At 36.0% G+C, this 144179-nt stretch overlaps 1 protein-coding gene across 2 annotated transcripts; it reads right to left on the bottom strand.

Moving 5' to 3' along the window:
- Nucleotides 1-25311: 25311 nt before the first annotated feature.
- CNOT6L (CCR4-NOT transcription complex subunit 6 like) lies at nt 25312-129457 on the bottom strand (the record flags this gene model as incomplete). Of its 2 annotated transcripts, XM_080697952.1 has the most annotated exons (12): nt 129323-129457; nt 103896-104021; nt 100666-100848; nt 98259-98344; nt 75470-75559; nt 59603-59671; nt 57516-57673; nt 47829-47983; nt 36012-36163; nt 33000-33227; nt 30727-30929; nt 25312-25524 (listed from the first exon to the last, which is right to left on the bottom strand). In XM_080697952.1, the coding sequence occupies exons 1-12, from the start codon at nt 129436-129438 to the stop codon at nt 25312-25314; spliced, it is 1779 nt and encodes a 592-aa protein (XP_080554078.1). In that variant the 5' UTR covers nt 129439-129457. The 2 variants fall into 2 exon arrangements, with proteins under 2 accessions (XP_080554078.1, XP_080554079.1); XM_080697953.1 differs by lacking the exon at nt 129323-129457 and having other exon boundaries at nt 47829-48007; nt 103896-104017.
- Between the last annotated feature and the right edge of the window lie 14722 nt (nt 129458-144179).

Here is a 144179-nt window from a genome sequence, read left to right as displayed (position 1 = left end):
TGAGAAGGGAGGATCATAGGTCATAGCCAGCCTCAGCAATTTAGTGAGGCCCTCAGAAATTTAGTGAAATCCTGTTTCAAAATAAAAAATAGGCTGGAGGTATAGCTCAGAGATGGAACACCTGGATTTCATCCTCAATGCCACAAAAGCCAAAAAAAAAAAAGAACATGGAAGTGCAAGTATCTTTTGGGTATAATTATTTCATCTCTTCTGTACATATATCAGCATTGGGAGTATTGGATAATATATAGGATAGTTCTATTTATAGTTTTTAAAAAATCTTCATATTGTTTTTTCATAATCATAATGGCTAGACTAATTTATGTTCCTACCAACAATGTACAAGTTTTGTTTTTTGTACTAGGGTTGGGAATTGAACCCAGGGACATTCAAACTCTAAGTTGCTGAAGGTCTAATTAACTTGCTGCATCTGGCCTTGAAACAGAATCTTCTCTCTCATCCTCCCAAGTACTGGGATTACAGGCATGTGGCACCATGCCCAGCTAAGAGTTACCCTTTCTCTGCATCCTCACAAGCATCTTTTATTTTTTTTTGTCTTTTAATGATAGCTATTATAACTAGGGTAAGTTGATAGCTATCCCATTGTGGTTTTTATTTGTATTTCCCTGAAGTGATCTTGCAACTTTCTGTATAAACTCCTTTTCTATTTGTATGCTTTATTTTGAAATTTTTCTAGTTCTTTAGCCCATTTTTCCTTTGTAAGTTTTTTTTAGTTCAGTTTTTAAATTTCTTGTGTTTTCTGGCATTAGGCTGTTGTCAGATGAATAGACTGCAAACATTTTCTCCCATTCTGCAGGTGGTCTATTAATTCTTTTTCTTCCCCTTTGCTGTACAGAAACTTTCTTAATATGGTAAAATCTCATTTGTCTGACTTTACTTTTATTGCCTTTAGGTCTTATCTAAAAAACTCATTGCCTATACCAGTGTACTAACATGTTGCCCTTAAAGAAACCACATGAGCTAGTAGCTAATATATTAGACATTACAGTACAAAGTCTTAAGAATCTTAAAAATGGGAATTTGGAATAAATTAATAATCTGCTTAATCACTCTCAGCCATACACTTCCCTCAAAGAGCTGGAGGACACACTTTCCACCAAAGTTTAGTCAAGCACAACATAATGATGTTTTGGTCAACAACAGTAGCATATAAAACAGTGATTCTATAAGATTATATTCCCTAATAATTTCATAGCTTAGTTTGTGTCTGTATATCCTATGATCCTGCAATGATAAACTCAGCTCATGACATCTCGACATATCTCCATAGCTAAGCAACACACGGCTAGGCTAAGAAATGCACTGGCAGTGTTGGAATCAAGATGGCTGATAGGATAGACACGAATCCTGGTAAACTGTACGAAAACGGACCTAAGGAACTCTCCCTTAGCTTTCCTGAGGTAAATAAGCAATGGGAGAACAAGAGCTTGTCATCTATGAGAGCAAACAATCTCTGATCCAGAGAAATAGTATGTAGCCTGTAGGAACAGTCTGGACTGGCAAGGATTGCCTGCAGGGCTGGGCGCTGGACTCTGGGACTGTCGCAGATCTTTTTCCTCAGCCATCTTCTGGGTCACTGACCTATGCATCTACAACCTGAACTAGCAATAGAGCACCGCCTCCACAGCAGAGCTGGAGGGGTAGACAAAGCCTGTGCACATGACCCAGCCCCATCCCTCCAACAGTGCCCAGCTGCGGCACAAAGCCTTCAGCCTGCACTCCAGAGGAGCATGATGCCCCACAACACTCCCACAAAAACAGCTTCAGCAGAAGCAGCTAGGGCCAGGCTTGAGCCCAGCACAAGTGCACCAGTGGTAAGTATAGCTCATTGGCTCCACTCCCTGGGTGACCCCACACTGAGCAGAGCAACCCCTGCCCTTTCACTCATGGTGAACAGAGGGAGTGTCATCATGTGGACCATGATGGGGATTGACTTGGTATTGATTGCTAATAAAAGTAGTATTAGTTGCTAATAAGAATAAGCTATACTTAGGCAAAACAAAATTCTTTTTCTGTCTCTAGGCCAAAAACTTCAGCTAACACTGGCCTTGTCTGCTAAAGGCTGTACCTTGTCCACTAAAAGCTGGCTTAAGTTACCTGGGACCCAAATGTTATATCAACTAAGATAAGGTGCAAAACACTGAATACTAGGAATATAGACACCTGTACCTAGAAGGAAAGAGTTACACAGACGCTTATAGAAATTTAGACCAAGTTAAAAGATGAAAAAAGCAAGATACATTGATCCAATATTGATTACTACTAACCCAAAATAGAGCCTTAAATCCTTTATACTTTATTTATTTATTTATTTATTTATTTATTTATTTATTTATTTATTTATTTATTGGTGGTACTGGGGTTCCTGGAAGCCCTTCTACCTCCGGGCTACACTCCCAGACCTATTTTATATTTTTGAAACAGGGTCTCTAAAGCCAGCGCGGCTGGCTTCGAACCTGCGCCGCGATCCTCCTGTCTCCGCCTCCCAAGCGCGGGATTACAAGCGTGTGCCACCACGCCCAGCTTTCCTTTATACTTTAAAAGGTTATATTCCAAGACAGGCATGGTGGTGCACACTTGTAATCCCAGCATTTGGGTGGCTGAGATAGAAGGATCATAGTTTGTGGACAACTTCAGCTACTTAGTGAGGCTCTTTGCAACTCAGTGAGACTCTGTTTCAAAATAAAAAAATAAGGCTGAGGAGGTATCCCTGCTCTCCCCACATGATTAAAAGGCCATATTCCTGTCTTTCTTTTCATTATTACAAAATAGGCTTTCAATATAGAAGATAACTTCAGACAGATAAATATTAGGGATGCTGAGACTTACCCAAGGACACAGATGAACAGTACAAGCTTTAAACTTTAAGAGTGAAAATGAAGCCAGGCATGGTGGCGCACACTTGTAATCCCATTACTTAGAAGGCTGAGACAGGAGGATCGCAGGTTCACAGCCAGCCTCAGCTACTTAGTGAGGCCTCCACAACTTAGTGAGGCCCTATTTCAAGGTAAAGAATAAAAAATAAGGCTAGGGGTGTAGCTTGGAGGTAGAATGCTCCTGGGTTCAACCCCCAGTTCTGAAAAAAAAAAAAAGAATAAAAATGAACAAAGAACAATGCAGGCTTCTACCAAGCAGCAGCCCCACACCTTGCTAATTAAGTGACACATTTTGACATCAGATCTGTCTGTCCTTGTGAGGATGTGCAAAGAATGCTATAGCAGAGATAATTGGCAGGTCAGCACCTGCTTCTGGTGGGGAAATAAGACTATTGGCTAGTAAAATAGGAGGGATAAAATAATAAATTTCTATGTAAATACTGAAGTTTCAAAAGCACTTTTGAGACATTCCATCATATTTCTCTTTAATATGGTGTTTTGTCTTGCTCTTTTACCCTTACCCCCTTCTGTCTGTAATAAAACCTTGTTTAAGTAGCTCTAGCTTTTTTTTTCTAAACTGAGAACAAGAGCCTGACAACATCATTCCAAATTTTAACAGACCATACAGATCCCAAACATTCCAGCCCACAAAGGTAGCACATGCCCAGTGACAAAGTATTGGGTTATACAGTCCCTAGTCTGCTCAGTTGGTCCCACAAAAGAGAACACACTGACCCCCAGTGGTCCATCCTCCTTTCACTTCTCCAGTCCCAATGCCCCACCAGAAACAGCTCAGGTCAGCCAGGTCCCTGAGTACAACATGGAGCCCTGCCCTTCCACTCATCAGGTCCCAGCCAAAGCAGGGCAGAAAGGATCACTGAAGAGCTCCCCTGCCTTCCCTGTGTTCTTGCCACCATCCAGAGGCCCTCCCTCATTCAATCCAGCACCAGTGTCTATCCAACTTGAGCTGTGCTGAAAAAAAGCCCACCCACCTCAACTGCAGGGAGAACAGCCAGTCCAGTCCAGATCTCAAATTGGCTCTAAGAACTAAAAAATACCACCATTGGCACAGCCTAGTCACAGTTGTCAAGTCAGAGAGCCAAAGGTCTGGCTTAGGAACAGAGAGTGCCACCCAGAGGTAACATGGGGAGAAACACCAGCTGAACCCAAGACTCAGGAGTGCCTTGGACCAGAAACAGCTAACAGGCTCTCCTCGCAAAATGGTACCGTTTCTGTCATAGACTCGGTGGCAGCAAAACAAGCCCAAGTTACAAGGAGGTCAATTCAGGTTGAGGAGATATTGAGAACCATTGCACCTACAAGGCCCACTCTACCACAGATCCTGCACTGGCGGGGTCTGTGCAGTCAAGAGTAGCATCTCTGGGTTCTTGTGCTCCAGCACACCTCTCATAAATACAATAAACATGGTGGGGAATCCAACATAAACATGGACCCTGAGGTACTCTTAGATCATGCAACCTGAACCACTGGGTCTACTGACAGGAAGAGGATCTTCTCCTTCCACCACCAAATACAGCATCAAAACTACCTTATGCAAGGAAGAGCTCGAAATCAAAATAAACTAGAAAGGATTTTAAAGAAGACTCAAAGGCACTCAAATCAACCCTCCTAGATTGTGCCCATGAAAGGACAGAAAAAACAGACTCAAACAGAAGCAATAGAAGCCCATAATCACTTAGAACAGAAGAGATTAAAATTTCACTCTTGAGAGCGATTTTGGAACTGCTCACTGAGACTAAAATCTTGAACTGGCCTTAGCTGAGTACACAGTACTGGCTGGGTGGGATTTGTCTGTAAGTGGACAAATTCTAAGGGACCTGATGTGACCAATAAGAGGACGGTCTTTGATGTCTTCTCCACCCAGTACTGTTTAACCCTTCTTTCCTCTAAGTTTGTCACATGACTGTTTCACTGACCTTCCTTATCTTGTCCCATAACAATTTGTTGGTGTCTGTGTAGTTTATAATGGCTTGTTTAATGTTTCTGTAAAAGCAATGCTGTCTGTAGGAAACAGTGAAGGCTGAAGTCAAACACCGAATTTTGAGAAGCATTTAGAAACTAATTCATACATCATCACAAGCACCTAAAACTCTTCAAAATATGGGAAAAATTCCACCAAAACCATATAGAATCCTCACAATATCCCAACAGAACCTACTAATAGAGGTGCAGAGGATGCCAAATGGAGAATTCAAGATTTTGACATTCAATATAATAAGTGACCTCAAAATAGAAATCAGGGAGAGTGTTCAGGAAATTAAAAATTATGTCCAATGAGCCAAGTGTGGTGGCTCACGCTTGTAATCCCAGCATTTGGGAGGCTGAGACAGGAGGATCATGATTCATGGACATCCTCAGCTACTTAGTGAAGCCCACTGCAATTCAGTGAGACCCTGTTTCAAAATAAAGAATAAAAACTAGGGCTGGGAGTATAGCTCAGAGGTAGAATGCCCCTGGGTTTCACCTCCAGTACCTCCCAAAAAAGTAGGTTTAGGTTCAAAAAAAGTAACAGAACACTTGAATGAATTGGGAGTCATAAACAATTCTACTGAAGCGATCACCAACAGAATAACAAGGTCTCAGTCATAGAAGATAGTACATTATTAACTGAAAACGTAGTCATGAATTTAGTAAAAACAACACAAAAGCAGGATAAGAACATCCAAGAGCTTTGAGATCTAACTTAGCCAGGCGTGGTGGTGCACGCTTGTAATCCCAATATTTGGGAGGCTGAGACAGGAGGATTGCAAGTTCACAGCCAGCCTCAGCTACTTAGTAAGGCCCTTGGCAACTCAGCGAGACCCTGTTTCAAAATAAAAATAGGGCTAGGAGTGTATCTTGGAGGTAAATGCCCCTGGGTTCAATCTGTAGTACTGCAAAAAAAATTTTAAAAAGACCTAAGAATAATTGAGAAGGCTTAGAAGCCCAGACAATTTTCCAAACTTAGAGCAAGATGAGATCATCCAACTACAGGAAGCATCCAGAACCCAAACCAGAGAAGACTAAAGAAAACATCCACATGCCACATTTTAATCAAAATGTGCAATATTGAGACTAAGGAGAGAATACTTAAAAAAAAAAAGAGAGCAAAAAAGAGCTGACATTTAGAGGTAAAACATTAAGAACATTAAAACATTAAACCCAGTTACTAAACACCAGGAACTCCTGTAGTGATGTGCTTCAAGCTCTTAGAGAAAACAGCTTCTAACCAAGACTATATTCAGCAGAACTATCATTCAAAATTGATGTAGAAATAAAAACTTTCCAAGATAAGAAAAAGTTAAAAGAACCCACGACTTAACTGGTACTTGAGAAAACACTCAAAAAATGAATCACAAAGAAGAAATTTAAAAAAATTCAAACCAAAGAAAGAATAAAAAACATCAGTTGAATAGCTAAGCCAAGGAGAATCATTGTTGCCCCCAATTAAAAAAAAACTTTATTTAAAACGACAGGAAACAAAAATCATCTCTCCAAAGTAACACTGAACATCAGTGGTCTCAAATCTCCAATTAAAACATACTGACTAGGAAATTGGATTAAAACACATAATCCTATTATATGTTGCTTGCAAGGAAAACACCTAATAGGGAGAGAGATTCATAAATTGAAGGTTAAAGGATGAAAAAGTTTTTCCATGCAAAATGGAGACAGAATAAAAGCAGTCTCATATATGACACAGCAAATTTCAAGCCAAAATTTGTCAGAAGAGACAAGGATGGACACTTCTTACTGATAAATTTTTCCAAAATGAAATTTAACCATATTAAATATTTATGGCCCTAATATCAGTGCACTTACCTATATAAAGCAAACTCTTCTTGGCTTGATTGACCTCAATACAATAATCCTAGGAGACTTCAACACATCACTTATACCACTAGTTCATCCAAACAAAAGGTTAGTAAAGATACCTCAGATCTAAAGAATACTATGACCCAATTGAACCTGACATTTTCAGAATATTCCTTCCAACACTAGCTGAATACACATTCTTCTCAGCTGCTCATGAAAGCTTCTCCAAAATAAAACATATTTCAGGCCACAGAACAATTACCAGCAAGTTTAAAAAAATTAGTATAATTCCTTGCATTCTATCAGACCACAGTGGTTTGTAAATAGAAGTGAACAACATAAACATCCAGAGAAAATATGCAAATACATGGGGGAGACTGAATGCTACATAACTAAATGAAAACTTGATCAAAGAAGAAATAATGGGAGAAATTTTAAAAATGCTAGAATCAAATAAAAATAAAGACACAGCATATCAAAATCTATGGGACACCCTGAAGGTGGTATTGAGAGAAAAATTTATAGCAGTAAGTGCCCACACAGGCAAAAACAAAAAGACTCAAAATGAATAATTTAATGATGCACCTTAAAGCCTTAGAAAAACAGGAACAAACTAACACCAATGCCAGAAGAAGGCAGGAACTAATCAAAACCAGAACAGAAATTAATTAAATAGAAAACAAAAAACAATGTAGATGCTCAGCAAACCAAAAGCTGGTTTTTTGAAAGGATTAATAAGATTGACAAACCCTTAACAAAAAGTGAAAACAGACCCAAATTTCAAAGAGTTGAAAACAGAAATATCACCACAAATAATGTGGAAATACAAAACATTACTAGAAAGTATTTTGAAAACTTAAACTCCAATAAAATAGAAAACTCAGAGGAAATGATCAAATTCTTAGATACCTGCAATTTACCTAAACGGGACCAAGAGGACACAGAAAACCTAAACAAACCAATAGGAAGCAAAGAGGGCAGAGATGGAATCTGCTGTCCAACACAGCAGGGGCACAGATTAGCAGACAGCCCTGAGGGTTAATAAGGCAAAAAGGCCTACAGTCCCAAGGACTCAAGAGTCCTAGCAGGACATTCAGAGATTGCCATAAACCACTCAATTGTGGAATATGGGAAGAAGTCAGACCAATCCAGCCCTAACTATGGAGAACACAGACTCCTGCGCATACACTGGGTCTAGTCCCAGCAGCATTCACCACCTATGCAGGCAGGGAGAGCCTTGGACTCAGTGTCAGTGGAAAGCATGGAAACTTGTGCTTAACACTAGATCCAGCCCCACTCCTACTGGCCACCTGGACAGACTGAGAGAATGCCAGAGATAGGTCCATTTTGAGAGCTCAGAGACCCAGGCTTGCAGCAAATGAGAGTGCTTGGAACATGCTTGAGAACCTATTATAAAATGTGAGCTTAAACAGCTGAAAGAATCCACACAGACCCAGCAGGACTGCAGAAGCCAAGTCTGCTCAATATTTATATATCTATATATAAATATATATTAAATAAAATAAATATAAAAATTAAATATAAAATAAAATAAATATAAAAATAAAAATAAATATTAAATAATATATATTAAATATATTATATATATAAATATATATATAAATATATATTTATTATTTATTTTTATTTATTATTTATTTATTTATTTATTAATAATTAAATAATTATTAATTAATTAAATAATTAATAATTAAATAAAAAAATAATTAAATAATATTTATTATTTATTTTTATTTATTATTTATTATATATTTATTTATATATATTATATATAATATATATATATAAATATATATTAAATATTAAAAAATATATATTAAATAAAATAAATATAAAAATAAATAAATATATATATATATTATTTTGTTGTTGTTTTGTTTTGTGTTATGTGTGTGCTTAATTGTTCACTCTCTTCACCACCCCTTTAACAATGCCTTGTACATATCTACTTCTCTCCATCCCTTATCTTTTTTCTTTTCTTTTGTCTTATATTAAATCTACTTCATACTACACTAAATATTCTACAATGGTTACTAGAATCCTACTACATGTTTACTATCTCCAATCTCTGTATTACTTTACCAAACTCAAACTCTTATTCTATTTGATCCTATCTGCTACTTTATCCTATTCTTAAATTAACTACTTCATCACCTTCCTCCTCACTCAACTTTCACCACTGAATACATTACAGCTTGTCTTTGAATATACCAGCTGACAACTCCAGAGAGAGAGCTATCAAAAGCAACAAAGATACAAACTTAAGAAACCTGAAATCATGGTAAAGAGGAAGAGCAAGGAAGCAATGAGCTTCCACAACCCCACAAAAACAGAGCCTGACAACACAGAACTGCAGATAACCAGAACAAATAAAAAATTTAACAGCAGAAATGATATGGGATTTTTTAAAAAGAATTTAGAGAAAGTCTGAAAAAAAATAAAGTAACAAATAAACAAAGAATCTGACACCCTGAACAGGAATCAGAAAGATGCTCTAAAGGAAGTGAAGGATACAATCATTGAGGTGAAAGCATCAATACAAATTATAAACAATACATTAGACCACTTAGACCACATGGATAACAGACTCTCACTCTTAGAATATGACCACTTAAAAAATAAAAGTATAGCCGGGCGTGGTGGCGCACGCTTGTAATTCCCGCGCTTGGGAGGCAGAGACAGGAGGATCGCGCAGGTTTGAAGCCAGCCGCGCGCGCTGATTCAGGAGACCCTGTTTCCAAATAAAAATATAAAAATAGGTCTGGGAGTATAGCCTGGAGGTAGAAGGGCTTCCAGGAACCCCAGTACCACTAATAAATAAATAAATAAATAAATAAATAAATAAATAAATAAATAAATAAATAAATAAATAAATGTATAGTAAATAATTTAGAAAAAATAATTCAATAGCATTAATTAGACATGGAAGAGATATAGGCCCATCTTAAGAGCTAACCTAATTATAATAGGTATAGAAGAGGGAATAGAAGGTGAAACTAAAAGATCAACAATCTTTTCAAAGAAATAATATCAAGCCGAGTGTGGTGGCGCACGCTTGTAATCCCAGCATTTGGGAGGCTGAGACTGGAGGATCGCGGTTCTTGGACAGCCTCAGCTACTTAGTGAGGCCCTCTGCAACTCAGTGAGACCCAGTTTCAAAACAAAGAATAAAAAATAGGGCAGGGGGTGTAGCTCGGAGGTCAAATGCCCCTGGGTTCCATCCCCAGACCCGCAAAAAAAAAAAAAAAAAGAAAAAAAAGAAATAATATCAGAAAAATTTCCAATCGTAGAACAAGAGGTCGATACACAGGTAAAGGAAACCTATAGAATCGCCTTTGGACAAGATAAGAGAAAATGTTCACCACACCACATAATAGTCAAACTGACTAACATAGAAGCCAAGGATAGAATCTTAAAGGCAACAAAAGCAGAAGACCAAGTGACATTCAAAGGCAAGCCAATTAGAATAATGGCAGACTTCCCAAATCGAGCCATAAAAGCCAGGAGAGCCTGGAATAACATATTCCAAACACTGATAAAAAATAATTGTAACCAAAAATTTCCTACCCACCAAAACTCTCTCTTAAATTTGACAGGGAAATAAAAATCTTCCATGACAAACAGAAGCTGAAAGAATTTGTCTTCCAAACCAGCACTAAAGAAAATATTCAAATAGATTAACTGTAAAGAAGAAAAAGGTAATAAACACCAGAACCAGAAATACAATAATTTCCATCAAATAAACAACTAAGCAAAAAAGAACAAACACTACCTTAACAGAAGTTAAAACTCAAAATGTTAGGAATTAAAAATCATCTCTCAATAATCACACAATATAAATGACCTCAAATTCCCAATAAAAGGACATAAGGTGGCAAAATAGATTAAAAATCAGAATCCAAGTGGGGCATGATGGCGCACAATTGTAATCCCACACTTGGGAGGTGGAGCCAGGAAGATCGTGCAGGTTCTAAATGAGCTGTGCTGGCTTAAGAAACCCTGTTTCCAAAGAAAAAAATATAAAAATAGGTCTGGGAGTGTAGCCCGGAGGTAGAAGGGTTTCCAGGAATCCCAGTACCACATAAAACAAACAAACAAACAAACAAAAAAACCAGAATCCATCAATATGCTGCCTGCAAGAAACACACCTTAAAGATAGTCACAAACTAAAGGTGAAGAGCTGGAGCAAGGTAATCCATGCCAATGGAACTTCAAGACAAGTAAGAATTTCAATTCTGATATCAGACAAATTAGACTTCAAACCCAGACTTATCAGAAGAAACAAAGCAGGTCATTTTTACTGGCAAAATGAACAATACAGCAAAAGAAAATAACAATAGTCAACATAAATGCCCCAAACATAAGTGCAGCCACTTTCATAAACTCTTTGTGACATTAAGTCACACTTACTTAGATCCCAATACAATCATACTGGGTGACTTCAATACTCCTCTCACACTGCTAGAGAAAAGCTCAGTAAAGATGCCTCAGACCTAAAGAATACCATAAAGCAAATAGACCTAGTAGACACATACAGAATATTTCACCCAACTACAGAAGAGTTCACATTTTTCTCAGCTACTCATGCAACCTTCTCCAAAATACACCACATCCTGGGCTACAAAGTGAGCACTACCAAATTTAAAAAATGTGAAATATTCTCCTGTATTTTTTTCAGATGACAGTAGGAGGAAACTAGAAATAACTATAAGAAGACCCAGAGTAACCACAGATACACATGAAGACTGAACACCACACTGCTGAATAAGAGTCATAAAAGAAGGGGTGAAATTAAGAAATTCCTAGAAAAAATGAAAATAGAGATACAACATATCAAAAGCTCTGGGACACCTTGAAGGCAGTATTAAGAGGAAAATTCACAGCACCGAGTGCCCACATAAGAACAGAAAATTACCAAGTAACCTAATGACACATTTCAAACCTCTTGAAAAACAGGAACAGTCTAACCCCAAAGCCATTAGAAATCAGAAAATGATTAAAATCAGAGCAAAAAAAATCAATGTAGAGAATAAAAACATAGAAAATAAACAAAATCATAAGCTGATTTCTCAAAAATAAACAAGATAGATAAATCATTAGCCAACATAATAATTATATATATATAGTGAGAGAGAGAGAATGAGAATGAATCTAAATTACTAAAATAAAGGATGTAAAGGAGATATTACCAACAGTGAGGAAATCCAGAGGATTATAAAAAAACTACTCTGAAAAACTTAACTCTAAATAAAATGAAAAATCTAGAAGAAATCGACAAATTTCTAGATAAACACAACCTTCCTAAACTGCATCAAGAAGATACAGAAAATTAAACTGACCAATAGAAATCAAAGAGATTGAGGCAGCAATAAAGAGCCTACCATCAAGCAAAAGTCCAGGACCAGATGGTTTTCCAAGTGAATTTTATAAAACCTTTATAAAGAGCTAATCCCAATACTCCTCAATCTATTCCAAGAAGTAGAAAGAAGCAGGACTCTCCCAAATACATTCTAAAAAGCCAACATCACATTAATACCAAAACCAAATAAAGACAGCCCAAGGAAAGAAAACTATAGGCCTATATCGTTAATGAACTTAGATGCAAAACTGCTAAACAAAATACTATCAACATGCATTCAAAACCACATCAAGAAAATCATACATCATGACCAAGTAGGGTTCATCCCAGAGATGCAAGGCTGGTTAAACATACAAAAAACAATCCATGTAATTCCCACATAAACAGAACCAAAGACAAAAATCACATTATCATTTCAAATAAATGATGAAACAGCATTTGACAAAATCCAACATCTATTTATGCTAAAAGCACTGCAGAGAAGTGGAATAGAAGAAACATACCTCAGGATCATAAAGGCATGATACTAAGAAAATCCAACAAACTCAACCAAAAGGCTTATAGCACTGATCAACAAATTCAGCAAAGTGTCTGGATATAAAATCAATCTTAAAAGATCGAAAGCTTTCCTGTATGCCAACCATTAAATCCACTAAAAAATAAATCCAGAAAACATTTCCACTCAGGATATCCCACAAAAAAATACTCAGGCAGGAATAAACATAGCTAAGGAGGTATCATGTCATCTTCAAATAGGGATAGTTTTAGTTCTTCTTTTCCTATTTGTACTCTTTTTATTTTCTTCTCTTGCCTTATGGCTCTGGTTATAGTCTCAAGTACTATATTGAAAAGAAGTGATGATAATGAACATCCTTCTTTGTTCCTGTGTTTAGGGGGAATTCTTGCAGTTTTCCCCCATTTAATATGATATTGGTTGTGGACCTATTGTATATTGCCAAATTATGGAACCAACTAGGATGTCCATCAACAGATGAATGGATTACAAAACTATGGGATATATACACAATGAAATTTTACTCAGCTATAGAGAACAAAATTACACCATTTGTGGGGGAAATAGATGGAACTGGAGAACATTATGCTAAGTGAGATTAGTCACAAAATGTAAGAAACTGTATACTCTTACTATTATGCAGATGCTAAGGAGAATATGGGTCATAGAAGGAACTCTTGACGAGGAAAAAGAAACCATAGATGAGCAAATAAGGAGACCTAACTGATGGGGATTGGAGGAGGAACGTACCTGATGTACATTCATAAACATATCAAACTCAATCAGAAAGCCAAACATGAGGAGGGAGTGGGGAGGGAATGGGGTAGGAATTGGGGAAGGGTTAAATGAGTGATGTGTACATGTATGCCTCTGCCACCTTTTACTCCATCAAGATGTATGACTACAATGCACCAATAAAAAATTTAGAAAAAGGAAATACATTGGTTAGAGCATATTCCTATAAAGGATGGTTGCGTCCTGTTACATAGCAGCATTAGGTTGTTACATAGCAGAATTAGGAAAAAAAAAAAAAACAGTGCCTGTCTATCATTTGCTTGCTTGCTCTAACACATACTTTAGTCCATTTTTCTATTTTGAATGAATCAAGAAAGCAACATTTTGAATCACTTCTTGTTCAGTTCAGCCAAAGAGACATGGTAGATTGATGGAAGAAGGGAGAGGAAAAGCTAGGGAATTTCCCCTCTGTTTCAGGCATCATTCCCAGCAATCTGAGTCTTCTCTGTGACGTAAGTCCCCAAAGACAGTACCACCTTTTATAGGAAGCCCCTCTAGGAGGTTCTACCTCCTGATTGGTAAACTCAGTTTCTTGGATCTGATTACCCCATCTGTTTCCAGTGTCCATGTATTATGTTAAAGGTTGACTGGCTTTTCAATGTTGCTAATCTCTGGTTTTCCTCACCATTTACTGTTTGACTTCATTTCTTCACCCACCTGAGTCCCTATATTAATCTCTATTCCAGTAGCTGGTTTTTCCAAAGAACTCTGACTAATGTAATTTTTACCATAGACACTTCTAAACCTAACACACACACAGAATCCACAAATCCCCATACATTGGTCTACACTGACATTTTTTTTTTTTAAGAACGGGATTTGATAACTTTTAATCTGTGGTAGGTAAAAATAAATTTTTGACAGGTGCAATTTATTTTTTATTTTTTAAATATATTTTTATTAGTGCATTGTATTTATACATCATATTGCAGTAAAAAACTTATATAGACCTAAATGCACACTACACTTTTTAAAACAAGTTCTACATTGTTTTTCCTAACATGTGTTGCATACTTTAAAAATTTTCATATATACTTAAGAACTTTATGTATACCTACACACACAGAGATTTTTTATATGCCACATTTTTTAGTTTTCTATAGCAAGGTTATCTATAATTGAGAACATTAGCATGATTAGCTTGAATGTGAAGCCTGTTTCTCCTTGCCATAGGATGGCTACCCCAGGAAATAGAACCTGAGATAGAGATTGGCATTCAGAAGTTTTTATTAAGAGTGCTCAGGGTCAAACTTGTGAAGACAGCAATATAGTCCCAATGAAGTCCTTAGCTGCTATTTGCATGGGAGTTTTAGAGACAGCAAGTCTGTCTCTAAAAGATAAGGGGGATAAGCCTTAATAACCTCACCTTCATCACGTCATTGGCTGAAGGAAGAGCTCTCCCTTTTCTGGGAGTCAGAGCAGAGTCTCCAGCTTCCCATACTTGTAGCAGATGAGAATATGAGTGTTTTAATCCTGAAGGAGGACATCATGACAGTACACCACAGCATCGCCCACGCTCTTCAGAACCACTTGATTTGTGTAATACATTCTGAAAACATCTCCTTCCTCCTCTTCTCTCAAGCACGAGAATCATATACAAGGAAAATGCTGGTGAGACCACCTATAGCTTCTTCTGTGGCAACTGTTCTGGAGCTAAAATTGTCATCTCTCCTCCATTACCCACAGCCTGCTCTCTTCCTCAGCTAGTACTTCTGCTAGTCTTAGTGGTTACCTAGTGGTTGATAACACAGAACTTGGTTATTGTCTTTTCCAAGCCACAGTTCTTACATGTCTATTTAATATCAGTATGAGGCAAAAGAGTACCAAGAATTACCCATGTATACTCCCAAGTGCCAATATAATAGCTCCACTGTAATAAAGTATTGTATAAATAGCAGCTGAACCTCAACATGGACCTGTAGGGTTTCACTGCCCAATAGGAATGGCCATGTACTAACTATGGCCTACATATGTGATATAGCCCTCCCCTGCTTCCTGCACTTGTGCCCAGGTTTACACAGCTATTGACTTGTCAGTCTTTCTTGACCTCAGTTACATCTGGGAAATCAAGTACATTATACATTTTAGTGGATTGTTGTAAGGATTAAATGAGTTGATGTATATGAAGCATACTGAGTTCTTGGCACATAATAAACCTTTAACAGCAAATTCTATTTTAATATTAACTTACATATTTACCATAATCTACAAATAAGTGATATAAAACATATCATACTTAGAAAACACAGTTCAATGCTTAAATTTATTTCAATTAGAACTTTATATTTGCTATTATAATTAAATATATTTCCTTGATTTGCTTCAACAGAAATTCAAAATCTCTTGCCAGGTCACTTTTGAAGAAAAGCTAAACTTTGATCCAAAAAGTCCACAGCCAGATAGGTAATCTATGACCACTGGCCATTGGATACACTTCTCAGGTTGACACTGGGTACTTTTTTGTGGCTCCTTATAAAGTTCCTAGTAGGATCAAGCTTCACTTGTCTACAGGGGTGATCTGCTCAATCATTCAGAACTGAATTGGATTTCCCTCCTTTCCTGGCTCTTTCCAGTCCCCACTCGTTTCTGAAGAGCACAATCTAGTATACACAGTCTGCAAGGAAGTCTCAGGCTCTATCCTTTGATAGAAACTTCGGCTAATACAGTACCAGAAGCAGCTCAAGAAAGCAAAAGCTCAAGATGGGATTCTGGAACTGGATCACTCTGTGAGCACTGTCACCCAGTTGCTGGGTGATTAGCCCCTAGGATTTTTCACTAGTAACAGATCTGAAGTGGAAGGGAAGTACTGGCAGGAGCATTTGAATAGTAATGAGAAATAGCAAACATAAGAACTGTGGGGCTGTTTTTCAAAACTGAATATGACACCTCAGGGGTGGAGATGGGGAGCTCAGATTAGCCAACCATAACTTGAGGCATACTATGAAAATAAAATGCATCTAAAACAGTACTTAGGACCATTATTCTAGGAGTTACTATTCCAGGGAAAATGGTTTGTAAAGGTCAGGCTCAGGATATGTATAATAAAGTCAAATCTACAAAATATATGGACTTGATCTTCAATGTTATGCATTTCTGAGGCATTTCTTGCTTCCTATATACCAACTGCCCTTCTCCAATGTCACTCTATGAGACACCTATAGGAATTTGCTAAATGAATTTGATACATGCACAAATATGGTAAGAAAAGGAATTAACACCCATGGAGTATCCCTTGCCTTGTGGGAGAAAATCTACAAATAAATTCCCATCCATCATAATGTAAAAGGAACACTCTATCCAACTCCTCAGACAGTCCTTGTCAGATTTATGTCCCTGTTGCCTATGGAGTAGATTAATTCAATAATGTACCCTTGGCTATGCTTTCCCTTCCCTAGTTCATTCTTCCTAGTCCTCCTTTCTTGGATCGCTTACCCAAACTACCTCTGTGCAAGCCCACTCTCAGAGAACTTTTTCATGAGATTTAGTTTCTTATCTCCACTTTACCAATGAGCATTGTTTTCCCTTGGGTAACAAGATGAACACGAGGGCACTTGGTGAATGTCTTCAATCCTCATCTCAGAAGTATCTTCTTAATGAAGCAATTATCTTAAAACCTGGATTTCAGTATCTACTTTGCAGGCGATTCTGGTTTCGGAGGACTTCTTAAAGGATGGCCAACATTCAGGCTTTTATGAAGACAAGGTCTTCAGGGTCAGTGACAGGCTTGAAATTAAAAGGCCAAGTCAGCAGGTGATGAGATGTTAGCCTAGAGATTTCTGTTGCCTCAAAATAATCTTGAATTGTTTCTCCAAGCACTTATTAAGCTAGTCAGCTCAGTTTCTCTGTAAGAATGTCTTAAATAATACAACTTAAAATAATTTTTTCAGCTAAATATCCCTATAGTTAGCAAGATTTTTTTTTCCAGTTCGGAGTATTGAACTCAGGCCCTGCACATGCTAGACACGTAGTCTACCACTAAACTATACCTCCAGTCCAGGGATTCTAGTTACTTCACTGTGTCCTCTCACTTCTCCCTACCTGCTTTCCAAGATCCTACACTTTAAGATTATCTTTACTCACTAACCTCTCAATTATCTTATCTTGTGATTTCTTAAGAGAAAAGTCTTTCATCTATCTTCTACAGCACCTTGTTTATAGAAGATACCTCAGTGCTTATTAAATTAATTCACTCTAGGTATTGGCAGGTACAACTATTGAGCTTGATCAATACTGGTAACTCAAATGAACTGACAGTTGTCTATCACTCCATATTGGTCAAAATTTATGCCCTAATAACATATTAAAGATGCAGTTGTTTCTTATACTAAGATGTCCAAAGGCCAGCAGGGGAATTTTGTTTATCAAAGTCAATTAAGGATCTAAGATGAGAAGTTTCATTTCAACATATTCTTCCAGAGTCACTAAGGCACAAGAGAATAAATACAAGCCAGGAGTAGTGGCACATGTCTACAATCCCAGCTACACAGGAGGATCATGAGTTCAAGACCTGCCAGGGGACCTTAGAAAAACTGTTCTCAAAACAAAAATAGACACAATACAACACAACACCCAGGGATGAGAGTACAGCTCAGTGGAAGGGTACATCTGGGTTCAATCCCTAGTACTATTTACCTAACCCCAACACAAAGAATACAGCAACTTACATATTGGTTCTTCAAGTACAACTCAGAAATGACACATCCATTGGCTTCTGTTTCTTCTGGCAAAACAGGTAACCTAACAGGTAAGATCTATTCTAAACAAAGTACTTGTTTAAGTAATGTCATTTTCACCAAAAAAAAAAAAAAAATCATTTTGCCTGAGTTATTTTATCTCCCTACTTCATTCTATAAAAGTACTAAAAGCAGAAACGTATTCTGCACAAATAATCAAAAAAACAAGACAAAAGTATGCAGTTGCAAAATGGCCATTTATTGCCTACAGGGGAAGGAAAGGGAAGGAGAGAAGGGAGAAGTACACAGGTGCAAGGAAACAAGCATATATTTAGCCCTATACATCATGTGTGAGCAGTACCCAATCTCCAAAATGGAAAAAAGTATTTTGTCATCTGACATAGTAGTTAAGATTCTTAAGCACCTCCCTTCTGAGCTGCCACAAGATTTAAAAGGCAGGACTGCTTTGTTTAGTCAATGTTCACATTAATGAAAAAAATACTACCACCCAACCGTGTCCTTTTGCACGCACATTTTGTACAGTGTCTATTGTGAAAAACATCTCAGCTGAGCAGTCTGGTCAAGATTCAGACCTCATCAACCGTTTAATAGAAAAATAAAGCAGCTGGTGATTTGCCAGAGAGAATGTGTTCAGTAAGAGTAGAACTACTTTCTCCAGGGATGACAGTATTAAATATTTAGAACACCACAGAACCAGTCTATTCAACATTATATACTAGCAAGCTACAATTACATGGCACTTCATTAAATTCTCTAATTAAAAAAAAAGATTTTAAAGTGATTACTGGAACACAAGAACAAGTTGATTTAGTGCTTGGCTTTTTCTTAAGACAAAGTAAAACTAAATACATGAGTTAAAATGGCAGAATTTGTTTGGGAATATTAATAGAAGCTACCAAGCATTTAGGAGAAAAATTATCAAAAACCTTGCTGTTTTAAAATTATGTGCTTTGCTTTCTGACCATGAGAGTGAGTTACAAAAACACTTTCCAGGCTACAGAATGACTCAAATGTATGCAAAGTAATGAATTATTTAATTTCAGGTAACAAAAATAAATGAACTCTCCCTTACTCAAATGGTAAATTGAGTGGAAAAGTAGACGGTCCCATGAACAATAATAGTTGGCACTTAATATATGGATGAACGTAATCATAACAGAAGATATAAATTAATCCATGCTGATGTGACCAAATACCCTGGCCCTTTCAAAGAGAAGAGGAACATACACATTCTCTTTAAAAAATAAAACAAAACCCCTCCATGCTACCCCATTTTAGGGGCAACAAAGTTGAAACATTTATCTTCCTCGAAATACTCCCAGTACTCCTACTGAACTGTGTATCTCAGCTTCTCCTAGACAAAAGAATTGTTTGCGTTTGGACAACTGTACGAATGCCCATAGTGCACTTCTCAGTGCTGCTGGTGTTTAAGAAATTTGCCACTCACAACACTGAACAATTCCAGATCCAGTGTGCAGTAACACAACCATCCAAACCCTTTCCCCCACAAGTTGGCAGAGCACCGCTCAGGAATTTCACAGGTAAGGAAATATATATTTTTAGCAAGTTAAGCACAGAGAAAAGACAGTACAGTTTCTGAATAAATACAAACCCAGATACTGCATCACTTACTGCATCAAGATTGAAACAAGTAGCAGGATACTAAGTCTGTTCAGTAAGAAGCAAAGCCATTTTTTGACATATCAATGCTGAGCCAGTTTTATAAGTTCAAATAACTAGAGGCAAATGAAATAAATGTACATATAACAACTGATAGCTTAGAGAAAATACATCAGTAATTTAAAATTAACAAAAAAACTAGTGAGCAAGAAAAAAGTTTGGAAGGGGATACCATGATTCTTACACTTAGGGATAAAAATGTCAGACTTATCAACAGGAAAGTTATTTAAATTCAGGAAGATTGTTACAACAAAAATAGTAATATTATGCCAAATTATGCCTCTTGAAAGATTGTAAAAGCTGAAGGTACCATGCCAAAGAGTCATATCACTTGGCATTTGCATACTCTTGTCATAATGTAATTTATTTTTATGACATTTCAAAGTTACTCAGTTTGCACAATGTGCAATACAAATTAACATTTAATAGACACATCTTTAATTCATATGCTTTAAAGTGAAAGCTACTTATAAATATCCCATTAGTCCAGTGACATATTTGTTGAATGAAAACTTCAACATGCTTGTTTTCCTTTGGTTCTAAGAATAACCCAAGCCTAGCCAGATTTATGACTAAAGAAATTACTAACTAGGTTAATAAAGCTTGCTTTTCCTGTTATTTCTTCCGATAGGGCTTTTAACAGATAAACTTGCATAAAGAAGACACTTGGTTAAAACAAGAAATATGTATATTCCCCTGACTACTTTCCTGAACCTCCTCCCCCTTTCTTTCTGTGGCTTTTGTTCAGAACATCCAGTAGGACAGATACAGGAAGGGTTTTAGTCTTCCTTTTTACCCTGAAGTGCTTAGGTAACAATTCTGAAAGATACCCTGGGCATCTTGTTCTTAAACAGATTACAACTTTGGTAAATGAACCAGGTTAAAGATGTACTAATTTTACTTATGTTTGAGTATGAATTTGGTGATCATGACATTACAAAAAATGATCATGGTATACAAAATTAAAATCACCCAAAGCAATTATAAGCATAAAAGTTCCCATCTGTCTTTAAATTCAAATCTTTAGATGAAGTGCTTGGCTTAGAAAAACAATTGTATTTTTCTAATTAATTTTCTATCTGTAATTCACAGAATTCTATATATGGTACAATTGAAAAAAAGGGGTAAGAAATCTAAAATGCATTAGAAAGGTGATTTCTTTTTTTTTTTTTTTTAAAGGGATGGCAGGTGGGAGAATGAGAAAACCTAGTCACATTTCTGTCAAAAATATTTTTATGAGTGTTATTTTGAAAATGTGCCATAAAGCCACAAAATCATTCTATGGCAAAAACTGATGTTTTCTGTGAGTGAAGATACTGACCAGTCAACATACTTTGCAAAGCTATTAAAATATCTCAAACTCAAAATATAAAAAAGCCTAGAATTAAAAAGTATTGGGAAACAGGCAAATTTTTAATAATAAAAAATCTAGCCTTATATTACGAATGACAAACTGTATGTATCTGGTTCCTTTAAAGGACATATTTAAACTATTTCTCCTTGTGCTTTCTCTACTCTTTGCTGTTTGATATTGAGAAGTGATTTTTATAAATTCTTGGAAATGCAAATACAAACTCTAATTTTCACCCGTTTAACAATATATACTTAGGGGTTAGAATTTTTAAAAGGAACACAGTATGTTTACCCACGTTCCAATTTTAATGTGCCACACCCTCAATTCTAGCAAAATATGCCACAGAATCAAGTGATATGAGCCTTAGATATCTTTCAACTTCCTCCCTTGCTTCTCTGTGACTTTATAGCTTTAAGACACCAAAAAAAAAAAAAAGAAAAGAAAAGAAAAGAAAAAAGAAAATAAGGAACGGAGCTTTATATTTCTGCAAACTACAACAACAACAAAAAACAGTGGCTTTTTAAATACATTTACAAAGGATGCTTACTAATAAAATTAAATATCTGCCTATGAATATCAGAAAAGTAATCTGAAAAGAAAGACCTTGGAACAAGGCAAATGGGAGGGGGGAAAAGCTGGTCTCAGAACCCATTGTGCCATACCTGACTTTAACATGTGATATTCAAACGAACGTTCACACGCCTTACATCAAAGAAATGAAACAAAAATATTCAGCTATGTTGTACAAAAATTTTTTTTACATAAAACATCATAAATCTTGAACAGATTTACTATATCTGAATTCTAAAAAGTTGCCTAGAGAATGGTGCTGGGATTCTGTTCTCTGCTTGCTTTTAGGCAGTGCTGTTGCTTAAAAGTTGACACCAGGCACAATATTTTAAAACAAAGTCAACAAGCAAGGAGCAGTAAGTGGATTTGAGCCTTCTCCAGATGTCAGTCCTGAGGATGCTGCAATATTCCCCATCAAAATGTGTAAAGCTATGAGGCGGATACTGATGCCTGAGAGTGGGTTACTTGACATGCACTTGTATGACTGTTATGATAGCAAACAGTGCAGTTTTCTCTTTCTCAAACAACACTGTTTTAATAAATTTAAAGAACACTCCAGTTCTTAGACAAATATCAGAAATCATATTTAACAATTTAAAAAATCACAATCTAAAAATGCCCAAATTTTCTTTTATCTTCAGATAAAATATGCAGCAGCTCAATGAAATAAAGCTTATTAACTTATTCTGAGAACTAGAAAGTATATATATGAGCATATACATTTTACTTTCACTGAATATATACCCATATGTCATTCAACTCTTCTTTTTGGCTTCTCACTGCCAAAGTTCTAAATGGCATGCATTTTAACAAGACAATGCTGAGGAGAGCAGCATTTCTGATCATCTGAATTGGCAGCTCAAAGCAGATACCACTCCTTTTACAAAGGGAACAAAGGGTGATGGGTGTATGAAATTTGGGCAGTGGATTAAAGGGAAACCGTGCACATGAAATTTGGGTTACCATGCCCCAAGTGTGTGTGCTGCCCAAAACATAACACAATTACCTATTTCAACAGAGCTACTACCAACATTTACTAAAACCACATTAAAAATACACAGGATAATGAATGGTTTGAAAGAGTGCATTTGGAAGCAGAGAGAACCCAATTACACACCTTCCTGCAACAGAGTGCCTCGATCATACACAAAATAAACTTAAGCTGTTTACAATGTTTCCCAATTTTTTTTATTTTTCCCTCTACATTTAACTATTAAAAAAGTCTTTTTATTAATAAATGGGCTCCTCTGTGGTTCATATACAATCATAAGTGAACTTTAAATTCCATTTTATACAAACATCTCAAAAAATATTGGGAGTGAAGTATGGTAGGAAATATTGCTCACATTGCTAATTAACATGCGTATAATGAAAAGAGAAAAACATTTTGTTAGTGCATATACTTCCAGAGCAGAAAACCCACCTAAAACAAAAGATCTAAAATAAAACATACAGTAGCTGATTACAAAAAAAGGTAATGTCCACAAAATTAAGTTTTTCATGCTATTCTACTTTCCAGTACTATGCCTCAGGTAATCAATTTGCATGGCTAGATGTTGGCTGCTTGAGGTATATTAGAAGGGATACCTGCATGTTGAGGAAAATCTGTCATCTTAAGGGTTGTTTCTTTTTGTTTATTCTGGTACTTTAACATTTAAAAAAAATATTTTATTTACATTAAACTTCACTGAACTGCAATGACATTCCAATTATAGTAGATGACAAACAATGCCTCTATCACTAGGCACTTTTAAAGGTGAGTTTAGGCTTTACAGACCCTTTTGATGCAATCTCAGATATGATATTAAATTATCCCACCACCCTTATCCCACTAAAATTGCCCTTCGGGGGAAATATTATCTTATATAGCCTGATTAATTTTACTGTGGAAGAATTTAGTATAAAACAACCAAAGGAAATGCATCATTTGAGAGTAATAAAACAGCCTTAGGTGTCAGGTTTGAAAGAGGAGACAAATTGTATATATTTAAAACTAATAATTTAAATTTGACTTGTACTTTATATATTAGTGAGACACAAATATAGGCTATTTTCTTTTAAAATTTCATTCACATAATGGAAAATTTTGTTTATTAAAAATATCACATTTTGAGACTAGAAACAGTAAAGTGCATGAAAAGTTTAAAATATAAATTTCAGAAAACTCTTATAGCAGCAAAAAAGCAGAATAAAGAAAAACTTAAAAACACAGACACAACCTTTTTCTGTTACTGTGCCATAATTAACATCAAGTAGCCAACCAATTTTTTCCCCCAGAAAATGGTATAACATTCACTGCCTCATGAATCACAGATTTTCAACTGGCCCCTCATGGGCAAAAAAAAAAAAAGAATTCTAACATATCTGAAGGCATCAACAGTTGGGAATAAACCAGTAGCTTCTTAATTCAACCCTGACAGACAATGGAAACAAAGATTAAAAGCATATGATGGCCATTTGGCAGCTAGAGTCAGGAAAAATAATCCAAGGTTTTCAACTACTGCCCCCCAAATGAATCTTTTCTCTCTTGTCCTTTGCCTTTGTTACTTCTAAAAAATCAAAACCGACAGCCAGTTAACCTACTTTGGTAAACACATGAAATATGTGTATGGTTTTCCCCTTATAAAACTTTGATCAGGGCTTTTTTTTTCTAATCTAGCAGTTTATTTTTTAAACATCTGACTAATACCAAAATGATACCAATCATATTTCTTTTCTCCAGTACAACCAGAGAGAAGGGTAAACAGGAATAATGAAAAATACCAGACACTAATTTTTGTGGGTATTTTAAACATAACAAATTCTATTTTCAAGATGTATGGCAGTATAAATTATCTATTTTCCTACAAATAAACTGGAGAGACAGGCTTAGAATATTTGTAAAAAGGTTATAACTAATAGGGAACAAATAAAGTTTTTGATTCCTCAAAAAACAAAGACAAAACACAACCAGCATTTGGTGTACAAACTGTTCTGTGCTATTAAATGCTTGATTTTGAAAGCATATTGTGCAATCATCTTTTAATTTCTCAAATTTTCTTAGTATGGCTAGAGACTATAATGTAGTTTATGTACAGGTCAAGCAAATTTTAAGTGCTTTGTTAATGTGCAAATGACTTGGGGAGCCAAAAATTGGTTTGTTATAAAGGAAAGGCAGAAATTCAAGAAAGTTTTTCCTGCAAGGCATGCCATCATTCAATTTAAAATATTATTTATAGTTTAAAAACTTGCCTTTTACAAAAATGATTGGTTTACTTGAAACCATTTCAAAGAATGTATTTGTTTTGGAAAAACATATACATTGTTGTTGGGTCTCAAAAACTGGTGTTTAATTGATTATGAATACTGACTCCTAATATAATATGAATAAAGTCCAATTTAAAAACACATTAAATTAAAATTTTGGAAAGACAGTAATACTTTGGTTCCAGCCCTAGTGCCAAATGATACCAATATGCACAAAAATGTACAAAGTCTATTATAGCGAACACATAATGAAAGTAACCTGAAGCAGCAGCTTAAGGATGGCCATACTTCACTCCTACATACTTTGATTTACAACTGTACAGGTCCGTAGCAACAGATCCCCGTCGCTGCGGGGCAGTGCTCCACTACCTCCGGTTAGGCAAATGGACACCATTGACAAGAGGCAGGAGCGGAGGGTGAAGTTCAAGTTGTGTTAACAGTGAGAAGTGGTCTGAAGGGATGTGAGGGTGTGGACACCCAGTGATGTTGTTCTCAACCAGCCATTGAGGATCTAAAGGCCCCAGGACACCAAGCACGTTCATATGAGTCTTGGAATAGAAAATGTAGTCAATCACACCCTGGAAAGAAATTGTAACAAAGAAAAATATCTATTTAGTAAAAATAAAAACTCTGTAAAAATAAACCCATAATTTGTTAAAGCTAAGTAATTAAGTAACCTTTAGTTCTAGTTCCTGTTAATGTGACTGTGAGCCAAATAAGGCTCCAATCTTCAATGGGAATTGCATGAAACACAGCATCCTACTGAATCATAAAGATTTGCATATGTGCATACTAATAAGCTGAGACACCACAACACACACCAGATTATGTCTAGGCATATTTAAAATTGGTCTACTTGGCTTAGTGGAATCTTATATAAATCAGTTTAAATGTTATGAAAACTGTACTCAGTTATAATAAGTACAAAATAAGTATATATATATATATATACACACACACATAAACATATAATCTAGTTATTAAGTTAACTGTTCTGTTAATTTAAAATACTAATTTATACAAATCCTGGTCTGCATTATCTTGCTACATAAGGATATCTAAAAATATATCATTCTGCAATAAAGAAAATGTAGTAAATATACACAATGGAGTTTTATTCAGCCATTAAAAAGCACAAAATTATATCATCTGCAAGAAAATGGTTGGAATTTATTAAGTGAAGTAAGCCAGCTTAGAAAGCCAAGGGTCATATGCTTTATCTCATATGTAGAAGTTGGGGTGAGGGCAAACAGAAACCAAACCACAATAGTTAAAGGTAGGAAGCCAGGGTGAGAGAAGAAGGTAGGCAATAGGGAGGTGGTACTGGGCAATAAAATAGACAGATTTGTGTTATGGTCCTATAAATATTTAACCATAATGAATCCCAATATTATGTATAATTATAATGTACCAATAAAAAACTGAACATGGATTAAGGCCCCTCAAGAGTCATTTAGCAGGGGCCCATATATATTGGTTGTATTTGCTCAGAGCTAGGTGATTTGTCTGATCAGTAAGTCTCAAAAGCAGTGTGCCTTGATTGTTCTAGGCTATGTATACAAGATAGTAATCAAATTGGTTCCTCTACAGATCCTACATAAATCAAGAGAGAGTAACCCAAGTAGAAAGAAGTAATTCTACATCTGGAAGAAGTAACTACTTACAAATATAATACATAATGAACTCTAGCCAATACTTTAAATGGTATCACAATGAAATGAATTACTAAAAAATTAAATAAAAATATTTTATATTATGAAATTTTGGAAACAACTACATTTATTTACTAATTTTCATATGACTAAGATGACCAAAATAGTTCTTCTGAGAGAAAACACCTTACCCACAGCCTTACTTTACCACAAGTTAAGAAATCTACTTGGGCCCAGGTAAGGACTTCTGCCAATAATACCTCAAATCCAAACATTTGCAAATTACATGATCACAAGATATTATTCCCTCATTTTGCTTAAAGCTTAGTTTTGCAAGAATATTTCAGTAAGAGTTAACAAGTGTCAGGGAGATTTTAGCTTCCCTTTAAGAAAACCCTTTACTCCTACTAAACACTAAGGAAATAATTTAAAAATTAAATAAAAACCATAAATAAAATATTATCAATTACATATGCTGATGAAAACCACCCAGATCACTTTCTTAAGAGTACCATCATAGCTGGGCATCGTGGCACACACTTGTAATCCCAGCATTTGGGAGGCTGAGACAGGAGGATTGTGGTTCACAGACAGCCTCAGGTACTTAGTGAGACCCTTTGCAGCTCAGTGAGACCCTGTTTCAAAATAAAGAATAAAAAATAGGGCTGGGGATATAGCTCGGAGGTAGAATGCCCGTGGGTTCCATCCCCTGTACAGGAGAGAGAGAAAGAGGGAGAGAGGGGGAGAGGGAGGGAGGGAGGGAGGGAGGGAGGGAGAGAGAGAGAGAGAGAGAGAGACAGACAGACAGAGAGAGAGAGACAGACAGACAGAGAGAGAGAGACAGAGAGAGAGAGATATCTCCATCATACACATCAGCTGTTTATAAATTTTTTTTCCTTTTTGGTACTGGAGACTGACCCTAGGAGTACTCCACCACTGGCCTACACTCCCAGCACTTTTTATTTTGGTGGTATTGGGGTGGAACCCAGGGGCCTTCTACCTCCAGGCTACACTCCCAGACCTATTTTTTTATATTTTATTTGGAAACAGGGTCTCTTAAACCAGCTGAGGCTGGCTTCGAACCTGCATGATCCTCCTGTCTCAGCCTCCCAAGCGTGCGCCACCACACCCGGTTGCACTTTTTATTTTAAAAGTGCCTCACTAAATTGTTGAGTCTAGCTGCAAATTTGTGATCCTCCTAGTTCAGCCTTCTAAGTCCTGGAATTACTGGCATGCACCATCATACCCACAGCTCTAGTAATAAAATTTTTACAACCATAGGTTCCAAAAAGATGTTAAATACTCCAGGAAAAATATTGTATTTAATTTTGAGGTGTCACTTGTAATTATTTCCTTGGTTTCAAACATCCAGAGTAAAAGCTCTGATCAAAATCCTTAGCAAGATGATAATCTGTGATTTTGCCCAAGTATTTGTATATAAGTATATTATGGGAAGGATTCCTTTGATTATATTCACAAAGGATATTATCAACTAATTATTCTTAAATCTTTTTTGACCCAAAGTTTATTTTTTAAAAGACTACAATCTGAAGAAATAAATTTTATATATTAGTAAAGACTATACTGTATATGTTATAGAAGTTATTTGAGGAAAAAATAAAAACAAAGTGAAAGAACTGCATTATGTTAGCTTTGGTTTTTAAAGAGTGTGAGAAATTACAAGACATGGTGGCATATGGCTGTAATCCCAGCACTTGTGAGATTGAGACAGGAGGATCAGAGGTTCAAGGCTAGCCTCAACAGTCTAGCAAAGCCCTCAGCAGCTTAGTGAGATCTCAAAATAAAAAATAAAATAGGACTGGGATATAGACCAGAGCGTAGAATGCCCCTGAGTTTAATCCCCAGCACTACCTACCTACCTACCTACCTAACACACACACACACACACACACACACACACACACACACACACACACACACAGTGTGAACTAAACTGTTTATTAAACTTACATTACTGGATCTACAAATACTGTTGAAAAAGAAGTAATTCTCCCAGTTGACATTTTATATTTGATGTTACCTATCCCTTTTTACTAATTGCCTTTAATATTAGAATAATAATTATATAAAATATTTTATATACACCTGAAAGTGCAGGTCGTTAGTTGAACTTTTTAAAAACTCAAGCCTTAATTCATCCTCTAGTTAACCTTTCTTCCCATCTCACTTTATCTTCTCATTCCATCATCCATCTATCCAGCTTCCCATATATGCCTTTTCATATATATATCTCTTTCCCCACCAATTTTTAACTCTGTTCTATTTCACCCATCCTTAACATCCAAACAAATACTCTACAAGCCAGGAATTTCTGGTTCTTTAAATGTACTCCTTTAGACAATACAAATTCAGGATGATCTGATTCAAATATTAATACATGTGAAATATTTTGAAGAAACAACAAAGAAACTTAGGCCAATTAAGATGACTGAAACAGATGGGTTACATTAATAATCTAAGATTTGTTTCTGACTTTACTTCATGGGCAAGGAAAGAGTAAATTTTTAAAAATTCAGGAAGAAATAATATATACTTATAATACATACTATACACATTCCAAAACAATAATAGTTGTAGAATTACTGAACAGTTCTTTTATGGATATAAGATTTCTGGGTTATGCTGGAAGATATACATAGGTGTAGTTATAAGGATAGGATTTAACCTACAGCAAACTATGTGTCATAAATGAGGTGAGGAGGTATTGCTTTAAGCTTACACAAAAACAGTGGTATGTTAGAGCTGTCTACTACTAACCTTCTTAGTATCCCTTCTCACCACTGTAACCAAAGATATCATGTTGCAAGCTTGACATCTGCTTTAGCAGAAGTACTTAAATCAGTAAACTCTACAAAGCTAGTTACTAAATTTTAAAAGCACATCACTGCATATGAGTGACTGAAAAAAAATGATCACTGCAAACAATTAACTAGTGGCAATACTAAATTAGATTCAACTTCTAAAACTTTTTTGTCCATTTCCTAATCACAAAAGCTGATTAATAACATAGGCATCATGGGTGACATTCTTTCCTCCTGTTTCTTAGAAAGGAGTAAAACCACTAAAAATGAAAAAAGATTATCAGAGGTGCAAAAAAAAAAATTTTATAAATTTCCTTTGGTACTAATATTAAATCCTTTCTAAGTTTTTAAACCAAACACTTGCTAACATCTGCATTTTTTCATGATAGTGAAAATGTCTAAATTGCCAAAAAGCCAAATAGAGGTAATAGAAGAGCTACAGGTAAACAGTGATCAGAAAATATACATTGAAAAAAAGATTAACTATAGAAAGCTTATAAGATTTTTCTGAAGAATAGACTATATAATGAGCCCTTTAATTTTTCTTATTTTATAAAAACTATTTTTTTTCTTTTAAAGCCAGAGTATTCTATTGCATGGAAATATATTAATTTGACTACATGGATAAAAGGCAAGATGTTAAGCATAGACTTCTATAATTCCATTCCTAAAAGAAACCTGAAAATTTTAAAGATAAATACCAATGGAAAGTGCTAAAAAAAACTATATAAATACTATAAATACTATATAAAATAGCCATTCAAGGTAAATTTAGGTACATATTATTTGGTTCTTGCTGAAATTTAGGGATGATATGGACAGGAAAAAATTGACTACTAATATATACCCAAATACTTTAAACAATGTCTGATACATAGTAAACATTTTAGAAGTATTATTTAAAACCTGAACAAATAGTCTCAAAAAGAATTCTCAAACTAAGCACGGTGGTGCACAACTGTAATTCTAGTACTTGGGAGGCTGAGAAAGGAAGATCACAGGTTCAAGGCCAGCCTCCACAACTTACCAAGGCCCTCTGCAATTCAGTGAAACTGTTTCAAATAAAAATTAAAATAGGGCTGGGGATTATCTTAGAAATAAGATGCCCCTGGGTTCAATTCCCTGTACCAAAAAAAGTAAAAGAAAAAATAATTCTCAAGACAATAATAATAGCTAGTAGCTAAGAGTAGACATTATGAGAATATAAAAATGTTAAAGATTAAATTACTCATGCATAAAGAATCTGTACTTTTGCCACATACTCATTTGAAATAATTTCTACACCAGTGTAAAGGTGGCCACTCACTTTGAAATCAAAGGTGTAATTGGTGTAAGGCATCAAGTTATTTTCATAGGCGCTCTTAAGTTGGAAGCCATGTGTGATTCTCCCTTCTGAGCTTCCATTCTTTCCATTGCAGCTGAAGTTCATAAGACACTCATTGTACCTTAATTCCTTGAAGTCTTTATGGTTGTCAGCTACTCCTCCATTGCTTAAATATTCCACAACACCTAGCAGAATAAAGGAATACTACCATTTAGATTTAGCCCTTACACAAGGCTTTATAGCTACGATCTGTTTTGAAGTTCAAAGTGACTTATTAGATTGAGTCACATAAAAATGCCCTTTTGGTTTTTGTTTTTAAAAATATCAAATTCAAGGGTATTGGCTTTTCAGACCAAAGCATCAGGATTACCAAGAAATATCCTCAGTTTCTTCATGGTTCTTCAGGCTTTAGATAATTTCTAGGACCTGGGTGGCATTTACCAGAAATGCCTTCACTTTTAAGGTGTTTGGGGGATATTATTCTGTCACTATCTCTTTAGTATTTTCCCATACTACACAGTCAATCTACAACTTTGGAATACATAAATATAAAAAGTAAAAATCATTTACAACAAAAACAGATTTTGTATCTTCAACATTTTAATGTCTAGCATCACAAAGACAATGTCATTCTTTATTTTGAGCCAGCATGGTTTTCTCAGTCTGACATGATAAAGACCTATTATATGAAAGAGATATACTTCTGGGCCAAAAAATATTAAGCATGTCTAAAAGGTTGAAGAGAATAGCATCATTGAAAAACATATAGTTCCCACTTATTTAGCAAGCATAAAAAATTATCAAATGCTTCTTATTATGACTAGTGAAAGCTAATATTAGTCATCTCCATTTGTGATCAAGAATGACAGGTAGAAAGATATGAATAAGTAAGTAATGAAGGCAGTATCAGTATTGTGAATGGCTCAAAAGAAACCATCATCATCTAGCTTTTATTAAATCCCAAGTACTTTCCTAAGTACTTTATAAAATTAAACTCCACAAACTATGAGTTAGAAAAAGTGATTGTCCTCATTACAAATGAGGAACAGTTTGTAAGTGGCAGAACTAGGATCCAATCCGAAAAGTGTGAAAAGAGTCAGCTAACTATGCTGTGTGAGCAAATACAGCTAATTTATTAAACGAAACCAAATAAAACAGGAGAAAAACATACTTTAGAGCAATTCAATCAAAATAAAAAAGGAAGAAAGGAGGGCATAGTTAAGGTACCAACTAGCCTATGGATCAGAAAACACACTCTATTACAAAAATTTCAGTATTTTCTGAGTAGAAAAATATGGTTTTTAGCATGGTGATTTTTTAATTAACTTCAAAATTAATTCAAATGTAGACACCTAGCTTACAGTTATTGTTAAGTGACTACTTAAAATAGCCTAATAATGGTAATATATAAAATTTATAATATGCTTTGGTAATAACAAAAGAGAAATACTTTACTGTCTTATTTTTGATATTCAGCATCTAAGATGAACTAAGTTTAACAAAGATCTAAAATAACAAGTTTGGACATAAAATAGTAGAGGTCAAGAAGCAGTATGAAATCTTAGGTGAGTTTTGATCAGTCTTCTATATCTAATATCAATATTCAAATATCATTTCACAAATTCACTGAAACTTTGGCAAAGTTAAACTAAATAGCTAGCTTTGGTGAATATTTTCTGTTTACCCCTTCAGATTACCCTTCTCCATGGTACTCTGTACCACAGAGTAATTTTTATTGTATTAAAGGCAAAATCTTAGCCCCCAACTAGATTCCAGTTGGATTTAGTCAATGGACAGTACCGACAAATCACAAGAACAGGAGCAGAGTAAGATAGGGGTGTATTTTCTCCTGACTCCCTTCTTATTGGTTTGGCAGGCCCTTATTGTATCATTCAATTCAAAGCCACTGTCCCTATAACATAGCCCTCTCCACATTTATATTTTTTCCAAGTTCTGACGGAAATTCCCATGACCTTTTCCTTTAAGAGTAGAGGTGACCAAAAGACTCTAACTTCCCTAGTGATAAAGTACTGCAGCATTTATTCTTTTGTTTCCCTTAGCTCTGACTACATCTTTGGAAATAGTTTCTTAACTAAACTTTCCTCCATTACCTAATGTCCCATCCTTGGAATTCTCCTTGGTATAATTCCTAATTTAGAAGAGAAATTCTCTATTCAACTTATAAGAGCTAGCTGGCCTTTCAACCAAAACTAAAAGAAAATTTTAAAGCAAGAAAGAAATTATGTTATAAATACCTGAATCTGGCAATGAGTTAAGATCTGCACATAGCACCAGCGGGATGGAATTAGGATCTGCAGTTGGGCTGCCAGGCCTACTTGAAGCTTTCTCCAGAATGTTTTTAACCTCTGAGACAAACATCATGGTCTGGATAAGTTTCACATCAGAATATTCTGGGTCCCAATGCATGTGGGCATTTGCCACTATAAGCAGCTGTTTGTCTGCAGAATGAATAGGCTTCATACCTAAATTTAAATAAAAAAACAAAAAGAAAGCGGGGGAGGGGGGAGAGGACTGTGATTGAGACTGTATATGGCCTATAGAGCCTAAAATACTATCTACACCTTTAATAGAAAAACTTTGCTGACCCCCCCCATTCTACATACCTAAGTTAGGAATGACATCATAATATTTGATTATAGTGCCTTGCACTTGTTCTTAATTTAAGCAAACAATTTTTTTAATTAATTATTTTTTCTGTACTGGGATACCCAGAGGCTTTCTACCCCCGGACTACACTCCCAGACCTATTTTTATATTTTATTTGGAAACAGGGTCTCACTAAGTTGCTGAAAGCCTCACTAAGTTGCTGAGGCTGGCTTCAAACCTGTGCGATTCTCCTGTCTCAGCCTCCCAAGTGCTGGGATTACAAGCGTGCGCTGCCACACCCGGCCTTAAATAGGCAATTTTGAAAGTCTCTGTCATTTATATAGCACAATAATCCAGTGAGGCAGGTTTTCAGTTGAGTTACCTAACCTTATTTTAAACTCTTCCTACTGCTCAATACTCACTCATCTTGCATTTCCTGAGCCTAACAGGGATAGGTCAGTAGAAAAAAGGCGGCAACATTATATTAAGAATAAAAAATAAAACAGAAGTAAATTTGTTCCACCAAAAAAACTTATGTCACCCACCTAAATAAACAATAACTAGAGAGTAGTATGCTTTCAAAAGTCCGGACCCTTGCGTTTTTAGTCCTGGCTTTATTACTAATTATTTAGAGTGGTATTGGGCCAGTCAGTCACTTAAATCTTTTTATATTTAGGTTCATTTGAAAAAATGAGATACATTTAACTTCAAAATCTCTTAAGATCCTTTTCCCACCTATAATTCTGCTTTTTAATTGTCAAAATAAACATTAACATATTATTTTTCAAATAGTGGACAGGATAATACATTAAAAATTTTAAAAATTAAGCTTAAGTACTGACAGAGATGTTAAAAATATATGCAATATATAAAGCTTAGTATGCATGACCAGACACTACTTAAAACTATTTACATATATTCTATATGTTAGGATCATATAGAAAAATGAACAAGAGCTATTCCTTGAGAGTATGACTGAGATGAGTGTGTCTTTCATTTTTACGTTATATACTTTGTGCTGTTCAAATGTCAGTGAACATTCCAATTTAGTATTTCTTTGATACTTTACAGAAATACCTCTTAAATTTTTCTACAGAAACAAAAACTCTGGAGAAAAAAATTACCGAAGTCTGCTATTTTGGTAAAGTTTTCTTTCTAATATTACAGAGCTGTAAATATCTTCAATGTTGAGAAAATAAGTAACTGAAATAATCTTGTTATATGTGACAGGAGTCATTTTAAGTGTAATTTGATCATAAGAGAAATATCTGCAGCCAAAACTTTCTAAGCTATCTTTTTACAAGTTTTATAGTGCTACCTTTGGCTCTAGATTAAATATCCACTATATAAAATATTAAAAATTTGCTCCATCTAAGATCCATAATTACTTTTATATTACTAAATTCCTCTTCCAGAAGTATACATTTCAGAAAGTGGAAGTAAGTACTATATAATTTGGAATAACTCTTCTGCAAATTTAAAAGGCAAGTAAAACTTAAAAAACAAAACAAAAAACAATCTTTATAATACTAGAATAAAAATTACCAAAAGAATTGAAAGGACATAAAAATAAATATACACTTCTGATTTCAACATGATTTATTAAATATTAAATTTGAAAACATGTAAAAAAATAAACAAAAATGGAAAGGCTAAAAGAGAAGAACATTAAAACACTCTTACCAAAGATTATTTTTGATGATGAATAAACTGAAAGAGGTTTGACATATGTATGGTTTGAATAATTCAAATCAATTCTTATGACAAAAATATTTCCTTCTTCCAAAAGTACAAGGGAAAAATAGAGCCCTGGTATAGCCTCACCTCCTCCTTGCTCTTGCTTAAAATATACTGCGCAAACAATAACATGCTCAAAGGCAGGCAGTAAAAAGGGTAAAACAAAGGCCTAAATAATACAAAGTACATAATAAATTTCTGACACTAAAGGAAGCTATAAATAACCTAAAAAGCTAAAGAAAAATCCCATGTAAAAGATCATGCTCTTATCCTAACAATGAGTGAGATATAACAAAGAAATTAAAGAAAACGTGCCACGTATTTAACCTCAGAGACAAGATTCACAGCCAAGCTAAAAATACGGTTCAAAAGAAGCCTAAGTTATTATAATTTATAAATTCAGCCTAACCAAAATATTCTCTACTTCACAGAACCTTATTGAATTGATAGCATATTAAAAAGAGTTTATATATACTGTTAAGTAAAAAATAGTGAGACCACAGAATATCTTAAAAAAAAAACAAGAAATATATGATGCTTTATATAATTAGTGCTATTTTCCTGCCCACCTCAAGCAACTTTCCTTAAAAGAAGATAACTTTGTGATAAATAACAGCAAGATCCTCTGCATTTGTTTGCATCAAGAAAATTTGGGTGGCATTTTTTTTTTTTTTTTAAGAAGAGCATTTGAGCATTTTATTTTGGTATTGGGGATTGAAACCAGGGGCATTTTACCTCTGAACTATACCCCCAATCCTGTTTTATTTTTATTTTGAATCAGGGTCTCTCTAGGTTGATAAATCTCACTACTTGCTAAGGCTGTCCTCAAACCTGTGATCCTCTTGTCTCAGCCCCCCAAGTACTGAATTACAAGCATGGGCCACCACACCCGGCTTAATAAGAGTATTTTAAATTGTACTCACCTGCTCCAAATAGTTCTTTGTGGACCTCTAGTACAACAGCAACACCAATGTTATCTTTTGTCATCACTCTGTTCAGCATAGCTTCGGATCCATCTGAATTAGCCATTGCCACCTGGTTAAATTCCACTGTATGCTTCTGCACCAATGTAAATCTATAATATACAACAAATTATTTATGATTATTTTGGTAATTAGAATATCATGTTAAAAGGCATTAGTGAAGGTGGCACAAGATAGACACCATTCATCATGTTGCCATTTTCTAGCTACAAGTAGCCAAGTGATAACAGTTCTGGCCACTGAAACATAACGAAGTCTAGTGTCTATAAAGATTTTCTTGGAGGCACAACCTAGCAAAGATGGCATATATACCCCTTTATCCTTTTACATATCTGCACTTTCCAACTAGAGCCTGGAGGATAATAATCTTCACAACCATGATGAAGCACCAGAATTAGTTCTGGACTGCCTATTTCTAAACTTGTGTGAGAAAATGATCCTTCTCCCACTTAGCTAAGTTACTGTTCTTATTTTCTGATATTTAAAGGTATACACAATTTTAACTGAGACAGCAAGTTACTGAGAAAGAACAAAATAAAACCTATCTACTTTATTCCCAGTTTTATTCCCACCACATCAAGAAATTTGTCAAGAAAACACAGAAACAGAGACTTTATTTCAGCTAAGAAGGAACAGATTTTTCCATCTGGCTTTTACTTGAAAGCTATAATAGGCTTAAGTGTTCAGAAAAACATTCTGAAATATAAAGAAATAGCTCTCTTTATGATTAAAGCTTCACTTAGCATTTTCCTTCCTTAATGCCAAATTATCAAGTACTACAGAGTTGTAGAATTCAAATAATTATTCCACTGTTGACATTTAAAAGCAGTTGGTCAAGCCATTTAATCTTTCAACCCAAAGTCATTAATTTTGTGAAATACTTATGAAGGACCAAAACTAATTACACACTATTTTTTACTCAGTGTTAAGTAAAGAGATCTCTACTTTAACAGTGCCCACCCCACCTTCCTCCTTGTTTGAAAGTAGAATCAGTACATATATCTTCAAAAATATAAACTAAAAGCTACAGTTTGCTGTGCTAGATGAAACAATACTCCCTCCTCAGATATGCTTTTGCCTATTTCTAACATAGAGTTCTTAAACTGAGCACATTTTCTATTTATTTCAAAATGGTGGTCTTTAAGCCAAAACACTAAAGTCAAAGAGATATTAAGGTGAAGAAGGCGATTAATAGCATTCTAGATAGAAGAGAGGCATACGTCCTTAAATAGCAAATAACTTAGTAAGTTTATGGGTTACAAAAGATTGAAAGAGTAATACGAAATGATGCTAGAGATGAGAGGAATAGAAACAAAAACTTCCAAGCAAAGGTATGCTAAATTATCAAAGATATTGATTTAGGTTTTTAAAGTTCACACTAACTGCTCTGTAGAAAATAGATTACAAGGGTCAAAATGGGAATTAGAAGACTACTTACAAAAAGTTTAGGTTGTTTGAATGGACCAGGGAAAGAGAAATAAAAATCAAAGATTCAATATATATACTGAATCACATATATGTGTGTGTACACGCGCGAGCGTGTGTATAAGAGAGAGAGATAAGACGAGAGAGGGGGGGAGGGGGGGAGAGGGAAAGGGAGGGGGAGGGGGAGGGGGAGAGGGAGAGGGAGAGGGAGAGGGAGAGGGAGAGGGAGAGAACTGACTTTATCAGACTTCAAGCATTTTTCTTTTCGTTTTTTAACTAAAGATTGAACCCAAGGGCATCCTACCTCCAAGCTACAACCCTGGCCCTTTTTATATTTTTGTTTTGAAACAGGGTCTCACTAGGTTGCCAAATCACTAAGTTGCTGAGGCTGGTCTCAAATCTACAATCCTCCTGTCTCAGTCTCCAAATACTCAGATTACAGGCATGCACCATCACACCCGGCTTCTTCAAAAATTTTTAAGCAGTGGCATACCTTTTGCAAACAATTTATAGTGAGATTCCCATATATGTTATAATCAAAGCAGCACTTTTAGAATAAATCAATCATTGAAAGCAACCAACCTGTATTGATGAATAAAAACTTGAAATCAGAAAAGTATATATGATAATTATAGTCTTATATCAGTATCCAGCTGATCTACATATTTTGTTTTGGTTTCAAAGTATTTCTAAAAATCCTGTTTCACATAGATACACAAAAACAAGCAGTAAATAATTCATCTAGTACACAGAAAAACCAAACAGGAAGGCAGAAACATGAATTAGAAGTCTACACAAAAACAGGTCAACTAAGCAACACATGAAGAACATGTCAGTGATTTCCAAAGTGTTAAAATGTGATATCTGAAATATTTGAGTGAACATTTTAAAATTAGTGTAATTATTAACTTAAAATATTTTATAAATACTAACAGAACTATGAATTATTTATGAAATTTGAGTTCTACATGAATGTCTAATAATCCTACTTAAAATATTTTTATTTTAGAATAATTTTATTTCTACTAAATTTAGATCATTCTTTTTTTAGGGGAAAGTAGAGAAGAAAATTTTATTAGAAATGTCTTTATTAAAATTTTCTTTTCTGTATCTTTTTTACATTTTCTCCACCAAACTTAGAATTAAATCTTTTCTTTAAAGTAACAAAATAAATCTAATTTCTTTTCCATGTGACACTTTATGTGATAATAGATGTTAATGTTCTTCTACTCCCAAAGCTACCCCCCCAAAAAAAAGAATCAACTCTTTATATGAGATATGATGTGAAGACAGTTGTTCAAGCTGGGTATGGTGGCATACATTTAAAATCCCAGTATTTGGGGGCTGAGACAGAAGGACTGAAGATTTGAAACCAGGCTCCACAACTTAGTGAGAGTCTCAGCAACCTAGCAAGACTGTGTTTCAAAAAACATAGAAGGGTTGGGGTATAAATAACTTGGAGGTAGGATGTCACTGGGTTCAATCCCCAGTACCAAAAGAACAACAAAAACCACCCACAGTTGTTCATTTGATATGAACAACTGATATGGTTTAGAAGTGGTTTCTCCCCCAAGAGTTCATGTGTTGGAGGCTTGGTCTCCAGTGTGGTGATGTTGAGAAGTAGAATCTAGTGGGAGGTCAGTGAGGAAACTGCTCTCAAAGAGATTAAGCCAGGCGTGGTGGTGCACGCTTGAAATCCCAGCGCTTGGGAAGCTGAGACAGGAGAATCATGCAGGTTCAAAGCCACGCTTCAGCTATTTAGTGAGGCTCTCAGCAACTTAGTGAGACCCTGTTTCCGAATAAACATAAAATAGGTCTGGGAGGATAGCCCAGAGGTAGAAAACACCTGGGTTCCACCCCTAGTACTCATACCAACACACACACACACACACACACACACACACACACACACACACACACACACAAAGAAAAAAGAAAAAGAAGAGATGAAGGTAGTTCTTAAGAGGACTCTGGTCATTCTCATAAAAGGAGTGACATGAAAGAGCAAGCTTATCCCCTCTCCTCAGTCTCTCTCTAGCTTCCTGTCTTCCTTTTGTAGGGAAAAAAAGCTACTCTGGTTTAAATTTATGGTTTTATTGATGCATTGTAACTATACAAAATACGGAGACTCAAAGTGTTATATACATGTATAAAAGTACATGTATATCCCCTGGTGTAATTCTTCCTGTATCCCATCCCACTCTCCTCTTCTCCCTCCCTATATATAGACATAACATTGTTTGAACTGTTCCCTTCCGTAAACCTCATTTTTCTCCTTCCCTCTCTCCCCTTTCCACTATTCTACTAGTCTCTCTTTTATCTGAAGTCCCCTTTGTTTCCTATTTTCTCTCTAGCTTCCACATTAGAGAATAAACCTGACCCTTCACTTCCTGAGACTGGCTGGTCTCACTTGGCATATTATCTAGTTCCATCCATTTTCCTGCAAATGACATAACTTTGCTGTTCTTTATGGCTGAGTGAAGTCCCATTGTGTGTATCTGCTATTTTTTTTTTTTCTTTTGTGATACTGGGGACAAACCCAGAGGTATTCTACCTCTGAGCTACACCTCCAAACCCTATTTTACTTTTTAAACAGGGCCATGAATCACTAAAGTTACAGAGGGCCTTGTTAAGTAGCTGAGGCTGGCTGCAAACCTGCAATCCTTTTTCAACCTAAGTATTGGGATTACAAGTGGGTGCCACTACTCCCAAATGCCACATTTTCTGTCATGTATTGAGAGACACCTAGGTTTGTTCCATAACTTATTTACCATGAAATATGCTGCTATAAAAATGGGTACACATGTATCACTATAGTATTTTTACTTTAATTCTTTTGGAAAGACATCAAGGAGTGGTAAAACTGGGTCATATGATGGTTCTCTTCCTAGTCTTTTGAGGAACCTCCATACTGATATCCTTAGTGGTTGTGATAATTTATAATCCCACATTTCATGTGTAAGAGTTTCTATTCCCCACAACCTCATCAGCATTTATTATTTTGTATTTTTGATGATTGCCATTCTAATTGAAGTAAGATAGAATCTCAGTGTAGTTTTAATTTGCATTTCCCTGTTAAAGGTGCTGAACATTTTTCACATATTTGTTAGACATTTGCATTTCATTTGAGAAGTGATTATTCAGTTCAATTGCCCATTTTTTGACTGGTTTATTATCTTAGTGTTATATTTGAGTTCTTAATATATTCTACATATTAGTCCTCTAAAGAAAGATTAGCTGGTAAAGATTTTCTCCCATTCTGTAGGCTCTCTCTTCTGACTTTTATTTTCTCTGCTGCACAGCCTTTTTAATTTGATGCCATCCCCCTTATTGATTCCCTGAATTTTAGGAATCCTATTGACAAAGTCTCTACTAGTGCCTATGTGTTGTAGAGTTGGTCCTATGTTTTCTTCTAATAACTAATAAATTTCTGGTCTAATTTTTAGGTCTTTAATCCATTTTGTATTGACTTTTGTACAATGGTAAAAAAGAGAGATCTTTTTTTCTACATATGAAGATCCAGATTTTCCAAAACCATTTGTTGAAAAGACTATCTTTTCTCTAGCATAAATATTTGGCTCCTCTGTCAACAATCAACTGGCTATATGTGACAGAATTTCCCTCTGTATCTTCTATTCTATTCCACTGATCTATGCACCTGTTTTTACGCCAATACTATGCTGGTTCTGTTAATGTAGTTCTGTAGTATAATTTGAAATCAGGTACTATGATGTCTTAAGCATGGTTCTTATTGTTCAGGACTGTTTTAGCTATTCTGAGTCTTTAGGTCCATTTTTCCCCCTAACTCTGTGAAGAATGTGTCAACAGACTGAAAGGATTATATATACAATAGATTGCTTTTGATAGTGTGGCCATTTTAACAATATTTATTCTACCTATCCAAGAACATGGGAGATCTTTCTATCTTCTAAGGTCTTCTTCAATTTCTTAAGAATTCTATAATTTTCATTGTAGAGGTCTCTCATCTTCTTGGTTTGATTTATTCCTAAGTTTTTTGTTTGGTTTTGATTTTGAATGAAATTGTTTTCTGAATTTCCTTTTCATTGGATTTGTGGTTGCTATATAAAAAGTCTATTAATTTTTATAAGTTGATTCTGTACCCAGATACTTTTGTTGAATTTGTGTTATCAGTTCTGTAAGTCTTCTGGTTGAGTTTTTGGCATCTTCTAAGTATAGGATCATGTCATCTGAAAACAGGGATCATTTCAATTCCTCTTTCCCTTTTTGTATCCCTTTAATTTCTTCTCTTGCCTAATTCCTCTGGCTAAGATTTCCTATTTCTGACTAGGAGTGGTGAAAGTGGGCACCCTTGTCTTGTTCCTAATTGTCCCCATTCAGTATGATGTTGGCTTTGGACTTATCTCATACTGCCTTTACAATGTTGAGGCAAGTTTACACTGCATTTTAAAATTTTATTTTAATAACACTGATTTCAAGTATTGCTTCTGATAGCTATATTATACAATTTATCATCTTTCTGTGTTTATTTCATAATATGTATTTGTAGTTCATTTTATAAATTAAATAATTATCCATATTCTATGAATACTACATTAAAAGTACTACCTTCTTAGTTTCTCTTCCACACCCAACTAAATATATTCTACTCTGCTTCTACTTTCTGTCTCACAAATTTCCATACAAGAAAGCACTCTGAAATATATAGATCTTCTTCCATTCTGTTAGCTGTTTCTTTTTAATAAAACACACCAGTTTATGGCTACTTCCTAGTAATTAACCCAGGCCATGAAGCTTTTGTAATATTTAAGATCTTAAACTTGTGCTAATTTAGTATTTAGAATTAATTTATCACTTGTACTCTGTGACTGGTATAGAGATGCCCTAAGCATTGTTCCTGCTACTATCTTCTTTCATTTTATTCTAAGAAATTTTCTGTACATTCACCTTTTAGAAAAATCTAAACAGAAGCTCTAATGGGTGTAAGAAAGGACATGTATTATGAAGATTGATATAACCAAAAACCAAAGAAAACAAAAACCCCTTTTTACATGAGAACAAATATTAGGTTGAATATTTCATATGCTAGAAAAATATCCAAAACAAGCCTTCAAACAAAGAAATAACTTGATTTCTTACCAATCTGTGGTTTAAAAGTAATTTTATGGGCTATCATGTGATTACTATATAGATATATAGCTCCTTCTAGCTAGAGAAAGGACAGTGAACACCAACTATGAATAACTAAAACAATCTGTAGGACTTAAGTAAAATTACTTCCCACAAAAAGGGATAATGCAGCAAACAGTCAAGAAGACAGTATGATTACCCAAAAGTTAACTTAGACCTTCCTTTTCTGGATCATATCTCTGTACTCCTAAAATCAAACCATATAGTAGTTCTTACTATAGATAGTAACAATTACATACAGAGATGTTGTTGTTGGGTTCCTTTAAGTACTAGAAAAGGCAAAGACGATAAATAGGGAAGATAAGTAGATAAACATCATCCTAAATTTGTGCTTTTTTTTTTTTTTTCAGGTCTGGGGATGGAACCCAGGGGCATTCAACCTCCAAGCTACACCCCCTGCCTTGTTTTTTATTCTTTATTTTGAAACAGGGTCTCACCAAGTTGTGGAGAGCCTAAGTAGCTGAGGCTGTCCACAATCCGCAATCCTTGGTCTCAGCCTCCTGTTACACAATTTTTTTGACCAATTAAGGCACTCCCACTTTCTTTACCATTTTTCCCCATAAGAAATCTCTGAAGTTATGATGAAGCAGTTATTATGATCCATATTTGAAGGGTAAAGAAACTGTGGCATGAAGAGATTTTATGTTTCATCTTCAGTTAATGAGAACATCACATCTTATGTTTCAAACATCACATAGACAAGTTCTAAATGCAATCATTCCCTATGACAGTGGAAATAACTGACAGCCATTTAGAAATATCACAACAGTTATTTTGGAAAGACACTATAATATTTTAGAATGATACTATCTATAATTTCTAAATGTCCTCTTTTGAAGCACAAAGCTACCTCAGATAATACGAAGAAAAAACAAGGACTTGGCCTTACCTGGAACTCAGACTGGAAGCAGGTTAGAAAGTGAAGCAATACAGCAAGGGCTAAGTACCATGACAACCTAAGTTCCCAATCCTATGACGAGAGTGCTTCTTCACAGTGTAGTGGCCACACTGTTATAAATTGCTGTTCTCATCTTTCCCTTTCTCCTTGATTTAAAATAAAGTATGATCAGATGATCAGAACTGCTAACCTCAGGAACAGCAAGCAGGTAATTCTAGTATCTAGATCTAGTTTCATTTCCATTTTTTCCCATTTTGTATTTCTTTAAGTTGTACATCTGGCTCCAAGACCTCATTTCTATTAACAGTGAAGTCTATAGAATGAAACATGGCAAAAATAATTTAAATTCTGAATCTTAAATAAAAAAACCTGTCTATAGTCAAGTTTCAACACACACTTGTGTGTATGTATATATATGCATTTCATAAAATGCTTAGATTTATAGATAATACTTGAGATCAAGGACAAATATAAATCAAAGTTCATTTCTGGCATTTTATTAATTAAAATTATATTTTCTGGTATAGCTATGTATGTAACTATCAAAAATAATGTTCATAATGAGGACCAAAAAATTATGCCAAATGCTGAAGTTCCTATTAGGTTCCCCCCAATATTAAACTAGATGGGCTGGACTGTAGCTCAATGGTAGAGCATATGCTTGGCATGTTCGAGGTCCTGGGTCTTGAAAAAAAAATTAAACTACAATATTTTATTGTATCCTAATTCTCTGAATATTTTAGCAATCTGTCCTACCCTTTACTAAGCAAATACTCTATCCATTCATCATGATGAGTAAGAAGTTTGTTACAATATAGTTATTATAGTTTCCACTTATATAATTACTTACTTTATACCCCTATTTCCCATGCAGGGTTAAACAGTAATCAATGAAAACAAGATTATCAGATACTATCATTTGAGAAGAATGAGTCTTTGTGAATCCACAAGAGTCAACATGCTCTCCTATAGTTATTCTTTTGACTTTGTCAGTTTTGTAAACAACATAAAAAATGTTAACAAGCTAAGACTATGTAAATAAATCAGGTCAAGAAAAGTGGCCCATTCAAAATTATGTATTTAAATAAATAGGAGAAACACCTGGCTTTATATTCTTTTCATTGCATTATGTTATCACTCCAATCTAAAGAAAGAATAAAGACAGGTAGTATACTTTGTGTTATAGTCTGAACAATTTGGTACTGAATAAGTTAGCTAATATCATTTGGTACTGGAATAAGGGTGGTATTTCTATGATAGCAATATAGTCTTGACATTCCAGGAAAACTCACAAGAGGTAAAATGAAATAATGTATCATTCAAAGTGTTCCTGTGTAGTAGAATCAAGGTTACTAAAACAAAAGCATCTAAATGTTTCCTATGTACTCATTTCTTAATTAGTTTACAGGATTTATGTATTTATGTATTTATTTAGCAATACTGGGATTTAACCCCAGGATGCTCCACCACTAACTCCAGTCCTGTTTATTTTTTTGAGATGGGAATCTCACTAAGTTGTCCAGGCTGTCCTAGAATTTACAATCCTCCTGCTTCAGCCACCTGAAAAGGTAAGATAACAGATGTATGCCACCATGCTTAGCTCCTGTTCATAGTACTTTTTTAGTAATTCAAGAATCAATTTGCAAAAAATGTCTAGTATTTAAAGATTCTTAGATAATAGTTATTAGTTCAGATCCTTAACTGCCTATTATAGTTTGAACTGAGAAAGCTCATATCTTGAAGGCATGTTAATGCAGCAAGGTTCAGAGATGGGGCTTGGCTGAAAGAGATAATTCACTGTGGAAGTGGCCCTAAGGATTATATCTGTCCCTTATCTCTTTTTTCCCTCCCTCCCCCCAACCCCCGTTCTTCTAGCTGCATGAGTTGAGCAGCTTTTCTGCATCATACCTGCCATGATTATTTCTGCCTTGGAGCCAGCTGATTCATGCACCAGACTTCTGAAGCCAGGAGCCTAAATAATTTTGTAAGTTGGTTTTGCTAGTTATTTAGGTCATAGCAACATAACAGCTGACCAATACACTACTTAGAGTAAATTATCAAGTAAATGTAAATTTTTCCTCTCATAACTGTAAAGGAATGATAAAAATCTTCGACATTATCTTGAAAAAACAAATAATGGCAATGGAAAAAGAGCTTGATGTTATCTGATATCTCAAAGTTAGAATTTTTCTAAAGTTACAGTGTTTCAAAGACATTTGTATATAGAATGGGTAATATTTCAAATGCAAAGCAACTTTTCCAAATGACATAACCTTACAAGAAGTTCAAATATTGGAAGTGTAAACAAAAATCCTAAAGATTTGGTTTACTACAGTGATTAAAAGCCAGAAAACTAGCCAGGCATGGTAGTGCAAATCCATACTCCTACTACTTAAGAAGTTAAAACAGGAGAATTGCAGGTTCAAAGCAAGACTAGCAACTTAGTGAGACTCTTGAAAATTCAGCAACACTGTTTCAAAATAAAAAATAAAATAGGTAGAACACCCCTGGGTTCAATTCCCAGTATTGAAAAAACAAAACAAAACCAAAAAAAGAAACCATACAACTTGGTTAACATTGGGCTAGTTATTGAACCTGTGCTTTGGTTTACTCATCAATGAGAAAGGAGGAAATAATGGTATACCTTTCTCTGAGGGTTGCTTTAAAAATTAAACAAGATAATCCTTATAAATAATTAGAAAAGGCCTGGCATGTAGTAAACACCATAGTAATTTTTATTTGAAAATCCATAAAAACAACATAATTTAATATACTCTGACCTTATAGGGATGTGCATTAAATAAAAATCTAAGTGAGTTTATATTTATTAAAAATTCATGGAAAAGACAAGAAATTTAGTACAAGTAAATGAAAAGTACACCAAATAACTTAAGTTCACTATTTGACATAAATGCCAGCTGGGTACAATGGGGCATGCATGAAATCTCAGTACTTAGGGCTGAAAAAAAGGATTATCTGTTCGAAGGTTGGCCTTGGTAATTTAGAGAGACTCTGTTTCAAAACAAAAGGAAAAAGGGCTGGGGATACAGCTCAGTGGCTGAACATCCATGGGCTCAATCCCTACTATCACAAAAAACAGATTAATAATATGCCATGCTAGTAAGGCAATGTACTGAAAAAAATAATTGACTTTGTTATAATAGGGATTAAACAGGAAAATACTGGGAAATAGCTACACAATAATATATATGCTTATCCCATAAATTCCCTATCTGAAATCTCATTTGTTTAAGACTGAGCCATGTATATTGTGTACATTGGAAAATGCATTTAAAAAAAAACAGCAGCCTCCAAATTATTAGCCATGGGATTCAGCCTCTGTAAGATTTCACACATCTTATTTCCCATTTCCTAATCCTAATCAATACCTTAAATCCTGGATTTTGTAGTTCTGTATCTCTCTTCTGTCCTCCTCTACCTATCTATGCATATCTCACCTTTAAGAACCATATTATACTGTATGCCTATCTCTTCTTCTGGACTTGAGTTTCCAGTGAGATTAGAAACCATGCTTCCTTTACCTTTGTATGTTCCATTCCAGAAAGAATACTTGTCACAAACAAATGTTCAATAAACATTTAGTGAATAAATTATTGTATAAATGTATGATAGTTAATTCACATAATAAAAAGTTTGATAAAATGAGTGATTCTGAAAAAAAGTCAACTAGCAAAATAATGACAACAGTAATGGAAAAAATCCTGATCACTTACTGCTAATCTTAAAGACATCACTTTGAGTTTTCACAAACTCAAAGTGTTCCTGTGTAGTAGAATCAAGGTTACTAAAACAAAAGCATCTAAATGTTTCCTATGTATTCATTTCTTAATTAGTTTACAGGATTTATGTATTTATGTATTTATTTAGCAATACTGGGATTTAACCCCAGGATGCTCTACCACCAACTCCAGTCCTGTTTATTTTTTTGAGATGGGAATCTCACTAAGTATTTGACTTTATGAAAATATGACTTTATGGAATCTCACTAGGTATTTGACTTTATGAAAATATTTGGAAAAATTCAACATCTCCAAAGTTTAAGGCAATTTATAATAAAAGCATAAAGAAAAGTACAATTAACAATCTCCTTTCCAACTAAGAAATAAGGCAAATTTTAAACTAAGAAATACGGCAAATATATAACTTCCATACACTTGCTTTATAGCTTTTATTTGAGCTAAACCAAAGATAATTTAAAATGTATGATAATTAAGTTTACACTATTATTTGCTTCATTGACTTACTTTTCTGTTTTGAAGAATATTGCACAACCATCCACATGCTTTCTCTCCTGCTCAGACATGATTTTGGCACGTGACTTTGGAGAAAAAAATCCATCATATCCACGCTCCTTCAATGCTGGCAGAAAGAGTGTGAAGTATTGCTCTGTTTCCACTTCCTGAGAGAAAAGAAAAGTTTTTATCTACATGCAAGAAAAAAACACTGATTAAGACATAAAAATATTCAACATTATGAGTAAGCCATGAGGTTTAAACATGTACATAATGGGTATTACCTAATTATCTTGCCTTACTGATACCTTTTGAAACATGAAAAAACTACAAAGATGACATGATATTTTATCTTCAGCTAGTTATTAATGGAGGTAAAATTATATCCCCAGTCTCTAGAATTCTAATTTAGAGTCCATTTCAATATAGTTCACTTCCTCAATATGAAGAATTCAGGTGGTAGCAAATAGTAAGTTTTACTTATATATAAGGAGGTAATTTTTAAAACCACTTACCCTCTAGAACCATGATAGCAAAAAATTATAGATATCAACAAAACAATCTACTTTTATGGAGTTTTCAGTGACCTGAATACCAATAATACAATGGTATCCTTTAACTGAATAATTATTGATCCAATAAAATATTTTTTAAAAATCTTTCAAAATAACCCGGGCGTGGTAGCACATGCTTGTAATCCCCATGCTTGGGAGGCGGAGACTGGAGGATGGCGCAGGTTCAAAGCCAGCCGTGCTAGCTTAGGAGACCCTGTTTCCAAAAATAAAATAGGTCTGGGAGTGTAGCCCGGAGGTAGAAGGGCTTCCAGAAACCCCAGTACTACACACACAAAAAAAATCTTTCCAAATAAAATACTCAAATGTGAAATTAATGGTTTATGCATACTCATAACAGTATGATTTCATAAAGGCAAAAACCTATAAGCAACTAAATGCGCAACTAGGAAAAAAGCAAAATTAATATATACTCATATAATAAATTGTTTCTAAGAATTTTAGTAGACTTCCGGGAACATGGCGACTGAGAAAAGCAGTGTTTTACGAGACCTCCTAACAATCGATCTCTATTGCCACAAAATCAGCACTTTTCATAGCCAGAAAACACCATCAGCAGAGAAATAAAAACTGTAATACAAGGGACAGAGAAAAAGAAGACTAGAAGAACAACCAGAGACCAGAAACAAACAAACAAACCCACATTGCGGCAGAGGAGCTACGCCGGTGCCATCTTGCCTCATAGAACCAGGATCCAGAGAAAAAAGGGACTCAGAACGGAGATCAAAACCAGAAAAGAAATACACCAGCCTCATGGCCAAGGGCGCAACAGCAGAAGCACCATATTACCAGCAGCAGCATCGAGTTCACCATGCCCGCAACAGCTCCAGATCAGCACACTCAACAACCCACCATGTTGCAGAGAAGAAAGGTAAAGGAGCTGAAGTGAGCAGTATCGGATCACTTGGGTGTAATTCAGAACTTTTTTCAGCACAAAGAACATCTAAAACTCCTAGTTGCCAAGCTCATCACGTCGTCCAGGGACTCAGAACGAAGCTCAAAACCAAAAAAGAAATACGCCAGACTCACGCCTGCAGAGGGTGTGGCAGCAGCGCCATATTGCCTGAGGCGCAGAGTTTACCGCCACCACAACAGCACCAGATCAGCACACTCAATAACTGTAAGTGAAATTGCGACCCCTAATGGAGAAATCCCAGTACTGCACCTGTAGGAACTTGCGCAGCTTTGATAATCTCCCTGGGTCTGAGATTTTGCAGTCCAACCCAGTGAAGGAGTAGCTGTGGCAAGAGATACCACACCCTATTCACAGCTCCCTGTGGAAAAACACTCAGCCTGGCACCCCCATGGTCTCACACAGCCTCGATTAACTCCCTGGGTCTGAGACTTTACGCTACAACCCAGTAAAAGAATACTGGTGATAGAGATTACCACAGACTCGAGATCCAGAGCACCCTAAGTGAACTTGTAGTGACCTAGGGAAGAACCCAGAGAAGGCACAAACTTCTGATATCATGGGAAAGAGGAATAACAATGGAGCAATGAATGCCCACAACCCCACAACATCAGAACCTGATAAAACAGAAATTCAGAGATCTACAGAAGATCAAATCAGGAATATAACTGTAGAAATAATACAGGACCTTGGAAAATAATTTAGAGAGAGTTTAAAAGAAATAAAGAATGCAATCATTGAAGTAAAAGCATCAATTCAAACTATAAACAATCAATTAGACCACATGGAGAATAAAGCTTGCTCCTAGAAGACGATCACTCCAAAAACGAACGCATAGTTTATAATTTAGAAAAAAAAACCCGACAGCATGAATTTGACATTGAAGAAATATAGGCCCAAGCCGGGCATGGTGGCGCACATTTGTAATCACCTTGCTTGGGAGGCGGAGACAGGAGGATCATGCAGATTAGAAGCCATCCATGCTGGCTAAAGAGACAATATTTCCAAATAAAAAGTATAAAACTATGTCTGGGAGCGTAGCCCGGAGGTAGAAGGGCTTCCAGGAACCCCAGTACCACCAAGAAAGAAAGAAAAGAAAAGAAAAGGAAGAGAAATAAATAAATAAATATGGGCCCATATTAAGAGAGCTAACCTAAGAACAATTGGAATAGAGGAGAAAAAAGGAGGTAAAACTAAAGGGATCAATAATCTCTTCAAGGAAGCAATAGCAGAAAAATTTCCAAACATAGAGCAAGAGATTGAGATGCAGGTCCAGGAAACTTACAGAACTCCCTTTAGACAGGATCAGAGAAGAGGTTCCCCGCACCACATAATTGTCAAAATGACCAATGTGGAAGCCAAGCAGAGAATCTTAAATGCAACAAAAACAAAAGGCCAAGTGACATTCAGAGGCAAACGAATTAGAATCACTCCAAACTTACCAAACCAAATCATGAAAGCCAGGAGGGATTGGAGTAATATATTCCAAACTCTGAAAGAAAACAACTTCCAGCCAAAAATTTCCTACCCAGCAAAACTATCAAATTAGATGGGGAAATAAGAAGCTTCTATGACAAACAGAAACTGAAGGAATTTATGTCTTCAAAACCAGCGCTAGAGAAAATACTCAAGGAGATTAACTCCAAAGAATAGATAATACACACCAGAACCAGAGAAGCAAGATTTTCTATCCAGCAGACAACTAAACGAAGAATAAACAGTATCTCAAACAGAAATTAAATCTTAACATGTTAGGAATTAAAAATTATCTCTCAATAATCACACTGAATGTAAATGGTCTCAACTCCCCAATAAAAAGACAAATAAAAAATGGCGAAATGGATAAAAAACCAGAATCCATCCATCTGCTGCTTACAAGAAGAGCACTTTACAAGTAAAGATCTGGAACAAACTCAAGGTAAAGGGCTGGAGCTTGGTAATACTTGTTAACAGAACTCGAAGGCAAGCAGGAGTAGCAACTATGATATCAGATAAGTTAGACTTCAAATCCAAACTTATTAAAAGAGACAACGAAAGTCATATTTTATTGGTAAAAGAAATAATGCAGCAAGAGAAAATAACAATAATCAACATTTATGCCCTAAACACAGGTGCAGCTACTTTCATAAATCAAACTCTTTGTGACATGAAGTCATATATAAATCCCAATACAATAATACTGGGAGACTTCAACACACCTCTCACAACATTAGACCGATCCCCCAGACAAAAGGTCAGTAATGATTCCTCAGAACTAAAGAACACCATTAACCAAATGGACGTGTTAGACACATATAGAATATTTCACCCAACTACAGCAAAGTTTACATTTTTCTCAGCTGCTCATGGAACCTTCTCCAAAATCGATCATATCCTGGGACACAAAATAAGCACTAGCAAATTTAAAAAATATTACATACTTCCCTGTGTCATTTCTGACCATAATAGAATGAAACTAGAAATCAACTATAAGAAGACCCAGAGAAACAACATAAACATGTGGAGAATGAATACCACACTTCCGAATGAAGAATGGGTCAGAGAAGATGCAAGAGGTGAAATCAAGAAATTTCTAGAAACAAATGAAAATAAAGATACAACATATCAAAATGCCTATGACACTTTGAAGGCAGTATTAAGAGGAAAATTTATAGTACTGAGTGCTCACATAAGAAAAACAGAAAATCTTCAAAAAAAAAAAAAAAAAACCTCTAACGACATACCTAAAAGCCCTTGAAAAGCAGGAACAAATGAACGCCAAAGCCAGTTGAAGACAGAAAATTATTAAAATTAGAGCAGAAATTAATAAAATAGAGAATAAAAAAATACAGAAAATCAACAAAACCAAAAGCTGGTTTCTTTAAAAAATTAACAAGATAGATAAACCACTAGATAACCTAACTACAAAAAAGAGAGAATCAACCCAAATTATGAAGAGATGAAAAAGGAGACATTACTACTGACAGTATAGAAATGCAGAGGATTATCAGAAACTACTTTGAAAAACTATACTCCAACAAAATGGAAAATCTGGAGGAAACTGACATCTTCCAAGATAAATACAACCCTCTGAGTCAAGAAGATATAGAGCACTTAAACCAACCAATAACAATCAAAGAGACTTAAATAGCAATAAAGAGCTAACCATCAAAGAAAAGCCCAGGATCAGATGGTTTCCCAAGTGAATTCTATAAAACCTTTATAGAAGAGCTAACCCCAATACTCCTCAAATTATTTCGTGAAATATAAAAAACAGGAACTCTCCCAAATGCATTCTATGAAGCCAACATCACACTAATACCCAAACCGAATAAAGACAGTTCAAGGAAGAAAAACTACAGGCCTGTATTCTGATGAACTTAGATGAAAAACTATTAAACAAAATACTAGCAACATGTATTCAAAACCACATCAAGAAAATCATACACCATGACCAAGTAGGGTTCATCCCAGGGATGCAAGGCTGGTTCAACGTACAAAAATCAATCCATGTAATTCATCATATAAACAGAATCAAACACAAAAATCACATGATCATTTCAATAGATGCTGAAAAAGCATTTAATAAAATCCAGCATCCATTTATGATAAAAACACTGCAGAGAATTGGAATCGAAGAAACATATCTCAACATCATAAAGGCAATCTATAATAAGCCAACCGCCAATATATTAAATGGGGAAAAACTTCAAGATTCCCCCCTAAAAACAGAAATGAGACAAGGATGTCCATTATCACCACTTCTCTTCAATATAGTAGTAGAGACACTGGCCAGAGCAATAAGGCAAGAAAAGGAAATCAAAGGAGTACAAATAGGAAAAGAAGAACTCAAACTTTCACTATTTGCAGATAACATGATACAATATTTAGAAAAACGAACAAACTCAACCAAAAGGCTTATAGAATTGATCAACAAATTCAGCAAAATGTCTAGATACAAAATTAATCTTAAAGAATCAGAAGCTTTCCTGTACACCAACGATAAATCCACTGAAAAAGAAATTCAGAAAAAACTTCCACTAAGGATCTCTCACAAAAAAATAAAATACTTAGGAATAAACTTAACCAAGGAGGTAAAAATCTCTACAAAGAAAATTATAAAACATTCAAAAAAGAAATCGAAGAAGATCTTAGAAGATGGAAAGATCTTTCATGTTCATGGAAAGGCAGAATAAATATTAAAATGGCCATCGTCCCAAAAGTGACCTACAGATTCAATGCAATGTCCATTAAACTACCAAGACCATTCCTCAAAGACATAGAAAAAATTGGTGCTTAAATTTATTTGTAATAACAAAAAGCCCAGAATAGCCAAAGTAGTTCTCAGCAACAAAAACCATTCAGGAGGAATCACAATACCTGACTTTAAACTATACTACAAAGCCATTGTAATAAAAACAGCATGGTACTGGCAAAAAAACAGATTCATAAATCAATGGAGCAGAATAGAAGACCCAGAAACAAGTCCACACACTTTCAGCCAATTGATTTTTGACAAAGGGACCAAAAACATACACGGGTAAAAGGACAGCCTCTTCAACAAATGGTGTGGGCAAAACTGGTTAACCATATGCAGAAAATTGGAAATTGATCCCACTTTCTCACCCTGCACAAGAGTCAATTCAAGATGGATCAAAGACTTGGAAATTAAACCAGAGACCTTGAAGCTCCTTGAAGAGGGCATAGGTCCAACATTGCAACACATAGGCACAGATAAACACTTTCTCAACAATACTCCAAAGGTACAATAAATTAAAAGGCGAATTAGTACATGGGTTGGCATGAAACTGAAGAGCTTCTGTTCAGAAAAGGAAACTGTCAAGAACCTCAATTGAGAGCCAACAGAATGGGAGAAGATTTTTGCCACCTACACCACCGATAGAGGACTAATATCTAGAATATACAGAAACTCAAGAAACTCAACACTAAAAAAAACAAACCATCCAATAACAAAATGGGCAAGTGAACTAAATAGATACTTCATGAAAGAAGAAATTCAAATGGCCAATAAATGCATGAAGAAATGCTCAACATCACTGGCAATTAGAGAGATGCAAATCAAAACTACCCTGAGATTTTACCTAACTCCAACTAGAATGGCAATCATTCAAAACACAACAACAAATGCTGACAAGGATGTGGCGAAGTGGGAACTCTAAAACACTGTTGGTGGGATTGCAAATTAGTGAAAGCACTTTTGAAAACAGTATGGAGATTCCTTAGAAGAATGGGAACAAATCTACCATTTGACCCAGCAATACCACTTCTGGGTATCTACCCAAAAGAAAGAAAACGCAAGTACCAAACTAATGCATGTGTATCTATGTTCATAGCTGCACAATTCACCATAGCCAAACTATGGAACCATTCAAGATGTCCATGAACAGATGAATATATTACAAAACTGTGGGATATGTACACAATGGAATTCTACTCGGCCATTTCAAAAAACTCAATTACATCATTTTCAGGGAAATGGATGGAACTGGAGGACATTATGCTAAGTGAGATTAGTCAGTCACAAAAATAAGAAATCAGATGCTTTCCCTAATATATGAAAGCTAAGGAGAAATGGGTCATAGGAGGAACTCTAGATGAAAAAGGAAATCCTACACAGGAGTAAACAAGACAATCTAAAAGGGGAATGGAGGGGAGAAAAAGGAAATTCTCTAAAACACGAAATGTACTTAAACATATCGAAGTCAACCACTAAGCCAGGCAAGGGAAGGAGGGATGGGGATGGAATGGGGTGGAAATTGGGTAGGGGTTAAATCGGTGATATATGTACACACAAGGTTTTTTTTTAACCCCAATATGATGTATGAATATAATGCACCAATAAAAAAGAAGAAGAAAAAAATAAAAGAATTTTAGTAGCACTAAAACTAAAAGAAAATATACCAATAGTGTGATTTTAATTTTATTTAAAATATATTTGTAAATAAGTAAATAAAATGTGTAGAAGAAAAAACAGTTCAGAAGTTTTAATACAGTGACTATCTTGAGGGTAAGAGGAATAGGTGTTTTCCTCCAGCATATAATTTTTCAAAAATTTAAACTTTTCTAGAATTATTGTATAGTATTTTTATACCATAAACATTTTTCTTGGTTTAGCCTTCAAACTATACTTAGAAGGCTATGATACTGTTATTAACTACAAATGCTAAACCAAAGGAATAGACATTTAAGTAACAACAACCTAATTTACTTTCTCCTCCCAAAATTCTGTCAGTCTCAGTGTATATAAGAAAATTTAATTTTTAAAATACTTTTATTTATTTTCATTTCCCATGCAATATAAAAATAAATTATCAAGCTACTCTTTAGGAAAAAATACTTAAAAATAGCTGTACACTGTTGTACACACCTGTAATCCTAAATAATCAGGAGGCTACTCAGGAGGCTGAGGCAAGAGAATTAAAAATTCAAAGCTAGCCTGAGCAATCAACAAGACACTGTCTCAAAGTAAAACTTAAAAAGGGTTGGGGAGATAGGCAGAGTGGGGCATACCTTGTACTACCAAAGCTTGCAAGGTTGAAACAGAAGGATCACAGGTTAGAGGCCAGTCTCAGCAATTTAGCAAGACCCTATTTCAAAATTAAAAAGAAAAGGGGGTGTAGCGCAGAAGTAGAATGCACCTGAGTTCAAGCCTCAGTTCCCCCAGTTTGAGGGGGGACTAGGAATAGAGTTCAGTGGCAGAATGCTTGCTTGGCATGAGCAAGGCCCTGGATTCAGTCCCCAAAGTACTGAATAATATAAATATGTATAGTTATAAGTAATCATTTTTCTTCTCCAGATATGGTGAAAATGTGTGGCATAATACAAAAAAAACCTTGTATTTTAGATAACTGATATGTTAATCAGCTTAATTTTATTATTAAACAATGTAAATACACATATCCCACTATACCTCATAAATATACATATTTACTGTCAATTAAAAATCCTTAAGCTCTTCAACATGCATTCAATGTTGCTAAAAAATACTCAAATTTTTTTGGTTAGTCACTAGCTAAATGCTGAAAAGAAATCATAAAACATTTCATAAAAAGCCGGGCATGGTGGCACACGCTTACAATCCCAGCACTTGAGAGGCCGAGACAGGAGGATTGCACAGGTTCAAAGCCAGCCTCAGCTACTTAGTGAGGCTCTCAGCAACTTAGTGAGAGCCTGTTTTCAAATAAAGCATTAAATAAGTATGGGAGTATAGCCTGGAGGTAGAAAAGCCCCTCGGTTCTACCGCTAGTACCGTGGGGGGAAAATATTTCATAAAATGCATATTTCTTCCTTAGCTGATTATAATAAAATGATATTAAACAGATGCTTATGCTCTTCATCTCCAATTCAAGGCTATACATACTTATACTACTACTGCCACTATTATGGGCTCTTTAAGAGTCCCTTCATCAGTGGTTTATTTCTTGGAGATCTGCATCCTTAAGGGAGTCTTTAAGGAAAACAAAATGGATTTTAAAAATTATTTTCAATATTTCAAAAAGTCCAACAGATTTATTTCCAAAATAAAACTGAGTTGGGAGGAAAAAAGAAAAAAGGTTTTAAATGTCAAAATGGCTTATAAAGTAAGGCTAAAATGTATGACTTACAATATTTTAAAACGTTTATCTTAAAGGAAAAATTGGGTGAAACAATTTTTTCTGGACTCCAATTATAAGCTAAATTTATATTATAAAACAACTAGCCATCTTTTGCAGTTTTTTCTTTCAGCAATACCAATGATCTGTTCATGAGGTAAAATATTAATACTGATAACAGGTAAGACTATTTTAACTTCAAACCACAATAAATGAATACAAGTGCATTGCTGTACTCAGTCAGCAAAACAGTTTCAATGTGGAAATCTCTTAAAATGCCTATTTAAAATTTTTTTTAAAAAAGGAGAGAAGCCGGGCTTGGTGGCACAAGCTTGCAATCCCCGCACTTGGGAGGCAGAGACAGGAGAATCGCGCAGGTTCGAAGCCCGCTGCGCTGGCTTAAGAGACCCTGTTTCCAAATAAAAATATAAAATAGGTTTGGGAGTGTAGCCTGGAGGTAGAAGGGTTTCCAGGAACCCCAGTACCACCCAAAAAAAACACAGAGAGAGAAAATAATTCCTTTTGAGTTTTCTTTGAACATAGGTTATCTTCCAGAGGTAGAATCTTCTATTATTTTCATGTTCACTTTTAAATTAGAGACAATTTAATTCTATGGTATTACCTGAAGACTAATGATATCTGCGTCACAGTTAACAATTTCTTCCATAATTCCCTTTTTCCTGTATTCCCAGTTTAATGCCCAGGATGGGCAATAGCCATATAGCTGCCGGGTAGCATATTTATCACATAACACATTGTAACACATAACTGTGAATGATGCTAGGGAGTGGGAGGGGAAAAAAAACAAGACAAAATGAAGAAAATTAGGCAACCTTTTCTAAAGCAGTATCATGTGTATACACCAAATTTTGCAAAATGCTTAAAAGAGGAGTATGATTTTATTAAACTATATCTACTAAAACTTCATTGGAATCCATCATACCAAAGCTTAATATCCTAGAATTAGACTGGCTGTTTGTATTTGTTGAGAAAATTTATTTAGACTAAAAAAATTTTAATCAGGATGCTAATTTTTTTACATATAATTTACTTAGAAAAGTTGTAGAAATAAAAAAAGTTAAATGTTTTCATTCTAATTAATGGGCTCTAATTTCATTCTTTTATTACCAAAAATATTTATACTTAATATTTTAGGGTACTCTTGCTACTCCGAGCCAGAAAATTGTGGACTAATAAAATTTAGTTATCAGAGTATCCTTTTTGCCAATCAAATGTTCATTTCAGAGGTAAGATTCTAGTTCTTAAATGCATTTGAACTATAAAATAACTATAAGCCTACTAATAGTCTGAAAAAGATAAGTTTGTACCATTATTATTCAAAATTGTACTTTAAGACCCAGCAACATGCGTGAACCAGCTGGAAATTTACAAAAGCAGAATCTCTGGCCCCACAGATACTTAACAAAATCACCAGGATTTTATAGAAAAAGCCAGAAATTTTAATTGGAATAATTTATACAAAACTATATCAATGCTATGCCTGTAACTTTTAAATATATGTAAAAATTCATTACCTTGTTATTATCACTACTTTTTCATACTATGTTTCTATTTGGTACCTTTTACACTGCCTGGGCTTGATTCCTGTATAGTTTATAGTTGTTTGACTATAAAGCACTTTTGACCATCATTTATTAATATGTCTATCCCCTACATATCTAAAGTAAAAGGCTAGAATGTTGACATCTTTTGAAAGCAGAGTTTACTCAGAGAAGCACCTACATGCCCCCCAAAGAAATTCATATTATTTTTCAATAAGAAAAACCTCAAGAATATATTACACTGAGAATCCAGCAATTAATGAAAACATTTCTATTAGCTATGGAATATTAGGAAAGCATTTCTTCAAGATTATGTCTGCTCATGTTTAAAAGGAGATTACTATGAAAAAAAATAGAAAATGGTGTTTTATTATCAGAGTAGAGAAATTTAATTACAAACTAGGAAAGGCCAAGTATAAAATAAATGCACTTATTTCAAGGCTTTATAGAAAACCTTTGGTTTTCCTTTTACTTAGACCATCAATGTACATCCTGATAACAGTGCTATTCATGGTAAGATTGACACAGTGACTCTTGTAACAAGGCTGATGCTATGGTTTTAGAGTACATTGGTCTTAAAATTATCTTTGGAAGACTCAAAACTGCACTGTATATTTCTCAGTTATTAAAATGGAAACAGAACCATAAAAAGGTTACATTTACTACATTTCCCAACACTAAAACAAATGTTTTGCTCTGAATCCTCTTACTTATATTTTCTACATTATTACTGTTCTAGATATGCTCATTAGATTACTCAAAATTCAACTGTACCATATCTACAACTCCAGACTGATATATTTTGGTGTCAGTTCCATTAACTTTACCAGTCTACCTCTAGTTTAAAATTTTTCAGAAGAAAAATTATTACTCATTTTTCTTAAATTATCTAATAACTAATGTTTAGATGCCATCTGGAAAGCGATATTACAAGGGATAATTTAAAAATCAAGAGGTGCAACACTGAAAAATATAAGACATTGTACATAGGTACAACTTAATGTGGATTTTGTTTAAGTCTATCCATGAGTATTTTTTAACTCTCGGAAAACAGGTAAAATTAAGGCCTGTTAATTATAGAATACAAAGCTCAAATGGTACTTTAAGTATTTCTAAAAAGATGTCAAGGAAGAATGAGAAAAACTACCTGATGGCAGAATTTGGTCTCGTTCTTTTAATGTAATCCATGGCCTCGGAGGAAGCTGCTCTGGATGAACTGGGGGAAAAAACATAATTTCATGTGCATCAAATATGTCACTTACTTCAAAATGTCTTAACCAATTTTCTATTCATCTACAATGACCCACACCTGCCTTAAATATACTATAATAAAACTGGGCATAGTGGTATACTCCTTCCAGTATTGGGAGGCTGAGATAGGAGGATCGCAGGTTCAAGGCCTGTGTAGTAACTTAGTAAGATCCTATATAAAAATAACTTTTTTTTGGTGGTACTGGGGTTCCTGGAAGCCCTTCTACCTCCGGGCTACACTCCCAGACCTATTTTATACATTTTTTAAATTTGGAAACAGGGTCTCCTAAGCCAGTGAGGATGACTTCGAACCTGTGCAATCCTCCTGTCTCTGCCTTCCAAGCACAGGGATTACAACCATGCGCCACCAAGCCCGGCTTAAAAATAAATATTTTTAAAAATAAAAAAGAGCTAAGGAAGTAGCTCAGTGGTAGGACACATCTGGATTCAATCCCCAGTATCTATGTATGTCTCTGTCTCTGTCTCTCTCTCTCACACACACATACACACACACACTTTAATAAACTTAAAAACTAAAGAAAAGAACTATGAAGAGAACATAAAAATATCAAAAGGACATTAGAAAAATCATTAATGGTATTTTCATTTCCATGGTATTCATGAAAAGCATCTATTTAAAATCTTAAGTAAATTGTGTTCACTCATCTAGTCCTCTGCTGGGAAATCAAAGCTATGTGAAATTACAACATGCTGATGAATTAAAATATTCAAACATCATTAAAAAGTAAAAATATATAAAGTTATAATAAATGTATTGAAATTTCTAATGGGGCTTATACGTATTGTTATACTTTCCTTTTATAATGTCAATGCAAAGCAAGAGATAAGAACAGAAGTATAGAAAAAAAAGCACAGGTTAAACATTAATTGCTCAGATATGGTTGTCAATACCTCTGAAATAAAATGCTACCCAATTACCAGATGAAAAAAAAATTCACTAAGATTTAACTACCTCCTTTCCTCCTTCCTTTAAAAAATTTTTGCAACTACACAACAACATGATTCAAGTTTGCAGATTTGCCCATGGCATTAGTGGATGAGAAATGTATTCCTATTGGAGGAAGTGGAACAGTTTACTGGGGATTGAACCTAGGGGTATTCTACCTTCGAGTTACACTCTCAGCCCTTTTTATTTTTTATTCTGAGACAGGGTCTCACTAACTTGCTGAAAGTCTATGTTGCTGTGTTGTCCTGAATCCTCCTGTCCCATTCTTGTAATGTGGCATGTACCACAACACTCAGACAAATGGAGAGTGAGAGAGTGAGAGAGTGAGAGAGTGAGAGAGAGAGAGGGGGGGGGAGGGAGAGAGGGAGAGGGAGAGAGAGAGAGGGAGAGTGTGTGTGTGTGTGTGTGTGTTAGTTACTGGGGATTGAACCCAGGAGCATTCTAACTCTGAGCTACACACTCAGACACCTATTTTATTCTTTATTTTGAAACAAGTTCCAACTAGATTGCAGAGGGTCTTAATGAGGCTGGCTATGAGCCTGGAATCCTCCTGTCTCAGCCTCCCAAGTACTGGAATTACAAGTATGCACCACCAACCCTGGCTTAATGTATTTTCTTTAAAACAAAAAAGTTTCATCTTCATCCAGCTCTGAAAATTTTGATCCAAATAGCCCAGATCCTTAAAAGCAGCACTTTACTATTTTATTTATTTATTTATTTATTTAATTTACACGTGTGTGTGTGTGTGTGTGTGTGTGTGTGTGTGTGTGTGTGTGTGTGTTTTACTGGGGTTCCTGGAAACCCTTCTACCTCCGGGCTATACTCCCAGACCTATTTTTATACTTTTTTATTTGGAAACAGGGTCTCTTAAGCCAGCGAGGCTGGCTTCAAACCTGCGCGATTCTCCTGTCTCTACCTCCCAAGTGCAGGGATTACAATCATGCGCCACCACGCCTGGCTTGCACTTTACTATTTTAGTGCTCTAAAAGTCTATCAGTATACTACTGTTATAGCAACCATACAATCATACTTTTCAGAGCAGAATGAACATTACATATTCTACCTCTTTTTAGGAAAGAAAATTATGAGATAACAAATCATCTAGCTAATAAGACATATGCAATCACAGAAAGTAATCATGCCTAGTAAAAATGCCATGCTAGAATTATGGAAACTGTCTCAAAAATGGAAAGCCCAATATAGATAAAGAGAAAGCAATGACATTCTAACTGTTGGGATCCTTACTAGCAAAATCTACCTAAGATGGGGGAAAAATCAGACATCAAGAAGTTAAATAACGATAGTCAACATTTATGTTCCAAACATAGGCACAACCACTTTCATAAAACAAATTCTTTGCAATATAGTTACCAATACAATAATACTAGGAGACTTCAACACTCCTCTCACACCACTAGACCAACCTTCTAGACAAAAGAAAAGATGCCTCAGACGTAAAGAACACCATAAACCAAATGGACCTATTAGATAAAGAATATTCCACCCAAATATAGTTGAAATTTTTTCACCTGCTCAAGGAACCTTCTTCAAAATAGAACACATCCTGGTCTACAAAGCGAGCACTAGCAGATTAAAAAAATGTAAAAAACTGTAACAATCTACAAGGCAAGCACTAGCAAATTTAAAAAAAAGTAACAATCTCCTGTGTCTTTTCATACCACAATGAAATGAATCTAAAAATCAACTATAAGAAAACCCAAAGAAACCACATAAACACATGGAAACTGAACACCACACTGCTGAATGAGGAATGGAACACAGAAGTAGTAATGGGTGAAATTAGATAATTCCTAGTAAAAAAAGCAGAGACACAACATATCAAATCTCTGGGACACCTTGAAGGCAGTATTAAAAGGAAAATTCATAGCACTGAGTATTCACATAAGAAGAACAAATAAATAACCTAATGAAATACCACAAAGTCCTTGGAAAACATGAACAGCCTAACCCTAAAGCCAGTAGAAGACAGAAAATTACTAAAATCAGAGCAGAAATCAATGAAGTAGAGAATTAAAAATACAAAAAACACAAATAAAATAAAAATACAAATAAAAATGCAAAAATAAAATCAAAAGCTAGTTCCTTAAAAAAATAAACAAGATTGATAAACCACTAGCCAACCTAACCAAAAGAGAGAACCAATCCAAATTACTAAGAGATGAAAAAGAGGATAGCACAGAAATCCAAAGGATTATCAGATACTACTTTGAAAAACTATACTGCAACAAAATGAAAAATCTAGAAGAAATTGACAAATTTCTAGATACATACAAACTTTCTAAATTGAAATCAAGAAGATATAAAAAATTTAAATCAACCAATAGCAATCAAAGAGATTGATGCAGCAATAAAGAGCCTACCATCAAATAAAATCCAAGGACCAGATGGTTCCCTGGGTGAGTTTTATAAAAACTTTTACAAAGAGCTAATCCCAATACTCCTCAATCTATTTCATGAAATAGAAATAAGACTCTCCCAAATCCATTCTAAAAAGCCAATATCACATTAATACGAAAACCAAATAAAGACAACTCAAGGAAAGAAAAAAAGAAAACTACAGGCCTACATCATTGATAAACTTAGATCTAAAACTGCTAAACAAAATACTAGCAGTGCACATTCAAAAAGACATCAAGAAAATTATTCACCATGAACAAGTCAGGTTCATCCCAGGGATACAAGGCTGGATCAACATACAAAAAACAATCCACATAATTCATCACATAAACAAAATTAAAGAAAAAAATCACATGATCATTTCAATAGAAGATAAAAAAGTATTAGACAAAATCCATTCATGCTAAAATCACTGTAGAGAAATGGAATAGAGATAACATGCCTCAAAATAATATAGGGAATATACAGTAGGCCTATAGCCAACATCATAATAAATGAAAAAAAAAACTGTGAGAGTTCCTCCTAAAAACAGGAACAAGACAAAGATGTCCACTATCAGCACTCCTTTTTAATACTTTTTAATACAGTACTTTAGACTCTAGCCAGAGCAATAAAGGCAAGAGAAGGAAATCAAAGGAGTATAGATTGGAAAAGAACACTATCTGTTTGCAGATGACATGATATTAGAAGACTCAACAAACTCAACTAAAAGACTCATAGAACTGATCAACAAATTCAGCAGAGTCTGGATACAAAATCAACCTTAAAAAATCAGAAGCTTTACTGTATGTCAACCATAAATCCACTGAAAAAGAAATCCAGAAGACATATCCACTCCCGTATCCCCCACAAAATAAAAAACTTAGGAATAAACCTAATCAAGGGGATAAAAGACCTCTACAAAAATAAATTTATAAAACACTAAAAAAAGAAATCAAAGAAGACCTTAGAAGATGGAAAGACCTTACATGTTCTAGGATAGGCAAAATAAATATCATCAAAACAGTCATTGTAGCCAGGCATGGTGACGCATGCTTTTGAAAGCATTTGGGAAGCTGAGACCAGAGGATCGCAGTTTGAGGACAGCCTCAGCTACTACTTATTGAGGCCCTCTGCAACTCAGTGAGATCCTCTTTCAAAATAAAGAATAAAAAATAGGGCTGAGGGTGTAGTTTGGAAATTGAATGCCCCTGGGTTCCATTCCCAGTACTGCAAAAAAAAGAAAAAGAAAAAAATCATTCTTCCAAGTGATCGACAGATTCAATGCAATTCCCATTAAACTACCAAGGTCATTCCTTACAGACAGAAAAATCAGTCCTTAATTCATTTAAAACAACAACTAAAAAAACAGAATAGTCAAAGTAGTTCTCAGTAACAAGAACCATGTAGAAGGCATCACAATCCTTGACTTCAAAATATACTACAAAGCCATAGTAATGAAACAGCATGGCACAAAAACAGACACAAAGACAAATGGAGCAGACTAGAAGACTCATAAATAAATGCACACACTTACAGCCATTTGATTTTTGACAAAAGGGCCAAAAATACACATTGACAAAAAAGATAGCCTCAACAAATGGTGTTAATCCCCACTTTCTCACCCTGCACAAGAATCAATTCAAGATGGATCAAAGACCTGGAAATTAGACCAGAAACCCTGAAGTTACTTGAAGAGGGCATAGGCCCAACACTTCAACACATAGGCACAGAAAAAAAATTTCTCAACAAGACCGCAAAGGCATAAGTAATTAAAAGAAAGATGAATACACAGGAATGCATTAAGATAATGAGATTCTGTGCAAAGAAAACCATCAAGAACCTCAAAGAGAGCCAACAGAATGGGATAAAATTTTTGCCAACTATTCCTCCAATAAAAGACTAATATCTATAATATATATAACTCAAGAAACTCACTGCTAAGAAAACAAATAACCCAGTCAAAAAACAGGCAAGTGAACTAGACCCTTTACAAAAGAAATTCAAATGGCCAATAAATGTATAAAAAAATGGTCGACATCATTAACAATCAGAGATGCAAATCAAAACTACCCTGAGATTATACCTATCTAGAATGGCAATCATTCAAAACACAACAAATGCTGGCAAGCATATGGAGAAGTAGGAACTATAATACATTGTTGTTGGGAGTGCAAATTAGTGCAACCACTTTGAAAACTGTATGGAGGCCAGGCGTGGTGGTACACGCTTGTAATCCCCGCGATTGGGAGGCAGAGACAGGAGGATCACGCTGGTTCAGAGCCAGCCTCGCTGGCTTAAGAGACCCTGTTTCCAAATTAAAAAATATAAAAATAGGTCTGGGAGTGTAGCCCAGAGGTAGAAGGGCTTCCAGGAACCCCAATACCACGAAAAAAAAGAAAAAAGAAAAAAAAGAAAACTGTATGAAAGATCCTCAGAAGAATGGGAATGAACCTACCATATGACCCAGCAATACCACTAATAGGTATCTACCTAAAAGAATGGAAACCAAACTACCAGACTAATGAATGCATATCTATGTTTATAGTTGCACAATTCATAATGGCAAAACTCTGAAACCAGCTGAGATGTCCATCAACAGATGAATGGATTACAAAATTATGGGATATATACACAACAGAATTTTACTCAGCCATAAAGAATAAAGTAATTATGTTATTTTCAGGGAAATGGATGAACTGGAGAACATTATGCTAAAGTGAGATTAGCCAGTCACAAAAAGTAAAAAGTTAGATGTTCTCCCTACCATGCAAATGCTAGAAAATAAAAATAGGACATAGAAGGAACTCTATACAAAGGAAAAAACTTTGAAGAGTAAAGAAGGCAACCTAAATGAGGGAGGTGGGATGGAGAAAGAGGAAAGCACCCTAATGTGTATGATATATATTTACAAACATATCAAAGTCAATCACTTACATATTCACAAACATATCAAAGTCAATCACTAAGCCAAACTCAAGGAGGGAGGGGGATAGGGTGGGAATTGGAGAAGAGTTAAAAGTATGATGTGTGCATGTATGCCTCTACCATTCATTACCTCAAAATGATGTATAATTAACAATGCACAAATAAATTTTTAAAAAAGAAAAAATTAATATCAAGATTTTGGTGTTTCCCAATTTTAACACAACATAATATATCACTATGAATAAACTGCAAAGTACTCACCAACAGTATCCAAAGAGCCAAAAATATATGAAATCATACTCAATCTCACTAATCAGGGAAATTAAGATGAGGTAGCATATGTTTTACCCAAGTTGACATAAAACCTTTCAGTTTAATACTATTCAGGGTATGTGATGGTAATAAGAACTACCTACTTGCACATTCAGCTGGTAGGAAGATAAATCTGGACAACAAATTGGCATCATCTTATAAAACTTTTTTTTTTTTGGCAATACTGGGGGTTGAACCCAGGGGCATTCTACCTCTGAGCTAAATCCCCAGCCTTATATTTTATTCTTTATTTTGAAACAGGGTCTCACTAAATTGCAGAGGGCCTAAGTAACTGAGGCCAGCTACAAACCTGCTCAGCCTCCTAAGTACTCAAGATTACAAGCTTGCAATACTATACCCAGTTTCATCTTGTAAAACTTAAAACATCCATGTTCCTCCCTATCAAGCAGCAATTCTACTTCCTAGGATTCACCATATCTACTTATAGCAGCATTCAAAATGATACTCGGCATGCTATGCTTTATAATAGCAAACGGTAAGGCAAATGTGCTGTGGTTTAGAAAAAAATATATATGTTTTAAAGTAGAGAGATATACAAGAAATACTGGTGAGTGAAAAGTAGAAAGCATGTACGAATTAAATGTGACATAATTTATTAGGATTTAAACCCTATGCACTAAAATTAAAAGTACAAAATTTTTTCCTGATATAATTTTTGTATGTAAATGCTTAGCCAGAAATTATGAGAAAATAAACTTAAAATGTGATCACCTACACGGGGGAACTGAAAATAAAAGTAGTAAAAAAAATTCATCTTTAACAGGAATTTAAACATATTTTACGAGGATTATACATCCATATTAGACATATTTGAAAATCAATCTTTTAAAAATGAAACGCATAGTCAATGTAATGACAAAATAAAGACATATTGGCTCCTATCACATAAATAAATCTACTGGAGACCCAGTGAGCCAAAAGCAACATCCCCAGCAAAACCCAAGAAAAACACCTCATTCCACATGTCATACTGGTTGTCAGCAGTGGGCCTCATCTGCCCACAGTAAGAATATCAATTGAGTCTGGCTGAGACAACAGAACTTAGAATGTTAAGCCTAAATAGGGCAATTATCTGTTAAAACTGAAGATTTACAAAGATCAAGAGTCTCCTAACAAGTAATTATTTCTTGTAATTACAAATTTTCTTGAAACAATTTAAAAAGTAGAAAATCTCAGTAAAGAAAGATAATTTATTTTAAAAGGGATAGGAATGGTGAAATGCCAAATAGAAATTACTAAACTAAAAAATAAAATGTTAAGACATATTAGAAGGGCGTAATTACAGAGACAACAAAAAATAAAGCCAATGATTTTGAGACTAAGTCAATAAATTTAATTTAAACAAAAAGAAAGTAAACTAAAAGAAATGAATAGAGCCTGAAGAACTTATGGAACTATAACAAAAGATCTAAATTCATATCATTGAGAATTCTAAAAGGAAGGAAGAGAGATTATGGGGCTTAAAAAATGAGATAATAGATGAAAATTTCCAAATTTATGTAAAAGACACAAACCTGCAAATGCAAGACGGTGAGCAAACTATATATAAACTTTAAGAAATCCACACCAGCTCTTTCCACCATCTTGGAGCCTGTGGAGATCTGCTGGAAACAGGACATTTAAAAGGCAATTATGTCTATAATGATTGAGGTGCAAGACCATTTTTGCTGGCCATATAAAAAGGGTCTCTGAAATGAGCACACGGTTCTTTTCGATTAAATTGAAGATGTTTATGCCTGAGATAAAAATGAATTCTACTTAGGCATGAGGCATGCTTATGTGACAAAGAAGGAAAACACACACACACACACACACACACACACACACACACACACACACACACACACACAGATTCCTGGTGGCAAACCAACCAAAACCAGAGTAATCTAGGGAAAAGCAACTTGTGCCCATGGAGACAGTGGCATGATTCAGGCCAAATTCTGAACAATCTTCTTGCTAAAGCCCTTTGGAGAATCCATGTGATGCTCTACCTCTCAAGCATTTAATAAGAAGTAAACAAATAAAAGTGGATATGTGCTCTTGTGAAAAGTAAAAAGAAACCCACACCAAGATACACTATAAATAAACTTTAAAAACTAAAACAAGAACTTTAGAAATATCAGAGGGAAATTAAATATTACCTATAGGGCAACATCAATTAGGGTGACACTGGAATCTTGAGGAAGTAGTACAACATATTTCAAAGTTTGAAAGAACAGAACTATAAACTACAAATTCTGCAGGGAAATAAAGATGTTAACAGAGAAGAAAAAATTAAGATGTGGTCACTAATAGACCTTTTAAAAAATGACTTAGGGCCAGGCGTGGTGGTGCACACTTGTAATCCCCGCACTTGGGAGGCAGAGACAGGAGGATGACGCAGGTTCAAAGACAGCCATCCTGGCTTAAGAGACCCTGTTTCCAAATAAAATTTAAAAAGTATAAAATGGAAGTGTAGCCCGGAGGTAGAAGGATATCCAGGAACCCCAGTACCACTAAAAACAAACAAACAAACAAAAAGGCTTAGGGAAGCCCTCTCAACAGAAAGAAAAACAGAATAGAAAAAATGAAACCTCAAAAAGTTAACAACAGAGCCGGGCGTGGTGGCGCACGCTTGTAATCCCCACGCTTGGGAGGCTGAGACAGGAAGATCGCACGGGTTGAAGCCAGCCTCAGCTACTTAGTGAGGCTTTCAGCAACTTAGTGAGACCCTGTTTCCAAATGAAATATAAAAAAGGTCTGGGAGTATAGCCCGGAGGTAGAAAGCTTCTGGGTTCCACCCCCAGTACCACCCAAAAAAAAAAAAAAAAAAAAAGTTAACAAGGAATGAGTAATATCATATAATAGATAATCCCTTTCCATCAATTATATCAGTATATTTAATAGCTGAAGCAAAAATTAAAACAGTAACTATTGTGGTGCTTAGTGTAGACACCTAGTATTTACTAAAAATACAAACTAAAAGGCACAATGGAATTTAGAGCGAATAAAAAATATGACAACTATGTGCTGACTACAAAACAAAAATTCAAATGACAACAAAGTTGAAAATATGACAATGGAAAAAGATGTACCATAATAATGTTAATTTAAAAAAACAAAAATGAGTATATCAGATAAATTAATTTCAGAGCAAAGAAATATACTGGGAACATAATGATAAAATGATCAACACAAGCTGGGAGTGACGGTGCATGCCTGTAATCCCAGTACTTGGGAGACTGAGAAAAGAAAATTGAAGGTTCAAGGACAGCCTCTGCATGTAGTGAGACTCTTAACAACTTAGTGAACTCCGGTCAATAAATAAATAAATAAATAAATAAATAAGGGTTAGGGTAAAGCCTGTTGGTAGAAAACCCCTAGGATTAATCCCCAGTATAAAACACACATTTATTCATATTCTCTTTTTCTCCCTCTCTACTAAAATTGAAACATTCCTAATATGTATGTATCAATCAACATAGCTTCAAAATAACTGCAACAAAATCTAACAAAACGAAAAAGAAATAAATTCATAATCATAGTTGGGGATTTAAAACCCCAATATAACCATCTGATAGGACAGCTAGGTAGACTATCAGAAAAGATAAACAAGTACTGAACACTATCACAAAGATAATCTAATTTATGTTAATAGATTAATCCACCCCAAAATTAAAGAGTATGCATGTTTTTTAAGAGCTTATGGAACAGTCACCAAGACAGACAATATCCTAGGATCATATCCTGGGATCATGATACAAGCTTGAACTAATTTAAAAAACAAATAATTCAGAATATGTTTTCCAATGATTCCAAACAGAAATAAAAGAAGAAATTAATAAAAAAACAGAAAAATTTTCTAAAACTTATAAATTTATAAATATACTTTCAAATAATCCATCAAAGAAGTCTCAAGAAAATTAATATAGTGAACTGAATGAAACTATAATAAATTTATGGAATATTGCTAAGAAAATGCTGACAGAAATATTTATAGTTCTACATATTTGTATTAAAAAGAAGACCTAGGCATGATGGTCTTCTTCTGTAATCCATGCTTGCCAGGCTGACACAGAAGGACTGCAGGTTTGAGGCAAACCTCAGCAATTTAGTGGGACCAACAAGAAACTTAGCAAGACCCTGTTTCAAAATAAAAGATTGAAAGGTTTGGGGGTGTAACTCAGAGGTAGAATGCCCATAGGTTCAATCCCTAGTACCAAAAGGAAAGGAAAGGAAAAGATCCCAAGTCACTCATCTAAATTTTTACCTAAAACTAGAAAAAGAACAAAATAAATCCTAAACAAGCAAAGATACAGAAAGAATAAGATCCAGAAAAAACTAAATTAAAAAAGGAAGGAAGGAAGGAAGGAAGGAAGGAAGGAAGGAAGGAAGGAAGGAAGGAAGGAAGGAAGGAGCAAGACTGTGCAGTACTGTTAATGCCAGTATTTAGAAGGCTCAGACAGGAGGACCACTGTAGATGATAGCACATGGCAATTTAGAGACACTGTTTCAAAAATAACAAATAAGATAGGGCTAGCTAAAGCTCAGAGGTAGAATGCCTCTAAGAAGGATGAGGGAGGGAGGAAATTTGAAGCAAAAGAGAACTTAGTATCAAAGTAAATTTTTTAAAAAAAGAATATCACAATGACAGAAAGTTTAACCAGGAATATGAACCATGAGACTATACTCTTAGCATATGTTAACTAAAAAGCTGAAAGAACAATAAGAAAAACAATTTACAATCAAAATATGAGATGTGTAAACATAACTACCAGTAATAAAAACAAAATGTGTATGTGTAGATACATACACACACACACACACACACACACACCCATTCAAATAATTCAATTAGCAAACTTAGACCAGTATATAAACTCTGCACCAAACAGTTATATATAGAAGACATTTTCTTTTCAGGTACATGATTAACATTTATAAAAATTAATAATATGCTGGATAATAATAGCTTTGAAATTTAAATGAGTCACAGTAGGTTGGTTGTGTTTTTTTTTAAGGGGGTACTGGGGACTGAACCCAAAGACATTCTTCCTTCAAGCTATACCCCAGCCCTGATTTTATTTATTTGGAAACAGAAACTCACTTGCTGAGAGCTTCACTAAATTGCCAAGGCCAGCTTTGAAACTGCTTTCCTCCTGTCTCAGCCTCTCAAGTACTGAGATTACAAGTGTGTGTTACCACACTTGGCTCTCAAAGTATTCTGACACAGTCAAACTAAGCTAGAAATCTTTGACAAAGAAAAGTAGAACTTCCCTGAAGATAAAAAGTATACTTCTAAATAATGACTAATAGATCAAAGAAGAAATGAGAATTATTAGAAAATATGCTAAACTGAATAATAATGAAAATAACACAAATTTAAACTCATAGGTGAAGTTAAAAGCCATGTTTTAAGAGTTATAAGTGAAATGTATTGGAGAAAAATGAGATTAGAAAATCAATGATCTAGGTTTCATGTTAAGTAGTGAAAGAATAGCAAATACAACCTAAAGAAACCAAAAATGAATAAAAATGATGCTGAAAACGAACATAATGAATAATAATAATTAAGTAAAAAATTGGCCACACAAACACATGCACTCTTTTTTTTTTCCTTTTTCTTAGATGTGATACTGAGGAGTCAACCCAGGGCATTCTAACCTCTGAGCTGTACCCCCAGCTCTAATTTTATTTTGAAACAGGGTCTCACTAAATTGCAGAGAGCCTAAATTGCTGAAGCTGGCCATGAAACTGCAATCCTCTGTCTTAGCCACCCAAGTACTGGGATTACAGGCATGTACCACCACACCCAGCTCTTTTTCCAAAGAAAATACTGGTAAATACCTGGAAGGAAGACTTTCTATGAAGTAAATAGAAACATTATAAATAGCATTTCAAGTGAAAAAGATATCATTATATATTTTTCAACATTAAAATATTATAAAAAGATATTCTGTACTACTTTATGCCAATAAATTTGAATATTTAAATAAAATTTGCAAATTTCCAGAAAACATAACTCTCAAAAACTGAGGGCAAAATAAAAATCAGAATGGTACTATAGTTACTTTAAAAATTAAAACAGAGCTGGGCATGGTGTCGCACACTTGTAATCCCAGCATTCGGGAGGCTGAGACCAGAGGATCGCGGTTCGCGGCCAGCCTCAGCTACTTAGTGAGGCTCTTCGCAACTTGGTGAGACCCTGTTTCAAAATAAAGAGTAAGAAATAGGGCAGGGGGTACAGCTTGGAGGTCAAATGCCTCTGGGTTCCATCTCCAAACCCGCAAAAAATAAATAAATAAAATTAAAACAGTAACTTAAAATTTCTTACAAAAAAATCTCAGATCCAAAACACCAATCTTAAAGTCTTCCAAATAATAAAAGTATGAAGTTTAATTCTCTCCATTATAGTTTTATATATGCATATAGAAGGTTTTTTTCTACTCTAGTTTTCTAGGAGAGTATTTTTTGTTATTGTTGTTTTAGACATGGTCTCACAGGTTGGCTTTGAACTCAAAATCCTCTTGTCTCCTCCAGAATAGCAGTGGCATACAACACTATACCCGGCTAGGAGAGTTTTAAAATGAGCAGATGTTGATCAGAAGACATTAATTCGCACAGGAAAAATTATTTGCCACATACATACCATCAAACAGCTTATATATAAAACACATGAGGAACTCCTTAAACATACACACACACACACACACACACAAACACACATCAGTAGCTAAGTTAATTGGCTATATTTATGCAGACAAGGGATATTTAACTTTAAAAGCAAGTTAGAAGTAGCATACATGTGTTATGTATACAGTTTGATTAAGTATCATATACTCCTAATAAATTTTCTAATTTCACTTCTATCAATTTTATTGACTGATGAAATAATATTAATTGGCTTTCCCTTATTATAAACTGTATATTTTGTGTATGGGAGGGAAAGGAAAGGTATCTTTTTTTGTTTTGTTTTTTGATACTGGGGATTGAACCCAGGGGCACTCTATCTCTGAACTACACACTCAGCCTTACTTTGTTTTTCCTTTGGAAACAAGGTCCTGTGAAGTTGCTGCAGGCTTCATAAAAACTGATGAGGGTAGCCTTAAACTTGCAATCCTCCTATTTCAGCCTCCCAAGTATTGGGACTAGGGGTGTGTGACATCACACCCAGCTGGGAAATATCTTTTAAAAAAAGATTATAACAAAAATATTATGGTAATGGCCTCTAGGAAGAAACTTAAAATTTCTCAATCTCTGCTTAGAATTCTATATTTTAGAAAATGTTATTCCAAGAGAACTATCTGAATTCAGTACTATCTCCATACTGTTACCCACATTAATGAATGCTTAAGCAAAAAAGAAAAGACTTTCTTTTTTTTTTCTTTTTTTTTTTTGGTGGTACTGGGGTTCCTGGAAGCCCTTCTACCTCCGGGCTACACTCCCAGACCTATTTTTACATTTTTATTTGGAAACAGGGTCTCCTAAGCCAGAGCGAGCAGCTGGCTTCGAACCTGCGCGATCCTCCTGTCTCTGCCTCCCAAGTGCGGGGATTACAAGCGTGCGCCACCACGCCCGGCAGAAAAGACTGTTTCAAGTAAAATAGTTACTTCTTACAGAAATAAGAAGGTTTGCTGGGCGTGGTAGCACACGCTTATAACCCCAGCATTTGGGAGGCTGAGACAGGAGGATCATGGTTTGCGGACAGCCTCAGCTACTTAGTGAGGCCCTTTGCAACTCAGTGAGACCCTGTTTCAAAAATAAAATAAAATAAAATAAAATAAAATAAAATAAAATAAAGAATAAAAAATAGGGCTGGGGTGTAGCTTAGAGGTAGAATGCCCATGAGTTCCATCCTCAGTACCACAAAAAGAAAAAGAAAAAAGGCTTGCAGCATTTGAAATACAGCCATTTTATTCCCATAATTCTTGGTGATCTTAATATAAAAGCCTGCTTGCAAATTTTCCACAAATATGTAGTATATCAAACTGCAGACGGTTCCTTGATCTACAATGAAGTTATAACCCAATCCAGCCCATTATATTGGAAATATCCTATCTCAAAAATGCATTTAATACATCGACATGCTCAGAACACTTAATTTACAGTTGGGCAAAATTATTTAACAAAAGCTTTTCTTTTTTCTTTTGGAGGTACTGGGAATTGAACCTGGGGGAATTCTACCTCTGAGCTACAACCCCAACCCTATTTATTTTTATTTTTAATTATTATTTTTAATTAATTAATTTATTTGTTTGTTTGTTTTGGTGGTACTGGGGTTCCTGGAAACCCTTCTACCTCCGAGCTATACTCCCAGACCTATTTTATATTTTTATTTGGAAACAGGGTCTCTTAAACCAGCGAGGCTGGCTTCAAACCTGCGCGATCCTTCTGTCTCCGCCTCCCAAGCACGCGGATTACAAGCATGTGCCACCACGCCCAGCTTATTTTTTATTTTGAAGCAGGGTCTCACTAAGTTTCAGAGGGCCTTGCAAAGTACCTGATGTTGCCTATGAACCTGTGACCCTTCTGCTTCAGTGTCCCAAGTACTGGAATTACAAGTGTGCCACCACTCCCAGCTACAAGCCCATTTTATAATAAAGTGTTGGATCTCTAATTTGTATCATATTGTACTGGAAATGAGAAACAAAAGAGTTGTATGAGTTTATTTTTACACATAAATCTGAAAAGTCTTGAGTTCAATCATCCTAAATCCTGGGACTACACATGTATAGTCATTTTATTCACTTAAAAAATGTGTAAATCATGTGCACCTGAAGCAATTTGCATCAAATTAAAACTAATAACTATAACCATATATCATTGTGATTAAGAGTGAGATAATCTTGGGTTCATAATTCTAACAATAATTCGAGTTATATACAAATGACCGGTCTCAGAATCTCCAAATCTGCATCTGTAGAATCTGAGGAAAACTTCCAATGTTCTTAGAAACATTAAAAAAGATAATATAACTAAAACTCCAAACATATTGCTTAGTAAATATAAAGCACTCAATACACTGAAAGAATATTCTACTATCATGGATGTACTAAAGACAGAAATGCCAAACCTATATGCAGTTATAAAAGCAACTTGTGATAGACTAGATAGCAATAATAAATTTGTAGAGTTTACTGCTTTGTCATAAACAGTTACCTGCAAGATTGTCAAGCATGAAGTTCAGTAGCTTTCGGGTTCCATCTGGGTCATTGTATAAGTTGAAAATATCCTGTGATAAAGGATTGCCTAAAGCAGAAGAAAAAAATAAAATCTGTAAGACTTACAATTTCAAAATATAAAACTGAACAAGTGAAAATAACTGAATTTCTAAATTAAATTCTACTGTATTTATAATCTATCACATTTAAAGAAACTATAAATTTTTATTTTTAATATTTTTTTTGGTGGTACTGGGGTTCCTGGAAGCCCTTCTACCTCCGGGCTACACTCCCAGACCTATTTTTACATTTTTATTTGGAAACAGGGTCTCCTAAGCCAGCGCGCATGGCTGGCTTTGAACCTGCGCGATCCTCCTGTCTCTGCCTCCCAAGCGCGGGGATTACAAGCATGCGCCACCACGCCCAGCAGAAACTATAAATTTTTAAAAACACTCTTCATAAGATAAAAATGCTTTTTTTCTTTTCTTTTTATATTTTATTTAGAAACAGGGTCTAAGTTGCTGAAAGCCTAAGTAGCTGAGGCTGTCTTCAAACCTGTGCGATCCTCCTGTCTCTGCCTCCCAAGCCCACCAAGCCCGGCTTACAAAAGGCTTATTAAGACTTGATAAATCTAAATAGAAACAACTTCAAATAGTTATTTCTTTCCAAGATTTCACTGATAAACTATGGGCCTAAAACTTGGGTTTGCCAAACACACATAAACAAACATATATATAAACATGTATTATTCTTGGTCAAATCTAAAGTGAACTTATAGATTCCACGTTTATCTTTTTTGGGGGGCAGTATTAGGGGCAGTCCACTACTGAGCTACATCCCCAGCTCCTTTAACTTTTATTTTGAGACAGAGTCTCATTAAGTTTTCCAGGCTGGCCACGAACTTGTTATCCTTCTGACTCAGTCTCCTGAGTAGTTGCAATTACAGGTGTACACCACAATGCCCAGCTTCTACACTTATCTTTGATGGCAAATTAATAAATAAAAGACAAATAGCAGTGTATGTGAAAGAAATGAGTAATATAAAAAGAGGTCTTCTTAGAATATTTACATTACATAGGGCAGAAAAAAGGAAAATATTTCAAGTGAGAAGAAAATCTATTAAAGTTATTTAGTAAAATGTGTGTGGGGAGTTAAGTATTTTATGCCCATAAATTCAACAGCTTAGGAAAATGAACAAATTCCTTGAAAGACAGAAACTAGCAAAGCTTACTCAAGAAGGAACAGATTTTAAAAGTCAGCAAAAGGTGCAGAGAAAGGATCTATAAAAATTTACCACCCCATAAAAGCAACAAAAACAACATAAACTGGTTATATCAAAATCATCCCAGTCATACTCTGCCTAATGAAATTTTGTCAACAACAGACCACATATTCAATGGTAGCCTTCTATGATTATAATGAAGGAGCTGAAAAATTTCTACCACCTAGTGACATTATCTTCCTAATTATTCATGTGTTTATGATAATGCTGATGTAAACAAACCTAATGTGTGTCACCTGTATAAAAATATAGCATATACAATTGTGTACATTTCGATAACAAAACTGTTACTCTTTTAGGTAACCATTGTCCTATAATTATTATCGCCTTAAGACATAGTGCTTACATCAGCAGCAGTATCATACATCTCATACATGCTTCTTCAATGCATCAAGAGGCCATACTGAATGATGTGCCAATGCTATTTAGGTCTGCATAAGTATATTCTATGATGTTTACACAATGATGAAACCATGTACATATTTCTTAGCATATAGTACCACATTTAAAAGCAGAATGTAACTACTTGAGAGCTATAAAACCTCTACAGAGTATTCATTTAAGAAAAAATGTAGAATATGATTAAGAATAATGACTTGTGCAGCCAGGTGTGGCGGCACACTCCTGTAATCCCAGTACTTGGTAGGCTGAGACAGGAGCTCTTTTCCAATGCTGAAAGACTTCCCTCTAGAGTAGGATCCTGAAGAAGTATTTCAGTAAATCACTACAAGTAATTTAACTTCGACTATGAGAATAATGGTAATGATTGTGACACCAAAAAAGACTTAACCAAAAACCTTGGGAGATGCCATAGGGGCTATAAAAAGCTCTGCCATATTCCTTGAAATTTAGAAGACCATACATGTATATATGATTGATCTATACCACTCTTGGGTATCTTTCCAAAGAAACTGAAGTCAGAATATTATAGTAATACATGTATATCCATGTTTATAGCAGAATAATTCACAAAAGCCAAATTATGAAACCAGCCTATGTGCCAATCAACAGATTAATAGATTATGAAATTACAGAATATACACACAATGTAATTCTACTAAGCCATAAAGGAGAATAAAATTGTATCATATGCAGGAAAATGGAAAAACTAGAGAATATTATTCTGAGTGAGATGAGCCAGTCACATAAAAGTGAAGGGTCATATGTTTTCTCTCTTATGTGGAAGGTAGGAAAAAACTGGGATATGAGAAGAATTCCAAATAAAGAAGGAAAAAAAAAAAAAACAGTGGAGCAGTGGAGCAATGAAGGTGAACTAGGGGAGGGAAGTAGATGAGGAGGGAGACTTAATGAAGGAAACTCTTCAATAGACGCTATGTACATATACAAAATTATCAATGCCAATCTCAATATCGTTTATGGGGAAGGGGGTGGGGTAGGATATGAGGGAAAGGTCACCAAAAACTGTATATATGTATGTCCTCACCACTCTGAACTTATGATATATAATTTTATTGGTAAAATGCACCAATGAAATTATTTTTTTAAAGACCACACATACGCACATGCCCCATAAAGAACTAAAAATAGCCTAAACTTTCACCTCTATCTGATCTAGAAGCTTGTGCTCAAGGTGTTCCCCAAACATAAAGCCACTAAGAAAAGTGTAGATTTTACCATTCCAGGCACTTATGAAGGAAATCTCTAATCATTTGCTACCCACTAAACTGAGTACAGAGTTCAGTGGCCACAGATAACAAAGAACATATAATTAGTTCTCAAAGTCATTAAAACAATGAATAAAAACTAAGCAACAACAATCATCCGTTTTAGAGCATCACAGTTTAAGTAGATGTCCAGTTCTCAACAAAATTTATGAAACATGCAAAGAAATAAGAAAGTACAAGCCATACACAAGGTGGACTGGATGAAACAATCAATAGGAAATTTTCCCTAAAGATAGATACTGGACTTAACCACAAAAGACTTTAATTCAAATACTTAAAATACAAATGATCCCTGACTTTGGATGGTTCAACTTAAAATTTTTCAGCTTTACAATGGTTCAAAAGCAATACATATTTAGTAGAAACCATACTTCGAGTTTTGATCTTTTACCAGACTAACAGTATGTAGTATAATACTCGTGCATGACACTGGAAAGTGGTAGTAAGCTGCAGTGGCAGTCAGAAACAAGATCACAGCATTTGAGAGGCTGAGATGGAAGGACGTAGGGCTAGGGTATAGCTCCGAGGTACAATGCCCCTGGGTTCAATCCTCAGTACCACAAAAACAAAACAAAATAAATAGGCAATTGAAATAGACACTTCACAAAATTAGAAATACAAATTGCCAAAAATATATGAAAAAATATTCAACATCATTAACAGTCAAGGAGATGCAAATCCAAACTGCACTGAGATTCTAACTCCAATAAGAATAGCAATCATCAAGAAGTCAAAAAACAATAAATGCTGGCAAGGATGTGGGGAAATTGGAATTCTATACTGTTGGTGGGATTGCAAATTAGTTCAGCCACTCTAGAGATGAGTATGGAGATTTCTTCAGAAAACTGAGAAAGGACCCACCATATGATCCAGCTATATTACTACTGGGTATCATTCAAAAGGGATTGAAATCAGAATATTTTAGGAATATATGCATATCCATGTTCACAGCAACACAATTCACAATAGCCAAATCACTGAACCAACCCCACTGTCCATCAACAGATGAATGGATTAAACAATTATGGGATATCCACACAATGGGATTCTACTCAGCAATAAAGAAAAACAAAATTATCATTTGTAAAAAAAAAAAAAAGAAAGAAAGAAGAAACTTCAGTGAAGCCAAGAAGGTGATCTAGGGGAAGGAAAGGGGAAAGATATCACTGAAGGAATTAGTACCATCAGCTTTATGTACATATGAGAGAATACAGATGTCAAACTCAGTACCCTGTGTGGGGGAGGAGGAGATGAGGAGGAAGCTGGGGGAAAGACCACCAAATGCTGTGTGTATGTCACTATCAATGTGATTTACATTATGGTGTGAGACTATAATGCACCAATAAAAGTATATTAAAAAATGTACTAAATAGAAAATATATATTCAGTGGAATTCATCTTGGGCATAAAGAACAAAATGATGACATTTGCAAGAAAATGGATGAAGCTAGAGAATATTATGCTGAGATCAGCCAGTCTCAAAATGTGAAGGGCTATACGTTTTTTCTCATGAGGAAACCAGAGAGAAAGCATTAAACCTCCGAGCTACACCACCAGGTCTTTATTTTTGTTTTGAAACAGGAGAGTCTCACTAAGTTTTTGAGTTTTGCTAAGTAGTAGAGACCAATCTTAAACCTGTGATCCTCTCAATCTCAGCCTTCCAAATAGAGAGAAAACAGAAAACATAAGAAACTTTCTAGCGGGACATGGTGGTGTACGCTTCTAATTACAGTACTTGTTAGGCTGAGACAAGAGAATCATGAGTTCACAGCCAGCCTCAGCTACATAGTGAGGCCTTCTAAAACTTTGTGAGACCTGTTTCAAAATAAAGATTATAAAATAGGACTGGGAATATAGCTCAGAGGTAGAATGCCCCTGCATTCAATCCACAGTACTGCGGGGGGGGGGGTGTTTTTGTTAGTGGTAATGGGGATTGAACCCAAGTATTAAACCTCTGAGCTATACCGCCAGGTCTTTATTTTTGTTTAGAAACAGAGGAGTCTCACCAAGTTTTTGAGTTTGCTAAGTAGTGGAGACAAATCTTAAACCTGAGATCCTCTCAATCTCAGCCTCCCAAATACTGAGATTATAGGCATGAGCCACCACACCTAGCTGAGACTTCAAATAATGTAGAGAGAGGCCTGTAGAATATTGAAAGTGGAGCCGGGTGTGCTGGCGCTTGTATGTAATTTCAGTAATTAAGAAGCTGAGCCATGAAGATCCAAGTTCACAGACAGCCTCAGCTACTTAGTAAGCACCTGTAACTTAGTGAGACAGTTTCAAAATAAAGAATAAAAAATTGGACTGGGGGTGTAGCTCTGAAGTAGAATGGCCCTGGGTTCAAACCTCAGTGTCACCAAAAAAGAATATTAAAAGTGGACTAGAGTAGGGAGTAGTGTTCACAGCTTGTAATCCCCAGTGGAGACAGGAAGATCACGCAGGTTCGAAGTCAATGGCTGGCTCAAGAGACCTGTTTCCAAATAAAATATAAAATAGGTCTAGGAGCGTAGCCCGGAGGTGTAAGTGTTCCATCCCCAGTATCACACACACACACACACAAAAAAAAGTGGACTGGAAGAGGAATGGCGAGAGGTAAGGGAGAATGGAGAAAGGAAACAGTTCAAATAATACTATGGTAATAGTCTTATAATGCCTCCGGCATAGTTCTTATTGCTGAGAATATGCTATTCTGAGTGTTTTGTTTTACATTATAAATCTTTGTATTCTCTAGGTCTATAAAAAACGACGACTGTATTTTTATATTTATTGCACTAAATGTATAGATAGCTTTTGGAAATATGGTCATTGTGACTATATTCTGTCTATCCAAGAGCATAGAAGATCTTTTTTTTTTTCTTTTTTCTTTTTTCTTTTTGGTGGTACTAGGGGTGGAACCCAGAGGCTTTCTACCTCTGGGCTATACTCCCAGACCTATTTTTTATATTTTATTTGGAAACAGGGTCTCACTAAGTTGCTGAGAGCCTCACTAAGTAGCTGAGGCTGTGCAATCCTCCTGTCTCAGCCTCCCAAGTGCAGGTATTACAAGCGTGCGCCACCACGCCCGGCATGGCAAAGGAGGTCTTTCTATCATCTAAAATCTTCAATTTCTTTCTCTAGTATTTTTTTTTTTTTTTTTTTTTTTTGGTGGTACTGGGGTTCCTGGAAGCCCTTCTTCCTCCGGGCTACACTCCCAGACCTATTTTATATTTTTGAAACAGGGTCTCTTACGCCAGCACGGCTGGCTTCGAACCTGCGCGATCCTCCTGTCTCCGCCTCCCAAGCGCGGGGATTACAAGCGTGCGCCACCACGCCCGGCGTCTCTAGTAATTTTTATTATAGATGTTTTTCACCTTCCTGGTTAAATTTATTCCTAGGTTGTTTTTCTTTGACGTTATTATGAATGAAATTGTTTTCTGTATTTTTCAATGGATTCATGATTGAGTAAAAGAATGGTGATTTTCATAGATTGATTTTGTCTTCTGCTACTTTGCTAAAAAATAGCCAATCAAATTGAACACTTTCAAAAGAAGAAATGCCAACCAATATATAAAAATGTTCATTATTATTAATCAGTAAAATACAAATCAAAACTAGATATTACAATCATATGTGCGTATCAATGTTCATAGCACCACAATTTAAACAACAAACAAATTATGGAACTAGCTTAGATGTCTATCAACAAATGAGTGGATCAAAAAAGTCTGGTATATAGACACAATAGAATTTTACTCGGCTAAGCTGGGCGTGGTGACGCATGCTTGTAATCCCCGTGCTTGGGAGGCGGAGAGAGGAGGATGGCGCAGGTTCGAAGCCAGCCTCGCTGGCTTAAAAGACCTTGTTTCCAATTTTTTAAAAAAAGTATAAAACAGGTCTGGGAGTGTAGCCTGGAGGTAGAAGAGTTTCTAGGAACTCCAGAACCACAAAAAAAAAAAATAAATAAATAAAAAATAAAAAATTTACTCAACTACAAAGAAGAACAAAATTACACCATTTACAGAAAAATGGATAGGACTTGAAAATACTATGCTGAATACATCCAGTCCCAAAGAACGAATAGATGTATGTTCTCTCTAGTATGTGGAAGCTAGAGAGATATATGGCAGAAAGGGCAACATCAAATATATGAGAAGAGACAACAAGGTGTGACCAAGGGTGACCAGGGAAGAGAGAGGAACAAAGTCATAAAGAATGCAGTGGTAGAAATAATGCTATGAATATATGCAAAATTGCCAATTCCAATCTCAAAGACTTGTTTGGGAGGGGGAACGAGGTGGGGGTCTGCATGTATTTTTCTAACATTCTCTACCCCAATAGGATATAAACTTACAATGTACTCAATTAAAAATTAAAAACTATAAGCAGGGCATGGTGGCGCATGCTTGTAATTCCCGTGCTTGGGAGGCAGAGACAGGAGGAACACACAGGTTTGAAGCCAGCCGTGTTGGCTTAAGAGACCCTGCTTCCAAATAAAAAGTATAAAATAGGTCTGGGAGTGTAGCCCGGAGGTAGAAGGGCTTCCAGGAACCCCAGTACCACCAAAAAAATAAAAAAATAAAAATGTATATTGTATAATAAACTAGAAAACTACAATGAACAAAAAATAATCTCTAAAGAGCTCAACAGTAATCTTAAATTGCTAGAAGGGTCAATAAAAATTGTCAGTTAAGTTTATACTGTCAAGAACAGAAAGAAAAAATTGAGCCTCAGATCTATCGGATACCACTAAAAACAAACATATTCATAACAGGAGAAAAAACAATGGCCAAAAACATCTGAAATTTGAAGAAAATCATTAAAATATATATCTAAGAAGCTTAACAAAATCTAAGTAGAACAAAATGCAAATGATACACACCTAAACAAATTCTAATAAAACTGTGGGAAGTCAAAAAAAGAAAGCTTAGAAGTGGCAGGGGAGGTAACAAATCATGTAAAGATCCTGACTAAGGTTAACACAACCTCATATAAGAAATTCATCTCCACAGTTAAAGACACAAATAAACCAAAAGTGAATGAATTAAAAAATAGATATTCACTGCAAGTGGAAACTAAAAATAAACAGGAGTAGTTATATCAAACAGACTAAGTCAAAAACTGTAAAAGAAAACATAAAAGTTCATTATATAAAGATAAAAAAATAAGCCAGGCATGGTGGTCCACACCCGTAATCCCAGTATTTGGGACACTAAAGCAGGAGAATCACAGATTCGGGGCCAGCACAATCAACTTAGCAGGATTCTTAGCAACTTAGCAAGACCCTTTTCTTTTTTTTTTTTTTTTTTTTGGACTTGAAAATTTTATCTTTATCCCACAAATATTTGACACACTGAGGTGTTCTAAAGTTATATGGTCATTTAAACTACTTTTTTTTTATCTTTAACATTTATTTCATCTTTTCTTTTTTTTATTAATTTATTTTTTAAATTGGTGCACTGTGGTCATATATCAATCACATTGGAGTACAAGACTTGAGAGCATATATAAGCACACATCATCCAATTAGCCCTCCTCCAGCCCCCATCCCATTCTCTCCCCCTCCCTCCATCCCACGCTTCTTTGGTGATTTGCTTTGATACATTTGTTTACGTACCTCCTGCGTTTTAAAGAGGCTCCATTCTCCAGTATTACATACCCTCTGATTGGTCACATTAGTTGCTTCACTATAGGGCCCTTTCTATAGCTCAACCTCTTCCTGTTGCCCTTTTCCTCCTAGTTATTGCTGATTAAGAGAAGCGTCTGATTTATATTTTCTGCGATATTTCTCTGTGCATGCTGCGTTGCAAGTACTGATCCCACAGTGGACTGATCCAGACCTCGCTGGCTCAAGCAGCTGCCTTGCCTCATGGGAGGCCCCAGTTCTGGTCTCGCTGGCCCCTGCACCGGTCTAACCCCTAAGCTGGCTTTGGTCCCGGCCTTGGAGGCCGCAGGAGTGAACTTGCCTCACGCCAGGCTCCGATGCTGGCCATTGGCCCCTGCACCGGCCTAACCCCTTGGCAGGATTCCAATCCCGGCCTGGGAGGCCCCAGCACCGGCCTAGCCTCACGGCAGGCTCCAATGCCGGCCTCGTTGGCCCCAGCACCGGCCTAACCCCTCGGCAGGTTCCATTCCCGGCCTAGGAGGCCCCAGCACTAGCCATGTCTCATGGCAGGCTCCGATGCTGGCCTCGCCTCACGGCAGGCTCCGATGCCGGCCTCGCTGGCCCCAGCACCGGTCTAGCCCTTCGGCAGGTTGTTATTCTGGCCTCGGAGGCCCAAGTACCGGCCTTGCCTCACGGCAGGCTCTGATGCTGGCCTCGCTGGCCCCAGCACCAGCCTAACCCCTCGGCAGGCTCTTATCCCGGCCTCGGAGGTCTCAGTACCGGCCTTGCCTCACGGCAGGCTCCGATGCCAGCCTCGCTGGCCCCAGCATCAGCCTCACCCCTCGGCAGGCTCCAATCCCGGCCTCGGAGGCCCCAGTACCAGCCTTGCCTCATGGCAGGCTCCGGTGCCGGCCTCTTAGCAAGACCCTTTTCAAAAAAATAAATAAAATACAGCAGGGGTAATTCAGAGGTAGACTGCCCCAGTACCGTTAAAAAAAAAGATATTAACTGTAATCTCAGGGTAACCATTATGAAAATAGCTCAAAATAATATTTAATGAAACCTTGTTTCAAAATTTTTAAAAAGGGAGGGTGGGAATGTATGTTGGAGGTTGAACACTCCTGGGTTCAGTACCCAAAAAAAAAAAAAAAAAGATATCTTCCTCCTCACTCCCATACAATAATAACAATAATAATTAATAATAATAATAAGATTTATAATAAGAGAAAGCCAATTCACATTAGTTAAAACTTTCTTGCATAAAGCAACAGCTGACTGATGAAAGATAAATAAGTAAATTTATTATGAATATGCTAACATTTAACCTGTTTACATAACATGTGCACATTATTTCTAACTTGTCTCCTAGCCAGGTGTGGTGGCACACGTTTGTAATCCCAGCATCTGGGGAGATAAGAGACCAGAGGATGGTGGTTTGCAGACAGCTTCAGCTACTTAGTGAAGCCCTTTGCAACATAGTAAGACCCGGTTTCAAAATAAAGAATAAAAAATAGGACAGAATGTGTAGCTCAGAGGTCAAATGCCCCTGGGTTCCATCCCCAGACCCACATAAATAAATAAATAAATAAATAAATAAATAAATAAATAAATAAATAAATAAATATCTCCTATAGCTGGGCTTAGTGGCACATTCCTGTAATCCCAGTACTTGAAATGCTGGGATAAGAAGATTACAGGTTTGAGAATAGCCTCAGTAAGCAATGAGAAGTGAGACTATCATCAACCTAACAAGACTGTGTTTCAAATTAAAAATAAATAGGGCTGAGATTGTAGCTCAGAGGTAGAATGTCTGAGGTTCAATCTCCAGTATCAACAACAACAAAAATAGTCTCTTGTCTGCAGAGATAAACAACTCTATCATTGGATGTGCATATGTGTGCGTATGTGTGCATGTATAATTTTTAAGAAGTTCGTCTTGTGTTTTATATATAAGCTATTTGATAATATGTATGCTGTAAATACTTTTTCCTGTGCTAGGAATAAAGGACCAAAAAACAAGGCATAAAACAGAAAACAAAGAGCAAAATGGCAAACATATCTACTTCATTAACAGTTGCATGAAATGTAAATGATTAAACTAATTAAAATACTAAGTGCTCTGGTTTGGATATGGTTTCTTCCACCATATCCATGTGCTAGAAGCTTGGTCCCAAGTGTAACAACGCTAAGGTGCTAAAACTTTTAAGGTGTGGCACCTGGGGGAAAGTAAATTAGGTTATAAGGATACCACCCTTGAGAGGGATTAATGTAGATCTCCCAGAACCAAGTTAGTCCTCATAAGAATACATTATAAAGTGAGGGCACCATATGTACTTTCCCCCTTCTGCACATGGCTGGTTCCCCTTTTTGATTCTCCACCATATTTATCTTTGCCAGAATGCCAGCACCATGCTATTTGGACGCTTCAGCCATCAGAATGAACAAAAAAAAACCCTCTCCTTAATTTGCAAGTTACTCAGCCTCTGACACCAAGGCAACAAAGAAAAGAAAAATCTCACTATAAATGGAACTGAAAAGTAGGATAGCAGTAATAAAAACATCAATAATTAAAATACAGGTAAGACAACTAGACTGAGCACATACATTAAAAAAAATAATGGCAGATTAAATTACAAATAAAGAGTAGCTATATATTACTTGTAAAAAAAAAACAAACCTAACCATACGTAAACAAAAGGGTAAAAATAAACAGATAAGATATAATAAATATTAAGCTAAAGAGAACTGGAATCACCATATTAGAAAAAAATAGACTATAAGATAAAACCCTAAAAAGGAAGACAGAGACTCACAACCTAGTATCAAATTCAATTTACCAAGCCAGGTGTGGTGGTGCACACTTGTATTCCCAGCATTTCGGAGGCTAAGAAAAGAGGATCGAGGTTCGAAGCCAGCGTCAGCTACTAGATAGGGAGGCCCTTTGCAACTCAGTGAAACCCTGTTTCAAAAAAATAAATAATAAGGCTGGGGGTGTAACTCGGAGGTAGAATGCACCTGGGTTCCATCCCCAATACCACAGGAAAAAAAAAATTTCAATTCACCAAAAGATACAATAAATGGTATTAAGCTATTAATAAAATAACCTTGATATAAACATGAAAGAGAGGAGAAAGAAAAAGAACTGACTGACATGGGAGAAATGAACAAATCCACCAGTTTAAAGAAATTTTAAAATAATTATATCTTAACTATTGAACATAGTCTAAAATTTCTAGAGATACCAAAAAAATCTATGCAACGTAATTGGCAAATTTGAGCTAATGCACAAATAAATAGAAAGCCCTATGACTAATAAAAGAAACAATACTTTTCAGATACAAGTAAGATATAAAAATGGACCACATAATATGCCATTAAGAATCAACAAATATCAATGAACTAGTTCACACTGGCTACCTCAGCTGTCTATAATACAATTAACTTTAAAGATAATAAAAAAACCTTTATTTAAAATCACACATTAAAGCTGGGCGTGGTGGCACATGCTTATAATCCTAGCACTTGGGAGGCTGAGACAGAAGGATCGTACAGGTTCAAAGCCAGCCTCAGCTACTTAGTGAGCCTCTCAGCAACTTAGACCCTGTTTCCAAATAAAGTATAAAATAGGTCTTGGAGTATAGCCCAGAGGCAGAAAAGCCCCTGGGTTCCACCCCCCAGTACCACCAAAAAAAAAAAAAAAAAAAAAAAAAATCACACATTAATGGAAATTTTAAATACCTAGTGAGTTAAAGAAGATCTATAACCTATATTAAAAACAGACCAGAAGCCAAGCGTGATGACACACACTTGTAATCCCAGCATTTGGGAGGTTGAGACCAGAGGATGGCAGTTTGTGCTAAGACAAGAGGATCGCAGTTAGTGGACAGCCTCTGCTACTTACTGAGGCCCTCTGCAACTTAGTGAGGCCCTGTTTCAAAATAAAAAATAGGGCAGGGGGTATAGCTCAGAGGTTAAATGCCCCTGGGTTCCATCCCCAAACCTGCAAACAAAACAAAAAAAGAAAAAAACCCAAAACAATAATAAAATACTTCATATTAAGCTAGGCACAGTGGCACCAGCCTATAGCTACTTGGAGGCCGAGGCAGAAAGATTCCTTGAGCTTGGCAGTTTCAGGCAAATCTGGGCAATGTAGCAAAACCCATCCCAAAAAAATAGCTGTGGGCACAGCAGAAGTGTAGCCAATTATAACAACTGATGGACTAACTAAAATGCTTATGTTTTAAAATAAATCTAAATGTAAATAATCATATATCCAACTTAAAAAGATAAAAAAGCAAAATTTAAATAGAAGGCTGAGTTGGGTGTGGTGACGCAAGCTTGTAAACCCAGCATTTAGGAGGCTGAGATAGGAGGATCATGGTTCACAGATAGCCTCAGCTACTCAGTGAGGGCCTTTGCAATTCAGTGAGACCCTGTTTTAAAATAAAAGAATAAATAATAAGGCTGGGGGGTGTAGCTCGGAGGTAGAATGCCCTGGGTTCCAACCCCAGTACCTTAAAAAAAAACAAAACTAAAATAGAAGACACAACTAATTTTAAAAATGAACAGGAGCAGAGCTGGGGATGTAGCTCAGGGGTAGCACACTCCTTGGCATGCACAGGTTCTCAGTTTGATGCCTAGCACCACAAAAAGTAAGTAAAAATTAAGAGAGATAATATAGCTACAAACAGAACAGAATCTAAAAATATGCCAAGAAAATACTTTAAACATTTTCATACAAATTAAAAATTTTAAAGCTTATAAATCTAATAGTACAAATATGGCCCAACAATCCACAATAGCTCTTTTAAATATACATATATTTAGAAAGTATTTTCAACACAAAACTGTTCTATTAAAATTTCAAGGAACAAATTATCTCAATCTTAAGACTACTACTCTAAATGAACTGAAAATACAGAATTTGCCCATTGTTTTTATAGTCAATATAAACTTGACATATACTCAAAAAAAGAGAGTAATGAAAAACACAGGCCTATTTTAGTCACAAAAGTATATAGAAAAATCCCTTAAAAGTAATCAGAAGAGGCAGTCCAACATGTGCCTGTGCTTCCGTCTACATTCTTGGTGCATATGACTGACTCTCCAAGGTTTATCTGTTTCTGTTTCCTGATACTATTTTTTGTTGCTACTTTTATAGTCAAATAAAAAAAGGTCAAGGCAAGCAAAATATAACTACCATGTAACTGTTCCCCTGAGAAAGCACAACTAGCTTTATGCTGCTTACTACAATATTTGCTATTTGCTTTAAGTGCTGGACTCTTGAACCTGCATTACTCAATTGCAGTGCAAACTCACTGTGTACAACAGCATGCACCTGGGCCATTTTGTGGCTCAAATTATGTTCTTTGTCTCTGACCCAACAGTCTCACATATTCTCAGCCACTATTCTACCATTAAGCGACAACCCCAGCCCTATTTTTTTTTTTTTTTTTTTTTTTTTTTTTTTGGTGGTACTTGGGTGGAACCCAGAGGCTTTCTACCTCTGGGCTATACTCCCAGACCTATTTAATATTTTATTTGGAAACAGGGCCTCACTAAATAGCTGAGGCTGGCTTCAAACCTGCACAATCCTCCTGTCTCAGCCTCCCAAGTGCAGGAATTAAAAGCATGCACTACCACGCCTGGCCCCTATTTTTTATTCTTTATTTTAAAACAGGGTCTCACTGAGTTCCAAAGGGCCTCACTAAGTAGCTGAGGCTTTCCTCAAACCATGATCCTCCTGTCTCAGCCTCCCGAATACTGGGATTACAAGCATGCACCACCACACCTGGCTCCCAACAAAACTACTTTATCAAAATTTTTTAACTCTCCCAGTCTGATGGTTGAAAAATGGTATATAGTTTATATTTGCATTCTTATCATGCTTATGGTTAATCAAAGCTTCATATTTTAGAGCCATTTTGTATATCCTGTCATATGAACTATTAATATGCGCCCTATAGGCAGGCATGGTGGAGCACACTGTAATCCCAGCATTTGGGAGGCTGAGCCAGGGAAGCTGAGCCAGGAGGACCGCAGTTCATGGTCAGCCTCAGCTGCTTATAGAGGAAGGCCCTTTGCAACTCAGTGAGACCCTGTTTCAAAAGTAAAAAGTACCAGGTATGGTGGTGCAGGCTTGTAATCCCAGCATTCTGGAGGCTGTGACCAGAGGATGGCGGGTTCACGGACAGCCTCAGCTACTTAGTTGAGGCCCTTTGCAACTCACTGAGACCCTGTTTCAAAATAAAGAATAAAAAAGCCAGGCATGGTGGCACATGCCTGTAATCTCAGCATTTGAGAGGCTGAGAACGAAGGATCGCAGTTTGCAGATAGCCTCAGCTACTATTAGTGAGTAGTAGCACTCAGTGAGTGCTTCAAAATAAAGAATAAAAAATAGGGCTAGGGGTGTAGCTCGGAGGTAGAATGCCCCTGGGTTCCATCCCTGGTATCGCAAATAAAGAGGGAGGGAGGGAGGGAGGGAGGGAGGGAGGGAGGGAGGGAGGGAGGAAGGAAGGAAGGAAGGAAGGAAGGAAGGAAGGAAGGAAAAAAAAATAGGGCTGAGGGTATAGCTCAGAGGTAGAATGCCCCTGGGTTCTATCCCTAACACCACACACACACACAAAAAGTGCTCTACCTCCAAGCTATACCCCAGCCCTACTTTTTATTCTTTATTTTGAAACAGGGTCTCACTAAGTTGTGGAGGGCCTAAGTAGCTGAGGCTATCCATGAACCATGATCCTCCTGTTTCAGCCACCCAAGTGCTGGTAATATGCTCTTTAGAATACAGTGACCATCAATAGAATAGTAAGATTGTTCTCTTATTTCCAGAAGCTCATATATAACACAGAATTAAGTACTTTGCCTATTAAATGAATGATAAATACATTTTCCAAATGCATTTTCTAAAAAAAATATTGAGGCTACTGGCTAATATAATACCATTATTCATTATTTTCTTTAAAATGTATGTTGTTACTATCTTATATTTCTTGAATAACTAAATTTATACAGTCAAAGAAAATCTTTCACTGACATGACCTATTTAACTTTAAGAGAGATAGGGTAGAAATTTTTACAACCATTGGGGCGTCAATGTTTTGTTCCTGAGAACTGAGGACATTAACGCCATAAATTATTTTAAACAATTAAATGAGAATTGTTTTCACTTAAGCCTTTGTCTTCATAAAATTAACACATTTGGATTTTTATTTAAGTGTATTTGAGAGAATATTTCCTACTTTTTATATTGGCCATGTCTACAGTGTTAAAATTGGCCTTATCTGAATTCCTCAAAATAGCCTGCCCTCCACATAAACTCATCAGATCTAGCAATAGAATTTCTAAAAATTAGCTTTCTTGGGTCAGGATAATTGAAGTCTTAACTAAGCTTTTGTTATATGTGTTTCTGAGAAAGAAAATAAAGAAGACATCCCTCCAGTTTCAAGACAAAATACAATTTAAGTAGCAATTCATTCTTTGTTTCTTTTAACAGTATCATAGTGCTATTTATTTATTTTGTACTCGGGATTTAACCCAGGGACTTATGCATGCCAGTTAGTGCTCTGACTACATTCCCAGGCCTTAAAATGTTTTTTGGTATGTGTGTATGTATGGTGCTAGGAATTGAACCCAGAGGCATTCTACCTCCAAGCTACACTTCCATCCCTATTTTATTTTTTCTTTGGAAATAGGGTCACATTAAATTTCTGAGAGACTGAATAAGTTCCTGAGGCTAGCTTCAAACCTGTGATTCTCCTAACTCAACTCCCAAGTACTGAGACTACAGTATACACCAACAAGTCTGGCTTCAAAGTACTATCCATTCACTTTTCTTTTTGAAACAGAAGTACCATATAACTAAGACTGACTCAGGAATTATTTCAAGTTTTACCTTCCTAAGTAAAGCTAACATTTTTAGAGATAGAGACATTGGTATAGATATATAATATTGGGAATTGAACCCAGGGAAATTCTACCTCCAAGCTACACCCCTAGCCCTTTTTATTTTGAACAAGATCTTGATAAAATGCTGAGGGTCTCACTAAGTTGCTGAAGGTAGCCTCAAACCTGCAATCCTATTTCAGCCTTTCAAGTACTGGAATTATAGAAGTATGCCATTCCATCAGGCTTCATTACAGATTTCTTTATTCCTTTGATTGTTTCATTAATACTTTCCTTTTTTTTTTTTTTTTTTTGGTAGTACTGGGGTTCCTGGAAGCCCTTCTACTTCTGGGCTACAATCCCAGACCTATTTTCACATTTTTATTTGGAAACGGTCTCCTAAGCCAGTGCGCGTGGCTGGCTTCGATCCTCCTATCTCCGCCTCCCAAGCGCGGGGATTACAAGCGTGCGCCACCACGCCCATACTTTCCAGTTTTTATCATCTTAAACTTTTTAAAAAGTCAGGAAGGCCAGGCGTGGTGGCTCACGCTTGTAATCCCCGCGCTTGGGAGGCGGAGACAGGAGGATCGCGCAGGTTCGAAGTCAGCCTCTCTGGCTTACGAGACCCTGTTTCCAAGTAAAAATATAAAATATAGATGCCTGGGAGTGTAGCCTGGAGGTAGAAGGGTTTCCAGAAACCCCAGTACCACCAAAAAAAAAAAAAAAAGGCAGGAAGAACTCTGGTTTTCTTTCCTTTCTGAATAATCCTTGCCCTTCTGAACTGAATCATATAAATAAAAAGTGGTACTAACTGAAAACTAAAATTCTCAAAAAAAAAAAAAGGCTGAATATAAGTTCAAACTGAATGTAAGTACAAGTGTAAAAATCAGAAATTGGGAATGCTTTAAAATCCAAAACAATTTGAGCATTGTCATGATGCCACAAGTGGAAAATTCCACACTTGACCTCCTATGATGGGTCAGGGTCAAGATGCTAAAAATACTGTATAAAACTATCTTCAGGTTTTGTATATAAGGCATAGATAAAACATAAATTAATTCTATGTTTAGACTTGTGTCTCATACCCAAGACATCTCATTATGTATATGCAAATAATTTAAAATGAAAAAAATCTAAAATTTGAAAGACTACGTAACCTATATTTACCATAGAGCAAATTAATGAAAAGTAATTTAGTCATAGGCATGAACAAAGCTCAGTTACCGTTGGTGAAGAACTGGTGCTTGAGCCAGGCATGGTGGTACATGCTTGTAATCCCAGCATTTGGGAGGCTGAGACAGGAAGACTATGGTTCATGGCCAGCCTCAGCTACTTAGTGAGGCCCCTCGCAACTCAGTGAGACCCTGTTTCAAAATAAAGAATAAAAAATAGGGCTGGGGATGTTACTCAGAGGTAGAATGCCCCTGGGTTCCATCCCCAGTACCAAAACAAAACAAAAACAAAAACAAAAAACTGGTGCCTGATTTGATAGAGTAAGACTAACATTTAAACTAATAAACTAGAATAAATGACTGAGAATATGATGGATATTTATAACCCATTCAATTGATAGTGTAAATTTCCTAGGAACCTATCTCTACATGGAATAGAGTAATGAAAAAAGAAATATAAGAAAAAAGAAAAAATTAGAATTCCTTTTTTAGGAATGTTGCCTGGTTCCAAGGCTAAGTCTACTGGATTCAACTGCAAATTATTAATTTATCATTGATGTACTCATCAATATCAGGAGAAAGCAAATAACTATTCTGGTTAATAAGAAAAGAAATAAAAGCTATTCTTACTATAGTCAAAGAATTATAATTTATTATAATCAGTAGGATACTACAATTTTCATACTTCATAAATCTAAGATTATAAAAATAATGCCCATTTCATTTTTTTATAAAATGGAAAAAAACTTGCTCTTACTCCACCTCTAACTGGATGATTCCTTCAGTCATATACAAGATTTAACATACAGAAAATAAAATGAGCAAGGTGTGGTTGTACACACTTGTAAGGCTTGGGAGGCTGAGAAAAGAGGGTCGCAGGCTTGTGACCAGCCTCAGCAATTTAGTGAGGCCCACGCCAACATAGTGAGACCCTTTTCAAAATTAAAAAATAAAATAAGGCTAGGAGAAATAGGTTGGCGGTAGAATACATCTGGGTTCCATCCCCAGTACCACAAAAAGAAAAAGAAATAAAATGAAATGTCCCAAAATAAAATTTCAAAAACCTTAGGGTCAGTCCTCAAGAAAATATTTTTTACTTATTTATTGTTGAGGGAGGAGAGGTTACTGGCTCAGAGGCAGAATGCCTCTGGGTTTGATCCCCAGTACTACAAAAAAAACTAAAAGAAAATCCTACAGAGAAACTATAAACACAAGATTCAAGTCACTCACATACTTATCTCACTTATGAAACTATTAGAGAAAGCCAAATATCCTTTGTCATTTCAACCAATAGCATAAATATTCTTTCCATTCCTATTCAAACTTCATGATTAATAATCCTTTATGACATAAGAAAATTGAAAATAGAATATTTTCATTGAGATGTAAAGTCTATGAAGGAATATTTAAAAGTTTATATTTTATAAAGCTTTGATGCTTATTCCTCACAAACATAGAATAAAATGTTTAACATGATATATTTTGTATTTAGTCCTCTGAATTAAAAAAAATAAACCCTTTTCCATATTCTTTAACAGAGAAAATTACACAAATTTCAGTATTTATATGAATTGAGAATGACTCATCCCAAACTGAGTAAAATGCAACAACTCAGAAGCACTCATTTTGCATTACTATTTAGAATAGTTGTGCTAATTAGGTATAGCTAGCTATTACTATTATAATTTTTTCTCTCTTATAATCATGTATCAATGCTATTTCACCTATGGGGCATACTGATTAAAGTTTACTCTATTAAATCATCCTTTTAAAACACACACACAGCCAGGCATGGTGGCGCATGCTTGTAATCCCTGCGCTTGGAAGGCGGAGACAGGAGGATAGCGCTGGTTCGAAACCAGTCCTTGCTGGTTTAAGGGACCCTGTTTCCAAATTAAAAAAAAAAAAAAAAAAAAAATGAAAATAGGTCTGGGAGTGTAACCCTGAGGTAGAAGGGTTTCCAGGAACCCCGGTACCACAAAAAAAAAAAAAAAACCACCATACACACACAATGGGAAAATATCTGCTCTATATTGTGAAAGCCATTAATATGTTCAATTAATATTTAATAATTAGGGGACTTCCGGGAAGATGGCAACCAAGAAAAGCGGGGCTTAAGAGTCCCGCTAACAACCAATCTCCATTACCACAAAAAGAGCGCCTTTCATAGCCAGAAAACACCATCACCAGAAAAACAAAAAAAACCACCAGGCTCCAGAGAGAAAGCGGACTGAGAACAGAGCTCAGGGCCACAGAGGAGACACACGAGCCCGAGGACGCGGCAGCAGCGCCATACTGCCGGCGGCAGCGGCGAACTCAACGGACGGCTACAGCAAGCCAGGTGAGCTGCTGCGGAACAGCCAGGCGGGATCTTTCGGCGCAGACAGCATTTAAAGCTCCCAGTGGCTGAGCTCAGCACACGCTGCAGGGATTCAGAGTGGAAATCAAAACCAGAGAAGAAAAAATTACGCCAGCCTCATGGCCGAGGGCGTGGCAGAGGCGTCATATTGCCACCGGCGGCGGCAGCAGCAGTGAATTCACCGAGTCCAGTACAGCTACATCTGCGTACTCAAGAACAGTGAGTCAAATTGCGGGCCACAGAGGAGAAATCCCAGTACTGTACTCCCTGGGACTTGACCCAGTGGGGAAGTGGCGGTGGCAGAGATATCACACCATAGGAGAACATGCAACCTGGCACCCCCCCATAGTTTAAAGCAGCCTCTATCGACTCCCTGGGTCGGAGACTCTGTGATACAACCCAGTAAAGGAGTAGTGGGGTCTGAGATAATACAGACTCGAGATCCAGAGCACCTTAAGTGAAGCCATAGTGACCCAAGGGAAGAACCCAGAGAAGGCACAAACCTCCGAAATCATGGGAAAGAGGAATAACACTGGAGTAATGAATGTGCACAACCCCACAACATCAGAACCTGATAAAACAGAAAATCAGAGATTTCTAGAAGATCAAATCAGGAAAATAACTGTAGAAATAATAGAGGTGCTTCGAAAAGAACTCAGAGAGAGCCAAAAAGAGATAAAGGATGCAATTAATGAAGTAAAGGCCTCAATTCAAAGCACAAACAACCGATTAGACCACATGGAGAACAGAATCTCGCTCTTAGAAGATGAGCAATCCAAAAATGAATGCATAGTTTCTAATCTAGAAAAAAATATCCAACAGCAGGAATCTGACATTGAAGAAATATGGGCCCATTTTAAGAGAGCTAACCTAAGAATAATTGGAATAGAGGAGGGAAAAGAAAGTGATACCAAAGGGATCAACAATCTCTTCAAGGAAGTAATAGCAGAAAATTTTCCAAATATAGAGCAAGAGGTTGATACACAGATCCAGGAAACTTATAGAACTCCCTTTAGACAGGATCCGAGAAGAGGATCCCCACGCCATATAATTGTCAAAATGACCAATGTGGAAGCCAAGCAGAGAATCTTAAAGGCAACAAAAACAAAGGGCCAAGTGACATTCAGAGGCAAACCAATTAGAATCACTCCAGACTTCCCAAACCAAGTCATGAGAGCCAGAAGGGCTTGGAGTAACATATTCCAAACTCTGAAAGAAAACAACTTCCAGCCAAAAATTTCCTATCCAGCAAAACTTTCTATCAAATTAGATGGAGAAATAAGAAGCTTCCATGACAAACAGAAACTGAAGGAATTTATGTCTTCAAAACCAGCGCTAGAGAAAATACTCAAAGAGATTAACTACAAAGAAGAAATAGGTAACACTCACCAGAACCAGAGAAACAAGAGTTTCCATCCAACAGACAACTAAGATTGGTTATCTGTGGAGATTCATTATTTATGTTAGTCTTTTACCTATCTCTAAGTTGTATTGTTTGCCTTTATTGTTGTTAATTTTTAGGATTTCTAGTTGGAACATTAATATACCTTCAGATATAGCATTTGGAAATATTTTATCCCATTCTATTAGTAACTTTTAACTCTGTTTACATTGTCTTTGGATATACAATATTTTCTTTTATTTTTTAGGGAGTTTGTATATTCTTCTGTTGCCTGTGCCATTGAAATCATATCCAAGAAATCACGGCCAATTTCAATGTTGTGAGGTTTTATGACCCAGATTTTCTCTTAAAAGTTTATAGTCTTAAGATTTATATTTAGGTCTTTTATCTATTTTGAGTTAATACTTGTATATGGGATTAGGTAAAGGTCCAATTTTATTCTTTTCCATGTAATTATTATTTTTCAACAATATTTAGTTAAAAGATTATTATTTCCACCACCAAATGTTCGTGGAAACCTTGTCAAAAATAACTTGACAATATAGGGAAGAATTTAGCTCTAGGCTTGTATTTAACTCCAATGGTCTATATATCTGCCTTTAGAACAGTACTACACTGTTTCAATTATTGTAGCTTTATATGGTTTGAAATCAGAAAATATATATCTGCTAGCTTTGTCTTTTTCAAGATCGTTTTGGGTATCTAGAATTCATATTCCATATTAGGATAGATTTTTTTCTGAAAAATAAATATATAAATATATGATAGTTTCACCTAAAAAAACAGAAAAAAATATGCTCTAGTAAGAAAGAAAGCAAAAAGAAATATTGAAATGCTATCTTTAAATCATCAAACACTTGGTATCAGACAAATGAAACTGTTATGTGAGATTATCATTTTTAATTTTGGATAAATTGCTATAATACTAGATGTCAACCACTAAGCCAAGCATGGGAAGGAGGGATGGGGAGAGAATGGGGTGGGGATCGGGTGGGGGCTGACTGGGCGATGTGTGCATGTATGTCTACAAAAGTTTGTATCCCACTATGATGTATGAATACAGTGCACCAATAAAATAAAATTAAAAAAAAAAGAAAAAAAAACATTATGAGCAACCACAAAAAAAAATATTTAATAATTATAATAAAAATAAATACCTTCTCTAAAATATTTAGAGCTTTATAGAAAATTAAAAGCTAAACTACAAAAATTTTTCCTTGCAAAGTTTTTTAAGATAGCACCATATTGAAATCTTGAAGCTCACTTTGCTACCAAAAGAACTCCTTTTTTCTCAAGAAAAAGTACAGTCAGTCTCAAATCATACTGAAATGTAACCTATATGATAGCCAAAATGGTTATTAAAAGCACTCAGAACATCAATACTCAGTGTCAATGCTATCTTTTTTTAAAAAGATCACTTACCTTTCAAACCTAGAGTTTGTAGCTGGAAAAGCCGGCCAAGTTCATAAGGCAAAACCCGTAAAAAATTGTCATTTAAAAGCAATTCCCTGTTTAAACAACAAAAACATTTTAGTTTAAAAGACCAGCATTTATTAATATCTACACTTGTCATTTTTAACCTAACATACAATAAGTGATTTTTACATTCAAGGCATTCTTCTACACTGATCCAAAATATTGTACAATATTAAGTATGAAATGTGAAATTGTCACAATTTCGTGTGTGTGTGTGTGTGTGTGTGTGTGTGTGTGTGTGTGTGTCTGTCTGTCTATATGAGAATGAGGATTAAACTCAGGGGCATTCTATCTCTGAACTACTGTCAAAGCCCTATTTATTTTGAAACACGGTCTTATTAAGTTAGTGTATGCTGGCCTTGAACCTGCCATCCTCCTAGAACCCTTCAGACCCCCAAGAACTGGAATCACTGGTGTGTGTGACACCAGTCCTGGCTACTGTCACAATTATTAACAGTAAATCTATGATTTACTAGTTTTCTAGTAGACTAAAAGTTGTAAGTATAAAAACTGCACATCATTCTCAAGCTAAATCCACCCTCTTTTCTCTCCCCAAAGATGACTATCAGAGTAACAGGTATCATTAGTATCTAAAGACAATAGATAACTAGTTCATTTATAGGAAAAAGTAATTTTTTATACAATCTGTAGGGTAAAATTGCAATTAGTAGCCCATATCTTGTATAATTTTTATTAGTGATTACAACTCTACTCATGTCAATACCATAAAAATTGAAAAATACACACAGAAGAGAAATTAATGTAGAACTATAAGGTAGTATATTATAGAAATAAAGATAGTTAAATAGATAAATGTGAAAATATAAAAAACTATTCTGGTGGGAACTGGGTAAGGGCTAATTGGATGATGTATGCATGTATATCTCTACTACCTTGTACTCCATTAAGATGTACAACTAAAATGCACCAATAAAAACTTTTTAAAAATATTCTGGTGAACAATCACTCATATAGAATATAAATATTAAAATAAAGTACAGGATGGAATATATGAGAATAGACTAGCACAGATAAGATCTAAGTTTATGTTTGTGAAAATTAAAGCAGACTAAAAAAGTAACATCTTCATTAGAGGAAAAGCAAAAAAATTTAAAAATGAACAAATAAGACAGCAAGAGAATAGTAAAGGACAATCTTTAAATTTTTAATATGTGACATAAATCCTTTTAAAATTATTACTCAGTAATAAGGTAGAAAAATAATTCTTGTTTACACCGAGAACATTTATATAAGTAACATCTTAAGATTCCTGCAAAATTTTTTCCTATGAAAAAATTCTTAGAGAATCTTTTTTTCTTTTCTTTGTAGTACTGGGGATTGAACCCAGGGGCCTTCTACCTCCAAACTATATCCCACTCCTTTTTTTGTTTTAAAACAGGGTCTCACTAGGTTGCTGAGAGTCTATGTTGCTAGAGCTATCCTCAAATCTGTGATCCTCCTTTCTCATCCTCTCAAGAGTAAGATTGTGGGCATTACACCATGCCCAGCTCTAACAGAATCTTAAGGTACTATAAATAATTCCATTTTATCAGGTTTTAAAGTTTCCTTAAGGAGTAATAACATAAAATATATACATTATCTCATATAATTGAGATAAGTTCCTAAAAGCTTTACTTAAAAGCAAATCATATTTTCCCACCAGGTGCACACTTGTAATCCCAGCATTCTAGAGGCTGAGACTGGAGGATTGTGGTTCCCAGACAGCCTCAGCTACTTATGGAGGCCCTTAGCAACTCAGTGAGACTTTGTTTCAAAAATAAAAAGACTAAAAACTAGGGCTGAGGTTTAGCTTGGAGGTGCAATGCTCCTGGGGTTCCATCCCCAGTACCGCAAAAAAAAAAAATCCCAATTAATTCTGACTAGTTACATCAGATCTGAGCCTAAGGTGACATTATTTTTGTTTTGTTGGTGGTACTGGGGTTCCTGGAAGCCCTTCTACCCCCAGACCTATTTTTACATTTTTATCTGGAAACAGGGTCTCCTAAGCCAGCGCGCATGGCTGGCTTCAAACCTGCATGATCCTCCTGTCTCTGCCTCCCAAGCACGGAGATTACAAGCGTGCACCACCACACCCGGCTTAAAGTGACATTATTTTAACTTCACCCCACCTCAAGTCTGCCAAAAGAAACTGTCAATAGGAAGCTGCAAATTTAAAGGAAGGAAAGGAAATGTCCAGTGGAGACTAAGGACTGTTCTTAGATATTTTATACCATTTGATCTTCACAAGCACATAAAAAAAAAAATACCACTGTAAAACAAATAATATACCATTACTTTCTTATTTGATAAAATTAGAGTTTTATATAGAGTCATGTCTACAGTATTTGCTCACCTGAGAGACACCATGTTTCCTAGTTCTGCTGGTAAACTTCTGAGTTTATTGGATGATAGATCCAGGTAAACCAGATTGTGAAGCTTGGCAATATCAGGTGGAATGCGACTAAGGTTATTGTCATTTAGATGCAATGCTGTCAAGTGTGTCAATGACCAAAGTGAAGTACTTAAACTCCGCACTCTGCCTAAAAAAGGCAAAATATTGAAGCGTAAAAGTCTAGGCCCAAGACAAAGGTTGAGCTAAAATGTGATAGATGAGTCTGAAAATACACACAAACACTATCTTTGACATTTCAACTTTGTACTTAAGACTATGTAACTGCATCCAAACCACCCAGCCACCCTTTAATTTCTGACACTTTCACCTAATGGGTTAAAAGAGTCGTGGCAAATGTAGAGATTCCTAGAGTCAGACGTCAAGAAAAAAGCATGAAGCTTAACTAAGCTTTTGAGGTAGAACAATATTAACTTTTTTAAAAAGCCATAATCCTAACAAAAGTATTTCTCACATACTCTATATAAAAATTAGGGCAAAGTTCATCCATATCCATGGCCTGGGTTAGTCTACAAACTTTAAATAGACAAGAATAAATTCCTATGATTTAGAACCAACCTTGGACTAACCATCAGAAAAACCACTGAATCTCCAAAGGAGACATCCTCCCCAGCTTTCTGATATAGCTAAGACATTAACAACTCTGGTTTAGGATTTTTTATGGAGTGCAACATTTTTAATGAAATCGTTATACATCCAACTGTCTCAGTCAGCAACTGCTGCCTAAAGTGAAACATGTATGAGATCAGAAAATGAGGTTCAGAGTCCTGATTTTTATCATTTATTAGCTAGCTACATGTCTGGGTAAATTCTCTAGCCATAGCTTCTTTAAAATGTTACAATAATTTTTTATTTATTTATTTATTTTTGCGGGTCTGAGGATGGAATCCAGGGTCATTCAACCTCTGAGCTACACCCCCAACCCTATTTTTTATTCTTTATTTTGAAACAGGGTCTCACTAAGTTGCAGAGGGCCTAAGTAGCTGAGGCTGGCCACACACCCCGATCCTCCAGTCTCAGCCTCCCAAATGCTGGGATTACAAGTGTGCGCCGCCACACCCGGCTAGAATAAAAAACCTTTTTTTTTTTCAATTAAAAATGTTACCTTATGATAATAAGTATTAGTTATGCAAATAATTTATATGAAAATTTTATAAACTTTGCAAAATTAAAGTGGTATTTTAATTAAAATACATCCTTTTTCCTTTTTTTTTTTTTTTTTTTTTGGTGGTACTGGGGGTGAAACCCAGGGGCTTTTCTGCCTCTGGGCTATATTCCCATATCTTTGGAAAAAGGTTCTCACTAAGTTGCTGAGAGCCTCACTAAGTAGCTGAGGCTGACTTTGAACCAACCTGTGCAATCCTCCTGTCTTAGCCTCCCAAGCGATGGGGTTACAAGTATGCGCCACCATGCCCAGCTATATACATCATTTTCTAAACAGACTTTGATGAAAGGGACAACAGATGATAAAGGGCAGAAAATCTCATAAAGGGGAAATTTTATTTTCAAAGCTATTGTGAAGCCAACTCAAACTTTTATCTTCTGTTCAGGGTACTTTCTATCACAGATATTTTTCTGCTGTCTACAATCAAGACTTTAAGAGTATACTAAAATTTTGCATTTTTCTTGGAAATAAAGTTTTCAAATAAAAAGGCTCTAGATAAAAGAAAAATTTCAATTTTACTTAGGCTTTAAACATGTGGCTCTCTATCAGGAACAGTTCGGCTCTCTAGGGGACTTTGACAAATTCTGGAGACATTCTTGCTTGTCATAACAAAAGGAGTATTACTGGTATACAGTGGGTACAGACCAAGGATACCCCAAGGAATTATCTGACTGAAATAGTCAGGATGCCAAAATTGAGGAACCCTGAATTAGCCTAAAAGGATTTGCCTATATTCATTCTTTTATTACCAATCAACAAGCCACCCAGTTACCTTTTAGTTATACATTTAAGTAATTCTTGCCATCTTGCCACTAATACTATAATGTGGGTTTAACCATTCCAAATGAAAGCCTACTGGGGAAAAACTACATTCTATATATAATCTGTATTGCAGCAATTCATAAAAAATAGTTCTTGGTAACCATTTTAATTAATTTAATTTTGCAATAATTTTAGACTTAGAGAAGTTACCAAGATAATACAGAAAGTTCTTACAAATACCTTTGTTTCACCAATATTGCATTAGAATCTTATATAATATTTAAAACTTATACCACCATGGTATATTTATCAAAACCAGGACACCAACATTCATGCATTACTCTTAGCTAAATTCTAGATTTTATTTTAATTTTACCAAGCTTTACACCTTTGTGTCCCATGATTCAATTTAGGATATGATTTACATTTAGTTATTATCTGTTTAGTTTCCTCGGGTGTTTGGCAGTTTTTTAGTCTTATTTTGTATAACTTTGATAGTTTTGAGTCTTATTTGTTGGGTATCTTATAAATGTCCTGCAGTGTGAGTTTGATTCTTTTTATAATTTTTTAGGAATCATATCTATTTTAAAAATCCTAAACATGTCTTAAGATTCTGTAACAGTTTTCACTTATTTGTTAGAATAAATATATAACTTCTATTCTAGGTTTTCTTCTTTGCCAACACTCAGATGACAAAAGGATGGCATCGATTTTAATTTCCAAAAATTAATCTGTAATAGTCAAAATACAATCTATTATGTCACAGCACCTGGTTTTACTTAGAAGCTGAAGTCCCACATATCCTCTATTCTAGATGGTAACTCTTGCTGCTCAAGGTAATTAATCTGAAGAAGGAGGATGGGAACAAAGATATTTAGGAACTGATCAAAAGAAGATAAACACTAGTACCTTGGCATTTTTGTATCTTTTCAATTAACCCCTGTAATTTAAAATGTGCAACAAAAGCTTGGCGTGGTGGCTCACGCTTGTAATCCCTGCGCTTGGAGGCAGCAGAGACAGGAGGATTGCGTAGGTTCGAAGCCAGCCATGCTGGCTTAAGACACCCTGTTCCTAAATAAAATATAAAATAGGTCTGGGAGTGTAGCCCGGAGGTAGAAGGGTTTCCAGGAACCCCAGTACCACAAAAACAAAACAACAACAAAAAAAGTGCAACAAAGAAATAAATATGGCAGTACTCTTATTCATTTTTACTATTATATCCCATATAAAATGCTTCACATTTCACTTACCTGAAATTTCTAATTCTGCCCAGTGGGATTTTTTGCCATTGGCTACCTCCTCTGCTGACATGATGGTATAAATTCTACGAGGATCTGGAGGATCATATTTTTCCTTTGGCATCCCTATTAGTCTGTGAATAAAAAAGATTGAAAATTATCAGTTGATAAAAAAAGAAAAATTAAGAGGCAAGTTTTCCTTTTCACTCCCATTTTATACCACAAATTCTCACTTGAAGGAAAACACATCATCTGCAGCATGCTAAACCCTAGCAGGAACTCATTAATAAATGCCTAAAAAAAATGTAAACAGGCATTAGACTTTGCAGTGAACACTATGGTTGCTTCTTAAACCATTTTGTTAGCTGCACTGCTTTCCTAGATAGACTGACCTTACAAGTTTCATGAGCAGACTCTATCTAAGAGAATCAGGTAATTTTATCCTCCTTCCCTAAATGATATTCAGATACCCCTTGCCTAAGACAGTTTATTCCATTTCCCTTGATACAGAGAGAGTTCAGATTAATTCTGCTTATCAGAAAAGCAGCCTTCTATGCCAGGCATGGTGGTGCACACTTATAATCCCAGCACTGGGGAGGCTGAGACCAGAGGATGGCGGTTCATGGACAATCTCAGCTACTTAGTGAAGCCTTCTGCAACTTAGTGAGATCCTGTTTCAAAAATAAAGAATAAAGCCGGGTGTGGTGGCGCATGCTTGGAAGGCTGAGACAGGAGGATCGCACAGGTTCGAAGCCAGCCTCAGGTACTTAGTGAGGCTCTCAGCAACTCAGTGAGACCCTGTTTCCAAATAAAATATAAAATGGGTCTGGGAGTATAGCCCGGAGGTAGAAAACCTCTAGGCTCCACCCCCAGTACCTCCAAAAATAAATAAAGAGAGAGAGAGAGAGGGAGGGAGGGAGGGAGGGAGGGAAAGAAGCAAGTTCCGGGAGTGGTGGCGCATGCTTGTAATTCCACTGCTTGGGAGGCAGAGACAGGAGGATCTTGCAGGTTCGAAGCCAGCCGAGCTGGCTTAAGAGATTCTGTTTCCAAATAAAAAGTATAAAAAATAGGTCTGGGAGTGTAGCCCGGAGGTAGAAGGGTTTCCAGGAACCCCAGTACAAGAAAGAAAGAAAGAAAGAAAGAAAGAAAGAAAGAAAGAAAGAAAGAAAGAAAGAAAGAAAGAAAGAAAGAAGGGAGGGAGGGAGGGAGGGAGGGAGGGAGGGAGGGAGGGAGGGAGGGAGGAAGAAAGAAAGAAAGAAAGAAAGAAAGAAAGAAAGAAAGAAAGAAAGAAAGAAAGGCAAGGCAGAAAGGCAGGCAAGACAGGCAGGCAAAACTGCAAAGTAGGCCAGGAAGCTTGGTGTGCACTGAGGGAACTTATTGCAAGGTATGAATGGATTCATGGGTTCGCTAAGCACTGATTACAGACCCAAAAAATAACATAACTTGCTCACATCTTCTGCAGGTCCACAAGCACTTATTTCAAAACAAACGAATGAACAAACAAAAGAAAGAAAGAGGGAGAAAGAAAGAAAGAGAGGAAGGAAGAAAGAAAGAAAGATAGGGCTGGGGGTGTAGCTTGGAGGTAGAATGCCCCTGGGTTCTATCCCTAGTACTGAAAAAAAAAAAAGAAAAGAAAAGAAAAAAAAGAAAAGAGAAAAGCAGGCTTCTCTCTCTTGCTGAATATAAATGAACAAGAATATAGTCCTGCATTCTGAAGGCAGCCATACAACAACTCTAGGGAAGCCAGCCATGTAAGAGAGAGTCTAGAAAATAAAGAAAGCCAGAAGACTCGATGAATCACAAACAAATACATATTTCCCTTACCACAGGTAATTTGAGCTTTCTGTTACTTGCCACCAAAAGCATGCTAATTAGGGTGACTACATATCTTGGTTTCCCTAAGCCAGTCTTGATTTATACCCCTTGTTCTAAGGTAATTTTAATATCACTCCTTTTCTCAAAAGTATCCAACTGAATAAGACTACATGGCCACCCTGATAGCACTAATATTAAGCATTTTCCTCATAATAATAACACAATTGTCAACTAAAATACTCAACTACTCATATGTGCTATGTTTGAGGCAGATGACAAACAGCCTTAAAAAGTAACCTTATTCAATAATTTCAATGTAAGATTTACTGCTTTGGTTGTAGGCAGAAAATAAAATTCACTTCAGATCTAACAAGAATAGCAAATGACACAAAGTCTTGAGCCTGATTAAACTCCTGCATGCTAGCCATAAATTGACACATATTTATAATTGGTTCTTTACTCATATTTTTAACACATACATTCCCTTTAAACCAAGCTTCTAGCCGGGCGTGGTGGCACACGCTTGTAATCCCCGCGCTTGGGAGGCAGAGACAGGAGGATCGTGCAGGTTCGAAGCCAGCCACGCACGCTGGCTTAGGAGACCCTGTTTCCAAATAAAAAAAGTACAAAATAGGTCTGGGACTGTAGCCCGGAGGTAAAAGGGCTTCCAGGAACCTCAATACCACCAAAAAAAATAAAAATAAAAATAAAAAAATAAACCAAGCTTCTGAATCTGGAATTACCTTATTTTTTTTTTTTTTTTTTTTTTTTTTTTTTTGGTGGTACTGGGGTTCCTGGAAGCTCTTCTACCTCCGGGCTACACTCCCAGACCTATTTTATATTTTTTGAAACAGGGTCTCTTACGCCAGCACGGCTGGCTTCGAACCTGCGTGATCCTCCTGTCTCTGCCTCCCAATCGTGGGGATTACAAGTGTACACCACCACGCCCGGCTGAATCTGGAATTACTTCTAAGGAAAGAATATCTCAAATAGAAAACTTATTTTCAAGTAGTATGAAATTTGTTACCAAGAATAAGGAAAAGTAGCACTCTGAAGCTGGACATGGTGGTAGGCACCTGTAATCCTTGTACCTAGGGAGACTGACATGAGGATCATAGGTCAGAGACCAGCTTCAGCAACTTAGCAAGACTCTCAGTAAACTAGTAAGAACCTGTTTCAATCAAAACAAGAAAGGACTTGGGGTGAGGCTAAGAGGTAGACTACTGTTGAGTTCAATCTCCAGTACAACACACACACACACACACACACACACACACACACGTAATATCCCATCAGGTAAAAAGAAGTCAAAGCTAGTTTACAGGAATACAATAAAAACTTCTCATCCCATAATTTTTCCTCATTATTTTCAAAGGAAAATAATCTATTCCTTCCCATCTACTTAAAGAGAGAAAATGGGATTTTTCCAGATTTGCCCATTGGTTAACAATAATTAGTTTCTAGGTTAAACTCTATAATTTTTTTTTTCTTTCTACTCTGCTTGGACCCTAGGGTCTTCTAACACTAAGGTATACCCCCAGCCCTTTTTATTTTTTATTTAGAAACAGTGTCTCACTAGGTTAACATATAATAGCCTCAAACCTGCAATTGTCCAGTCTTGGCCTTCCAAGTACTGGGACTAAAGGTATGTAACATCAAAACTGGCCTTCAACTCTAATCTTACCATACAATTTGGGTAATATTATACATTACTTTTTCTAGTCCATAAATGTCTTATAAGCCAGGAGTGCTGGCACATACCTGTAATCCCAGTACTTGGGAAGCAGAGACAGGAAGATTGCTGGTTTGAGGCCAGCCTCAGAAACCTAGTGAAACCCCGTTTCAAAAATAAAGAGCTAGGGGGTGTGACTGAGGGGTAGAGTGTTCCAGTTTCAATCCCCACTCCACCAAAAAAAAAAAAAAAAAGTCTTATAAATTCATATAGCACAAAGAATATGGTCATTTTCCTGGGGCAAGGGGAGACTTGATTTCTACCACTTAGCCTATATAAAATACTCTTGAAAATAGTTTGATAACAAAATTTTTAGAATACTTATACTGGCACACTAAATATGCAAAAACAAAAATAGGCTTCATTAATATTAGATCATTTTTATGAAATATAGGTTAGAGGATTAGAAATCAAATTGACTATTTTAATCATGGCTTCCATTAAATGGTATATGTTCCCTAAGGGGACTATGAGTTATTTCTATGTATGACATATAATTTTGTTTTTTTTTTTTTAGAAATACTGGCAATTGAAACCAGGGCCACTGTACCTCTGAGCTACAACCCCAGCCCTTTGTGTGTGCGGGGGGGGGGGGGGGGTTGGTACTGGGGGGTAGAACCCAGGGGCTTTCTACCTCCAGGCTTTACTCCCAGACCTACTGTTTCATTTGGAAACAGGGTCTAAGTTGCTGACAGCTTCACTAAGCAGCTGAAGCTGGCTTCAAACCTATGCAATCCTCCTGTCTTAGCCTTCCAAGCACTGGGATTACAAGAATGCACCACTACGCCCAGCTCCTATTTTTTATTCTTTATTTTGAAATAGGGTCTAAGTTGCAAAAGGCCTCACTAAGTCACTGAAGCTGTCCTCGAACTGCCATTCTCCTGTCGCAGCCTCCCAAATGCTGAGATTACAAGTGTACACAACCACACCCAGCCTTTATTCTTTATTTTGATATAGGGTCTAAGTTGTGAAGAGCCTAAGTAGCCACAGCTGGCCAAAAACCTGTAATCTTCCTGTCTTAGCCTCCCAAGTACTGGGATTACAAGCATGCACCACCACACCTGGCTGTTTTTATATCTTAATACAGTTCCTACCACATACAGTAAGCCCTTACCATATAATATTCGTGGAATAATGATATGCTTTAGAATCCTAAATCTGTCCCCTTTCTTCTCTTCTACTTTTCCTGTCACACAGCCAAATGACAGCTAAATGCGTTTCTAAAACTAATCTGGAAAAATGGTAATTGACCTACATGTTCGATTTTCCTAAATATTAAAAAAAAATCCAGATAGGAAATGAGTAACATCTTTTCTGGCACTCTAATTCTAATCTCTGAAATAACTACTATAAGGAATTATATTACTATTTTTTAAACTTTCCATGTTTTAATCTCTGTAAGTACATTAGGATTTACAAAGCCTCTTCTTTTAAAAACAGCTCCATAAAAATGTTCATTAAATATCTACAATATATAAAAGCCAAAGCAATATTAATACTGTCATACTAGAAGTCAGAAAATTCTCTTAGATTTGGCCAAAAAGCCAATAAAAATACAAACAGGTATGATGGTGCAGGCTTGTAATCCCAGAGTTTGGGAGGTTGAGACAGGAGGATTGCAGGTTTGCAGCCAGCCTCAGCTACTTACTTGAGGCACTTTGCAAATTCAGTGAAAAGCTGTATCAAAATAAAGAATAAGCATGCACAACCCAGACAGCCTCAGCTACTTAGCAAGACCCTTTGCAACTCAGTAGGATTCTGTTTCAAAATAACGAATGAAAAATAGAAAGCCAGGCATGGTGGTGCACACTTGTTATACCAGCATTCAACAGCTACTTAGGCCTTCTGCAACTTAGTGAGACCCTGTTTAAAAATAAAGAATAAAAAATAGGGCAGAGGGTGTAGTTTGGAGGTCGAATGCCCCTAAGGTTCCATACCCAAACCCACACACACAAAAAATAGGTCTGGGCGTATACCTTGGAGGTAGAATGCCCCTGGGTTCCATCTCTGGTAGAGAGAGAGGAGAGAGAGGAGAGAGAGAGAGAGAGAGAGAGGAGAGAGGAGAGAGGAGAGAGGGGAGAGGGGAGAGGGGAGAGGGGAGAGGGAGAGAGAGAGAGAGAGAGAGAGAGAGAGAGAGAGAGAGAGCGAGAGCGAACACGAACAAGGGAAAAAAAAAAAGAATAAAAATAGTGTAGCTCTTTGGTAGAATGCCCCTGGATTTAACCCTCAGTACCGGAAAAAATAATTTTAAAGAACTCATCTGGACATGGTGGTGAACACTTATAATCCCAGTACCTGTGAGGCTGAGACAGGAGGACAGAAAATCGCAGGTTTGAAGACAGCCTCCGCAACTTCATGAGGTTCTCAGCAACTTTTAGCAAGACCTTGTTTCCAAATAAAAAATAAAGTAGGTCTTGGAGTGTAGCCTTGAGGTAAAAGAACCCTGGGTTCCATCCCCAGTAGCAAAAAAATAAAAAATAAAAATAAAGAATACAAAATCAGGAAATTAGCATTATTGAATCCTTCTGTTCATCTTCACTTTCCCCTCTAAGGTCCTCATCAGCAATGTTCCTCCTTATTGGCATAATACAAACACCTATTTCAAAATACTTAAAGTTATAAAAATAATCATTCAAATGTAATTTAAATCTCTAAAATTAACAGTGATGAGGTGATTTCTAATAAACTCATATAGGTCATTCCAAGTTTAAATACCAAGTGACGGGCTTTTCATTTAAGAAACATTTATTTTGGAAAACCTAACAGCAAATTCCTCTATCTTTTTTTCAAACTCATAATGAAGCAAGTTTGTTTTGTTTTGTTTTTGTGGAAGAGTGCTGCTGGGGATCAAACCCAGGACCTCATGTATGCTAGGCAAGTGCTTTACCAATTAGCTATACCACACTAAGATATCTGCAAGTTTTTGAATTAATTTTTCCAAGTTTTTAATTTCTACAAAATCTGGCGTCAATTCCCAAAGGATCCTCACATTACATCAACCTGATTTATATTGGGATTCCGATTATTTAACAAACTAAAAGTCTCTTAGCAACACCTGTTTGACTTCTCAGCCATCAGGCCCATTTCAATGCTATAAAAACTATCTCACATAGCTCCCCAAATACTAATTCAAAAGCTGTTTGGAACCTACCAGCCACTGGACACTCTATTGTAAAATCTCTAAGGTTAATCATCAATTCTGGACAAGGAGCTTTATATCTCCTATTTCTTAGCCCCTATCCTGAAAGTAAACAAGTTTTAATCTCCATCACTGGTGGCTACACATTAACACACAGTCAAGACTTTCATAAATTATTCATCATTTTATTTCAGTAAGTAAAAACTTCAAGTAAACCTGTAAAATATGTGTGTGTGTGTTGGGGGGGGGGGTACTGGGGATTAAACCTAGGAGCATTCTACCTTCAAGCTACACCCCCAGCCCTGTTTTACTTTTTATTTTGAAACAGGGTTTAAGTTGCTGAGGCTGACTTCAAATCCGTGATCCTTCTGTCTCAGCCTCCTAAGTAATGGAATTAAAGGTGTGTGCCACCACCCACAGCTCTGTAAAATATTGTAAAATATTGACTTGCTAGAAAATGTTATTTCGATGTTTTTAAACTACAAGCAATAGCATATATAACATTAGCGCTACTTCACATGGAAAATTTTAAATTGGAGCTTCCCAAAAGTACAAATAAGAGATACCCGTGTAATATGCTATATCAATAAATCCAATCTACATAAGCAATAAACCCAAAGATTCTATTGCTAACACCTCCCAAATCTTAGATTTTATATTTGGGACCAGGAAAATAAAGCAAATCAACTCCCCCTACCTAAAAAAACATCTGAGCAAATCAGAGCAAACTGTTAAAAGTGAGAATTTCTGTATATACTGATCATCTAGAGTAGCTTAAAAAAAAAAGTATCCTCTACAATATATGGAAACATAAATCTTAGACAGGCTTAGTGGTGCATATCTATAATCCCAGCCAGGCCAGCCTGGGCGATTTAGCAAGATCCTGTCAAAATAAAAACAGAAAAAGGGTTGGGGGTGTAACTCAATGGTACAACACTCCTAGGTTCAATTTCCAGTAACACAAAAAAAAGAAAGGCGCACACAGAGAAGTCTTATGATGCTAAGTCACAACTTCTTTCTCAACACCCTAAATTCAGCACAGGATTTCATTTAGGATTCAGATTAATAAAGAATGATACAATCACCAAAGAGTTCTTCATAGTGAATCAGAGACCTCATTCAATTAATTTAACCTTAAAATACAAATCATTAATCATACTTATTTCCATAGAATATTAAGAGATCACCTCAACAGTAGTTTGCAATAGCAATCTTAGGTAGTCTGCATCTAGTGATATAGATGCCAACGAAGTTCCTAAAATTATACCTCATTTATTATTTCTGCTTACATTTAGAGCAAATTTCAGCGACTTACTACATTTAACACATTCTGTGAGAAGTCTGTATTACACTGGCACTTATTCCCAAGGTTATAGAAAATAAAACACATTGTTATTTACAGACTACTCACACCTTGATAAATATCCATCCTTCCCATTTAGCCTAGTTATTTTCCATAGTTATACTATGATCTTACTGCCTGAGTTATGGGGAAAATATGTCTAGATTTACCTTGTTTAACCAAGCAGAGTAACACTTGGAATCAATAGTTTTGAAGTTCCTATTTCCTCACCAATAACTGTTTTTAGCAGGGTGCAGTAGGGTTCATTTGTAACCCTAACTACTCACGAGGCCAATTTAAACTTTGAAGCCAGACTGGGAAGCTTATCAAGATCATGTCTCAAAATAAAATAAAGTTACAAGTGCTGGAGGCCAGGCATGGTAGCAACATGGGAAGCTGAGGCATGTTTGAAACTAGCCTAGGAAACTTAGCAAGACTCTGTCCCAAGGTTTAAAAAAAGAAGAGAGGGGATGCCTGGTGATGAAGCTCAGTGGTAGAGCAATCAATCCCCTAGCATAAAAAAGGCCCTGGGTAAAAATCCCTAACACTACAAAACATACATATTTTAAACTATACATAACTATTAAACATTTTTATCTGTTATACAAAAATCTATACCTTACCTGAAAAGGTACCTTACCAATACCTTTAGTATTGGCTCAACAGCTAATACAAAAAATACATCTAGCAAATTACACTGCATATTATAAAAATCACACTGACAAAATTAAAGACTGATTGTGATCTCACAAGAGCTTAGTAGATATCCAAAGATAAAGAACAAATTCATTAGCAATTCCATTCTATTTCCATATCAAGGGCCTCTGGATGACATTGATCTTTAAATACATATGCAATTATAGTCCACAAATGACAAATAATGCAAACATTAAAAAAAAAACAAACTTCATTCCAAGTTTTCTAATACCTCCAGCTAGCCAGGTGTGGTGACACATGCTTTAATCCCCACGCTTGGGAGGTGGAGACAAGAGGATGGCGCAGGTTCAAAGCCAGCCGTGCTGACTTAAGAGACCCTTTAAAAAAAAAAAATTATATATATATATATGTATGTATGTATGTCTGGGAGTGTAGCCCGGATGAAGAAGGGTTTCCAGGAACCCCAGTACCACCAAAATAAATAAAAATAATACCTCTAGCTCTGTGACCTCTCTGAACAAAATAAAACCTGTTTTATGATGGCAAAGTCATTTCTCGCTGGATTTTGGAGTCTCATATTTCTGACCAGTTTAGCATGTATTCAAGAAATTTACTGCATGCCCACTACTGTTATTTACCATATATCAAGCCCTAATGCTTCAACAGTGAATGAGATAAACCGTGACATACGCTTCAAGAGGCATAAGACATTTCCATGGCATTATGTGAAAAAGTTACAGAATATTCTACTTTTAAATAGTTCTATAAGAAACTTTTTTTTTTTTTTTTTTAGTGCCCAAGGGCATTCTACCTTTGAGCTATACACCCCAGACCTTTTTTTTTCTGGTACTAGGGGTGGAACCCAGGAGCTTTTCTACCTCCGGGCTATACTCTCAGACCTATTTTATACTTTATTTGGAAACAGGGTCTCACTAAGTTGCTGAGAGCCTCACTAAGTAGCTGAGGCTGTCTTAGAACCTGTGTGATCCTCCTGTCTCAGCCTCCCAAGTGTGGGGATTACAAGAGTGTGCTACCTCACCTATCTTATTTTTGAAAGACAGTCTCACTAAGTTACTGAGAACCACACTAAGTTGCTGAGGCTGTCTTTGAACCTGAGTTCTCCTTTTCAGCCTCCCAAGTATTGGGATTACAGGTATACAGCTAAAAGGAAAATAAAACATCCTTTCTACAAACAGTAAAGGTGAAGGATAGTACGTGATTTGTAGAATAGTCAAGGATCCATGATGAGAGCAGAGTTCCCAAGAGAATAAGTTTTAAATGTACTATGTTGGGGAATGGCATTAGATAACCAGGTTAAACACACACCCATATAGTTAACTTGATAAGGTGATAGCAACTCATGTCCTAACCTAGTGATCATATTTTTTCTATGATCCTTACTGGCAAACAAATTAATCATGTAACAGCAGTAATATGACTCTTAAGTCTTTAGAAATAATTGGATTCATGTCTTATTTCTGGTCAATCTTTTTTTTTTTTAGACTTTTATAGTACATTGAAATTACACATCATGGGGAGGTCCAATGTGATACAAACTTACATGTACTTATCTCTTATATTTCCTTCTACAACCCCCCCCCACTTCTCCTACCTTCCCAAACATGTTAGTGAAATTGGTGATAATACTTTCATATATTGCTATAGTATTATTTGAACTGTTTTCTTTCTCAATCTTCCATTTTCTCCTCCCCAGCCTCCCTCAATCCCCTTTCACTATTATACTGGTCTTTCTCCACATCATTTAAGTACCTTATGTTTCCTATTGTCTCTCTACACTTGAGAGAAAACACACATCCCTTGACTTTCTTTGTTGTTTTTTATGGCTGAATAGAACCCCGTTGTGTGTATATACCACATTTTATCCATTACGTTGTTGACCAAAAAGCCTGGTGTTGCTATAAAAATGAGTATACATGTACCACTATAATATTCTAAATTCAATTCTTTTGAGAAAATATTGAGTGGTACAGCTGGGTTTATACAGTAGCTCCATTCTTAACTTCTTGAGGACTCTCCATACTGATCTTCATAGTGGTTGTACTAATTTACAATCCCACCAACAGTGTAGAAGAGTTTCTATTTCCTCATGTCCTCAACAGCATTTGTTATTGTTTATATTCTTGATTGCCATTCTGACTGGGGTTAAACAGAATCTCAGTGTAGTTTTGATTTGCATTCCACTAAGTACTAATGATGCTGAATAACTTTCATATACTTATTGGCCATTTGTATTTATTCTTTTGAGTAGTACCTATTTCAGTTCAATGCCAATTTTTTGATGTGTGTGTGTGTGTGTGTGTGTGTGTGTGTGTGTGTTAAGTTTTCTGAGTTACTTAGATATTAGTCTTCTATCAGAAGTTTAACTGGTGAAGATTTTTCCCCATTCTGTAGGCTCTCTCTTTAAACTTGCCTGTTTGCTATATGAAAGTTTCTTAATTTTATGCCATCCCATTTGTTGATTCTCGGTTTTATTTCCTGAGCTTTGAGGGTCTTACTGAGATACTACTCTACCAGTGATTATATTTGGGAGAGTTGATCTTATGTTTTCTTCTAGTAATTGCAAAGTTTCTGGTCTAATTTCTAGGTCTTTGATCTATCATGCAGGGTGGTAGACAGGGATCTAATTTCATACCCCAAATGAAAACTAGATATCTATCTAACAAAGTTCATAGGCACACGTGACAATAAGACCTCTATGAAGAGGAAAAGATGTTACTGGTTGTCATATGGCTTTCCAAAGGAAATCCAAAGATAACTACAGAAATCTTTAGGCTCTAGGGGGGTATGGTCTACTTGTCAGGTATAAGTATTAGTAGGGGAAAATAAAAAGAAATATCTCCTTTGCTGAATATGTAGACATTTTCTTTCATATTTAGACCACCAGGAAACAACATAAGCAGTAACAACAGAATATAATACAAATGTCTAGTATACTAATGAAAAACTCACCTCACTCCAAATGAAAAAAATACCATAGGCATATAAAATATGCCACTTTCAGAAATTTATTCTAAGAAATTAATTTTTATCTAAGGACAAGAATTTATCATCACCAATAAAAAGTTGGTTAAATATGATATAGCCATATGATGGTATTACAATTCTCCTTTTCCACCTAAAATTTAAAAACTCCCTTTTTCAGATACCCCCATTTCACTACAACAAACTTAATATCTATGCAACTAAGATTGTTACTTTAACAGGATGAATTTTTAGGGCAAAAAGAAATATGGTCAACATAGAATAATTTAACCAAGAGCTGTCTCTCAAACTATTATTAAATTGTTTATTTAGTTAAGCCAGGCACAATGGCACATACCTGTAATCTAAGTACTTGGGAGGCTGAGACAAAAGTATCACAAGTTCAGGACATTCATCAGTAACTTAGCAAGACCCTGTTTCAAAATAAAAAGAATAAAGGGTGTAGCTTGGGGTTAAAATGCCCCTGGATTAAGCCAGGCATGGTGACATACGGTTGTAATCCCAGCATTTGGGAGACTGAGACTGGAGGATTGCAATTTGTGGACAGCCTCATCTACTTAGTGAGGCCCTCTGCAACTTAGTAAGACCCTATTTCAAAATAAAGAATAAAAATTAGGGCATGGGGTATAGCTCAGAGGTTGAATGCCCTGGGTTCCATCCCCAGACCCGACAAAAAAAAAAAAAAAAAAAAAAAAAAAGAATGCCCCTGGATTCAACTCCCAGTACCAAGAAATAAGATTATTCAGAGAATCATGTAGTTTTTAATCAAATCCAGAGATACTATGATGTTCTACAAATCCACCATGCTGAGTACATAGGCCTTCCACATGACAACTGTTTAGGCAACTCAATTCTCTCAACAACTAAGTGCTCAGATATAATACAAGTTTCATCTCAAAGAAAAAATCATATTTTATGTATTTCTGGTGTCAAAAACTAACTATATTGGTCATCCCAACATCTACCTGTGAAAAAGAAATATAATAATATACTATGTGGATGTTTAAGTATTTTGGATAAAATTAAGTAGCTCATTTTATTGGAGAATAGTATCTTATTTTTTATAGATAAAAAGCATTCCCACAGACAAAGTGCAATATATACACTTTTAAGCATAAAGTGTGCCCAAAATATCCTGCCTATTGATCCTTTCCTCTTCCTAACCCTGGCAAATCACTAATCTTTTTATTGCCTCCACAGTTTTACCTTTTCCAGGGTGTCATTTAGATTAAATCACATAATTTTTAGTCTTTTAGACAAGTTTCTCCCACTTATGGACTTTAAGTTTCTTCTATGTATTCTTAATGGCTTGATAGCCCAATTCATTTATCACTAAATATTACTCTGAATGTTCCACAATTTATCTACTCACCTACTAAATGTCATTATGAGTTCTCCCGAGTTTTATATGTAAAGCTACTAAAAACGCCTCTCTTCAGGTTTTTGTAAAGGCGTAAGTTTTTGTTTCATTTATGAATTCCAAAGAGCATGACTGCTGGCTCATCTGGTGCTATGGTTCAGATGTGGATGAAATGTGTCCCACAGGGTCATGTTTTGGAAGGTTGATGCTCAGTATGGTGATGCTAAGATTGTAGAATCTTTAATAAGAGGTGGAACCCACTGGGAGGTCATTAGATCACTGGGTACCACCCTCCAAGACATTAAAATAAATTTGTGGGACCCTAGTCAGCTCTCAAGAGCAGTTTAATACAAAAAGAGCAAACTTGGCTCCTAAATCTGTCTTCCTACCTTGCCTTGTACCCCCTTTTGCATATAACCAGCTCCTCTTTTGTTGCTCTACCATGCTAAGAAGCAGTCAGAGAGCCCTTGCCAGGATTGTTTGTGTCGTCCAGCCACCAGAATCATGAAACCAAATAAGACTCTTTACTCAGCATCAGCCTCAGGTATTTTCTTTAGCTGCAGAACACTGACTAGGACCTATGTCTGGTCTTATAAAGAAACTGACAGACTTCCCTTCAAAATGGCCAATACTAATTTGCATTTCCATCAGCAATGAATGAGAGCTCTCTTTGCTACATATCACCAGCATGGTGCTGCAAGTGTTTGGGATCTGACCATTCTAATAAGCATGAAATGGTACTCCCACTGCTGTTTTACAGAGAGGGCTTTTTTGCCCTCACTGTAGTACTAGGGATTGAACTCAGGGGTGTTCCACCTCTGAGGTATACCCTCAGCCCTAATTTTTTTTTTTAATTTTGAAATGGGGTCTCACTAAATTGCAGAGGGCCTCTCAAAGTTACTGAGGCTGGACACAAACCTGCAATCATCCTGTCTTGGCATCCCCCAAACTGAAATTACAAGTATATACCAACAAACCTGACTTACAGAGGGCTTTTTAAAATTAAAAAACAAGAAGAAATTTTATTTTATTGTAGGATACATGCATTTGGCTATACTTGAAATTATGCTTAAATTTTTTATTCCTTTAAGAGTAAACTTTACCATAATTCTGATAACCTACACATGCCATCAATACTGAGAAACCTATAAATTACTATAAGACATGTACAAAATATCAACATAAATAATCTTATGCTATAAAATATTGCCAGATAACGCAGGTGTTTGAGAATACTGAGAGCCAGTCATGGGTAGTGCACGCTTATAATCCCAGCATTTGGGAGGCTGAGACAGAAGGATCAGTTCCAGAACAGCCTCAGCTAGTGAGGTCCTTTGCAACTCAGTAAGACCCTGTTTCAAAATAAAAAATAAAGCCGGGCATGGTGGCACACACTTGTAATACCAGCATTCGAGAGGCTGAGACCAAAGGATCACGGTTCACTAAGCTACTTAGTGAGGCCCTCTGTACCTTAGTGAGACCCTACTTCAAAATAAAGAATAAAAAATAGGGCAGGGGATGTAGTTTGGAAGTAGAATGCCCCTGGCTTCCATCCTCAGACCCGCAAAAATAAATAAATAAATAAATAAATAAATAAGAAATAAAATAGGGCTGGGGGTGTAGTTCATAGATTTAAATAAATAAATAAATAAATAAATAAGAAATAAAAGAAAATAGGGCTGGGGGTGTAGTTCATAGATTGAATGCCCCTGAGTTTCATCTCCAGTACTGAAAAAAAGGGAATATTTGGATTTATAAAACAATGAGTATATAAAAAGATTACTGTGCATTTAAATATCCTATTTCCCTTGATCAAAAATAAAATATTATTAATAACATTTAAAAAACATTTCACAAAATGCTTTATTATAAGCATGAGACCATAGAAGTATGTTATAATATACAATGGTTGTTCATCTGTTGTGCCCATAATATTCTTCCCCAGTTTTTTCTCATATTCTGATTGACAAAAATCAACCTGATTAAGACTTTGCTTGGGTAAGGAATGTTAGGAAGTTTCTTACTAAATCACTCATATACACATATCTTTAAAATCATTTGATAACATAAAAAATATTCCAAACAAACTCTCTGTCACAAGGAAACACTAGACTTTAATTTACAAACTATGTTTGCCAGAGAACATATATGTACAAACATACCTAAAGCATAAAATTGCATTCAAAACCATGTTTAAACCTGGCATGATGGCACACACTTGTAATACCAGTACTTGGGAGGCTAAGACAGGAGGATTGCAGGTTTGTGGCCAGCCTTAGCAAGTGAGACCCTGTTTCAAAATAAAAAATAAAATAAAATTAGGCTGGAGGTGTAGCTCAGATGTAGAATGCCCCTGGGGTTCCATCCCTAGTATGTATGTATGTATGTATGTATGTATGTATGTATGTATGTATCTCCCTCTCTCTCTTCCCCTCTCTCCCTCCCTCTCCCTCCCCCTCCCCCTCCCCCTCTCCCCCTCCCTCCCTCCCTCTCTCTCTCTCTCTCTCTCTCTCTCTCTCACACACACACACACACACACACACACACACACACACACCCCACCACATTTAAAATCTACAACAAAACCACTTAATAATGTATTCATTCATCAGTTGTTCAATAACTTCAAATTCAAATGAAATATCCAGGGTTACTTTCTATTTTCTTTTCTTTGAAGAGTCTAAAGGTCATTTATAAATGCTCAAGAAAAACAGACTATCCAAACAATAACTTCCTTTCCCAAGATATGGAATATTTGTTTTTCCAACAATCTGAACATAAAATAGGGAGTCAAGTTGCTGGCAAGCTACAACTCTTCAAAACCAAAAGACAATGACATATTAAACAAAATAAAGTTTAGGTCTGAGTGTAGTTATCCACTTAAAACTTCTCTAGATGCATAAATCCACAGCATCTATACCAGAGAAAAAAGGTTTTGTTTTAGTTTGGGGACACAGCAAAAGAAATGCCATTCCTGGTAGCAGCAACTACATCATATACCTACACTAAACTAAAAATATGAGGTGTACTGAATAAAATTAATGGCAGTCTAAAAGATGTAAGTTGATTAATAACTACTATGGCCCTTTTAAATAAATACTAAAATTCAAAAAGGAGGGTCTCATAGCATGCATATGCTAAAGTTCCTTCTTAAAAAAAAAATACTGCTTTTTAACCAGATGTCATTTTGCCCCTCGGGAGACATCTGAAATGTCTAGAGACCTTTTTGGTCATAACAGGTGTGGAAACGGGTGCTAGCATCTAGTAGGTTGATATCCTGCTAAAATATTTCTAATGCCCAGGGCTGCCATTCACAACAAGAAATACCTAGCTCAAAATGCCAATTGTGCTGGGTTGCCCTACACAAATATCACCTTACCATGAATCTAGAGTATAGTATACATTAAACAAGCATTTAGAAAATCAAGTACTACTGCAAAGAAATTACTAAGCCCAATAAAGAGTCAAAGGTTGAGTTCTATTTACAAATATTTGACAAAAAAAAACATTCTAGCCAATCAAAATTGCCTCTAGGTACTAAAAAATGCCAATCACTATCCCACAATAAATTCAGCATCCTAGCCATTCTCAGGTGGAGAAAAATAACAGAACATAACTATCATTTGCTGAGCACCAACTACATGGGCAAGCATTACCCATAATATTTTATACATATTAATTAAAGTACAACTCTTAAGTCGAGGTGTTTCAATTATCTCTATTTCAGAGAAGTAAAGCAACATTGTGAAATTCGACTTTAGTTACTTGGTAGTAGGTGGCAGAGTGAGATTTAACATAGGCAGTTTGGATATAAAAATTGCAGTCTTCTCTACTACAACACACTGCCTCATATGCTGGACCTAGAAAAAGTCAGGCAGATAGAAAAACAGAAAACTTAAAAATTGTGACATTTTGAGTACTAAGCAGCAGCCATAGAGGAATAGGGGCATAGTTGAGTGATAAAACATGATAAGCATATGCTGGAACCTGGGTTCAATCCCAACCACCCCCTCCAAAAAAAGCAGAAGTCACTGGAAAAAACTGGGTAGGGAAGCTGAGAAATACACCATCAACATAACTATAGGAACTGCTCAGTATCAGAAGATAACCATTCTAGGGGGTGAAGAGTATATAGATAGATTTGCTATCTACTTTATAGCTGGGCGCACGCTTGTAATCCCCGTGCTTGGGAGGCAGAGACAGGAGGATCACGCAGGTTCGAAGCCAGCTGCACTGGCTTACCCTATTTCCAAATAAAAATATAAAAAAATAGGTCTGGGAGTGTAGCCCGAAGGTAGAAGGGCTCCCAGGAACCCAGTACCACACACAAAAAAAAAAGATTTGTTATCTACTTTATGAATATAAATTATGTATTAGTAAAACTTAAAATATGTAATATACATCATAGATTTCATATAGCTGATTCTCACAAAATATTTTACTTGATTTGTTACTGAATTCACTTCTGTAGACAACCTATGTTTCAATGATAAATGAGTATGGTTCCAATATGAATAATGGTTAATTTCATTTTCATTAGAAAGACAAAAACAAAAGATCAGTCAGAACTTCATTTTTTTAATCAACGATAGTATGTCACTGATAGCTTTTGAATACTGAAAAAGCATTTCCTCAACTCTGTATGTTATTCACAGTAGACCCAGAATATAATAAAGTCTGAATTGAGTTATTAATGTTTGATCCATTACTTTCTTAAGTCTAGATAACCAACATATTGAGCTCTGATGTCTATTGGAAGCACTTATTTTTGGTACAAATATTCCCACATACATTTGTGATACAAAATGGGCAGAGGGCATACCTCAGTGGTAGAGTGTTTGCTTAGCATATATAAGGCCCTGGGTTTGAAAAAATGAAGGTCTGAACTGAATGACTGATTTCAAGCTACCAAGGAAATTTGAATAACTAAACTAGGAATAGGTGCCCAGCTGCACATTAATTTTAAGTGTAAAACAAAAAAAAAAACTAAAAAACTAATACAATATACAGAATACAAAGCAATGAATGTTTGCATCGTATGATTACATAATTTTTAATCAATCTTGATTTTTAATAAATTGTGTTTAATAACTGGCTTATAAATATCCTGAAAATTAACAACTCTTGAACCAATACAAACCAACTCAAGCACATTATTATAAGGACACCAAATCTTGCCTTCTCCCTTCCTATAGATCCTTAATCCAATGGAGTCAATTTTGCCTCATTGAAAAATCAAATAGAACACTGATTTTATCTGTGCTATATTTCACAAAAACTTCTCCCACTTCACTTCCAAGGAGGTTCATTTAGTAAGTAATACAGCCTAGAAGTTATTGCTTATAAGAATATATATATCCTATAATGAAAAATTAAAATTTTACAAATAGAAGATCATATGTAGTCTAATATTTTTTCAACATTGGTTTTAAACTTTAAAAAATCCAATTCTATGTTTCCATAAAACTGAGGTGAATATTACCTACCCTAATACCAAAAAGAGCATAAGAAAACTACAGTTCATAAATAATAGATGCAAAAACATTTTAGAAACTTTAGCACATCAAACCCAGCAATACATAAATTGATATATTATTTCAAGTGATAATTACCTCAGGAATGTAGTCTATTTAACAGGTAGTACTAGGGTTCCTGGAACTCCTTCTAACTCCGGGCTACACTCCCAGACCTATTTTTTTTATACATTTTATTTGGAAACAGGGTCGCTTAAGCCAGCGCGGCTGGATTCGAACCTTCACGATCCTCCTGTCTCCTCCTCCCAAGCACAGAGATTACAAGCATGTGCCACCACACCTGGCCACCTATCAACACTTTTAAAATAGATATGATCAACTCAATAGATACGTATCAAACATTTGACAAATCTAAAAACTATTCCTATTTGTTTTGTGTTTTTGCAGAAATGAGGATTGAACCCAGGAGCATTCTACCTCCTAGCTATACCCCCAGCCGTGTTTTTTGAAACAGGGTCTAAGTTGTGAAGAGCCTAAGTAGCTGAGGTTGGTCACGAACTTGAGATCCTCCTGTCTCAGCCTCCAAAGTACTGGTTTACAAGTGTGCACCACCATGCCTGGCTAACTATTCCTTTTAAAAAAAAATTGCCAGGTGTGGTGGTATACATTTGTAATCCCAGTACTTAAGAGGCTGAGTCATGAGGACAGATTATTTGAGATAACCTTAGCAGTTTAGTGAGACTCTGTTTCAAAATAAAAAATAGAGGTAGGGGTATAGCTCAGTGATGCTAGGGATACAACTCGTAGTATGTCCCTAGGTTCAATTCCCACTACAAAATATATAAGATTTAAAAAAAAAAAACTCACTGAGAATAGTGGCACACATCCATAAACCCTACTCAAGAGGTTGAGTTAGTAAGATTATAAATTTGAGACTAGTCTGGACAACTTAGTGAGATCCTATCTCAAAAAGGAAGAGGCTAGGGAGTATAGCACAGTACTCAAGTGTTTACCTAGCATGCAGGATGCCCTGGGATGGATGGAATTGAAAGAGTGCTGTATGTGAGCCGGGTGTGGTGGCACATGCTTGTAATCCCAGCATTTGGGAGACTGAGATAGGAGGATCAAGGTTCGCAGCTAGCCTCAGCTACTTAGTGAGGCCCTTTGCAACTCAGAGAGACCCTGTTTCCAAATTAAGAATAAAAAATAGGGCTGGGGTTGTTGCTCGGAGGTAGAATGTCCCTAAGTTCAATTCCCATTACTGAAGAAAAAAAAAAAAAAAGGTGTTATATGGCTATAATCCTAGTACTTGGGAGGCTGAGACAGGAGAATCACAGATTTGAAGTCAACCTTAGCAATTTAGTGAGTCCCTTAACAAATCAGTGATACCCTGTTTAAAAATTAAAAATAGGGCTGGGGGTATAGTTCACAGGTAGAACAACCCTAGTTTAGCCAGGCGTGGTGGCACATGTTTGTAAACTCAGTACTTGGGAGGCTGAGACAGGAGGATCGCTCAGGTTCGAAGCCAGCCTCAGCTACTTAGTGAGGCTCTCAGCAGCTTAGTGAGACCCTGTTTCCAAATAAAATATAAAATAGGTCTAGGAGTATAGCCTGGAGGTAGAAGGCCCCTGGGTTCCATCCCCAATACCACACACACACACACACACACACACACACACACACACAACAACCCTAGGTTCAATTCCCAGTACCACAAACATATATATCTATACCTAACATTACACTTAATAATAGAATCCAAATGCCTTCCTCATAAGAAACAAGGCAAGAAAGTCTGCATTCCCTTCTATTCAACCTTGTACTAAAAATTCTAGCCCATGTAAGCAGGGCATGGTGACACATGCCTGTAATCCCAGTACTTGGGAGGCTGAGACAGGAGGATCACAGGTTCATGGCCGGCCTCAGCAACTTTATCAGGCCTTCCACAACTTAGTGAGATCCTGTTTCACAATAAAAATAAAACAGGGCTGAAAGTGTAGCTTGGTATTGGGTATCACCCCCAGTACCCAAAAAAAAAAAGTTCTAGCCCATGTAATCGAGCAAAAAAAGATAAAAGATATTACAATTACGAGAACTTAAGCCTACTTTTGTTCACAGATAACACTTCTATAGCTAGCTAGCTTTAAAATCTTACAGAATCTACAAAAAAGCTATCAAAACTATGTTTCAGGATACACAGTAAACATATTCTTATATTCCTCCCTCTAAAAGTCAACTTTCTTCTTCTTCTTTTTCTCTTTATGGTATTTGAGAATTGAACCCAGAGGCATTCTACCTCTGAGCTACACCTCAGCCATTTTTATTTTTTTATTTTGAAATAGGATCTCACTTCTCTCTTGTCTTCTATTAAATTCACTTCGTATCACTATACTAAATACTCTACACTGGTTACTAGAACACTACTACATATTCACTATCTCTAATCTCTACCATATACTACCTTACCAAACTCATACTCTCATTCTCTTGGATCCTATCTATGGCTTTACCCTATTCTTGCATTTATGGCTTCACTTTGCTCCTCACTAGATCTTCACCACTGAATACACACAACTTGCCCTTGGATATATCAGCTGACATCTAAAGACTGAGAGAAATCTATCAAAAGTGACAGATACAGGCTTCTGAAATCATGAGGAGAAATAACAGGAAGCAATGAGCTCCCACAACAACAGAATCTCTGACAACACAGAACTGCAGAGATCATCAGGAAAAATCAGTTTTGTTCTGTTTTGTTTCTGGTGCTGGGGATTGAACCCAGGGGCAGTTTCCCTCAAGTACACCCTTGGCCCGATTTTTTATTCTTTATTTTGAAAGAGGGTCTCACTAAATTGTGGAAGGCCTAAACAGCTGAGGCTGTCCACAAACCAAGATCTTCCTGTTTCAGCCTTCCATATGTTGGGATTACAAGCATGCATCACCACACCCACTAAACCAGAAATTTAACAGTAGAAATTATACAGGATTTCCAGAAAGAATTTAGAGAGTCTGAAAGATATAAAAGATGCAATCATTGCAGGAAAGGCATCAATATAAACTATAAACAATAGATTAGAGCACAATGAGACTAGAATCTCCCTCTTAAAAGATGATCACTCCAAAACTGAACACATAGTATATAATTTAAAAAAACAAATTCAATAGCATGAATTAGACACTGAAGAGATATGGACCCATCTTAAAAAAGCTAACCTAAGAATAATAATAGGCATAGCAGAAAGAATAAAAGGTGAAACTGAAGGGATCAACAATCTTTTCAAAGAATATCAGAAAAATTTCCAAACATAGAGTAAGAGGTTGATACATACATACAGGAAACTTATAGAACCCCCATTAGACAAGATCAGAGAAAAGGCTCACCACACCACATAATAGAGAAGCTGAAAGAGGATCTCACTAAGTTACCATGCACTGGCCTCAAACCTATGGTCTTCGTGTCTCATCCTCCCAAATACTGATATTAAAGAGGTACAGTAAGCCGGGCGTGGTGGTGCACACTTGTAATCCCTGTGCTTGGGAGGCCGAGACAGGAGCATCGTGCAGGTTTGAAGCCAGCCTCAGCTACTTAGTGAGGCTCTCAGCAACTCAGTGAGACCCTGTTTCCAAATAAAATAGAAAATTTGAAGCCAGCCTCTCTGGCTTAAGAGACCGTTTCAAAATAAAATATAAAATAGGTCTACCCGGAGGTAGAAGGGTTCCATCCCCAGTACCACCAAAAATAAAAAATAAAAAAATAAATCAGCCAAGTGTAACTCCTATAAATAGGAAATTCAATTCTCACTTTTCTTCATATGAATAGCTCAGAAACACCAGAGTCAAGAAGAAATTAGCAGGATAGATGATAATATGGCTAGAGACCCAGAAACATCCAAATCCTATTACTATCATAACCTAAACACCCTGAATTGAAGTAACCTGGAACATGAATGGAGAATTCAGTCTTCTGGTGTATGAACTATATACTAATAAACACTATATACACCCATTACAGTACAGCTTATTATTCAACAAATATAGTAATAACACAAAGAAAATCATGTTGCCATTATCCTTCTGAGTTCTGACACTAGAAGTTCACTTACATTTCCTCCTTCGGTCACTACACAGACACTGAAAAGAATTAAAAAAAAAAAAAAACACAGTTTGAGATTTATTTGTACTCTTATCCTTCAAATTCTCTATCAGCCTAACCCCCAAAGAGATCACAACTCTCAGAGGGCTACTTGTTATATACTCAGAGAAGGGAGAGGAGCTATTTAGAGGAACAGTTTCTACTCTATTATGTACTCAAGATGTTACTATATAAAAAAGACAGATATATCCAACCACATAACATTTGTTTTACAGAATTCTCCTTTAACATTGTGATAATCAAAGGTCTTTTTTTTAAATCACTGCTGCAAATTCCGCTTGAATTCCTCTTTTTCCCTATAAAGCTAACCAACTAAAGTTAAATGGGAGAGAAAAGGACAAAAAAAAAAAGGCAAAAGTGCACTCTATTTACAAGGTTGTCTGCACTTTAGGAACAGAAAGTTTACTGTGATTTCTCTCCTAAAACTGCTAATCAATAACAAGCGTACCATCCAAAGAAAACTACTTTCCTGTATCAAATGGTTATAAAATGTGAAAGTCAGGTAAACAACAATCCCATAGTACAAAGTGTTTTTTCAAAGCCAGAAATGAAAACATCTTTGCTGCTATAAACAAAGCCAAAAATAAATTATGTTCAAACACAAACTCAGGCAAGCTGCAAGGGCATCTGTAAAAGTATCACCTATCATCTATTTTATTTAATCATTCTTTGGTGCTGGGGATTAAACTCCAGGGCATTCTTCCAAATTTTAAACAGGGTCTTGCGAAGTTGCAGAAATTCTCACTAAATTGTTGTGATTGGCCTCAAACCTGCAATCCTCCTGTCTCAGCCTCCTAAATACTGGGATTACAGGTGTGCACCACAACTCCTGACTGGTCCAACATGTTTAAATAAGAAAACTGAAGTAACATTCTAAAACTTCAAACAAAATCCTTCATCTTTTTCCTTCTCCCACCTAATTTCAAGCTCTGCCTCTAGTGGCATATAAATATCAATGAACTAAGTAATATTTCACATAACTAGTATCTCTTCATTTATATATGCAATCACCTGTGTATTAACAATGTTGTATTACATCAAAAACACTAGTTTAAGATATTTAGTTTCCATTACTAAAAACCTACACTTAACAGTATCAAAACTTAAAATATTAAGGAGCCCTTTTTCAAAATGAGTGACTTTTTAAATTAGTTTCTCTTTGAAGAAAACATTTTGTGTGTGTGTGTGTGCATGTGTTTGTGTGTTTGTGTGTTTTACTAGGGATTAAAGCCAGGGGCATTCTACCTCCAAGCTACACTTCCAGTTTTTTTATTTTTATTTTTTAAACAGAGTCTAAGTTGCAGAGAGCCTCACTACCTAACGCCAGCTGCCAGCTGCATACCAGCCATCCTCTTGTCTCAGCCTCCCAAATACTGGGAATATAAGTGTGTGCCACCACACCTGGCTCTGAATGCAAAAAATTCTGAATAAAATTTTGAGCAAAATACAAAAGTATGGTAGTAACCCATACTTTTGACAACCAAAAACTATAATGCTGTAGTGTTATCAACACAGCAAAACCTATGTATGAAGAGATTTATATTAATAGTAATAATATTACTATTCAGAGAACCTAGATGTAGATGTGGAAAAGCTGTATCTAAAACTACAAGTCTCAGCCAGGCGTGGTGACACACGCTTATAATGCCAGCATTTGGGAGGCTGAGACTGGAGGATCGCGGTTCGCGGACAGCCTCAGCTACTTAGTGAGGCTGTCCTCAACTTAGTGAGACCCTGTTCCAAATAAAGAATATAAAACAGGGCAGGGGGTGCAGCTTGGAGGTCAAATGTCCCTGGGTTCCACCCCCAGACCTGCAAAAAAAAGTAAAAATAAAAATAAAAATAAAAATAAAGCTGGGCATGGTGGCACACGCTTGTAATCCCAGCACTTGGGAGGTGGAGACAGGAGGATCGAGCAGATTCAAAGCCAGCCCCACTGGTTTAAGAGACACTGTTTCCAAATAAAAAAATATAAAATAGGTCTGGGAGTGTAGCCCGGAGGTAGAAGGGCTTCCAGGAACTTTAGTACCACCAAATAAATAAATAAATAAATAAATTGGTTAATTAATTAATTAATTAAATAAAACTACAAGTCTCCATTAAAAACAGTGGGAAAAAACTGAAAAATCTTTGTAGCTAAACTGTCTAGAATAAAAAAATAACAATAATAATAATAATAAGCAGCAGCAGCAGCACAGCCAGGTATGGTGGCACATTCTTGAAATCCCAGTACTTGAAAGGCTGAGACAGGAGTATTGCAGGTTTGAAGCCAGCCTTGGCAATTCAGCAAGGTCCTCTGCAACTTGGTGAGACCCAGTTTTCAAATAAGGAAAAAATCATTTGGGGGTATAACTTGGAGGTAGAATCCCTCTAGTTTCAATCCCCAGTATCATTCATAAATAAATAAATAAATGGTGCACACATGCAGGCACGTGCACACACACACACATGCATGCACACACAAAGGAAAGCTCTATTTAGGTTCCAGGGTGCCACCAACTTAATTATGAAAAATTCAAAAGAAAGTTAGGTCCAATGCTGAGTCATACTAATCCAAGAGAGATAACATTAAACAAAGTGCTAACCATTAATTTTTGGCATGAATAAATGCCTAACAAAAGCATCCACTCTACTCATACAAATTACTGCCAAGAAGGTAGTGTTTTGTACTGAGAGGAAAAGGCTTGAAGGGAAGGAGTGTCAGTTTTTAAATAGTTCCTAAAATAGTTACTTAAAAGGAGAAAGAACATGAGAACTTAAAAAGGCTTTGAGTCAAACTTGGTTCCAGGAAAAGGATACTTTGACCTATGTGAAAGCAAAAAACAGCCAATGAAAAATAGATATCCAGATTTTGTCACCAGAGTATTGTTCATCATTTCCCACAAAGGTATCAGAGTCTTTTTAACTTGGATTTGTTTTCCTGCAGGTAGATACCATGCAAAAGCAACAAAGCATACTAAATATACTTTCCTTCAAATTTCAGTCCTGCAATCAAAATGTAAACTTTACAAACTTATCAAAGGTTACACAGAAGACCCAATTCACCTTTTTGTCCCTTAAAACTCATAATATTCCTCCTGAAATAACCAAGATAGAATTTAAATATAGAATTTAAAGCTTGCAAAATGATGAGAATATGCACAGAGCACACTAGGGGTTCTAGACAGTTTTCTAGAGTCGAAGAATAAAATTTGGTATCAGTTTCTGGAGCCTAACTACATGTCCATTATTACTATACTTGAGAAAAATCTGAAAAATAAATTTTAGAAATTTATTTTGAAACTACACCAAAAGACAAAGAGAAAAAATATATTGGTTTATGTAAGTTTACCCAAACCATCCATCATAGAGCTGTCTACCCTGCCCTAAAAACCACATAATCCAGGAAATGAGAAAAATATAGTGTAAAAGAGTTCCTCTTTCCCCACATCCTCACCAGCAGTTGTTGTTGTTTGATTTCTTTATGTTTGCCACTCTGACTGGGGTTAGATGGAATCTCAGTGTAGTTTTGATTTGCATCTCCCTGATGGCCAGTGATGAAGAACATCTTTTCATGTATCTATTGGCCCTTTGTATCTCTTCTTTTGTGAAGTGTCTGTTCAGTTCATTTGCCCATTTCTTGATTGGGTTGTTTGTTTTGCTAGTGTAGAGTCTTTTGAGCTCTTTGTATATTCTGGATATTAGCCCCCTATCAGAGTGGTGGCTGGTAAAGATCTTTTCCCATTCTGTAGGCTTCCTCTTTAGGTTATTGATAGTTTCCTTTGATGAGAAGAAACTTTTTAGTTGATGCTATCCAACTTGTTAATTCTTGCTTTAATTTCCTGAGCTTTGGAGGTTTTGTTGAGAAAGTTACTGCCTGTGCCAATATGTTATAGTGTTTACACTATGCTCTCCTCTATTAACTTCACAGTCTCCGGTCTAATTTCTAAGTCTTTGATCCATCTTGAGTTGATTCCTGTGCATGGTGAGATATAGGGGTTTATATTCATCTTTTTACAAATGGTTAGCCAGTTCTCCCAGCACCATTTGTTGAAAAGGCTGTCTTTTCTCCAGAACTCTTTTACACTGTTGGTGGGAGTGCAAACTAGTTCAGCCACTATGGAGATCTATGTGGAGATTCCTAAGAAAGCTAGGAATAGATCCACCATACAATCCAGCTCTACCACTCCTGGGTATTTTTCCAAAAGGGTTGAATCCAGATAACTATAGCAACATATGCATATCTATGTTCATAGCAGCACAATTCATAATAACCAAAATATGGAACCAACCCAAGTCTCCCTCAACAGATGAATGGATTGCAAAACTCTGGGAAATACACACAATGGAATTCTACTCAGCCATAAAGAACAAAATCATATCATTTGCAAGAAGATGGAAAGTCCTGGAGAGCATTATGTTAAGTGAGATCAGCCAAGCACAGAAGGAGAAGGTACATATGTTCCCTCTAATATGCCCAAACTAGAGAACGTAGAGGATACCAGTGGTACTCCAGATAATGGAGGGGAAATACCAGCAAAGCTTGAGTGGAAAGATAGGGGAGGAGGAAGACTGAACTTGATTAATGAGGGTCTACACTGAACATGTGTAAAATTATGAATATGGCATGATTACCCTGGACAATCATTGGTGGGAGGGGGGAAGACAAAACAGGGGCGGGGGGGGCACCAAGTATAGTTTAAATGTATACCATTTATGTTCAATTAAAAAAAAGATGAGAAAAATATAAAAAATGTTTACATTATAAAGACTTACTGGGCCGGGTGTGGTGGCGCACGCTTATAATCCCCGCGCTTGAGAGGCAGAGACAGGAGGATCGCGCAGGGGAGACCCTGTTTCCAAAAATAAAAAATAGGTCTGGGAGTATAGCCCGGAGATAGACGGGCTTCCAGGAACCCCAGTACCACCAAAAAATAAAGACTTACTTACTTCCCATCTCTTTTCAAAATATAATTAAAGTTACTTTCCACAAAGGAAATATAACACTGTTTATAAATAATTGTAATTTAATAAAAAATATAAATCCTATTAGAGAGTAACCAGAGTTAATGATTGTGAAGTATTACAAATACTGTTATTTGTAACTAACAATAAAAAGTATCTAAATGTGTGCACAATGAGCCCCCTGTGATGACTCACACTTGTAATCCCAGTACTTGGGAGGCTGAGACAGGAGGATTGCAGGCTCAAAGCCAACCTCAGCAATTTAGTGAGTTCCTCTGCAACTTAGTGAGACCCTGTTTCAAAACAAAGGTTAAAATAGGGCTGGGGATGTAGCTTGGAGGTAGAATACCCCTGGGTACAATCCCTAGTAGCACACACACAAAAAAAAAAAGTATATACAATTTATAGATACAATATAAATATACCATGTGTTAACATTGTTAGTCCTACCCTCTTACTGGCATTCTAACAAAGTGAGTTACAGCTGTTTCTTCCATATATAATAAATAATAATGGATGTAACATATATACATATCCTTTTTTTTATTTGTACTGGGATTAAATCCATGGGCATTCTTCAACCTCTGAGCTACCTCCTTTCCCAGCCCTTTTTTTTTTATTTTGAAACAGGGTCTCACTCAGTTGCTAGAAGTTTCACTAAATTACTGAAGATGGCCTTGAATCTGTGATCCTCTTGTCTCAGTTTCCCCAAGTACTGAGTTACAGGTGTTCCACCACACCTGGCTACACGTATCCTTTATGTATGTTGTATGGCTTTAGTCCTCCTATTAAATATATAGCTGTCTCTTATCATGCTATTGAAAAGATGTTTCATAAATGGCTTCCTAATTACTAAGTGAATTTCCTTTCTCCTTTTCAGTCAATATTCATCCTACATGACTAATCTGGTTTTGAAAACTCAGGACCAAACTATTTCTTGAAACTTTCATCTCCCTTATATTCTGGACTAAATTTTAAGAAAGCAGGATGAAGGATGACAGAGTTTAAGAGTGGGAGAAAGAAAGCAATATGTACTGAATGCCCAGTCAGTGCCAACCAAATTGTACGCTAAACAATTTATATTGTCTCATTTCACTAAAATTATAAACTACACATTAACTCATTTTACAGACGAGGAAGATGAGGTTCAGAGAAGTTGTGAAACATACGACACCTGAAAACTATTAAGCAGCTAGACTGAAATCTAATCACTGGTTAACTCCAACTACAAAATCTAAGTTTTTATTAAGCCACACCAAGTTTAAATTTAGACATTTCTAAAAGAAAATCCAAAAAGATAATTTTACAGTCTTAGAGTACAAGAGACTCTTCTAAGCATGGCAAAGGTTGTAAAGAAAAAGAATGAAAAGCCAGGTGCTGTGGCACACACTTATAATCCCAGTACTTAGGAGGTTGAGTCAGGAAGATGACAGTTCAAGGTCAGCACATGCTAACTTATTCAGAACCTGTTTCATAATAAAAATAAACAAGGCCAGGAGTATAGCTCAGTGGTAGAGAGGTCCTGGGTTCAAAACCCACCCCCCTACCCCCAAAAAAGAATGACAGATTAAATATTTTAAAAATGAGCCAGGCATAGTGGCACATGCTTGTAATCCTAGCATTGGGGAGGCTGTGACAGGAGGATCCAGGTTCACAGACAGCCTCAGCTATTTAGTGAGACCCTTTGCAAATCAGTGAGACCTTGTTTCCAAATAAAGAATAAAAAATAGGGCTGGGCTGGGGGTGTAGCTCGGAGGTAGAATGCCCCTGGGTTCCATCCCCAGTGCCCAAAAAAAAAAAAAGTATGTCACTAAAATGACTAAGTGACATTAGGAAAATAATTTTTGAGACAGGATCTCACTAGTTACTCAGGCTGACTTTGATCTGTCAATCATCCTGCCTCAGCCTCCCAAACAGCTGGGATTTTAAGAGTCTGCCACTATGTCCAGCTTCAATATTTAATGCTATGAATTTTTAAAAGCATGACGTATGTCTATTCATGGAAAATGATCATGATATGCTTTAATGAAAAAAGCAAGTTAAAATAGTGTATGTAGTATGATTCTATTTGTACTGTTTATGTTTATGTAGGTACATACTACTGCTCAGAAATGAATCATTTTAATTTTTACTGAGGGCATATATTACTTCCAAAAACAAATATGGAACAATAAAAGTATTACCATCTACAAAGAAATATACATTGCTATAACAAATATACAAAAAATATAGTGAAACCAGGACACAATACAAATAAGATTACTATCCTAGGATGCATAAACCTGAGGGAAGCTGTAAATTTTCATAGGAAAAAAATTAGATCACTGTTTTCACTAGCCTCTAATTAAAATGCAGTTGTCTTTTTTACATAGATCTAGATAACTTATCATAATAGTATTAGCCTTACTTGTAATTTTTTCACTCAGAATTATATTTCAAATCACATCCTTGTTACACAGATCTCACAATATCTATAGATCATTTACTTCAAAAAAAACTATGGTAGTCATTAGATCCACTGCTATTTCTTTTTTGTTTGTGTGGGGGCGGGTCTGGGGATGGAACCCAGAGGCATTTGACCTCTGAGCTACACCCCCTGACCAATTTTTTATTCTTTATTTTGAAACAGGGTCTGAGTTGAGAAGGGCCTCACTAGTAGCTGAGGCTGTCTGCAAACCGCAATCCTCTGGTATCAGCTTCCCAAATGCTGGGATTACAAGCGTGCGCCACCACGCCGGGCTCCACTGCTAGTTCTTGTTGTTTAAATACACTGATAAAAAAACACACACACACATATATTACTGTATCATGAATTTGTTTTTATATATTTTGGCATTTCAATATAACAGGTTCCTTTTTTAGCCCACTTATATTCTTTCACTCATTTAAAATTCACTCATTTAAAAGTCTCCCAGACTGACAATGGGGTTCACAGCAAACAAAGGTTAAGAATCCATGAATAAGAAGCAGAAAGGAAAGTCAACCCTAAAGATGTTCAAGTTAATTAGGCATTAAGTAAAATATAAACTCAGGCAACAATAGAAATTACTCCAATAGTAATCATACCAATCAATTTGCCTAACACAAAATTCATAATTTCTTTCCCTGAACTGTCTCTTCTTCATACCAATTTGTCCAACACAAAATTCATAATTTCCTTCCCTGAACTATCTCTTCTGTTTTCAAATGTCTCTGACTTTTCCATACTGATTCATCAGCGTTACCTAAAAGTTTTATTTTTCATGCAAGCTAACATAGATTTCTTAATTTACTACTTATAACTCTGTGTGTGTGTGTGTGTGTGTGTGTGTGTGTGTGTGTGTGTGTGTGTGTTTTATTGGGGATTGAGCCCTGTTTTATTTGTTATTTTGAAACAGGGTTTCCCTAAATTGCAAAGGGCCTAAGTTGCTGAGGCTGGCTGAGAACCTGTGATCCTCCTATTTCAGTCTCCCAAATACTGAGATTACAAGCATGGGTCACCGTACTTGGTTACTTAAAAATCTTTATGAAAAGGCCTCACTTCTCCCACTTCCATTTCCTAAATGGATTCTGTATATCTGAACCAGACTAATCATCTTAAAAAGTAAATTTCAAGGGCCAGAGATATAGCTCAGTGAGAATGTGTTTATCTAGCATGTAGGAGGCCCTGGGTTTTACTCCCACCAATAAATCAGTGGATTCCAAAATACCATTAATCTGTTCAAAATCAGCCATTCAAGGTTCCCAATGTCTAAGATTATTGATAATTATAAGATTTCAGAGACGGATTTTCAAGTATCTACTAATAAAAACAAATATATAAGTCAACAAATGAATGTCCTATGAACTACATAATGAAATATTACAACATAAAATTGGGGTCTTAATATAAGACTCCAGTTTATCTCTTTAAAAAAACTACCTGCTAGCTGGGTGTAGTCGTGCACACTTATAATCCCAGTACTTGGGAGGCTGAAACAGGAGGAGGTCCTTTGGTTCCATCCCCAGTACCACACACAAAAGAAATGGGGGGTGGGGGGATATTCCTACTACTCCAGAGTTAAGAATCTATCAATGACACAAGGACAAATTTACAATTCCTCATCCAGGAACTCAAACCCCTCCATAATCATGCTTCTATTTGCCTTACTGGCCCAATGTTCCTATTCAAGCACTGGAAGTTAACCAGAAATTCATTTAAATTTCCACTCACCTTGAATCTAGACTCATTTTTCTCCGCTATGTATTTGTTGATATAATTTCCACTGTTTGCAATGCCATTTAATTATTTAATAAACATTTACTAAGTCCTTACTATATGCCAAAACCATATTAAATCCCTAGTATATATCAAACACTTGAAATATAAAGATAAGGTATATATTATCTATACCCTTAAAAATCTCAGTCTAAAGTCAAGCATAGTAGTACACACTGTACTCCCAGTTTGGGGGAGGCTGAGACAGGACTGCAGGTTCAAGACCAGTGGCAGTAACTTAAGAATCTGTTTCAAAATAAAAAATTAAAAGGGCTAGGGGTGTAGATCAGAAGTAGTAGATTACATTTGGGTTCAATCCCAGTACCACAAAAAAAAAAAAAAAAAAAAACCTTTTTTAAAGTCAAGAGGAAAAACCAAGACACAAACCAGGTAAATACAAGACAGGGTTTCCCTAAATTGCAAAGGGCCTAAGTTGCTGAGGCTGGCTGAGAACCTGTGATCCTCCTATTTCAATCTCCCAAATACTGAGATTACAAGCATGGGTCACCGTACTTGGTTACTTAAAAATCTTTATGAAAAGGCCTCACTTCTCCCATTTCCATTTCCTAAACGGATTCTGTGGTAAATCTTTACAAAGGAGGAATGCACAGGATACTAGAGGAACACAGCAAAAGATCATAAAGCAAACACCAGATGTGTTGAGAAAGGTTTCCCAGAGCAGGAAGCACCTGAGGTGAATTATTAAAGAAGTGAGGTCATAAAGTATAAAACACAGTCCAGGCTATAAGTCACTTGCTATAGGCAAGCTAGGGAATATGTGAGGGAGAAGAGTAATAAATAGCAAAACCGGAGATGGTAAGCAAAGACAAGATCATGATGGGCCTTACCTTATAATGCAATAATAACTACAGAAAGCAGCAGAGCCAGGTGTGGTGGTGCACGCTGGTAATCCCAGCATCTAAGAGGCAAAGACCAGAGGATCACAGTTCTAGAACTGCCTCAGCTACTTAGTGAAGCCCTCTGCAACTTAGTGAGACCCTGTTTCAAAATAAAGAATAAAAAATAGGGTAGTGGGTGTAGCTCAGAAGTCAAATGCACCTGGGTTCCATCCCCAGACCCGCAAAAAAAAAAAAAAAAAAAAAAAAAAAAAGCAAGCAAGCAAGCAGCAGGATATCTTAGGTTTAGGAATCCCAATAACCTAATTCTGAATCTGTCACTTGCTATTTGACCTTCATCAAATTTGCTAAACTTTAGTATCCTCACATTGTAAAAGAAAGATTGATACTATCAATTTTATCAGGATCAAAACAAGAAAAAATGAGTTATTTCAGTTAAATCTCCTAGCATGAGTATAAACAAAATGCATACACTCTGATCTGACAGCAATTAAGGACACTTACATTTTTAAATGATTGTTTAAAAATTACAACACAAAAAACATGCAACAAAGATTTTATGACCCACAAAGCCAAAATATTACATGTTTCTTTAAGAAAGAGCTTACTCTTATTCTAGAACATAATACATAAGTAGTAAAGAGTCACTATTATTACTACTCAAGTATTATAAGAAATTTAAGTAATGTGCAATAAATTTACAAATATTTCTATGGTGACAATATGTTAAAAGAAACACAAAAAAGCAATAATGAAAGCTGACAGACTAGGAAGGTAGATATTGCAGCTATTTTCTTCCCTTCCTTTCATCTCTTCATCATAAAAACAAGAAATTTCTACCTCCTCTTATCCATCCCTGCAGTTTACAACTATATATATATATATAGAGAGAGAGAGAGAGAGAGAGAGAGAGAGAGCGAGCGCGCGCGAGCGAGAGAGAGAGAGACACTATATATATAAAGACTATAAATATATATATGTAAAGACTATATCCTAGGCTTGGGGATGTAGTTCAGTGGTAGAGTTCATACATAACGCCCTAGGGTCAATCCCCAGCACAACACATACACATACATACAAAAGTATCCTAAATTTCTTTTTATTCCCTAGAACCCTGAATACAATAACCTATAGCCAGAAAAAGCAGGATAAGTATGGGCAAAAAGGTTAGATATATAGTCAATGATTCAAATTCTTATAGTGTTAAGGTGTATAATTCACATATCATTTTACAAATTCATTCACAGGTGTTAGAAAAGACTGCACTAAATATGAACCTAGAGAACATACCCTAGTTTTGTGGTGGGTTTTCTTGTTGGTTTTTTTGTTTGTTTGTTTGTTTTTTTGTGTGGGGGGGGTTGGGGTTTTTTTTGTGTGTGTGTGTGTGTGTGTGTATGTGTGTGTGTGTGTGTGTGTGTGTGGTATTGGGGATTGAACCCAGGAGCATTATTCTACCTCTGAGCTGCTACAACTCCAGCCCTATTTCATTTTTATTTTGAAACAAGGTCTCACTAGGTTGATGAGAGTCTCACTACTTGCTGAGGCTACCCTTGAACTTGGGATCCTTCTGTCTCAGCTTTCCAAGTATTAGGATTACAAGGCATGCAACCACTATGCCCAGATTTTTTTTTAATATAATAAACACTATAATCAGAAAGCAATAGGTATATACACAGATTCCAATAGTGTTTTAAAAGACACTACAGTTAATATAACCTAAATTTAGTTCTATTCTTTTAGAAGCATTTCTAAATTGTATTATATAACTCTGATCTGTTACTCATTTAGAAAATCTATTTAAGCAAAATATGAAAAGAAATAAAAAACTGTTAATGACAGAGGAAGACTCTCTCTGAAAAAGATGGATATAAGAAAGTGCTTTAACCTCTACTGTGTTACCAATACCAATTTCACTATTAATAAATGAAAACATTATTTGATAAAACCCAAAACTGCAAGACATCTATTTATCTCTCACACAGCCAAGTAAACTATTTAGTTACTAAAAATAAATAAGTTTGGCCAGGCATGGTGGTATGCATGCTTGTAATCCTAACATTTAGGAGGCTAAGACAGGAGAATCCTGGTTCGCAGACAGCCTCAGCTACTTAGTGAGACCCTTTGCAACTCAGTAAGACCCTGTTTCAAAATAAAGAATAAAAAAATAGGGTTGGGGGTATAGTTTGGAGGTAGAATGCCTCTGGGTTCCATCCCCAGTACCGCAAAAAATAAGTAAGTTTTACCTGGAACAAAATATTTAAGTACACTGAAAAATAGAAATAACTCTACTATGAAAAAATAGAAAAACTATTACCACTTTTCAACTTTGCCTTTGGAACAGCAAGATTTGTAGCTAACCTCAAAGGTATTTTAATTTCTAATACTTAAGTCAAAAACAAAAATCTTTTTTAAATATTTATATCTAGGCATAGTGACATACACTTGTAATCACAGAACTTAGGAGAATGAGACAGGGAGGTCACAGGTTCTCGGTCAGCCTCAGCTACTTAGGTCCTCTGCAATTTAGTGAGACCCTACTTCAAAATAAAGGATAAAATAATAGAGCTGGGAGTGTATCTTGGAGGTATAATGCCTCTAGGTTCAATCCCCAGTTACATACACACACACAAACACACACACACACACACACACACACACACACACACACACAGAATAGAACTATATGGAAATAAAAAAATTGCAAAAATTAAACAAAAGGCAACACTATATCAATGAAAATTATGAAATATAACTTTACCTGATACAGCAAAATTTCCCAAGATGTCTATTACACTGTTTTTTAAGTACTGAAAATGTATCAAAACCATTGATGCTAGCTGGACATGGTGATGCACACTTGTAATCCCAGCATCTGGGAGGCTGAGACAAAAGTATCATGGTTTGAGGACAGCCTAAGTTACTTAGTGTCTTTGCAACTCAATGAGACCTTGTTTCAAAGAACCAAAAATAGGGCTGGGGGTATAGCTCCGAGGTAGAATCCCCTGTGTTCCATCCCCGGTACTGGGGGGAAAAAATCGATGCTGAAATGGCTTGGAGGGGGAAAGTCAGCTGTCCGCCAGGTTCAAACTACATTATACAAAATATGACAGTCTTCATTAACCCACACCTGCAAATGGCAAAGGTTTGTTCACATCTTTTTAATTTTATGGTCAATGCTTCATTTGTGATTTAGAACTCTCTCTGCTTCCTGTGATCCCCTCCAAACCTAGCTACCAAATTAACTAGAAATTCTCCACTATTTTTGTTGAATATTTTTCTAAAGAAACAATATTCTCTACTATTCAAGAAATTAACCAAGGAGTGGTGGTGGTTAAAGCCTACTCAGAAGGCCAAGGCAATAGGATCATAAGATTAAGAATAGCCTGAGCAACTTAGTGAGACCCTGTCTCAAAATAAAAAATATAACGGTCTGGGGTACAGCATGGTAGTAGTGTCCCTGGGTTCAATTCCCATTACAACAACAAAAAAAAAAAAAAAAAATTAAGCATTACTATCTTCCAGTTACTAACTGGCACAGCTTCTTCATTTTCTAACCCATGTTTCATATTTCCCTCTAAACTCAACCCTGAGCCAGGCATGGTGGCATACACTTGTAATCCCAGTACTTGGGAGGCTGAGATAGAAGGATCACAGGTTCAAGGCCAGCTTCAGCTACTTAGTGAGGCCCTCTGCAACTTAGGGAAACCCTGTTTCAAAATAAAGAATAAAAAATAGGGCTGGGAATGTAGCTCAGAGATGTAGAATGCCCCTGGGTTCAATACTCAGTACTGCACAAAGAAGGAAAAAAAAAAAAAAAAAAATTATCAACCCTGACACTTTTTCACAAAACATACAGGCACACACACACAACTCAACAAATTAGGAACAAAAGGCATTTATAAAAATTCACAGTAATTTCATTTCATAGTTAATTAGCTGAATGTTTTCCCAATGAAATCAGAAATAAGACAAGGATTTGCTGCAAGTGAAGTTCCCAGTCTTAACCCTTCTTTTCAACAATGTACTGGAGGTTCTAGGGAAGGTAACAGGAAGGGAGGGAAGGAGAGAAGATATGTTCACATTAGGAAAAAAGACTTTACTGCAGGTGACATGATCCTTTTTATAGAATATCCTATGGAATCCACTCAAAAACTATTAGAACAAGATATAAGATTAATGCATAAAAGTCAATTGTGTGTATGTATATATCTATATATAGATATATAAATACATACACAGATACATATATATACATATATATTTTTAAAAAAAATTTTTTTTTGGCGGTACTGGGGATGGAACCCAGGAGCATTCTACCTCCAAGCTACACTCCCAGCCCTATTTTTTGATTCTTTATTTTGAAATGGTCTCACTGAGTTGCGAAGGGCCTCACTAAGTAGCTGAAGCTGTCAACGAACCTGCAATCCTGCTGTTTCAGCCTCCCAAATGCTGGGATTACAAGCTCGCCACCACACCCAGCTCAACTGTATTTTTATATACTTGCAATGAACCCAAAAAATGAAATTAAGAATACAACTTCATTTACAAAAGCATCTAAAAGAATAAAGTATCTGGAATAAATGCAACAAAAGAAACACAAAAGTTCTCTGAAACCCCTTAAAACACTGTTGGATGCTAATACATGCCCTTTAATTCCAACAACTCTGGAGGCTGAGAAAAGAGGACTGCAACTTTGAGGGTGGCTTCTACTTCAAAGGCATCTATCACAACTTAGACCCTCTCTCAAAAATTAAAAAAAAAAATTAAGCCAAGCATAGTAATGCTTATACCTATAATCCCAGTACTTAGGAGTCTGAGACCAGAAGATCTCGGTTCAAGGACAATTTTGTCAAGTAGTGAAATCTCACCACCTAGAAAGACTTTCAAAAACCAAAAAAAATAAAAAGGGCTGGTAGGCTCAGAGGTAGATGCCCCTAAATTTAATCACTAATACCACCAAAAAAAAAAAAAAAAAATTAAGGGCCAAGGTTGTAGCTGGGCATGGTGGCACACACCTGTAATCTTAGTCATTGAGAGGCTGACAAGAAGAGAGTAGGGTGGAGGACATCCACAGCAAGCAGGGAGACTCTCAGCAACCTAGTGAGATCCTGTTTCAAAACAAAAACTAAAAAGGGCTGGGGGTGGAGCTTGGAGGTAGACTGCTCCTGGGTTCAATCCCTAGTGCCACAAAAAATTTAAAAGTAAAAACAACTAAAGGGCTGGCTAGGGATGTAACAACCCCTACCCTACTACTCAGAAAAAGTGGGAGGGAGAGAAAAAGGGAGGGAAGGAGGGAGGGAGGGAGGGATCAATCCTGGATAGGAAGACTTAATTTTATTGAGATGACAATTGTCTTTAAAATGATCTATAGATTCAATATAATCCCTTCAAAGTTCTAGCTGGCTTTGATGAAAAAGTTGACAAGCTGATCCTAAAACTGGTATGAAAATTCAAGATATTCAATATAAAAAATAATTCTGAGAAAGTTTAAAGTTAGAGGACTTACACTGCTCAGTAAATACAGTAGTCAAGACAGTGCTGGCGTAAGGATAAACATATATATTAGTGGAATAGCATACAAAGTCCAGAAATGAGCCCTCACATCTATACTTTAGTTTATATATATATATATATTTTATTTGGAAACAGGGTCTCACTAAGTTGCCGAAAGCCTCACTAAATAGCTGAGGCTGGCTTCGAACCTGTGCGATCCTCCTGTCTCAGCCTCCCAAGCGTGGGGATTACAAGCGTGCACCACCACGCCCGGCTTGATTTAGTTTTGACAAGGATGACAAAATAACTTAATAGGTAAACAACAGTCTGCTCAACAAATGGTACTGAAACATCCAATACAAAGGAATAGTAGACCTGTACATTATATCATACACAGACATAAACTCCAATTTGATCAAAGACCTAAATGTAAAAGTTAAAAAACATAAAACTCTTTGGACATAAAATAATGGTAATAAATCTTTGTGACCTTAGATTAGGTAATGGTTTCTTAACTATGACACAAAAAAAAATAACAAGATAAATTTGACTTTATAGGGGCTGCACAGGCATAGTTCAGTAAAATATGTGCTTATTTTAAGACTCTGGATTCAATCTCCAATACCCCCGAAAATGTTTTTACTTCATCAAGCTAAAAATATTCATGCTTTAAAAGATATCATCAAGAAAATACAATCAAGCCAGGCGTGGTGGCAAACGCTTGTAATCCCTGCGGTTGGGAGGTGGAGACAGGAGGATCACGCAGGTTCGAAGTCAGCTGCACTGGCTTAAGAGACCCTGTTTCCAAATAAGAAGTACAAAATAGGTCTGGAAGTGTAGCCCGAAGGTAGAAGGGCTTCCAGGAACCCCAGTACCACACACACACACAAAAAAAGATATATATATATATATAGTCAACTCAAAATGGAGGAGAAATATTTGCAAATTATATATATGGCAAAGGACTTATCTATAATACACAGAAGACACAATTAAGACACTCAATTAGACGGGCGTGGAGGCGCACGCTTGTAATCCCCGCGCTTGGGAGGCCGAGACAGGAGGATCGTGCTGGCTTAGGAGACCCTGTTTCCAAAAATAAAATGTAGCCCCGCAGGTAGAAGGGCTTCCAGGAACCCCAGTACCACCAAAAAAAAAAAAAAAAAAAAAAAAAGACACTCAATTATGTAACTCAATGGGCAAAATGGGCAAAAGAATTTGAATCTTTTCACACACCTCTCTCCAAAGAATATATGCAAATAACTAATACACACTTGAAAAATTGCTTAGCATCATCAGCCATCAGGGAGATGCAAACCAAAACTAAGTGATATCATCTCACAGCCACTAGGAAAAATAATTAAAAAAAAAAAAAAAGACAGTAAAGCCAAGCATGGTGGTGCATGCTTGTAATTCCAGCATTTGGGAGGCAGAGACAGGAGGTTCACAGTTCATGGACAGCCTCAGCTACTATTTAGGCCCTTTGCAACTCAGTGAGACCCTGTTTCAAAATAAAGAATAAAAAATAGGGCTTGGGGTGTAGCTCGGAGGTAGAATGCCCCTGGGTTCCATCCCTAGTACTGAAGGAAGGAAAAAAAAAAAAGACAGTAACAATTGTTAGGAAGCCTGTAGAAAAATTAGTATCCTCATACACTGTTGGCAGGAATGTAAAATTGTGCTGTTGCTTCGGAAAACAGTCTAGGAGCACCTCGAAAGTATAAATATCAGGTTCCATATGATGCAGTAATTCTCCCAGGTATATGGTCAAAAGAATTGAAAATACATACAAACACAAAAACATGTACATTAATGCTCAAAGCAGCATGATTTATATTACCCAAAACCTGAAACAACTCAAATGTTCATTAGCTGATTAATAGAGACAAAATGTAGTACATTCATAATAAAATGGCATACTTTTCTGCCATGAAAAGACTCAAGTACTACTGCATGTACGAATCTTGATAACATAAAAGATGAAAGAAGCCTGTTCTAAAAGATGTCATATTGTATAAATATAATTTGTATCAAAGGTCCAGAATAAACAAATCTACAGATTAAAGGTACTTTATCAGTGTTTACAAAG

Source organism: Muscardinus avellanarius (assembly GCF_963383645.1).
Source record: "Muscardinus avellanarius genome assembly, chromosome: 6".
Lineage (NCBI taxonomy): Eukaryota > Metazoa > Chordata > Mammalia > Rodentia > Gliridae > Muscardinus > Muscardinus avellanarius.
This window is presented reverse-complemented; position numbering and strand designations above follow the sequence as displayed.